This window comes from Chlamydotis macqueenii, chromosome 2, assembly GCF_036417535.1.
Source record: "Chlamydotis macqueenii isolate bChlMac1 chromosome 2, bChlMac1.mat, whole genome shotgun sequence".
Taxonomy (NCBI): domain Eukaryota; kingdom Metazoa; phylum Chordata; class Aves; order Otidiformes; family Otididae; genus Chlamydotis; species Chlamydotis macqueenii.
In genome coordinates this window covers 15,250,055-15,394,233 of record NC_141557.1, presented here as the reverse complement: position 1 = coordinate 15,394,233, position 144,179 = coordinate 15,250,055, and the positions used below count along the sequence as shown (strand labels likewise).

The 144,179-nt window shown below is 41.9% G+C and overlaps 1 protein-coding gene across 6 annotated transcripts; it reads right to left on the bottom strand.

The window, feature by feature from the left end:
* Window positions 1-65,354: 65,354 nt before the first annotated feature.
* On the bottom strand, window positions 65,355-140,286 carry ARHGAP12 (Rho GTPase activating protein 12). Of its 6 annotated transcripts, none has more exons than XM_086742044.1 (18): window positions 140,148-140,286; window positions 133,899-134,653; window positions 105,422-105,685; window positions 99,873-100,013; window positions 98,209-98,289; window positions 92,097-92,222; window positions 88,521-88,595; window positions 86,221-86,282; window positions 84,475-84,556; window positions 77,275-77,379; window positions 76,837-76,935; window positions 74,190-74,298; window positions 73,058-73,177; window positions 70,075-70,173; window positions 67,856-67,933; window positions 66,917-67,051; window positions 66,531-66,633; window positions 65,355-66,097 (listed from the first exon to the last, which is right to left on the bottom strand). In XM_086742044.1, the coding sequence occupies exons 2-18, from the start codon at window positions 134,565-134,567 to the stop codon at window positions 65,923-65,925; spliced, it is 2,523 nt and encodes an 840-aa protein (XP_086598170.1). In that variant the 5' UTR covers window positions 134,568-134,653; window positions 140,148-140,286; the 3' UTR covers window positions 65,355-65,922. The 6 variants fall into 6 exon arrangements, with proteins under 6 accessions (XP_086598170.1, XP_086598172.1, XP_086598171.1 ...); XM_086742046.1 differs by having other exon boundaries at window positions 73,058-73,174; XM_086742045.1 differs by having other exon boundaries at window positions 77,275-77,376.
* Window positions 140,287-144,179: the final 3,893 nt, after the last annotated feature.

Genomic DNA, 144,179 nt, shown 5'->3' with positions numbered 1-144,179 from the left:
GGCCCTTTCTCATCCTCTGCCCTCTCCCAGGCTGGTACAGCCCCATGAGGACCAATCCAGTTAATAAGCAACCAGTCATTTTTCCTGGGTTATTTTTCAGCTGGATCTGTTCGCTGAGTAACACAAAAGCTTTTGCCGGAGCAACAGAAAGGAAGATTGGGGCTTGGGGTTGCTCCTTTTACCCCAGTGTAAAGTGGGCACTGAGCACGTGCTGAGCTACAGCCTGAGCTGCCCAGGCATCCCTGCATTCTGAGGACAGCAGAGCCTGGCTGGTGCTTCTGAGGGCTCCAGTTTTGTGTACAGCTGCTGAAAGTAAGAATTAGCTCAGATGGAGCAGTTTGGGCCTGGTAGTGGATCTAGCTGAAACGCTTTTTGAAGCTGTCTTATGCTTACTGATAAGATTCATCATCTTCTTTATGCCTTTGATTCCGCCCTTCTGAAATGTTCTCTGCTTGAATTTAAAGCTGGCTTGCCAAAAAGTGATGGCCTGTACAGTGTATTTGGCCAAGACACATGCCCCAATATCAATGGTGGGAAACAACTTAGGAAAGAGTCTTTTATTGCATTCTGGAGCAGTAACAGCTCCTAGTTAAACCCAAACCATAGCTCTGCTATTAGTACTGCCCCGACATTTGTTACCCTGAAACGCAGTGTAACCAGTGTTGTGTAAACAAACTTCTTTGTTGCCTGTGCATGTGGCTGCGTAGACTTCAAGCTATTGCTAAAAACTTCATTTATTATTTGGTTTTGAGCTATGAACAACCTCCAGTGCGGGTTGACTTAAAATGGTGCTTCCCTGCTCTCCCACCCCTGTGCCTGTGCTCTGCATGCTGCTGCTTTCGGTAAAAACAACAGGCAGAGGCTGGACTACAGGTACTCTACCCTTCTGGGTTTGCTTTATCCATTACAGGGTGTCTGTACGTTCTGGTAGGTGCCAGAATGAGGCCAAGAGCAATGATGTTTAAGATCGTACTGATGGCCAAAATGTGAAGTAAATTACAAAGGTGAGCAAGGCCCCAGCAAGAGCGGGCTGCTGACAGCACGGCGCCTTGCTGCACAGGGCTGCTTTCGTCTGGGCTGCTGAGTTATTGCCAGAGCTAGAAAATGTCCTTTGCCCTATTGCGTCAACATCTCTTTTTCACTTTCACTGTTAGAAGAGTAGAGGCCGCAATTAGCTCTATTAGTCATTTAGCATATTCAAAATTAGAATGGGTTGGTTTTTCCCTTGCTTACAAATGAGCTGCTGGCAGCAGGATGTCATCACACTGAGACTGCAGGCCAGACGTAAGAAAGGACTTGAGGGCCTGACCCTGGAATAAAGTCCAGGCTTCTCTGCTGGGAAGCTACACAGTGCAATGGGAAAAGTGGATGCACCAAAACACGATGCAAATCAGCTGCCACTGCCTTGGCTCAGGGACATTTTCGGGCCCTTCTGTCCATGCATGCTCCAAAACAGGTTTCTCCCTGAGAATTTGCGTTTTCCTGGACCTGTGCTGGGCAGAGCTCACTGCGCTCCTTCAAACCCCAGTCCTGCCCACATCCAGAGGAGGAATCCAATATCCTATTTAATCCACCTGTCATTACCTCAGTGACTGAAAACCGCAACCCAGCAGACACAGGCTATTTCAGAGCAGGGCTGGGGTGCTCCCTTTCCTTTTACTGAGGATGTTTTCCTCTTCAGACAGTCCCAGGACCTGGGAACATGTCTCTGATTCCATGGAAGAGCAATCCCTTGGAGGAGAAGATGCATGCCCCTGTGCTGATCACAGTGTCCCAAGGACTGATCTGTGCACCTTCAGCCACCGTGATGATGTCTTCACCATGCAGGAAGTGACAAGCACCAGCCTGAGCACAACACAGCATCCTTGGTGACCGCTCTCACTACAAGCTGCTGCATAAGGGACAGGTACATCCTGCACCCAAGCTTTAGAAGAAGACAGTGTCTGTTCCTGTGTTTCACAAGGGGCGGAAATCATCAATATGCATGAGAAGGGCTCTGGACACAGCTAGCAGGTCAGGCTCCTTGGGAGGTTTTGAGATCTTCCAAAAACTAGGTGTCCTTCACATTGTTGCTTGGGCAGGAAGAAGGCACTGACTCAGTGGCACTGGGTTGGCCCTGGACACCTGGGCAACAGGGATGTCTGGGTGCCTGCCAGAGGGGCCAAGGCACTTACATGAGATCTAACTTTTGCTTTCTACATCATGTCAGCAAATACATAAACCGGCTGTTTATACCAGCTGTGACAATGGAAAAGAAATGCATCAGTGTCCGTTGCCTCGCTGGTTTTCACCCGGTCTCCATACAAAATCTCTCCAGCAAAGAAGATGGCCCTGCAGTGTTTCCAGACCTGGCCCCACAGAAGTGTTTTTATAGCTATCCAGCTTATGGTCAGCAAAGCTTCCAAAAAACTCACAAAGATCAGCCTCATTCCCCCTGCCCCTGGGTGAGCAGTGCACTACCCTACTGAATAAAAAACGCAATATATTTTTTGTAGCAGTCCGAGGGGGGCTTCCTGCCTTACGCTGTCCTTTTCTGTCAAAGCCTTTCTGTCAGGTGGCAGAGCTGCCGCAGAGGACAGCCGGGTGCCCGCAGCCTACCCCAATGCGGGAATAAGGGGTGGGAAGCAGAAATCCCAGACCACAAATGTCAGATTCAAGGATGAAAACAATTGAAACATCTCTACAGCAGGGGGAAAAAAAAAAAATCCCTGTGTCTGCTCCAGTTTCCCCATCTTTAGAGGAAATAAAAATATACATTATTATCCGCTGACATGCCATGGGATTTAACTTCAGCAATGCTTCGCAAGTGAAGCATAGGAGCTCTCGGAGAGCATCCGGATGGGGTTGGAGCATTGCCTGCAGTATGGAAGTCGCCTGGCGTTCAGTTGCCAGATGCCCTGTGCCATATGGGCTGTCCTGTACTTACTGCTCAAATCTCAGCCCTCATCTGAAGGGAAGACAGGCCATGGCTTTCCTGCACTTTTGCTGCAACATGTTAAATGCCACAATGCAACTCTGCCATGGTTGCAGCACACCCATGTCACTGGGCTTGAAGACACGGCACAAAAGCAGAAGTACGTCTCTGGGCCTGCTCAAAGTTTACAGTCTGACAACCCTGCTTGACTGTCCTCCAGAAGAATCTCCTTCAAGCTGCTTATAATATTTTGAAAAAACAAAAAAAAACAAAAAAAAACCTTGCTTCTCAGTTAGTTTTTCAATTGAGGTTTTTTTTTTAAAAAAAAAAAGAAATAAGGGAGAGAAGATAAGACAAGCATCTTGCCCTTTGAGGAGATGGGTGGGGAAGATATTGGTGGAACATCCTTGGTACTGTGAGAAGATACAAATCAATGCTTTTCTTTCAAAGGCAAAGGCTTTGAAAATTAAAAATGTGAAAGAAGTAGGCACAGGTCAACCAGGCAGGGAGATGAGAGAGATGGGCCTCTGCAGGCCTGGGGCTGCAGCTCCAAGGGCTTTGGGATGAGGTGTCCAGTTGCTTTGATTTCCTTTGCGGCAACTGCCACACTGGTCCCCCATGGACCTGTGTGTGCTGGAAACCAAGGCTGTCCACATGCAGGATAGGAAAAGTACATTCTGCCTTTTATTCACCAAAATATACAGTTTTGATTTATGTTTATTAACACAATTAGCTCAATATTTATTTGTAAAAGTAAAAAGCTTACTTAAATTTCAAATGTCATGAGTCAAAACATTATGAAGAACGACTTCAATATGTACTTCACATGCTTATTACTGCAGTCGGGCGAGAAGGGTTCACATGCAAGCAGACTGCAGCCCTGAAAGGCTTTTGTTCTTCATAACCAACCTTCTTCGAGACACAATGAGCTAAGGAGAAACATTACAGCTGGATAAAACTGGAGGCAGTCATACTTCAGCATTATTTAAGCCTGTTGTGCAATATCTCAAGTAAAACCACTGGTCATAAAGCAGCAGATTTACCTTCATTTCACAGAAGAAAATCTTCCCTGGAATCAATCTAGTTTTTTTTTTTTTCTGGTGTTTCCCAGTGAGCCACTGCTAGACATCTCGTTCTTGAGACAGGAAATGGCGTCTGAATGTGATGGAGGATGCTCGCAACCGTCTTGGCAAAGGGACATCAGACGTTGTCCAGCTGTTTCCTCAACTGACTCACAAAGGAGGATTCTCCCTCCTTACAGTCTTCTACTTTTTTTGTGCTGGTACTTGTGATTCCATACCATGAAGAATTTTGCTACTGGTAGTAACAAGCTCACTAGAAGAGCTGCCACTAAAACCTCTGCGCATTGGCCGTCAGGTCAGAGGATTACCTCAATGGCCCGCAGTAATGCTGTCGGGACCAGACGTTATCCCTCAGCTCTGTTGCTGAGTGTTGTTCCACTCATCCAGCGGTGTTTCCCTTACCTTGTTTTCAAGAGGGAGCCCAAATACAGCAATTATGAGGATATTTGAGTATTAGAACTATGGAGACCCAAATGAGAATGAACTGTCCAGAATGTTGCATGAGAAACGGAGACAAAGCATAGCTGAAAACCTGGAAGTTGCCCGCATTGCCTTAGAGATCGCTGCCAGCAGCCTACATCTGTGCACCATATGAGCAAGTGAGAAAGTGTCTTTGAGAATGGTGTAATGTTGGTCCCGTGTCAGTAATGGATCTAGTCCAACGTACTGAAGCATCTGCTCTATATTCCAGTATTTTATTTCTGACACTTGTAAGGATATTCAAGTAGGTGAGCATCTATCCCTAAAAGACTGCATTTGAAAGATAAGCGAAGACATGGTCACCACCAGCCAAAATACTCACTATGCTAGGAGGTACTTTGGACTCCCCTTCAGGTAACATGTCAGCGTTCAAACCAAATGCTCACCACATGTAGGTCTATAAAGCTCCTAAATTAGCTGTGCAGAGAGCAGCTCTACAACAGTTATTGCGGGATGGTTGAGTGCCAGTGCAGGTGAATTAAATTATTATTGGCTCCAAGTGAGACTCCCATATCCTATTAATTCATTACCTGTGACTGAATTGCCAGCAGAGTGGTGCAAAGCTCTTTCTCATCTCAGGGTGTATCACCAAAAAAGAAGCGGTTTGCCAGTGGAGCCCTCGCAGGGGCCCATAAGTCATCCTAGATGTGGGATAAATTCACACAAGAAGTGGGGTTTGGAAAGCAACAGTTTAATCCACGTCCTATACACTCACTGCAAATGAGAGCAGAAAATAAGGACTTTTATTGTACGTGACATGGAAGGGAATGAATCTTAGCCACAGTTATTCCTTCCTTCTTTTTTTCTTCTACAGCCCCTCACTGACCCAACAAGAGGAGTTTTCTTCTCTTACTTTTACAACATAATGTGCTATGCCTTCAGAGGGGTGAGATGCTCTTTTGTGCTGTGGTGTCCCCCTAGCAGCACCAGTGGAAGGCAATTACGATGCTGGTGATGCTCTCTCCTTCCCTGAAGAGTTAATGAATTCCATCCTCCTATTGTTGTGGAGCTGGGCTTTCCCTGGGACCTGCGGTGGGGCAGGATCCTCCCCGCTCTGCAAAGGGTTTGCTTCCTGGTAACAGAGCAATCCATTAGCCCTTGTAGCTGTTGAACTGAAAGCTCTGTGCTCTAAAGCCCAGCAGGAAGAGATAATTAGCACTAAATTGTGTATTCTGGGCAAAATCCATCCACTTCTGCCAAGACTACACAAGGCTTCAAATACAGTGGAAATATGTGTGGGGTGGATGCTTTTTGCATAAATGTGGAAGGAAGTGTGCATGATTGCACCCTCGGTCAGCGTGGCCCAGAGACACGATCTGGGGTCGATGCGGGTCTGTGCCAGCTCCACAACATGGGTAAGCAGGGAGTTGGGAGCAATGGCCCCAGCGAGGGAAGGGGAGGCAGTGCCTGCGGGGATAGGTGGCTGCAGTAACATTCTGGGGAAACAGTCCATATTCCAGCCATTCCCCTTGTCCCGCCGCCTTCTTTGGCTTTCATATGTGCACCCCACTGCCAGCCTCGCTGGGCACTGCATTGCACTTGGCCTTTGGACTTGTGCTTGAGGATGCCCTAGGCTTCAGTTTGGGAGCCTCTGTTGTGGGACAGGCAGAAAACCCTTCTCCTGCCCAGTGGAGTCACTGCAGCATGGTGTAATTCCTTATCCGTGCAGCGGGTGCTCCTGTTATGAGCAATTCAATAAACTCATGGCTGTTCTGCAGCTTCTTCCTCTGCTTCTGCAGCAGATACAATTCAGCTGCTTGAGTGCAGGCTAGTTGCCATTTTTTCCCTACAAAGTGCCACCTGAGTCCAGCTGCTGGTCCAGAAACATGTAGGTCTCCTGTAGGTCCTGTGTCGTACCTGCCAGCCCTGGCAGGTACACCACTGCAGATGCCATGTTGGAAACGACTGAAGCCCTGTGTGTCCAGGTTGTGTCTCCTACAGCAAGAAGCCACTAAGCAGACTGATGCACGATGATGACACCATCGTGTCCCAGAGCTTGTCTCAGCTTAATGGTAGTGTTTCAGGACTAACCCACACAATCTGCCAGCCAACTGGATGTGTTCAAAAGCAGTTGGTCATGATGAATGCCGGCCGCAAAACCGGATCCTGAGGGTAATCTTGAGGGACTTTGATCTGAGGAAGGTCTGGTTCCTCTGAGGACATATTAAAGATCTGAAAATGTTCTAACAGGTGGTCTAAATTTGCACTGCAAAAGCAGTCCTGCTGTACCAAGCCCACCAAATGAAAGCAGAGATCAGAAGACACCACACTTCACATCAGCAGTTTATAATGGGCAGAAAGAAGTCAGGTTTCTACCCAACAGTTAAGTGTTGATAGATTTCCCTCATCTTCCCATTTCCACACAGAAGACACCCCTCCAACACTCCAGCTGAGACTGCACCAGTGCCAAGTAGAGCACAATAGTTCCTTCTGTATCTTAAACACTCTTGCAGGTGTGTCCTGGGTTAACATTTGCCTTTTGTTTTGTTGCGGGCAGACAATACCAAGGACTCCTGCAGTTTCTGGATCTCTAAAGGCTGTGGGTCCCTCTCTGCACGCTGCCACCTGGCAGGTCATTGTTCATGAGGGCTGCAGGTTGGGCTTGTTTGCTGGGGACTTTTGCACTTGACATTTCCCTCTTAAGTGCTTGTTACTGTAATCTATTTGATTTCTGTCCATTCCTTTGGAGTTTTCAGGATCAATTTGAATTCAAACCTTGTCTTCCTATTGGAAACGGTATAGATGACTCGTGGACGAGATGATAATTTATCTTAGTTTGGGTGCTAAAAGAGTAGCTGATCTGCGTTGGCTGTATGGACTTGTGCTTGAGAGGCAGGGAGAATTAGTTTACCCAAAAGACCATAAGGCTTCAGATAATTTACTGTTGGTTTCCCTTCATTATTAGATGTCATAATGATTTGGATGTTTAGCAGACGATTTGCAGATTAAAAAAAAATGTACAGGTGGTTTGCTGCCTCCTCAGCTGCTCCTCCTGATCCCTGGCTACAACCAGTCACTCCAGAACTGGTTTTTATTCCACCCCTGCTAAGGACTAGATGTGATGTGGCCTCAAAGCTCGGTTCAGTACTGGGCTTGCCCTTCAGGTGACTGGGGCAGTGTGGTAGGCAGTGAGCAGCAGCCGAGGCACAGTGGGACCTAGTCTTGTCCCCAGGACTGAGCACTCTGCTTCTCATTACACGCACAGAAAATGATCAAGGGTAAGATCACCCTCGGGTATGCGATCTCATACAGGTTAGCACATCCTCCTTGTGCAAAGCATGGTGCGTTAACATGTGCATAAACATTCGGTTCATGCCATAGACTCGAGGTTGAGATCACCGTGCCAGGCCTGGGCAGGGCATCACCCTGCCGTTTTGATACTCCATCGTGGCAGTAAGTAAGCTGCAAAGAACTTTCTGTCATCTAGCTGTCAAATGTATCACGATTAGATCAGAGCTGTGCTGTGAGATTTCATGTTTTCTTAGTTGATGCATGATGTTAAATGCCAGCTTTGGCTTTTATAATAGCTTTTGGCTGCTGCCTGTGCCTAGTCTGCACCAGATTTGTGACAATCCTTGTTGGGACATTACTTAATCCTCCCAATGACAATGAAATGTTCATTTTTTAAAAAAAAAAAAACAACACACAGTCTGTTTTCCAACTAGTTTTGCACCTTTCTTGATATTAAATCTAGACTTGTTTCCTGGTGGCTTCCATGCAAGAGTGTTTTCAGGACTGTATTGAGGAAAAGGCATTCAAGTAAGGGGATGTAGAAACAGAGATCTCCAGTGACTGGTTGCTGCTTCAGTCCCAACAGGGCTGTTTGTATAACATTCCTGCAAAGTTAGACTTTGAGTTTATTATGAAACCAGGTTTTTATTCTATTAAAAGCAAGAAGAAAATGAAGTTATAGGAGAGCCTTCTTGGGAAAAGCAGTAAGAAAGAAGCAAGGAAGCTTGATGACAGATGTGTCTGGGGAGTGATGTTAGTTCGAAGAACCTGAGTGGTATGGAATAGATGGTCTTTCAGCAATGAAGAGCCAACATAGCTCTTTGGAGTTCTTTCTGTGGCAACATTGTCATTGACTTCAAAGGTACTGACTGGGCTTGCAAAGGGTTATCAGGTCCTTCTGTGGAGTATCAACTAGGAGAGTACTGTTAAGTTCATAAGGACTAGAAACTTCACATCCCTTTGAAAGTATAACCCCAAGGGCATCTCTCATTATTACTGAATATATCTTTCCAGTTATTGGTTGCTTACGGTGCTGAATGGCTGTAGGTGCCTGAAAAATAGAAATGTGCTGAAGCTTCATGAGGTGGGTTGTTTTTTTTTTTATTCTTGTATCTCTATGCAACTTTCCCCAGCACTCAGCTGCCAGCTCTCCAGGCCAGCACAGAAACCCATGATGATGTTTACAGCCTAACTGCGCAGTATAAATTTAAGGTTATTGTATTGCAAGCTTGGTCTTGGGTCTCCTGCTCACAGCCCTCTGGAGCCAGAAGGCAAATGCTGTGCGCTGAGCCCCAGGCTACAGGTTTGCTGCTGCTGTACACCCAAACCATGAGCTCCCAGGGCTGCCTGGTGCTGCACATGATGACTGATGTCCCATGGCTCTCTCAGTGGGATGTCAGACCACGCTGTCCATCCTGCATGTTAAGAGCTTCTTGCAGGGCTGCAGCATTGTACCCATAACCCTTTAAGGGCCGAGGAAGTTATGTACTAGATGACCATAGTTTAGTTTGTGTTTTTCCTAGAGCATCATCTTTTTCTCCTTTTTATTGCTCTGAGGCTGAGGCTATTTGAGCAGTAGAGGTGTCCCTCTTTCCTTCCTGCACCTGAGCTCTCAGGCACAGCTCTGGCTGCTGGGGTCTGGCTGAGAAGCCCCCTTGTCTGTCGCTCCCACCCTTCTCCCTCTCATCAGCTCCTTCCAGCCCTGCTGGGGTTTGGAGCTCTTGGAAGGAGCAATGCTTTGTTTAACCCTCATCACCTTTTCTGCCTGGAAATTAAAAAAGAAGGAAAAAGTTAATGTTTTGAGTAAACACGTGAAACTGTTTTGAACCCCCAGAGCTAAGCTGTGGCTCACAATTAATTATATTTCTCTACAAAGAAATGCAAGAGGTCAAAGGACATGGTGAAGTCATACGTTACGAGGAAGCTGACAGGAGAACAGTAAGTTTGGGCTTAAGTGAAAAATTTTTTGCTTTGCTGGCTCTTGGTATGGAGCCAATAACAACAGAGCAGGAGCTGGCTTGAAATGACCACAGAGAGCAGGTGTGCTGCAGACATTGTTGGAACTACTGAAAATAATACTCTGAGTTTAGTGCACTTCTGTTCAGTGTCTTTAAATAATAATAATAATAATATTAAGACAGTCTTATGGCAAAGGTTTGCCCTTTGTGGGATGCACAAGTGCTGAAATGCTGTTTTACTAGCAATCGCTTTGCATCCCTGGGAAGTGTCATATGGGACCCCCTCCACGCCACGTGGAAATAAAGTGGTCTCTTTTCTTTCAATGTAGGTTTTGTTTTGTACAACATGCAGTTTGTTGGGGAGTCAGGAGCCCAAAGCTGCCTAATTTAAGATATTTTTCCTCCCTCCAGAGAGCCACACAGGCATCTGCTACCTACAAGCCCTTCCGACAGCGGCTCTTTTTGTTCCCCACTTTACGTGCTCTTTCGCTGCAGCGAGTCCAGAGCAGCAATGTATTCCCAGCACCAGCCGTCACGAGCACTACTTCCAGGGGAATAGGTACTGCTGTTACAAACCCCAATCCGTGCTGCCTGCTTCCTGCTCAGGAAAATAATTTCATTCTGCTCAAAACACTTTTGCTCTCCACCCAGTCAGTGCAGACCTTTTCATTGAGTAAAAGCCCTGTGTCCAGATCCTGAGGGGCGATGAGCACCTGAATTCCTCTTGAAGCCAACAGGAGTTGCCTGGCTTCAGACCTCTCAGGATTTGGCTGTGTGGGCTTAACAGTCCACCCACTGACATGCTTTTATTTCCCCCTAGTGTCTATTATTTTAGACCCTGTACTTGCTGCAGCATGTGTTTCTCCTCTGGAGTCACGGCACATAAAATCGCTTTGATTCCTAATACAGCTTCAGCTGACTCCTCACCACCGCACTGGTGAAAGATGAATTAGAAATGGTTTTTCTGTGCTGCAGGCACGGCAGAGCTTGCCCCCAGCTCACACTGTGCAGGGAAATGGAGGAAGATGAAAGACAGATAGCACCCGAAACCGCAGGGACAAGGGAAAGCTTTCCACTCAGATAAGGCTTTAGTGGCTTTTTTCACCAGTCAGACCAAAAGCAGTGAGTCCACGTACTGGTAACAATAAGACTTGTACCTGTAGTTATGCTAGGGACAGTAAAACTACGCAAGAGGCAATCTTTCTCCTTAAGAATATAACTTCATTGTAAGGTAGAAGCAGTAAAAATTTGTCTTATTTCATTAAAGTGAAGCTTAGACATTCCTCTGAAACTGCCAACACCAAATATTGCTGGAGAACAGCTCCTGAACTGCGTTCCTCTTCACGAATGGTGTGGAAACCATTATTTCTGAAGAAGAAAAGGGCTCACACAAGCAAACTTGGTGCGAATAACCCAGGTTATATAGCAGCGAGTGGCAGAAGAGAAAAGATGAACTGATATCTTGATGTTAGGATGGTTAGTGTTTTGAGGTTTTGATGAATTTTCTTGACATAATGGCAATTTCCTTCCTAAGACTCGATTATTAAACGAGCATGGTGCTAATTGTGTGACTGCATTGTATTAGTCATCACAAGCTCTTCTGTAACTTTTGGAAGTGCTCTTCAGAATGCGATTATAAATATGCAGACGAAAACACCCAAAGTAATTCAGTTTCATTTCACCTCTGTTTTCTTTCGACTGGAAGGAGAAATATGACGGTAGAGCTTAATGAAGACACATAATTTTTGCTAAAAAATGAACTGGAATGATCTGCTGACATGGGGTAAGGGAGAGGGCATGGCAGAAGAGATGTGGTCAGTGTCAGAAATAAAAAGGTAAGACTGGATATTACATGGGGTAAATAATAAGCCCAGAAAGACACACTGAAGGAATAATTACATCAAACCCGGCCAAGTCCAAGTACGTGTCACCGCCAAGGGCAGGGCAGGACGCAGGTGGGGTGCTTCGGTTTCCCAGGCAATAGATTAATCTGTTACAACATCACTGAAATCTGCCAAGACCAGAGCATTGCTGAAACTTAAAAAGCACAGGCGTCCCTGACTCTTCTAATCTAAATATGCCTTTCAGCACAAGATGCAAGAGGGAGGACAAAAAATATATGGGAGGAGTACTTTGAGAGGCAGGGGCAGGAGCTGAGAGAAAAGCACGAGCTGGAGAGACCTGGAAAGTTTTCTAAAATGGTAACAAAAGTTCCTAAGAAAATAAAGTCAGTCCAGATCAAGAGGAGGACTGAACCTCCACCTCTCAGAGTGGACTGAAAAATCAAAACGGGGCACGTTAACACACAAAGTCTGTGATGAAGTGAGGGAAGGTGGGGAAAAAGAAAAGGAAATCCTGGCAAAGAGAAGGTCAGGTAGGGATCGAGGGTAAGCTCCTTCCCCTTGTTTTCCTGGCAGTATCCTGCCATCCTGATGGGTGGCTGCTCTGAGTCAAAGAGCAACAGTGGGAGGCAAACATGTGCGAGTCAGGTACGGGGTGATGCTGGGCAGGTGCAGAGGACAGTCACGACACAGCACGACTATGGCTGGAGATGCAATTGATGCTGTTACCGTCAAACCACACAGTGGTCCAAGGAGGCTGGTGGTGGGGATGGTGGGGAAGAATATGAGAAACCGGAGGCAAAGGGCACAGCTGAAGAGAGCAAGAGGGAGAAGCAGTCAGGAGAGAAAGCCATTTCTGCTAGGTGAGCAGCCAGGGCAATTGTCCACAGGTGAAGGCAATATTGGGGTCCTCCTAGGTCAAGCTAAGAAGCTTCTTCCCATCTGCTTATAGAGGAGGGATGCCCAAACCCCCACTTTCTCTTGGGTCTAATATTGCCCTCAAGAAGCAGGGCGATTCCCTGAAGGAAACGCAGATACAAGGAGGCAGTGGTGAGGCTGGTCTTTGGTGCAGGAGGTTACACAACAACCTGAGATGGAAGACCCAGCAGAAGTTGGGCAGAGCTGATGGGGAGGGTGTGAAGCAGCACAGACACAGCCAGTGCCGTTTCCCTGGGGCACAGAAATTTGAGGAGTGGATGGAGGAAGAAGGAAGAGGTGCTATGGGGAAGACACCACTGGCAGGGCACAGGGAGCAAAAGAGATGCACAGGAGACAGAAGGAAATTATAGGAATCATGAAGGAAAGATTTAAAAAAAAGGGAACTAGGCCTGTGCTAGAAGTAGGCTGAGGCCAGCAGGGAAAGGGGACTGGGAAGAGAGATGGGTCTGGGGAGGCCTTTGAGCAAGTGCTTCAGGCTGAGGGTCTGGGCCAAAGAAGTTGTGAAGTGCAGGAGAGGCCACCTGCAACAAACATTGTGGCACAGGGCTGCCACTATTTGTCGCCTCGTTAAAGCTTTTATGATGGACCTTTGGGAATGGAGCAGCAGCTGCTTCTTCCAGAGCCATCGAGTGAACATCAAACAAGAGCAGCTTTAATCCCACTCTTTTTTGTCATCAGCCATAATATCTGCAATGGCAGAACAGCCTTAAATAGGTGTTTTGGTAATATTTGCCATGACAGACGAGACTTAAATAGGTGTATTGGGTAGAGCAACCTTTTTTTCTTAGCACATCGTACAGTGCAGGTTGGTGAGCAACAGTTTCATTTCCGCTTTCTGCCTCTTGTAGGTTTATGCATTTCAGACACCAGCCTCTGGCAGGCTGTGCAGGAAGAGCATCGCTCTCAGATGTGTGTGGGCAACTCTCTTACGGGAATGAAATTATGCTCCTTTCCTATGGTACTGCCTCATAACTTAAAAGTAAAATTCACTCTAAATGATTATACTCATCATAAGTAATAGCCTAACAGGAGACATAGCCCTGAATTTTCAATTAAATCTCTCTTTCAACAAAAAATAACCTACAATTTCCAGGGGCAGATTAACATTTTACTGAAGTTGTACAGTTCTGTGTATTTCGAAGGTTGCTGGATAAATGCCCCAGGAGTATCCACCCTCCACCTGCCATCCATGACAGGCACTTGACTGAGGGGCGGGAGGAAGAGCTAGGGAAGACAGGCTGTCGGGAGAGTTGCTGAGAAACGCACAGCAAAAGCAGAGGGAGAGGAGCCAGAGGGGACAGAGCAGCTCCCTCGCATGGGACTGAGCACTCCTGACCGCCAGAGAAACAGGAAATACTTCAGCTTCTGCCACGGGACTAGTAAAAATGTTTGTTCCTTGGGGTATTTCCAGCCCAGCTCCCTTGCTGGTTCCTCTTCCATAGATGATGCCCTGCTTCGTGCACGTGCTGCCGCTGTGCAGTCCTGGGCACTGGCTGTGGTGAGCTGCGGTGGCCCTGCACCCCCGCTGCCAAGATGAGGAGTGGCAGAACCTGGACCTTGAAGTGGAGCCAGAAATAGGGAAGCTGGTTATCTGAATCACAGCGTCCCGGTTTAGCCTCTCCTGATCACGTGCCATCTGCTCCCTGACAGCCTTGCACTAATGTTGCAGACATCAGCCAAGCCCTGCTCTGAGGCTTTGCCTTCCAGTCGCGAGTCATGAGGTGGAAAAAAAGCAAATAGAAGCTAAAATTGCAATGCCTTCAGGCAAGGGAGGAGGGGAAAAAAAAAGTCAACAACCTGACGGGGATGGCCAGAATGCTCAGCATCATCTTACATAAAAGCTCTCAGCTGTCCCAATTTAAAAGTGCAGGTGAGGGTTTAGTCACTCTTTAAGACTGGCATTTCTGAGGCTGCTGCTGCTTGTCACGTTGCTAAAATGAGGTACAATGATAATGGAAAGGAGACACTGGTAATGACTGGGGTCCAGATAACCATAACACGAACGATAAAAGATTGTTAAGAGGAGCTGCACAGGCCCTGACAAGAACTATAATGACTATATGAAACTGTAAAGGACGTTTGCATTGCAAAATATTTTCTTGAAGGCAAATATATTCTGCCAAGTGAACAGTACCATTTCCAGAGAGCTTCTCCTTGCCTTCTAGGGTGACAGCATTGTGGTGCCCATCCTTTAAGCCCAGGGCTGGGTGCTGGAAATGTCAAGGCACTAATCCTCTATTCTGGTAGTGAAGCTGAGGCCAGAAACCAAGGGTCTGCCACCTTCCAGCTCTCCGGGGCTGTGTCTGTGCCGCAGGCTGAACCCACAGTGCTCCCCAGCATCCCCATCCCTCAGGACCCACTCTGCACGCACCCTGGCCGTGGGCCACACCTCTGGGATTCTCCCAGCGAAGCTCCATTGCACAGGCGGGGGTGGCCACCACGTCCTTGTGGGACCATTGGTGACCCAGATGGAACACGTCAGTCAGTTCACTCAGTGGGTCCAGCCGGTGATGGGCAGACACCAAAGGCACAACTCGCTTACGGTGGAGCAGGGCTTACTGCACCACTTGGTCACATGGATCGGGCAGCTCTTTGGCACTGGCTCTTTCTGGTAAAGAAGCAGGAAGCAGAGCCTGCAGTGCACTGCCCTCCTGGGGTTCAAAAACACAAAAACCCAAAAGAGAAGTGAAACCGCCCTTTGTAGAACATGAAAATGCTGAGGGGGTGTTTTGTGCTCCAGCAGCCAGAGAGGTTCAAAGGGCAGCAGAAATCCCCCGGTGCTCCAGCTAACAGCAGCAGTAGGTGTGGGAAAAGGAGCAACACTGCAAGACATCAGAAGGAAGCAGCTGGCAGGCAGCTGAGGCAGTGATGAGGAGCCGCTTAGTCCCTGCTGGCACCAAGGAAGGGGACAAGGGATGGGGACAGTGTCCCAAGACACAGAGAAGGGCAGTGCACTTGCACTGTGTGGACAAACAGCGACCCACTGCCAGTCTCAGACACCCAGAGAGGGATGGAGCAGGAGATGTAAGAGCTGCACAGTAACTAGCCCAAGGGAAACCAGAGACCAGGATCAGGCCACTCTCAGGAATTCCTGCAACAATTTTTCCCCACTTCTACTGTAATCCTGCAATCCCCCTGTTCTGCTTGTAATCTCCCCACAAAAAGGGATTCTAAGCAATGCTGCGGGAGACGTCCACAAGGAAAAGTTTTCAACATAGATCCTTTGATCAATGCTTCCTGAAAATCATGTGTTATAGCATAGGGTAACATTTAGAAGTGAAGAGGCACCTAAAACATAACAAGGGCTTTTGGTGCAATGACCAAATTATAATGGCTGCAAGGGCGTGGGCCTGAGATCCTAAGACAAAACAACATGCAATAAATCTTTTTTTTTTAAAAAAAAAAGGGAAGAAAAGTAAGGAAAGGGGCCTCTGGAATGAATACTTTTTGCATTAAGAGATTATAAGTAATAACAACCAGCTGGAGAATGAAAGATCTCAAATTTATGTAGAGATTGTCGAGCTACTCAGACAGAGCATGCCAAGAAGATAAACCTCTCTCTTCCAGGTCAACTTACTGCCAGGTAAATTATGTCTAAGCCATATTTGTAAGAAGCAATAGTGACCTCGCATGGCTTACTAAATTATTCCAGGAGATCGTGATCCCAGATCTTCTTATTACTTTGACAGAATAATCTAAATTCAAATCAGGCAATCAGGGCTGAATGCCAGGGCACTCCCATTCTCCTAAAAATGAAACTTCATTACATGATGGGAAAGTTGGTGACATGGGGCGGGAGACTGGAAATACTGTTCAGACCTTGAAAGTACCCTGACAGACCATGGGTGGGGTCTAATCCAAGGATCTAATACTGATTTTGCATCTAATATTTTTTATATTGGTATTCTCCTTCCAGCTGACTTGGATCAAGGAGGCAGTGATACCCACGCTTTGAGGGTTCTTTACCAACAAAATTTTTGGGTGGCAATTTTGGGCAGGAGTGCCTATTTGGGAGAAAAAGATTATTTTTACAGCTCTTTTCATGTAACATCCAGGCTATTTAATTTCCAAGACATCAATCACTGTCCAGTTTAGGCACCAAATATAGGGACTCTTCGGAAAACTCTATTTCCACCTTCCATGGCCCTATTGCAACCCTCTTACAGGGTTTAGACTGGGATTCTTCCAAATGGGGAGCAGTGCTCTCCCACACACTGACCCACTGCAAAGTCAGTAGCATTTTTCTAGGGAAAATACAAGTTGAAATTTCCTACTAATGCCATACAGCACTGCTACAGCCCTGGAAGCTGAGGCTTGCTGGGCATCCAATGCTGAGATGTGAGCAATGCAGCTTTCTCTACCTGTGTTTCCAGATCGAGAGAGAAGTACTTTAACAGCTAGGGAGTAGATGGCTCTCCAGCGTAATCAGAGCTCATAGAGGAAGTTTTTCTGACCAGCTGCAGTGACGGTGATGATGTGGACAGTACTTAAACCTCCAGCCAGGAAGCCCTCAAGCACAGCTCCATACCAGGGTGATTACAGCCATCTTCTGGTTAGCACTAAACCCTGCTCCAGCTTCAGTTTTGTCCTGGAGCTCCAGACCCAGAGGTAGTGTTTGTACAGGGACACTGCCAAGTCAGCCCATGTCTCCTGTCCGACACGAACTCTGGGCAGTCTGCAGCGAAGAGCAGGATAAAACCCCAGACAGGGTTTGTAGATGCGTAGATGCTCTGGTCAGTTCACAGCCCTTCGGCAGAGTCCATACAAACCGGAGCCACAAATTCACCCCAAACAGGGCAACTGCCCAAAAAATCACCCACTGAAAAGCTGCACAGCTTATGAGAGAGCTCTGTGTGACTGCCTGTGGAGGAAGAGGAGAGGGCCTGAGGTCACCCTTTATTCAGAAAAGAAGATGCTGAAGAAACTCAGTGCTGCGTGTGCAGCTTTCCACCACCTCTGAAAGGATTCCTGAAAGCTGACACCGCCAGTAATTTTTTGTTTTTTTCCAAGGTGCTCATACTTCAGATGGCGGCATCTTGACATTCACATCCATTATGTGAAAGGATTGCGGAAATAACTCGGCTCTCACTCTCTCTGTGATATTAATCCCCAGCCTCTGGCTGTAGGACAGAGCCTGCCTCAGACAGCCGGCACCCCGAGCAGCCTGCCAGCTCCCCAACCCCTGCTGCGCTCGGCCGCAAGGAAGGGAAAGGAGCCTTTCCAAAATCAGTCTTTTCCTGCTGCAAAATCTGAATCCAAGTTGGCACATTAGAGCTTTCCTCCTTGCTGAGCAGCCACAGGTGCTTGGGGTGAAATATAAGGCCTTTAACATAAGCATTGTGATAATATAATATCACATTATGGGAACGAGGCGGGCTTCATTAAGCAACAGCTGAAAATTGTACAAATGAGAAAGGAGCCAGCAAATGAAGATCCACAGCTCTAGTTCACATGGCAAAACATCATTAGCTTTGAGGTGGGAGACTCTGTTACCTTTTACACCCTGTTGATTTTTAGTGCTGGTGTTTTTAATACACACGCTGCAAGCGGGTTCGGGAAATGCAAACTGTGGTAATTGCTCCAAAGCTCGGCTCATCATTCCTTGGAACAGATGTCAGCGGGGAAGGAACCTGCCGAAGGAGAAGGGGAGGAGTGATGGAAAGGGCTGGAGAGAGGAGCAGAAAATCAGAGTAATTTTGCATTAGTGAAATGGGATACCCATCTGGACACAGAGAGAGGGCTGGCAGCACGCAGTTACTGCACAGGGTTCTGCCACGACATCTGGTACTTGCTTTTTTCCAGTGGGCACTTGTACGATCAACAGTATTTAGAAGAAAATACATCAGATGGAGGATACATCAAAGGCTGAAAAACAAATACTTCCTTTGCTTAAGTGTTCCCACAGCTTAAACCTTGCCTAGCTGTAAAAAGCATAGGTGATGCATTTTCTTTCTTTCTGTCGTTCTTTGGGGACAGGAGAAAAAAGGAAAAGAGGAAGACCTGAACTGGAAAAACAAAACCAAAAAACAAAGCCGTCGTGGAGCCGCATGTGCAAATGCTGCCGAGGAGACCAAAGACACGCTGACAAAACAAGCCAGGAATGCTGAGGCCCGAGTTCTGAAACACATACGGTTTATGTTGTTCTTACCACAAACCAAAAATATGTTCCCATTTGAAATGGTTGAATCCACAGCTGTTTTAAAATCCCTTGGTACTTCTGAGACAAATGATCCAAGTCAGACTGTGCTAACAGGGTCAGTTTTAGAGCCAAGCAAGAGCTGTGACTGATGCAGAATCACTGCAGTTCCATCCCTTTCCACATCAATCATCGCTCAATGAAAATCCTGTGGGGCTGCCGGGCTCTCTTACAATATTGTTTACATTAGAAGATGATGTAAAGCTCCTCCAGCAAAACTGCGCTGCTGGATTATGATCCTTACTAACAGCAAAAGAGCTTAAGTTGCAGCTGCAGGACAGCACGGAGAGATGCAGGCATATATCCCCAAATTTACATCTACAAAGCCAGTCATTAATGTTTCATAAAATACACCCATTGATTCATCTCTGCAGGCAAATTCTCTCCCTTTAAGCCGATGATTATAAAGCACCTTGAGGCGAGTCTACATCCTAGATGCTCTATAAAGTAACCGCCTTGATATTGTCATAAAAGCCAAAATGGCTTTAATCCATTTCCTCACAATAGCAGTTTTAATTCACTCTGAGAGGGCTGGCTGTCAGGAAAATAATATTTTTCTCAGATTCACACCTGAGGTCAAAACCTTGCCCTTTATGCCAGAGCTAATAAATCATGATTCTTTTTTCCTGCTCCTTTTGAACAGCGAGGACAGTGTCTTGCAGAAAGTCCAGGAAAAAAAAAAAAAACAAAAAAACCCTGGATCTTTGTGGGAGCAGGCAAGGCATTGTGGGGGAGGGATGTGGAAAAGGCCTCAGCAGCATCCCATAATCGCGTACCAGGGAGGGCAGGCTCACAGCTGTGCCGGGCCTTGAAAAGGACTTGGCACCTGTTTAATCTTGACCAAAAGGTCTCAAGTTATAGCTGTTATGTTCTAATACACCCCATTAAATATTTGCATATTAAACATACAGAAAAGAAAACCTTTTTGAAGTGATAGCAAGTGAACAGCATTGCAGCCTCTTCTGCTCTCCATGGGTCCCTCTAATTGGTCCCTCTTGTCCCTGGCACTTGGTTGCTCTGGAGCCAGGGTGGGGTTTAAGGCACAAATTCCCCAGGCATTCCAGCAGTGCGGAGCAGCCGCCGCTCACAGACAAAGCCCTGGCAGTCACCATCAGAGGTCCCCGGGAGCCAGCAGGCTGTTCCTCAGCCCAGGAGAGGAGACCGGGCTGCGTCTCACATTGCATTAACAGGAGCGATCGCAGCAGGTCAAGAGCTCTCTTCAGCCTGGCTTTCCCATCATCAGCATCCTTTCTGCAAACCAAGGACAAGCCTGAATTCCAGAACCATTTCCTTCTACCTGCAGCCTCTGCCTGCATCCGCTGAGCCCCTGTGAAAGGTCCTCCTTCCTATTGCAGGTTCTGCTGTAACTAAACCCAGACAAAAACATTTTCTGTGCCACTCATGAGATGCCAAGGTGCCCACAGAGCCTACTGCCATTAGCCACCTGACAGCTCCTGCTTCTCTGCAGATTGTGCTCATTTGGGACCACTCCTGTCCACCTCCCACCTTAAGAGCCAGCAAAGTGCTGGTGACAGCAGATGGAATCAGGTCTTGCTGCTCTTCCCAGCTCAGCATTTGAGCGTTTGGACAACCCATGCCGTGCCTGCTCTCCCGCTGAGGAGCAGCCGCGGGGCTGGGAAGTGATGGCAGCAATGGGAGCGTTTGTACGGAGGCACCCAAGGCTGCTCCCTCCCCTGGCGAGCGCTGCCGGGGATGAATGCTCTGCTTCATGGCACCGCAGTGCCCCGGGCCTGGGGACAACAGGAAATGTGGTCACACCAGCCATTTTGCCATGCACGTTTGGCAGATTCAGCTTAAAGTCAGGCCTTGCATGTGGTTTTAGAGGTAGCCGATGTCTGGTTTGATATTCTGTTGACACAGTCTGGTTTTAGATGTGGTTTCCAGCACAGGCCTCACAAGTGCTCCTGCCTTTACAGAGTGCTTTTCATTTGGGGAAGAGCAGCAGCAGGGGCTCCCTCAGCTCACGAGCTGGGTCTGGACCAGCCTCAGGAGAGCATTTAAGCAGAGGCATCTCTGCATAGGGGCTTTCCAGCTCTCCAACCCGCACGTGAATGGCAACCTTGGCCCTGCAGGGCTCAGGGTTATAAGCTCCTGGTGTCCCGGCCATGCCTGGCATCCTTGCCAGAAGGCCCCAGGATGGCTTGGATACACAACAGCAGCAGCTCCGAGCCCCATCACCCTTTCTCTTTCAGAGACAAACATGCAGCAGCGAGGTCTCAGCTCTGCACCCTCCAAGCTCCCTCCCGCAGCAGCACGACTGCCAGGGGCCTCGCTCGGCTCATCCGCAGCCTGGGGGGAGAGGCGGGAGCAGGAGAAGGCCTCTTTCGGTAGCTTGTTTCTTTGAGATCAGTGCTGTTATGTGTTTCATTGCAAGGAGGCAGCATCAGAGAAAAGACACTTCGCACTGGGAAAGGACGATGGCGAATGCCCGATGCTGCTCAGTCTCTAGGGGTGTTCCTTCCACTGCCGCACACTGGAAATGCTCCGCTCCCCACACAAAGGAGCTTTATTCTTATGGCAGAGACCTTTATTGTGCCGAAGGAACTTGTTCAATACAACAGCCCTCTTTGTGCGGCTGCTTCGCCCATGAGCCTTATGCAGTCCCAAGGCAAGGCTTGAATACTGTGGAGGGCATTACACCATCCCTCTGCACAGAGATACATTCAGCTCAAACAGTGTTATTTTTGTCTTATTTTTTGGTGACTGCTGCGGGGGGAGGGTGCACAGATGAAGACAATGGCAGGGAAAGTGTGTGTGAGCCCTGCAGACATTTTATGTCTTTTCACTTACAAACATGGGGAGAGGAAAAAAAAAAATCACTGAGTTCCTGATGTGCCTAATTGCCCAGCAGCGGCAGAAAGTGAGTTGGCAGTGTCTGCGTCAACCTGCACCGGCTGGTTCTTCACCTCACCATATGTCTGCTCAGACGCTCGCGACTCCCCCGAACAAGCCACATGGCAGCTTGGACACTCCATAAGGGCTGTGCATGCTGTTCTAGAGGAGTAATCAAAAATAATTCCAAATGTTCAGTGTTTCTATCATCGTCAGAGACTAGAACTGGGCTTTTATGGTGCTTTTCTATTCCTTACTTCATTATAAGTGTTACAGATGTTGGGAATGTAATCCTGCTCTCTTACCAGTCACAACTTTAAACAAATGGTTTACTTGCAATGACCAACCAGGCTGCCATTTCCTATTGCTCTTTACTGACTGGATTATTTTTCAGCCTCAAAACATCTGAAGTCACGTGTTAGCTTCTAAGAAATGCCCTCTCTGTCAGGTGTTATTGCTAAATGACCCTGAGCTGGAATGGTCACAGGCTTTCAGAGACCTGGAAGGTTCAGCTAGTGCTGCTGTTGGGCTGTGGGGTGAGTGTCTGGAGCAGCACGGCCTGCAGACCCTTGCCTTCCAGCTGAGTCTGCCTTCATTTCACCATCATAAACACTGCTGGCTGTTACAACAGTTGCCCCCTCCAGCAAATCAACGTATTTCAGAATGCCGTTCGACAATACTCTGAGTTCCTGCCTCAGAGCACAGAAATACCTCTTTACCAGGTCATATGCATTTCCACAACCAACATAGTGCTCTCAGCTTCTTGGTTCTTGCTGCTGGGGGAAGAAGAATGCCTGCAAAATCTTTTGTCATTAGCATATCATTATCATCAGCATATCACCATTAGATGCTTCAGTGTGATGAAGGGTGTTTTGGTCTGACACAGTCCTAACAGTGGCAAGGGTTAATAAATGTCTCGGCATACAGACTTGGACATTTATGTTACTCATTGGAGGCTCAACATTTCTTCTTCCTATCCAGTTTTATACCTCACAGCAGCCAGATATGTGAGCTCCTCTTTTTAATTACCTTCAGCAAGTGAATGCTCCCTAGAGGCAGGGGCAGAGCTCTACCAGCTCTAAAAGCACTGGGAAGAGCTTGAAACCGGCAGTGAAGCTGCTCAACCCAGCGCATGCCCGAGGGAGATGGAGCATGCAGAGCATTGCTGGACTCCCAGACCATGCTCCTCTCCTCCAGCAGCTGCATGCGGAAACACAGATGGAAATGTTTTCCACACAGGCACTTTACAAACCCCCACCCAGCATCCAGGCAGCTCAAATCCTCAAAGAAATGGCTACCAGCTGAGGAAAAGTGAGCACCAGCCTGTTCGCAAAGCTCTGGGTCCACCGCTACTGCTGTGCCTGGCGTCTCAGGCTCCCTTCCATCTCTAATCCTCTCGCAGGTATCTGTGTTAGCACAAGAGTAGCCTCATCTGGGCTGCATTTTTTTTTTTATAATCTTTTCAGACTGCCAAAACCCAAGCTGTCAAATACAAGTCAACAGACCGAAAACACAGATGTCCACTCTTGACTGAGTTTTTCATACAGACTGGACGTGCTCAGAACAGATTTTAAGGTCAAAGCACTGGTCCCTTTTACCGTGCCCACCCTCCTCAGCCGTCAGTTATTTATTGCCAGTGACCTTCACTGCACTTATCTTCTGTGAGCATCACTTTGCATGCACACTGGTTTCACACAGCACGGGCACACAATATATGTGGTTACAATTCATTAGGGTCAAAAGCAAAGCCTTTGTGACACATATCCCTTGCGTAATATAGTGCAGTGGGGATCAAATGTTTCTCAGATGAAGTGTTTTGAGACTGGCCTGAGGCAGGGGGATTCAAAATCTAAAGAAACTATGTCTGAAGATTGTTTTTTCTCACCTGGAAACAGAGGTGCTCTGCTTGCTCACAGACCTGAAGAGACTTAACTTGCACATATGCACACAAAGGTACGGCATACTTGAATTATTTATGTGTTGCCCATGAAGAACCCAGCATTGGAGGCCTCTAAGGTTCTCTAAGAGCCTTTATTTGCCACCCAAGCCTGGATGCTGAGCACCTTCTTCATCCCCACACCCCAGATCTGCTCCAGAGGGCAGTACCTCTGGGCTGGGAGCATCACACAGTTTTCATACCAGCGAATCCTCAGCTTTTCTGCTGACACTGCCAATAATAAAACCACATACTCGATGAGCAGATCAGATCTGTTGTTGCGCCACTGTTTATTTTCTCCTGGTGAATGTAGTAGTCCACCTTCCATCTTCCCTACTGGCTTACTAGTTTCAGTCACTTGCAACAATTTCTCTTCTGGACTATAAAGCCTTTGAGGGCAGGGAGTGTCAGAACTGAAATAGGCTTGTTCATGGGCCACCACAATGGATCCTGGACAGGGTGGCACAGAGAAGCCTTATTACAGGATAAACTACAATAATAAAAGCATAACCTAGTTGTTGGAATCAAATAATTTCTGCAAAGGCCACCCGAGGTGCTGACTTCAGGGCACTGCCCAGCTCTCTTGGACTTGGGCTATCAAGCTGTAACTCAAAGGTAGTTTTTGTGTGTCAAGCTGCCAGAGTAAAATCTGATTGATTTCTGAGACATTCACTCACCAGAATTATGCCTTAGAAGCCACAGCTCATTTTCAACAGGGAAACGCAGAAGTTGCATAAATATTAAAGACTCTCCTAATAAAATTATCAATAAAGTGCAACAAAAATTAAGTGAATACAATAATTCCCTGAAATACTGTATAAAGTTATTTTATTCTCTGTACCTCTAGTCCCAGCTACTTAAGATGAGGTAGTAAGTCTGAGTTAAGTATCTGGGATGCATTTCCAGACAGGTGCATTATTATTATTTCATTTTTTTTCGCTTTTGTCTGATGCTTAAAGAACAGGCCACTGCCAGAGGCAGGGTACCAGGTTTGACAGACCAGTGGTCTGATCAAGTCTGGCATATCCTTTGTTCCTCTGTTCCAATTTAATGCCTGCTGGGAGTGAATTCCAGTCATGTAGGGATGTTTTTGCCAATGAATATTTACCAACATCCTTACTACCCTGGGAATACAGTTAAAAAACTAACTCCCAGGGAACTGAACACATACTAGAATAAACACTTAGAAATAAGTCATGAGCATTTTTCTTTAACGCTGAACTAAACAAGATACTGGCTTGGTTCACACATACATTTAGGATTAAACCAACCCAAAGGCACATACTCCATATGTCATTGTTAGAAGACCTAGATTTTTAGGCCATTTATAAACATGTGTATCATGTTATAAAAATATATATTATTTTAACAACCCACTCCATCCTTACAGTCCAGTAGTCAATAGGCAGGTGCTAATCTGATTTCATTAACTGCAAAGAAGCTGACTCAGTAAATACATAGGTTTGTGTAGCTAACTCCCAAAATCCTTGAATAGTACCAGAAACTCCTCCATCACATTGAATCCACATACGTGTCAGTACATGTCATCTTTATCAGCTGCTTTCCCAGTAATGGTTGGAGCACTGCTTGGCGCTTATCTGTGGGAACTGGCTGATGATGCAGCGTTTGTCCTACCTCCCTTCTAGCTGCTAACCTCCATTAAAGTAAGTAAGAAATCAATGATACTCTTCCCTGGTGTCACATAGAAGAGTAAGTAATTGCAGCAGCTATGGGGATGGCATGTCAGTAGCTGAAGGACTTCTGCGACTGTATGTGGAGGTGGAGGACATTGCCACTGGGTGATCTCTGCTCCAACCAGTTAATGAGTGTCAGTCCCTGCACTGGATTTTTTTCAGCTCTTGAAACAACATCAGGGGGAGGTAAAGGTGAACTGTTCCTGGCCTCAAACATATCACGTGAGAAATGTGAGGACAGAGGGCATCTAAGGTCTTCAGCTTCCTCTTCCCTAAATGAGGTTCACAAGAAAGAAACCCACCTGCATAGGAGCGTTGTAGCACAGCACTGCTAACACTGTGGCTGGAGGGCCAGATTTGGTCTCCTGGAGTACCAGAGGCCATGCATTATTCATAGTAAGGGCTAATTTTAGTTCTGCTTTGTTGTCTGGGCCAGTTCCACCTCTAAGTCCAGAAGTACCGAATCACCCTTGCCTACATGGTGCTCAACAAAGCAATGCTGGCAGCCTCAACATTCAGTGTATCCATCTGCTGAAAATCACAAGATTTTACAATAGCCCACAAAAAGGATGAGAGACCTTTTGAATTTTAAGTCTTTTACGTTGCATTTAGTAATCTTTTCTGGCATTTCCATTTAAGAAGAAGGGTTAGAAAGTTGGTAGGGAATTTTTGTGTGTATTTTTGTTTAGTTTATGCCGAAAACACCCTCTGAACCCTTGTTGCAGAGTCTATGACTTCAAGGAAAAAGAATCAAAGCCTCACCATGAAAGCTCTGGTGCTGGCAGTGCAAATGCTCTTTTCCGCTCTGTGATGTTAACCCACTGTCCTGCACACAAATCCACAGCCTCTAGAGGGGAGAGAGCTTCACCTTCCCGCTTTCATGTGCAAAATGATGACAGGGTCAGGATTTTCTCAGACAGAAGCTGTTTTGGGCAGAGAGGGATCTAGTGTTGCCAGTTTCACCTTGACTCATAGCACTTTGGAGCGCTAATAAAACCCAAGCTCTTGGAAGAGCGTGCTGGTTCCCATCCATGCCTTCGCTGGCACTGTTCTCCCTTCCCATGCAAGGAGACGTCAGTACAGGTATGGAAAGAGGAGCAGCTCCATGAACGTTCTACTTCTTCCTCCTACCTTATTTCAGTCTCACACACACAACTAACTAACATCTGCATCTCATTGGTGAGATCAAGTGAGCAGCACAAGGGAGTTGCTAGTGGGTAGCCTGATGTGGGCATATTTGCACCTTCTCTAGTCCTAGCTTATTTGGGGTGACATGGATCTGACTGCAGTGGAAGGAATGAGACGGAACTCCAATATTTATACAGGTCATCATATAACCACAAGAAAAGTAGGACAGACAATTTTGAATTAACCTGTAATGTTAAGTACTTAATCAACAACTTAAATATTCTTCAAATTCCCAGCTTGATTGACAGCACCTGAATAGCTTTCTGCAAATTAAGTGGGCTTAAATTTAAGCACATTAGGATTCTCTAGCTAGTATTGACAGTCATAACCAGGGTTTCAGCTATGCATATTTATGTTACAACACAGATAGAGTGTTCAATCTAGATTTGGGGGATTTAGGCGTTTTTAGAGTTCCAAAAATATATGTAATGGACAAAAGCATCAGAAATATGACATCTGCCCTAGTGCATGATTTGCAAGAAACTGTGGGTCTGTTCCTTTGAGAGTGTTATCTTTGCCAGAAAATACTAAGTCCTAAAAAAGTGTCAACTATAATTTGCAAACACCAAGCCACATTCCTCACTCGGGGCTTTCCAGGGCAGCCTGTCTACTCTGTATCTGTCTAGGACGCTTCTCTCTTTTTAGTGTCAGAGTCTCACAGTCTTAAACTGACATATCTTCACAGTCCTTGCAGCGCAGCCGAGTGCTGTCGCCAGTTTTTTAAAGATGGGGAACATGAGCTTGCCCACAGTCTCTGAAGTAAAGTAGGGCACAGAAAGACCATTTTCAAAATCCTGGTTTCCCTTTCATCCTTCCTACTGGGTGGCTCTGCTGTTTAGGCAGCGGCTTTTAATGCGTCTGCTGGTGAAAAGTGCACATGAAAGCAGTGGTTTGCCCTTCAGCCACAGCAGTCTGCCTGCACGCCACTGGTTAAAACCCTGTCAGAACAGGCAGCATCTCTATTTTTACACAATACTCAGCAAATACAGGCATTTACTTGGGTGCCGAGTGTTACTTCTGTTTTATCATTTCCAGAGTGATCAAGTCAGAAGTCCTGTTTACAGGGACACAGTTTTGGCACAGCTTCCACACCACTAAGAACAAGGCTCATAACTACCAGCAGAGAAAAACTGTACAAGGGGTTTATAGAGCTTGTGACGGCTGGTTTTAATGCTTCTCACTCAGTTGCAGCTTGCCAGGAGATATAGTCCTGAGTTAAACACGTTAAACGCTGCCTCCACTGTCAAAGACTTTCAAAGACTTTTTTTTAACGTAGGTTAAACAGAATCTGAATTATAAACATTTGCTTAGTCTTTCTCTCTTCCCTCCACCCCAAAATTGCATCAGATATTTGATATTTGATACTTCTCAAAACCTAAACCTTGCTATATAGGACATGTAGGCTGAGAGATCCTGAACAGAGCTGTATGAATAGTAGATTTTTTTTTTTATCCGGCAGCCAAAACTGTTACAAAAGAGTGAACCCCTAAATACTTTCTTCTGGCCAGAGATAAAGGCTTTATTTTCTGAATTACATGGCCTTACATTCTGATAAGCATAAGTCAATGTTAAAACAAATATTAAGTGTTTTGATTTTTTAAACATAAAAATTAACTATCGAGAAATTTCAAAGTTTTCTTCCTATTCTGGGGAGACGGTTTCTGTTGGGCTTTGGCCCAGACTCTTCTCTGTTCAAACCTACCAACAGCTTTGATTGCCCTGCAAATTTCTGGACCCTCCAGCTCAGTAACGGCACGGCAGGCGTGGCAGTCTGGGCTGGGCATAACTTGCTCAGATACAGACTCTGTTTATTGAGCTGCTTGTACGACAGTAGCTGTTTTCTGCTACAGCAGTTCCTCGGAAGTCTAGCAGGGCAAGTTGCCTTTTAGGCCAAAGTTAGGTGCTAAAAATGCAGCACCTTTTATCACATTATACGCAAGCAATCATGCAGCAATCCTTAACCCGTAAGGCCACATCATCGGTCTCTGTATGCAGTGTGTCACAAAGAAAATGAAAGATTTTAGTAAAGACCTATTTGATACCTTGAATAAATATTGGTGTGTGTTTTTGGAGGTTGCCAGTACACACTCTCTCAGCATCTCTGAAAACACAAGATGTGTCCTTTTATCTCTTCTTTTTTAATATTTAAAATTAAAAGGAGTTGGTACCTTGTGCATGATACAAAAATAGCCAACTTAGGAACTCTCTGCAGGGAAAAAATGGCAGCAGGCTTCAGGGGTGGCCCTCTTGGATGGCAGCAAGGGCAGAGGCAGAGTGCATCCTTCATCCCAGCCTCCCTCGCTCAGGATGAGCCGCTCTGCCAGAACTGCCTCGGAGGGGAGAGCTTTCCTGGAGAAAAAGAGCTTTTACTTATGTAGCTGTTAGCTGCCATTAGCAGGGAACCAGGTGTAGACTCTGTGAATATTTTAAGTCTAATTTAATTTAGCACTCAGATTAGGTGTATGCTATTTATAAGTAAGCAATGCCAAGTGATTCCTTGGGTCTTGCAGCAGGTGGGAGCCAATTTAGCGTGCAGCCAGTGAGAGCTGCAGGGCGAAGCTGGGAGCTCTGCATGGCCAGCACTGCCAAAATTTGGCATATAGAGAGGAGATTTAAGTTATCTAACTAACCGAACATTTCTTAATAGGCAACATGGATGTGTCTCCTCGGCTTTGTAATCGCATCCCTGGAAAACAGCATAACCTTTTGTGCGGTATAACACTCACATAACGTAAGAAGTGGTTTGTTGTTACTTGAGGTCTCTCCCTGGTACAGAAGAGGGTTTGGTATCTTCCACCGGACACAAAGAGCCGTTTCCAACCACCCAGACAGGAGGCTGCAGCCAGGAACCACACGGCACCGTACTGCGTTGTGGCAGCGATGGGCAGAGGTCGGACTCAGTGCGCTCCTTGCGCAGTTTGCTTCACCGTCTAGACGCTGTGACTTTTATTAGATCAAATTCAAATTGGAGACATGGCTCTGGCAAAGTTTCCAGAGCAGTAAAACATTGTCAGAGATAGGAACAGAGCATTACGTCTGTCATATTTGGACCAGCTGCAACCTTGTCAGTGGAGCACAGAGCTGGTCCCAGCAAAAGCTCTTTAAAATCAGGATGAAAAGTGGGATAGGGAATTGCTGAAATCAGGGGAAACTGTCGGTTCAATTAGAGATTCTCAGTTACTTCTCATGCCCTTGGTTGTTAAAAATTTAGAAGTGCAGGCTGATGGCAAAAGGACTGATAACAACTATAATGACGTTTTGTCTCCTGCTTACTGTCCTAATATTACATTATTGCAACAATAAATCCTCCAGATAGAGCAGGACACATGCCCCAGACATTCAGTCACTGTGGTCCTACACTTCTGACTATCTGAAACATGACAGGCACCTAGAAAGCCCATCTGCAAGCTGCAGGACATTTTGCACCAGCGGACCTGGCACTGCCAGCTGCTGAGTGTCCATCCCCACAGCTGACTCGCAGGAGGTCTGTGCATGACCGCTGCCATAGCGTCTTGTGCAGAAAAAAACCTCGAGCATGGCTTGTTCGGAGGGTTTGGATGCAGTTTGCCTCACTAATTATTTCCTATAGCTATACCCTGCGGTTTGTAGACAATACCGAAATGAGTGGGATAATGGCTATGCTGGAGGGCAGAGCTGCCACTGTTCAGGGGTAACTTACCAAGATGGAGAAATGAACTGAGAAAAACCTCATGAAACTCAACCAGGCCAAATACAAAATCCTGTACCTCAGGTGGAACAACCCCATGCAACAGGACAGATGGGAGCCAAGCAGACAGGCAGCAGCTTGGCAGAAAAGGAGCTGGAAGCCCTGGTGGACCATATGTTGGACATGAGACAGCAGTGTGTCCCCATGGCTGGGGTGACCAGCTCCACACTGAGCTGTATGAGCATGAGCAGAGGCAGTAGGCTGAGGGATATGAGAGAGCATCTGGAGCACTGTGTCCACTTTTGGGCTCTACAGGACATAAAAATACTGGAATGAGTCCAGAGGAGGCCACAGAGATAGTGAGGGTGTTGGAGCAGATGATGCATGAAGAGAGGCTAAGAGCTAGGTTTGTTCAGCATGGAGAAGGGAAGGCTTCAAGAAAGAGTTCCCCAAAAGGGCAGATGAAGCCAGACTCTTCAGTGGTGCACAGTGATCAGCAACAGACACCAACTGGAACATGGGAAATTCCAATTAGATAGTGGGAAAACCTTTTTCACCAGTGAGGCAGGGGAAGGTCCTGACACTGCAACAGGTTTCCTAAGAAGATTATGAAATTTCCATCCTTGTAGATATTCAAAACCCAGCTGGTCAAAGCCCTGAGCAACTTGCTTTAGTTGATCCTCTTCTGAGTGGTAGGTTGGCAAGATGACCTCCAGAGGTCCCTTCCCACCTGAATTAGTCTATGGCTGTAAGACACTCTGCAGGCTAAACTGGCCAGCTGGTCTCCTCAAGCCTGTACTCCAAAGCATAGTTCCAGTTTAGGTTCTTTGATTTGTCCATTAAAGAAGCCTTTCACTGTTTACTGAGACCTTAGAGAGCTTAGCCAGGTAAATAAGTGTGCAGTATTGGATCATGGGAATATTCTCCTTAATTATCTACTGTAAGCCTTACGACACAAATACAGCTGTGAATGTTTAATTCTGCTGTGATGCTATTTCTACTTTTTCTGGAAATCACAACCTGAATCTTTCTGTTTCTTACAAAATGATTATATACTTCTTTTTTAAGCTTTCCAAAAGCCTTGGCTAAATACAGTTAGTATTGCAAAGCATTTAATCACATGCTCAGCTTCATTAATATGAACATAATTTGTGAGACTAAAGCATTTGTATCATGTGCCATCTTCAGACAAAAGTCAAGAAGTGTGGCATACTGTATTTTTCACTGGGATTTTCTGTCTGCTGGTTTTTTTCACTGTCCAAGTTGTTTGCTGCATGCAGAACTACATGATGAAATGTGAGAATTGTGCTGATTTCCAAACTGCAGAAAAAGACAGCAAATATGAATAGTTGTTTTGGATTTCCCAGTGGTTTTTTTTAATCTCTCTCAGTATCTTTTACTAGGTATTTTGAGTTACTTGTAATGAACCTACTAAGGCATCAGTGCATGAGCTCTCTGCAGGCCAGTCCAGGTCGCTAATTAGCTGAAGCCTAGACCAGAAGCTTTCTTATCCTGTATTCATTTATATCTCAGCCCCTAAACCTGGGTTATAATGTCACTTCCTACTATGATCAGGAGCTTTCTTTAACCCCAGGGTCACTGGCCAGTGAGCTTGTTAAGACAGCTTGACTTCTTCCCTTTAAGCGCCATTTAAATGAGAGGTTTTTTCCTTCCTGCTGAAGAGAATAGTCAAAGTTTGGAGCTTCCAAGTACCTGAAGCTACTATGAGCTTATAAAACCTCTGGTAAGTTCCTGTGACTGCTTGTATCCAGTTTTATGGCACTGAGTTGTAAAACAAATAAATTTCAAGGCTTCATCCTAGCACTGCTCTGCATGAGCGTGGTTCAATCTGTGGTGACAGTGTCCTGAGAGCCATGCTTCTCAGTAGATACATGGAGGCTCAGGCCACAGAATTGTACAAATCACTCTTCTGCATATGTTCAGCTTCATCTGAAATGGATAGAGGCTACCAGGTTCTGCCCAAAATAGGAATCCAGTCTCCTTCTGGAATAGGTATTCTTCTTCTGGAATATAGGTGTATGCAGGAATTCATAGCTGTAGTCAGATGGCGAAACAGAAAGAGATGAAGTATCTACAGAAGCATGCTGTAGATATGTTTATATCCTAGCTCTGATTGCCTTGAAACACAGCAAATAACCTCCCTTGTCCATTCACTTTCGAAGAGTAATAATTGCTGTTAATTATTATTGAGGCACCTTATGTGCTAAGGATGTTTTTAGCAGAGCTTTCATTATTCCAGAGATAAGAGTTTGCCCTGAAATCTGAAAATTAAAAACCATAAAGGCCTGTTAGGTCTTTCTACCTTTTCCTATTGATAAAAGATACAGGATGGAGTAAAATAACAGCATTACGTTTCATCGCTTTATTCTTGACAGGATTGGTTGTAGCACAGAAACTTTCTACTTTAGGTTATTCAACGTGCAAATGCTGGACATACAAGAAGCGGAAGGATTTGTCAACTCTTCAGAGACACTTTCTTCATAGAGGTGAACTCTTTACTAGAGTATTTGACACACGCAGGGAGGAAGGTGTTAATCTATTCACATCCAAGGCACAGTCTGCAGGCTGCTGGTAATTGCTGCCCCATAAATGTGCCTGTCATGCCTCCTTAGTCTTTAAATATCCAAACTCAAAATAGATGTCTGTGCAACATGTTGAGCCCAGCACTATTGTTTTGTGAGGCAGTATTATTCATTTAGCTTCAGCCAGCTGCTTTCTATATTCAGCTTGGAGGAACAGACTGGAATTTGTAACCAGACAGGCAGGCTGGGAAGCTATAACTTATTCCCTGGGCTGATAAACCAGTGCATCGAAAGTACAATAAACAAACGCCCACTGGAAACCCATTCCAGTGCTGTGTCCCCTCCTTTCCCTCTGCCACAAATAGCAGCGATTGCAAGGGGACCTGCCTTCATAAACAAATACCCCAGACCTTAATTCTAGTATCAGCTGCATGACATAGTGTTACTGGTATGTTAAACACAGCACATAACAGCAGGACACACTGTTAGGTCACACATGGCAGTATAAAATACTAGGTAAGGTCTATGCCTTCTGCTGGGTGGGGACCTGGAGCAGGTCACTTATTTGTAACTACATTGCCCTCTGCTGACAGATGCACAAGGTTGAGACCCTAATTCTGCTGAACTCAACTCCAGGACAGGCTGTCCTGTCACTTGTGGTAAGGCAGAAGCACGAGGTGGTGTCATGGAAGGAGATAGCAGCTTTCATCTCTTTTGGTAGAGGCACCACTTATTTTAGTCCCAAAGGCATGTGCTTGGCCATGAATTGATGCTCTCTACTGTGAGAGTCTCTTTCTTTTCCTTTTTTAACACAAATAAACAATTGTCTGAGATGTTTTCTCTACATTCTTCAACCTTTTGTGGACATTGGAAGCAACCATGTGCATAATCCAGCTGCAGGCGCACAATCATCGCGAGTGGGAGTGCCTCCAGCCCTTCTGCAGAACCCTGCAGCTGTGTGGAGCTTCAGCGCAGGCACATCCTCTTTGCAGTTGTTACTGCTGCTTGAGAAATGTCAGTCTTCACAGGGCTGGGATAAATCAGAAGATCTGCCTCCGTATCTCCCTACAAGAAATATCGAAGCAGCAGATGACTTCTCCTAGGCCAGTAGTTCTGTTGACGGTTGTGACTCTGTGTTTGCCTGTGGGAGCTGCCAAGGCTGACAGAGCAGCGCACTAAGCGAGCATGGTCTTTACTTCATCTGTGCATCACAAGCTCTCATTTGGCTTGTTTCCTGCCTTCAGCAGAAGCGGTGCTGTCTATTCCTCATAACAGGCTCTCACTTCCCATATGTCTTTGAACCACCTCCAGCAACATGTGGGTTGCAGAGGAGATGGCATTCATCTGTGGAGCTGTAGTTTAAAAGGCTGAGTTGGCACATCAGATTAAAAAGTCTGAGCCCCTGTTCTGGGACAACAGTGTATTTTACTAAGGTAGTTCCCGTTTTCTGGCCTCTGTTTAGTTGAGGTGGCTGGAAAGCTTTAAAGAAGGAAAATGCCATTCTACAGGTCTGAAGCTGGGATAGCACAGGGAGTTTTACTGTATCTTCTCAATTAGCAATTCATACAATCAAGGCTCATTTATTATATATGTTCATGAATGTAAGGAGAAATCTCAGGTGCTACGTATTTTCCCAAGGGAAATTTCTGTTAGTGCCTTTGCCATAACAATCCAACTAACACAAGCTTTTTGTCAGTGCTACGTGATATTTTCTGTCTCAAAAAATACTGTTTCATACCAAGAGTAACCAATAGAAGAAACATGTTATTTGCATGAGAAAACATGTATACATACACATGTGTGAAAAGAGTGTGTACAATACATACGCGTGTATGTCCCCTCTTCAACAGGACGCATATGATTAAAGTCAGCACAGTTGCTTGAGGCCCGAATTATTTTCAACCAGCTGCTGGTGGATTTGAAATGTTTTCAAATATCCTACGAAAACAGAACAAGTGGGAACATCTGGGAAGCTGATGGGCTGTGGTGTGTGTGGGACGGGGTGAGTTCAGAGGAAGGAAACCAGCCATTGATCAGGTGTCATCTCCGTCGCTGGAAATGCTGGCAAGGAGGGAAGCTGGACACGGGAAGGAACTGAGCAGCAAACAAGCCATGCGTGAAGCCCTGGAATAAAAAGTGTAAAAACAATGAAGCTTAGGTAATGGGAGAACTCCTGCCATGTAGGAAGAGGAACAGGCTGCAACTCATTCCAGCCCAATCACTCCAGGGCAAGCATGTAAATCATCTGAGCGTGCACACGAGATGCTATTTATAGCTGTTAGTTGAAGCACTTGTTATTTATTGTTGTGTTTATGCAGAAGGAAACCCCCCAGTATAGGAAAGATGCTACTCCAAGTCTCCAGTGTTTCCTGCTATTTTTATGTACATGCTTTCCCTGGCTTTATTTCGGTTCATGTTCTTTATTTTAAAAAGCATATGGATTAATGACAGCAGTGCTGATAAGTGTTTGTTGATGCCGGTGTGGTCCCCTCCCAGGGACCAGAGACTCCTGCCAAGGGGCTCTCCAAAGGCAGTGCAGGGGGATCCAAGGGCTGACGAGCATTTGGGTCTCCTGCCAAGTCTTCCATTACCTCCTCCCTCAAGGGCGCAGGAAGGGCTGAAAGGTGTAAGGGTCCAGGCTCATCCTCACAAGAGAAATAAGTGCGCGCAAGGCAGTGGGCTCTGGGGCTCTGGGCTGCTGGAGGCTCTGGGGAGCAGGCAGCACAGCATTGGCTTCTTCACTGGGGAGTTCATACAGCTCAGTTGGTCCCCACCAAATGCCCCAGGCCAACGAAATGCGTTGCTCCAGCAGCCCTGCAGCCTGTGTTGAGCATAGGAGCCTGGCAGCCCTGCATCCCCTTGTGCCACCAGTGCTGCCTTGCTGGGAGCACTGGTACAGGGGAAAGTGAAGAGCCCTGGGCAGGGACCAGCCCCTTGGCCCAGATAAATGGCTTCCAGGCCTTACCACTTCTTGTCCCCAGTGGCCTAGGGATGCTAAAAGGGCACCCTTAAATCGCCAGCCCTAAAACACTGGCAGGTTTGCTTAGTGTGCTTTGCTTTGCTTCCAGCTCTCCTTTACTGGAGATCTGTTTAACCCTTTCCTGAAATGCAGGCTTCAATTCCACCCTTCCAGAAAACATTACCTGAATCTTAGTTATTGGCTGAAGGTCCCTGCTAACATAAACAAGAGAATACTGTGTGATTCCTTAATAGATAAACATTTAATACGCACTGTAAGTACTATTTGGAATACCAATGCTTTACTTGTAAACAAAACCTGTTCAAGCAGTAAATCCATTGGCTTTTTTCGTACAGAATTTCCCTTTTGTTACCATTACACGTACTTACTATGCAAGGCTACACCATAACACCCACACTTCTGTACTTCAGTACACACATATATAGAGTCCCCTCGCAGTGTCTTTCAGATACAGTGTCTTTGTAGAACTACCATGATCTATAGTGTAGCACGTGAATTCCTTAGATATGGAAAAGAAAAGCATCATCTTATTTGTTTTTAAAAACACTTTAAAACCTTTTCAGCAAGCAGTCTGGAGATCTTCAGAGCTAGCAATATTCTGCTGTTATGACTTGACCAGCTTCCTCAGCTGCAGTGAAAATTCTCTGAAGCTCAGCTTTTGCACCTACACTAATACCAGATTGTTTGGCCAGTTAGTGCACACAGGTAAGTTTCACTTCTACATTTATAACCTCTCTTCAGGCTGAGGGCTGACTGGCTCATCTGTGCAGTAGTGTCGTAGTTTAGCCCCAATCAGGACCAGGCTACGCAGTCTCTCTCTCACTCCCCTCACCCTCCAAGAGAATAGAGAGAGATAATATAAGGAAAAAGGCTTGAGGTTTGAGATAAGGACAGGGAGAAATCCTTCAAGTTACTATTACGGGCAAAACAGACTCGACTTGGGGAAAACTATTAATTTATTTCTAAAATCAAAGCAGGAGAATGAGACAGAGAACAAGATAACCTCCCCCTACCCCTCCCTCTTCCCGGGCTTAACATTATCTCTACTACCTTCCCCGCCCCGAGCGGCACAGGGGGGAAGAGGGAATGGGGGTTATGGTCAGTTCATCACGTGTTGTTTTATGCTGCTGCTTTGTCACTGGGGGAAGAACTCACATTCTTCCCCTGCTCCATCATGGGGTCCCTCCCATGGGCCACAGTCCGTCATGAACCTGCTCCGGCGTGGGTCATCTCTTCCATGGGGTGCAGCCCCTCCAGAACAGCTGTCCCAGCAGGCCCTCCACGGGCCACAGCCTCCTTCAGGCATCCGCCTGCCCCAGCGTGGGGTCCTGCATGGGCTGGAGGTGAATCTCTGCTCCTCCGTGGACCTCCATGGGCTGCAGGGGGACAACCCGCTCCACCATGGTCATCACCATGGGCTGTAGGGGAATCTTGACCAGGAGCTGCATTACTCCTCCCCTCCTTCTTCACTGACCTTGGCGTCTGCAGCCATTCCTCTCACAAGAAAAATTCTTCACAACAGGCAGGAAGACGCCTTTCAGGATCTCTTCACATCTCATTTCATCTCCACTTCTTGCAGCGGGGCTGGGCTGAGTCGGGCCCAGTTGGCCTCCTGGCGGGAGGCCAGAGGGTGAGGCCTGCAAGGCCCACAAGGCTTGCGCCTCTCCCTCTCTGCCCCCGCTCAACATCCACATCTTCTCTATTTTTTTTTTTTCTGTTTCCACCTTCTTAAATATTTTATCGCAGAGGCGTTATCACGGAACATTCTGCTACCAATTGGCTTGGCCTTGGCCAGCAGCAGGCCTGCCCTAGGCCCAGCCAAGTCCAATGAACAAAGGGGAGCAACTTCTAGCAGCTTCTTCCAGAAGCTACCACCATAGCCCCCCCTCACTAAATAAAACCAGAACAAGTGGTCAATAAAGAGTGGACACATTCACCATTTGAGCAGGGTGAACTTCACACTGCTGCAGTTACAAATGGGGGATTTTCTTTATTTGGCCCCTTCTAGCTGAATTGTCATGGAAGCCACATAGTCAAATAAAAATGCATCTTCTCTTTCATGTGATTTCTCTCCCTTTCTTTGCTTTTCCCATCAACACCTGAAGTGTGAAGAAGCTAGGTTGTTTCTCCATGGAGGAGTACCCAATTTTAGAATCATAGAATGACATAGATTGGAAGGGACCTCGGGAGGAGATCTCATCCAAAACCCACTCACAGCAGATAACTTTCAACTTACTAGCTAACTGGAATTTCTCATGTTCCAGTCTGCATTCATTGCCTATTGCCATGCACCACCAAAAAGGCTTCACCTTCCCTATTCCCTCCCACTAGGTAGTTGTAGGACCCCAAACAGCCGTCCCTCACCAGACTGGGCAAGCCCAGCCATCTCAGCCTCTCCTGGTGCATCTTAGTTGGGCATGATCCAGTATATCAATGTCTGTCTTGTACTTGAGAGTACTAAAGGGACATGGTAGCACCAGTATGGCCTCACAAGTGCTGAATAAAGTGGAATCACCACTTTCCTCAGTCTGTTGCTTCCTCAAAACATGAGAACATACCTCAAGTAGTGGAAGCAAAAGAAGCCATCATTGTGTTTCTGGGAATGAGAACATCATAAACAGGAATTTTTAAAACAAAGTTGCCTATTCCTTTCCTATCTCCAGCTGAGGCTTTAAGCGAAGCACCTAGGAGCTTCTCCTTAGTAGCAGAAACCTGCCTGGGAGCCACTGTTTTGTTTCCAATTTCCCCTCCAGACAGTTTAGGAGAGGATGGAGTAAGCAGAGCAAGCCAAATTAAGAGTCTTGTTTAATGTCTTGAGAATAAGGAAAAGCAGCCATTTAGCCTAGGTGCTGTATTCTGTGTACATGTTTTTAAATCATTTGCATTAAAAACTTTAAGATAATGAAGAGCACTTTATGCAAAGAAGAAATTCAGACTGCTTTGCTTTCCCCCTAAAGTGAAAGCATTTCTCTCTCTGCTGAGTGCACCTCCCAGCATCTCACAAACATATGGTCTTTCATGTATAAATGATGCTCATCTGCTTTATTGTCTTTAGCAGAAAGGAACTAAATATATAACAGATGCTCAAGTACCTTGTATTGTGCAAACAGATCTGTCATCACACCCCTTGCACCTGTTGTATGCTTGTTTACCTATAGCTTGTTTTGACAATGTGTTACCTGGGTTTTTTTACAGTTTGGAAAACACCCAGTTTCAGAGCTGAGCTAGTGTCTTACTTCCTTACAGGTAGCATTTTCAGTTCTACACTATTTAATCATTGCTTAAAAATCAGATAAATGCAGTCCACTACCCCCTCTTTTTAAAAAAAAAAAAATCTGCTAAAATCATGGTGGTGCCTAATCTTCAGAGAGCAGAAGACTCCATCCTTTTTGGTTTTACCTGGAATGGATTCAAATATGAAGTCTAGACCTGAATTTGAATTCCTCGCATTTCAGAAGCTCTCAGATCAGACTTCAGATTTAGACCATCACAAAACACAAACCAAAACACACATTCCAGGTCCTGACTCGGGTTTGTTTTCCTTTCTCCTCTCCTCATCACTTTCAGCAAGTAGGGCTTGGATAATACAGAGAAGTAAGTAGTTGGCCCTTGTGTCCTTCTCCTGTGGATCGCTTTCCAAGGTCTTTACTCTTGCTGGGTTGGCGGTCTAGGAACTGGACCCATCCTCTCCCCTCAGCTGTTTCATGACTTTCTCATGTTCACAGCTGTTGGCAGTGCTGTACATAATGTATGGCAGGTGTGCTGCAGGGCTTACCTGCCCCAAGGCTTCTCCTGTGGACATGAAGCGGTGGGGGTATTTGTTTTCTCTCTAGATGTATAACACTATGACAGAAATGATGGGTTCATGGCTAATCTGCTTGGTTTGAGGGTGTCCTTGTTGTATCGTTGAACTTGACCACAAGGATGTGAGTATCCACACAGCAAAGCTATGGCCAAGTGATGAACTCCTGGGAGATGCTGCGTGCTGCTGAGGACTTCTGGAACATGTCCTGTGGGCTGCTGAGCTGCTCCACAGCTCACACTTAGGGCAAGATCTCTGCCTGTCTGGATGCCCAATATAAACTGAGAGAAGGCAATAAGGATCTGTTGATATTCAAGCGGTTTCTGCCTCCTTCTTCTCTACAGGATGTTTGAAAGTCTCTCTCCCAGCACAGCTAAGTCAGAAGGACCAGCTTTTCCCCAGGTGAGGCAGTTCATTGTGGTGGTTAAATTGATGGAGAAGAGGAGCTCAGTTCACATGTGGTGTAACCTCTGCAGAACTGCCATACCTGACTTGCTGAGGGAGTTTCTCTCTCTCTGATCTGCTTGTCCTGTTCATGTGCTGCAAAAGGAGTGACTCCTGCTAGAGGGGCTATAAAAGCCACATTGCCTCCACCTCGTGCTCTCACTGTGAGAGCACAGGGCGCTGGGAGGTGCACGCTCAAAGCTATTGGGGCAGAGGAGAGCTGCACCTTTGCCTCCTGTCCCATCAGAGAATGAGATATTACAGGATTTATAAAGGGTGCAGACATCTGTGCCTAGAGGGATATAGACTCTGTAGCTCCAAGGCTGCGAATCTCAGCTGGAGAAAAGTCACTGCTCTTACCAGTAGTTCCAATTCTTATTCCAGATACGCAGGGAGGTGCACAAGCCAGACCCATCCAGAGCATTTCCAAATTGCTGTGCAGGGTAACTCCTCACCTCAGCTTGGTTTTCATTACGCTTTATTCATAGTGCTTGGCTCCCTGCAGTCATACAGTGTGCAAAGAGCTTAGGCATGTATCTCAGGGTGATGGGTACTAGCTGACAGTTAGGGCCTTAAAAACTTTTCTTGTGAATATAACCCTGGGAGATGTGTACAGAGTGCATTGGTAGGAGTTCATTGCTCTTACTTACACACTCCCGATCCATAGCTGGCTAGCACTCTGCACTAATGCGTGCTGGGGTCTCTTTTAAGCTCTGTTGCAATTTTTTGAGAGCTGTTCCAAGGCATCAGCCTAACTCCGGGGTGCTCCATCCAGGCACGGTGCAGAGGGAAGCTGTATTAGCTGCCTTGCCTCCTCTCGTACACTGTGATTGGGGCAGTTAGTCCTCAGCGCAAGAGGAGGCTGCCTGACTCCTTCCCTGTTCTGCTCCCAGGAGAGACAGTCTCTCTGCTCTATGCGCCCATCGGAGCGATCAGGTCTCAGAAACAGTGCAGGCAAAGGCAGCTCTGCCCCAGCACGGTCACTGAGACAACACTCGGATGTAGTGTCTTGGTTGGGGAGGGGGAAAGAAAGAGGGTGCAGGTTGTCTCCCTGCAGCCCCCTCCTTTGGGGCTCAGGTGTGCCTGGGTGTCTGTGGGGGCCCATTAGGCCATGGGCAAAGAGCCTGAGTTTTAATCTGATGTGAGACAAATGGATTGCAGCTTAGATACTGGAAGTTTCTCTGTTTAAGCTAAAAGGACTGTGTGCCATTTTCATTGATTTACTCTTTTTTACTACTTCAAGGATACCTAGAAGTAACTCAATGGCTGTCCAAGTCCTCATGTCTTGAAATAGCTCGAGGATGAGATAAAGCAGAAAGTCTTGTATTGGTAATAGAATATTTTTAAAAGCCAGAAAAATCTTTGGGGGAAAAATAAGGATACCTTTGTGTGTCTGTTTACTTTATGAAGAAATTATCTAAGAACAACTCACCTTTGCAAAGCTATTGTACTGTACTACTGCCATGAGTAGTTAAGCTTCAGCCAATTTGTTTCAGTTCTGTAACTTCCAGACATGAAGAAATGCTCGCCTGTCTTGGCGCCTGGGCCTCACTCTATGTTTCAGCTGCTTCAGGGTGCATCTCTTGTGGGTATTTTGTGTACAGCTTCATTAAAGGCAAGAGGCTCTGAATCCTTCTTGATCTGGAAGAACATGTGACACCTTACTGTAGTTTTGCAAGCAAGCAGAAATGTAATATTTCTTCACTGTAAGAGCAGAATAGTAGAAAATTGGGAATGTTTGTAAAGCACATTATATTCTGGCTGAATATTATTTCAATGGGTATTTCTAAGCTCAAGTAACAATGACCTAAGTTAATTTGACCCTCATTCTCACCTAAAATCTTCTGCATTTTTCCAAATGTAGATTTCTCTGGCTTTACTTTAGCAAGAAATTAAGGCTGACATTGGTCAACCCAAGTTTGAATACCAGCAAAAATACCCCTAAATGCAACTCTTTTGTAATCCTGAGGAGCTGCAGCTCGCAGGTGCTTTACTGTGTTGGCCTGATGTGATTTACTGCCCTGAGGACAATTTCATGATCAAGGAGTAATTAAGTCTGCTCTTACAGCATCAGCGTGGGTTTGGTCGCAGAGCGCGGCCGCTGAACTGCACAGCACAGCACAGCACCCTCTCGTGGGAATGCGCACTGCTTCTCCTCTCCCTTCAGTTGCAGTAGCGCAATCATCATTTTCTTCACAAACCTGAAGGCTGATTTTTCAACCATAGCATGTCTAATTTCCAAAATCCATTATGGTGCACCTGCAGATGTCAGTATAGCCTAAAAAATATATCCTTAAAAAGAGGGCTTCTAATTAGTGAAGGTTAAGCCATTCACACAAAGCTTGTGACTTCGCTCAAGACTTGAGGGGGTTTGTAAGGGAAAAGGCTCCTGCAGTAAGTGTCCATATGTTTCTGTCCACAAAATCAAGGCAATTGAAAGGAGACAAATGGGGCAGAGGCTGGAGAAAGTGGCTTGTACAGCACAGGTGTGAATGGGTTGGGGCTTCTGAGTTTGTGCAGCAGTGGCTGTGGCTCTGGAAAGTGCAATCTTGACTTCCCTTAGAGGCGAGGCAGTTGTTCATCAGTTCACCCAGAATTTTTGTTTGGCCATCTTTCTAATAGGAAAACATGCTGAAATAGTGTTTCGTGTTATTTGCTTTTAGAACCCATGCCCAGCTGGGTCAGCCTGTGCTGTCTCAGCCCAGCACAACCTTTGCAGATGAAATATGGGCATTTTGAATCACCTTTGTGTGTTCATAGGAGGTTAAAAGTGTGCCTTTGGGTGAGAAACTGGCTCCTTTTTATTTAGGATAGGGCAATTATGGAGGTCAGGTTTCCTGCTTCACTCTGAATTTTTAGAAGAATGATGAAAATGGAATGGTTCTTCTTATTTTGTAATGTATAAACTTAATCCACTGTGCTCCAGGCCACTGCCTGCCTTATGAGCTGATGGCTGTGCATCAGAAGCACTCCCCTTACAGCCAGCACACAGCCAGATTATGGATGGACATGGAACGGTAACTGCTAACCAAAGCAGTTCAGGGGAGGACATGGGAAACAGGACTGCGAGGGAGCAGGCGGAGGGGAGGAGAAGGTGACTGCAATGGCTGCGTGAAAAGGTGGTCAGGATGGCTGCGGTCATGCATCTTGCAGCAAGGAAGTGGCTGTGACACTGCGCTAGCTGTGAAGCATGAGGCATGGGGCTGGATGTGCTGCCAAAATAGCAATCTTGCTTCTGCTGGGGAGGACGGAGTGCTTTGCAGGAGGGTTGCAGAGGCATTGGCTGGGTTTTCCCTGCAGACTCGGTGGTGGGTGCCCAGGCGGGACTGAGTTATCTCTGTAGTGTAAAGCTACGTGTATTTACATCATAACTTTGCAGCCTATCCGAGGTAACCTTCCCTGGAACGGAGCAGCAAATGAATGCCAAATAATTTTCTTAAAAGGGACTTCACGCTAACCCAAAAGGCTTAGGAGCCTAGCTTATAGCAAACGCTGTGGGGATGTAACACAGCAACAAACAGTCCATGTGAAGAGCCAGGACAATTCAAGCATGGTGTCCCCAGAGATTAGTCAGAGGAAAAAGAAAAAGACCATATCTGGCTGAGCCAGTGCCTGGTCAGGTACAAGAAAGTGCCTACGTGTGTACATGTGTCACTCTTTCCCTTCCAAAAACACCATGGGCTTTCTTTTGGTTGTTTCATTTAAAAGTTGGGGGGTTGTAAAAATGAGTGTCAGCCAGCACCCCTGATCCTGCCAGCAGCCTGCAGGCTAGCACGTGGTCTTCATGCCTGAGTAAATCAGTGCAGAGGTAAGGGTTTGCCTCATACATAAGATCTGTCCTGTGCCAATCGTCTGTTGTTGGCTAAATAGGGCCCCAGGAAAATATGTGACTAACAAATGCCTGCATGTCCTATTTATAGGTTTTCATGTCACAGGCCCTGGGCTGAGTTCGCCTGAGGCTTTTGCCAGGACAGACACTGCAAGTACTTGGCTGGGGTCTAAAATTATTCCAGGAGATCTCAATGCAGGTGAAGACAGACCAAATAGGACCACACAAACCTAGAAGAAGGTGAGCCCAGACGAACGGGACTGGATGTGACTTCTCATCCAGGGGTATGCAGTGGTGCTCATCCATGAGAGTGATGCCCCAGCAGTGGCTAAGGCAAACTCTACACCGACAGTGGTGCATACTGGGAGAATCGATGCTCTCAGGTGTTGAGGCTGAGCTGGCAGCATGCACTGCACCGCCATCTGCTCCAGCCTTGTGGAGTTCGATGGCTGTTTGTTGATTAGCTTATCCCCTTAATCTGTGTGTTTTAATCCAATCAAGCAGTACATGCAGGAGCAAAAGACAGTGGAGGAATGAAACAAAAGCTATTTATTCTACCCCAAACAGTCACACTGAGCGGTTTAAAGCTGACAGCGCAACAGTAAACAACCAATGTCTTTGGCTCTGAGAGTTCGCTCTAAGCTGAACAGAGCTAACAAATGTCCCCCAGGACTGGGTTTGTTTTCTGTTTTGGCCATCACCTGCTCACAGGACAGAGAGGAAAAACTTTATGGTTCCTCTTGCTAACTTCTCTCCCCTTACGTGGGAGCATACCAACCCCTGCTGTTCTCAGGCTGAGTTGAAGAATAAATAAATTACTGTAGAAACAACAGTCTTGCTGATCTCCTTTAGATCTCCTGGTTCTGCATGTGAATAATATTGAGGTGTAATCAGACCCAGGTCATACCCCGAGCCTCAGGTCTAGATGGAAAAGCAACCCATTTGCTCTCTCCTAGGATCCATTGCATCACCACTGAACTGCTCTTGGCAAGAGTTTCTGAGGTTGTGAGAAACTTGGGACCCACAGCATCCTTGAGCCTGAGGTCGGGGCAGCAAAGGAGAGGATGTCAGGGGAGGCTGAAATGCCAGTTCCATAATGCTCTGAAAAGCATCATTTTCCCTTTCTGAGCCCCAGTGGAGCAGCCAGGGCTGCACTTGCAACTGAAATGGCAGCTTTTCTGGAGCCATCGCAAATTTATCCCTTAGGATAATCCCTGTCTGAGTTGCCCAGTTGCCTAAGGCTGATGGCCAACAGGAAATGCTGAGAGGAAGAACATGATGAATCTGTCTATATTGTAAGCACTCATCATTCATTCCTACTTGTTATTCCCTTTGTTTGGAGTCCTCATTGATCCTCAGTAAACTTCAGTCAAAGGACAGGGTCTGAAATCATTTTGTCCTCTGCTAAGCAACACAATTTGATTAACACTGGCAGTGCTTAAAAGTGAGGTTTTGCTGGAAGTGCAGGAAATTAGAGAGGCAGAAGTGTGCTAAGCTGTTGCATGGCCTTGCGAGCCTGGAAAGGCTGGTATGATGCTGAGCTGCCTCACCCTGGCTGCTTTCTGGTGGCTTCAGTACTAACTGAATCTCTAGCAGCTCTAGATCCTACCGTTCTTGCAAGCAAGAGTTCAGCCAGCAAAGCTGCAGGCAGGCAGTGAGTGAGAGTCCCAGAGGAGCACTTCCCAGCATGGGAAAAATGTGAAAAAGAGAAATTTCTAACTGGAGTGTTTTCCTCCTATTAGGTTTTCAAATAACAGATGTTTCCCTCTGACATTTCACAAAACCTCCTCTGTGAGTTTTTTGTTGCTTTCAAGACCGTTTCCAGTTAAGAGAAACTTATAAAATTGCCTACTGTTTAACATCAAGGTGAGAGGCAACTCATGAAGCCTGTCCTAGTGCTAAATGACCACTCTCTAAACATCTCAGTTCCAGCTCCAGCCGTGCTGTGAACCAGGACATGGCAGTATCTTTGATCTCAGATAGCGATGGGGTGGGAGTAAGGATGTGTGCAAATATAGGCTTGCAGGAGGGTGAATTTGCTGTACTGAGTGGTCTGGCCGTGCCGGTATGTGTCTGTAGCAGCAGTCAGTCAGAAGCTTTAGAAGAATTTTGTAGTAGGTAATTATGGAATAACCTTACTAAGCCTTGTCGCTCAAAACATGTTTCAATCTTGAAATATACAGGCTTAAATACCATGAATGAAGTGGCCTCTTATTTCTTTAATGATATAAATATACAGCATGTTAACTTCAAGGCTTTTGGCACAGCAAGTCTGCAACTTTGCGGGTTATACCACAGGGAACAGAAAAACACTGTGTTTTCAAAATACAGTACTGGCGTAAGAGCAAAATGACTATGTAACTGCTATAGTCTGCTTTGACCCTTCCCAGCACCATTTGGCTTTTGCCTCTTCCCTTCTTTGTAACCAACTCTTGTCCACCTAGATCTCCTTCTATTGCTGCATCTTAGGTACTAATTCCTAAGGCAAAACATGCCAAAGCCTTTCTTTGAAACCCCATGTCTCAAGTGAATTCTGTTGCACCAACATAGTCTCAAAGAGCACTAGGACACGGGAGAAGATTAAACTCTTAGCTAAGCAGGAGGGTGAATAGTCCAGCCTTTTTCTTTAGGTATGTTTGTTTCTTATCAAAATGATTGAATTCACACCCCTACTATCCATCTCCCCCCTCTCACCCAGTGTGATCTTCCTTCCTGAGGGTGTTTTTGTGCATGTGTAGGTGATTTGTGGTGTTAGGTCATAGCCAATGCAAAATTTGATGGGTTTTGTATTGCCCTTATGCTGACACTTAGCCAGCTTCCTTTTATAGATCAGCTAACAGGCACTCAATGGAGTGGGACACTCCATGGAGGTCTCCCTAGCAAGCCATTCTTCAGACCCTTCCAAAAGGCCCAGAAGAAGCGATGAGAGAGTAGCAAAAACCTTATGCCTTTCTGCATAACACTTCTTATGTTAGTTTTGTTTTCAAACTTACTCTGTGCCTCAATACATCAGAAGACTGCAAAACACAGGCTTAAAATCTGATTCTGCTTTGTTGAGGTTCCCAGTGAGCTCCAGTCTGCAAGCATCAGTCGTGCTTTGCTTGACTGCGAGCTGGAGGACTTGGTCTGCTGCATGCCCTCTCCCAAGGCGCTTAGACAGTTCTCTGACAACCTGCCATGTCTAGACAGAGTAAGGTGAGCTAAGGATAGCTTAAGATAAACTTCCATTTTCCTCTTCCCTTATTTGGACTTACAGCACAGTCTTAACTTTGATAATTACTTTCTTTGGCTTGACAGATTACTGTGAGCGGCACCATGCCGGGATGACATTATAATATTAATCTCTGAGTGAAAGAAGACCAGTTTAGAGCTTTATGTATTTTCTGCGATGTTCCCAACATCTGTTAACAATTTGGGCATGAATGTTCATTTTGTTTTGGCAGTGGGTGCAGCCGCAATTCCAGTAGTCAATAAACCTGTGATGGGAAGGGAGGAGGCTGGAGACTCACCATCTGCCAGTCACTGAGGAAGCCCTGGAAGATTGGGTTTCATTCCTCTCTGCCGCTGCTTCTTTCCAGACCTGGCCAGAGGAACACAGGATGACTACAGCGCCATGGATTGCTGGTTGGAGTAGCATGAGTTGAAGAAATGGGGTTTGAATGATAATTCCCCCCATCCTGGGTGTCCATTGTTGCTCCCTTGACCTCTGGTCCATCCCAGACCAGCAGTGTGGCTGTGCTCACCTGTGAAGGTGCCCCAACCCCAGAAGAAGAGCCTCATGATTATATAGAGGCGGGACCAGAAGCAAGCAGAGATGCTGTGCTGTGTGGCCTGTGATAGAGGATGAGTGCTGTCCCTGTGACTGTGGCCATCACACGATCAGCCAGTGGAGAGCATCCACAGTGCGGGGGCCTCTGGTACCTTCTGAGGCAGACGAGATGCTGAACACTGCACTGATGCTTTGGTGATGAAGCAGGAGGAAAGGGGAAGGAAGTACCAGCAGTACTGATACTACCCCGAGGTGCTTATTTGGTTAGAAAGGGGACTTTCAGACACTGATGTGTTTCTGTAGGCTCTGAATTGAGTATAGAGCAAGCCTCATAGATCACATTTCTGAGGAGCAGCATGTGGAGAGACGGAATGCCATATTTGTGTCTTCAGGTCAGATTATGCAAGGATACAGGTTCAGTTCAGGCCAGCCTGGGTGTCATGAAGTTCAACAAGGAGAAGCGCAAAATCCTGCACCTAGGGAGGAAGCTGCTGGAAAGCAGCTTAGCAGAAAAGGACCTGGGGGTTGAACTTGTGCCAGCAACGTGCCCTTGCAGTAAAGAAAGCCAGTGGTGTCCAGGGCTGCATTACACAAAGCATTGCCAGCAGGTCGAGAAAGGTGATCCTTCCTCTCTACTCATCACTGGTGAGGCCACACCTGGAGTACTGTCCAGTTCTGGGCTCCGTGGTACCAGACAGATACGGACATGCTGGAGAAAGTCCAATGAAGGGCCACAAAGATGATTAAGGGACTGGAGCGTCTCTCCCATGAGGAAAGGCTGAGAGAGCTGGGACTATTCAGCCTGGAGAAGAGAAGGCTCAGGGAATGTATATAAATGCCTGCAGGGAGGGTGCAAAGAGGATGGATCCAGGCTTTTTTCAGTGGTGCCCAGTGACAGGACCAGAGGCAATGGGCACAGACTGAAACATGAGAGGTTCTGTCTGAACGTCAGGAAACACTTTTTCACTGTGAGAGCAACTGAGCGCTGGCATAGGTTGCCCAGGGAGGTGGTGGAGTCTCCATCCTTGGAGATATTCAAAAGCTATCTGGACACAGTTCTGGGCAGCCATCTGTAGGTGGCCCTGCTTGAGCAGGGGGTGGACAAGGTGACCTCCAGAGGTCCCTTCCAATCTCAGCCCTTGAGTGATTCTGTGTGATTCTGAGTCCGCTTCCAGCAGGGCAAAGCTCCAGGGACCCTAAAGCCACGGATGCCAGTGCCTCCAAGGGATGGTGGCACTGACTGCCCATTTGGACCATAGGGCTCCTGTAACATTTCCATGGCTCTTCACTAGCCTGCTGCTGGAGTAACAGCCATGGCAGGAAAGCTTCATGATGGCCATCAGTGTGGCTGGTGTTTCCAGAGCAGCTTGAGTTAAATGTGCCAGCCAGGGGTTAGACGCAGGGCGGACGCTCAGGAATGTTCCTCTGGGTCTGTGTGTTTCGGTGCAGTGTGTGATTTTTTTGTTCCTTTCTAATTTTTGTAACATGAAGAACACAAACATGGAAAATCTTGTTTCAATGCCCAGTTTGTTGTAAAAGATCAGGAATGTCCTGGCTATGTAGCTGCAGTTGTTTGGAAGGCTGCAAACAGCCTAGAGGACTCTGTTAGAAGTTTCTCCTCTTGCTTCTTAAAGCTTTTCCTTCTGCTTACTGTTGGAATTTAATAGAAACAAATTAGGAAAGGAGGCTTGCTAGCAAGAAGCACAACAGGATATTTTTTCCTTTGTAGGCTTTCTATACATAACCTCGTGTTAATTGTATAACATTTCTTCATGTTGCTTACGGGCATTTCTTTACCCGGCCCTTCGGGCTCCCGGCTGCTGCCTCGCGCCTGGAGGCTGCGGCTCCACCTCAGCCAGCCGCTCCCCGGCTGCCTTTCACCGGCTCCGCTCAGCGTGCACGTGCCTGATATTTCAGAGGACGGCTTTGGCGGAGTTTTGTGCGTTTTGACCCTTTTTTGTGGGCCAATTTCTGCAGCAGCTCTGGTCTGTGTAAGCTGTAAAAGCAACGCAGTGCCCTTCCTTCACCTTCCTTGGTTAGCCGCGGCCGACGTCACGGTAAATGCAATCCTCCCATGATCAATGCATGAGCTGGGGCGTGGAGGGGTTGGGGTTTTTTACTGAGCTGTCTTATCTGCAGAAACATTTCCTGAGTTACTCTCTCATCCTGCGTTGGAGATTCATTCGTTTCCTGCTGTGGGTATTTTTGTTTTGTTTTCTTTTTTTTTTTTTTTTTTGCCTTGCTATTTTTATCCCTTGCTTCACTTTTACAAAGGTTTTTGCTGAGCCTGGTTTCTAGACTGCTCGCGGGGAGAAGCTCTCTTCTGCAGATGCTGTCTCTCACCCTTCTTGGCATTCCCCACCCCCAGCCTGAGCCTGCTCGGCTTATCTCCTTTTCACTCCATATCCCGGTAATTTAATATTATAGACAATCTATGACAGAATCCAGCCAAGATGAGGTTATGCCAATTACACAAGCTTTTTCTATAAAGACATCATCTTGCTCTTTCAAGCAACTCTGTTATTTGAACAGGTACGTAAATCTCAGCAATGCAGTGTGGAGTTATAAATAATTAAACAATTATTTTGACAAACAATAAAGATACGTCTCTGACATTTTTTGTGTCATGAGCATGTTTCTCACAGAAGCTTTAATTTTTGCACACTTTAACTATAAACGCAGTAAATACTAACTTCTCCAGTGGCCCAGTTACAGCGGGAATCTTTGTCTGTCCACACAGCTTCGAGTAGGGTTGTTGAGCGCTAAAGGGAAAGGAGCTCTAAAATTAAATTTGCTAAAACAACTTTAATTTGGTCCCTTACTGACATATCCAGTCTTGCAAACTGCAGGATAATGTCTCTTTTGTACCATCACCCATTCACCCCAGGCACTAACAAATACAACTGACGAATGAAGATACCCTTGAGCCCACACAGTTTCATCCCCAGTGCTCCAAAAGGTCCTGGCCCAGCATCGCTTGGCACCCCTGCTCTTGGCCCCCTTCCCGAGCCTGGCACCCCAGCCTTTGCCCCCCCACTGCCTGTGCCTCACACAGGACTCAATGAGCTTCTGGCTGCCCCTCAGCTGGAGCACACGCAGGACAGGGATATTTTATCTGGCAAACTCCAGCCGGCATTTATTGCCTGTGTGCACTCTGAGAGTTTTCAAAGGCTCAAAAATTGGCCAAATTTGGTCAGACTCTGTGGAGACGGCAAAGCCCCATAACTAGCAAGAGGGTGATCTCTCAGTAGATTTCTAAATTTCTCCCTCGAGCAATAGATGTGCTAATGCTCCTTAATGAAGGGTCTGTCATCTCAGCTCCTTCTGAGCTTCTCTGGGCAGGCTTTGTCATGGCTCCTCTCAAAGATTACAAACCAAAGCAGAAATCCCACATAGCAAAGCTTGCCAAACTTTTCCACTTTTGATGTTTTCATAATCCACTGGAAAATGGTCTTGTATTAAAGAATTTTGGACAGTCTGAACAGTTTACAGTTATAAATACTGAGATGCTTCAAGAAAGTGGTGGGGGAGGTGAGGGATTCTTGCTGAAGGATGGAAAACACAAAATGAAGAGTGAGGAAAAAGAAATGGAAGGAGGTGGAGAAAAAACAAGAATGATTAAGAAGAAGTAAAGGTCAAAGCAAGTTGTAGCCTTTTACATGTACAAAAAATCCCCCCATCTATGCCAGTGGTTGAGCACCTCGCCCAGCTGCGCTGCATGCCCTGGTCCCACAGCACACCCAGCCGGTGCCAGGTGCTGCGATGTTAAAGCAGCAATTGCCTCCTCTGCTGCAGAGCTCATTTTAAGCCCTGTGTGGGAGCAGAAGCTGCTTTCAACCACCTTCTAACCAGACAGCTGCTCCTTGGCCCAAGCTGGGTGCTTCCTTCTGTGAAGGTGAGCTGGGAGGCGGGGAAGATGCTCTGTGTGCGAGACTTGAACATGCTTCACACGTATGGTCTGTGTGTCTGGCACACGCCTCCTTTCTTCCTTGCTCTTTCAGCTTATGTTAAACGGCACCTAGGTCTTATTTCCTCTTCTTCCCCGTCCTGCAAGCTGCTATGATTTTAGTGTCTCATTAAATACCCCTGTTAAGAGTGGGCAGAAGGTGGCGGTGTGTTGTGTCACTGACGGGAGTGGAGGGAGCTACATGAACAAAGTATTTTCTGCATGAAGCTGTCTGAGCAGCACTAGTCAAGCCAGTGCTCTCCCCTGTCCCAGACAGAAACCTCATCTGCTGGGCTCTACACAGTGGCAGGGTGTCACCAGAGACCTCTGTTGGGGATAAAGAAGAGGACCAGGAGCTCATGGCAGCTTCGGGGAGAGGCAGCACGAGCTTCCAGTGATCCTTTTCAAACTTGATGCAGCATCTAAACAGGGAGAATGAATGAAATGCCTCCCTATAAGAACCACTTTGTATTTCCAATCTGTGCTGACTCACGGAGCTGATGCAGTGCCTTATTTCAAGCAGGTCTGCTCTGTTAGGCTGCCTTTCAAATAGATCTTCCCTGCAAAGATAAAAGATGCTAAGAAGTAGGTCTTACGGCTGCCTTTCAGACTCTGCTCTCTCCTATGTTAATCCAATAACATGTAAGATGATAGACAGGAGTTCTCAGGAGACATCATTCAAAGTGTTCACTTTAAAACAAACAAAAACCAGTCCAGTCTTCAAAATGAAACTGTGATAACTCACAGCACCGCTGGCCCCAGGACCTCTGGCGAGCCTAACTTCAGTGGAGATTTAAGACTAAAGAGTGTTTAAATACAAAGAGACAAGAGGTGCAAAACATGGATGCAGATCGTGTGGCCACCCAGACCCAGGACCCAGGCTTGGGAGGGATGGAAAAATCAGAACTGGGTCACTGCACTGACTTGCATGAGCCTGTAGCTGCTTTCCTTCCTTCCTGACTTTTGAGGCCTTTTAAGTATATAAGATTTTTAAAATATTGCTTTGGAGTCGTCACACTATTTTATTAGCTAACCAGTTGGAATGGGTGGTGGTTGTTTATGACCTTAATGAATCTGTACTTCAGAATGGGAGGATTGCTCTTGAAGCTTAATTAAAATTTGCGAAGTGCTTTCTGCCCCCGAGCCCCCCGAGCTGCTGGTGAGACGTAGGAGGGACAGCACGGCCTTGCTGCTGACAGGGGATGGCAGAGATGAGGTGAGGAGGGAAACATCCATCTGGGAGCAGCAGCGGATGCTCAGATCATCCCCATGGTGCTGGAAATGTGCTAATGTCAGAGCTGGGGCTGCGTACGAGGTGGGCAGTTCCCAGGTAGCCAGTCCAACACACACCTTTTGGCATGAGCCAAGGTAACTTGGTAAAAAATGTGGTGGTGTTTATATGCTGCTTTTATGCACTTGCACATCACATTGTGCCAAAAGGAAAAAGGGGTGAATTTTTAAAACCTTCTCCATTTTTCATATTTGCTCTGGGAATGGACAAATATTTCACATTAACTACGTTCTTCTGCCAATTTTTGTCATGAGAGCACCGTCTCCGAATTGTAGAGCCTGTGAATTATAGTGGTAAACGCTGTATTGCTTTGACCTTTTGAAATGTCTCTGGCATGATTGGCTGCTCGTCCTCCCCTTCCCCCAGAGGTCAGGCAGGTTGTAAATATAGGCGAAATGGAATAGCCAGATAATCAAATTGAACCTATTTCACTGCAGCTCGGTGCAATCACGGCACGGTGAAATTCCATCAGCGTTGGAGGCTGCATTTCGAATGCCACGGAAATCACTTTGTAACTGTCCACGCGAGTCGAGCAGCAGCCTTTGCCGTCTGCAGCGCTGTGGGCTCTGCATTTTTAAGCCTCCTTCGGCAAAGAAAAAGAGAAATCTCAAAGACGCATGAAACAGAGGAAGGAATGTGCTGCCATTTAAAAAAAGCACAGCACCTGAAAAAATATTACCTTGACATATAGGATGGTTGATAAATTTTATTTACCATGGGGTTTTTTTCCTTTAAAGACACTAAAATGATTCCTGTGCTCTGGACTAGGTAGCGGAATTGCTTGCTGCATCACCATCTCCAAAGAATAAGTATTTCAGTCATTATTTTAGCAACAGCATTGAAGTACAGCAGTAGTGCAAAAAGCACCGTAACTGTAGCTATGCGTGAGGATTACGTTTAGGACCAATGTCCTCTGACCAAGCGAAATGAAAATCTGGATGTTGAAATCTGTATAGATGGTTTTTCAGTAGCGGGAGCCAAGCACAGCGCTGTGCTTCTGTTGCTTGCAAGCCCAGCAACACTAGCAGTGGGGTAGCAGGGCATAATTAATGTTTACTTATAATCAGCATCTTTCTGTGCCAGCAATCATGGCAGACTGAAACTAAGCAGGGGAACCAGAAACCCTGCTGCTTTCAGCTGTCTGGAACAATAATTACACAGTGCCACGGCACCTCTGGGAGTCTGGCACCATTTATCCTCCCTGACTCGCAGCGTTGGGTACCTGCCACAGAGCAATCCCCAAAGCAACCAATCCTCAACATCATTTTCATACAAAAGGTAGAGAGAATGATAATGGCTATGCTATTGCTCTGCCTTCAGAAAGCCAGGCTGATGGCTTAATTGAAGTTAAAATAAGCTCCAATCAGAGAGGTAAAAACCTAACAGGGCTACTTAATCTTATATAAATACAAGAGAGATACAAGTGCATGAGGAGAGAATAATAACTGACTCTCGTAGGGTTTCTATGGAGAATAATCATTAGCCAGGCAGTGAACAGATTGGACTGGGAGCAGGCTATTTAGCATTCATGCTCTGGTGGTAAAGGCTTTGAGCTGGAGGCTAATTTGAATTTTAGGGACGGTTTTAAAAAGAAAAAAAGCCTCCTGTCTGGAGCAGAGCAGCATCATGCTCATTTTTGCCCTAGACTGTGCCGAGGAATATCAACTGACTTTTACTCGGTGACCTAAGTGCAGTTTGTCTAATATGAGGGAGAAGTAATTGCAGGACAGAAAGGCATTTGATCAGCCCAGGAGCAGGGATATGCCTGGCCCAGGGCTGTGTCCCCCAGCCCTGTTTGTACCCCCCCAGCCCCCCTGTAGTGTTTGTAAGGGGGAGAAGGCAGCCCGGCCCGCCTGCATCACTTCAGCACCACTGGGAATGCTACCAGGAAAAGAAATGAAAAGAGAATTTATTTTGTGCCTTACAGTTTCATTCTCGGAGCTAATTCTCTTTAAGAGCTTGAAAGTAAAATACTTCTTCTTTGGCAAATCACTGTGAAGGTTTGGTAAAACTCAGATGTTTTTGTTTTTCAGGCTTGTAGGTTGTTGCTCATCTGTTTTGGTAAGTTAAATGAGATGTTAGGTTTCAGAAGTATTTGAAAACACCTCCTGCACGCAACAGCATTTGAAATCCAAACTAAAATTTCAACCCTTTTGGCTTTGTTTACTAGCTGCTTGGAAGAGCGCTTTCAGTTACAATTGCTTTCTTTTAAACAGACTACGTGAAAAAAAATGCAATGACTAGCTGGAGGTGTGCAGATCCTGCCAAAGTACAGTTTCTAGGCTCTGTTTGTCTTAGTGTGTATCCCAGAGATGAAGTGATGTCTTTCCTCCATCAGCAGCTGAGCCGACGCAATCACGCCCCAGCTGCAGTGGGGATCTGCCCTTTACATCCATAGCTGGAGACAGGTAAAGTTAGAGGCACGTATGATACTGCTGATTGCATGAGAGTTCGTTTATTTTAGTATCACTTGAAATCTCTTCTCTCCTGCTACTTTTTACCTGTAGCTTGGGATTTGGTAAAGCATATCTTGTTATTGTACAATTTCAAAATCATATAACATTCACCATAAGCTTCTGCAACAATTTGCTTGATAGCTTTGCTTACACCTCCCCATTTCCCCAGTCTTAGCTGGAAGTCCTTCAGCTTACATCCACCAAGAGATAAAAATAAACTGTAGGCTGCAGCTCGGTGTAGCTGGATGCTCCATTACTGTTGTGAAGTGCAAGCGTCCTCAGGAAAGCAATGAAAAATTACCCCTCTCCAGGCGATGAAAAATGTCAGGAGCCTCCCAGTCTCTGAGGCCTTAACGGAGAATAATTATGCTGGGAACAGATTGCTGCGTGGCGGAGACCTCACAGCACTCTCAAAGGGAGGACTACAAGACCCCTTTAAAAGGGAGATCAGAGCACTCGCACAGCGCTTTTCGGGAGAAAGTAGGTGAGAATAAAAAGACCATATGCCCAGACCGGCTGGCTTCATTGAGGTGAGCAATCCTGTGCCTTCCAGGACTACTTGCAGCCAGGAAAAAAAAGGATAAACATGGCCCAACAGATAATTGGATGGGTATTTTTAACAGACCAAGCTGTGACCTCAGTTCTGCTGGTGGCCAAGCCCTGCAAGACAGTCGAGCGAACAGAAAAGGAGCGTGAGGCAAGGAGAGGACTTGGCAAAAATTTCCCTGGAAAATCCGCCTGTTCCTGGGCTGGTGAGCCTCTCCAAGGCATTCTTCAGTCAGAGGAGCCAGCCCACCCTTGGCCCGGGCGGTTGCCTCCTGCTTGTGCCCTCAGCCTCATGGCGAGGTGAGCCCCGGCCGCACCGGGAGCCTTGCTGCAGGGCGTGGTGGCTGGCCTGGCGAGGAGCCGGGGCCCTCCTGCCCACGCAGAGCTGCATTCTCCGTGCAACTCAAGGAGCGGGATAAGAAGTGGGGAATTTTGCAGCCTGGTAGTATTTGTGAGTGTGCTCTGCAGAGGAGAGATAATCAGGACGATGACCAGGACTAAGGACGACTGAGGCGATCAGGTCAAGGCAATTCTGAAGCGATTTGTGCTTAATGGGTAACACGGGCCAGAATTTGTTAGATATTTCACCTCCCTAGGAAAGAGCCTGACAGACCCGAGTTCATTATCCCGGGGGAAGGAGACAGCGCTGTCCTGTGGGGCTGAACAGGAGCAGGGTTAAGGTTGCAAAAAGAGGACTAGAGTCCTCCTAATTACTTCTTCCCTCTCTTTTCAGTGCTTTAGCTATAAAAAGTGACTTTCTGCTATAGTGCGAGATGCTGTTGGGCAGCTTGGTGGGGAACAGGGCTCTGGGGGAGGGCAAAACTCTGCCAGGGTTTGTTTGCAGGGCAGGTGGGGGGGCCCAGATGGTGGTGTCAAAGGAGCAGTAACTCAGCCACTGTGACTCCACCATCTGCTCTGCCCTGGGTTGTAATTTCCAGCTCTTCCAACTTCACCCAGAGTTTTGTGGGTCAATTGAGGAACACTTCATTGAATAAAAAGGGAATCAGAGGCTCTGCTTCGCAGACCTTGAGCTGTCTGTCAGGAAGGGGACACGGGCATGTCTTCCATGCAGCAATGCACTGTGGAGAAATCATGACCAGCCCCTAAACTACCACCACATGGCTTGATGGTATTTTCTTTTCAGGGTTTAAATCACAGCTTTTCAGTAGCATGCAGCACTTTCATGGGTGCCTGGAAATGAAAGGAAATTCAGGCTTTCTCATGTTCCTCCTGGTGATGCAGGTGTAGTGCTGATCACCACCTCAGGTGAAATCACCAGGCTGAGAGAGCTGGGGCTGTTCAGCCTGGAGAAGAGGAGGCTCAGGGGAGACCTTGTAGCAGCCTTCCAGTACCTAAAGGGGGCCTACAGGAAAGACTGGGAGAAACTCTTCAGTAGGGCCTGTTGCAATAGGACAAGGGATAGTGGTTTTAAAATAGAGGAAAGTAGATTCAAATTAGATATTAGGAAAAAAAAAATTTACATGAGGGTGGTGGAACGCTGAAACAGGTTGCCCAGAGAGGTGGTGGATGCCCCATCCCTGGAAGCATTCGAGGCCAGGTTGGACAGGATCTGAGCAACCTGATGTAGTTGAAGATTCCCTGCTCTTTGCAGGGGGGTTGGACTAGATGGCCTTTGAAGGTCCCTTTGAACTCAAACCATTCTATGATTTTATGGTTCTCTATTCTAAATAGTAATACAGAAGTACACACTTCCAATTTGTCAGACACATCTGCTAGACTAGGCCAAATCTGCTAGCACCTTATTTTTTCTTTAATCTTGGTTCTTGATGTTCAGCACCTTGATTTTTTTGTACATGGTTATAAGATGCTGAGAACCTCTCTCAGTTAAATAATTCGCTGTCACAACAAGCTTTGTCTTGAAAATTATGATCAAGCTAAATGTGTTTGGTGTTTCTGTGTCCATAAACCTCTTCCAGCTGCCACGGTGTTGCTAACAGCACTGCCCTTTTAGTGTTGGCTTTCATGCCATGAGTAGAAATGTAATTCCAGCTTTTCCCTCTCTCCCTGGTGCACAGCCGGTGGGGCAGCTCTTTCCCAGAGGACCTGATTCACAGAAGTTACGGGTTAGGGCAGGACAACCCGGCAGCTCTCATGGGTACCACAGAGTCACTGTGGGAGCTGCAGAGGGATGCGGTATGGGTAGCAAGCAGGGGAGGGGAACCCCAGGTCTGCCCCAGTTTGTGGCACTGGCCCTATGCGGGATGTTTGCGAGGCTTTGCTCTGTGCTGTAGGGAGTCAGCAGCAGGTTGTGCTGGGGCTGCTGCTTTCCGTGGCTGCTTGAGAGCGAATCTTCCTCTCCTCTCCAAAGTCTGTATTTTGGGGGTCAGTGCAGTCCCTTTGCAGTGCCCTAGTGACAGCCGGGGAGACAGCTGGCTGGTGCTGCTTCAGGATACATTGCCCTTGCCCACAGCCCAGCCCTTGGAGAAGCGCGTTCTCCCAACGCTCTGGTCCCTGGTGCTGCAGCAAAGCTTTGTTCGCACCGACAGCAAGAGCTGCAATTACCTGGGTGTTGATATCGCCCAAACCTGTCATTCCAGAAAGGAATAAGAGTAAATACCTCAGCTGCACAGTCTTAGCGCAGCTGCCCATGATGGTTTTCACTTTCCTCCTTGTTAATTAATTAGTGCCCATTCCCCTTGCCAATGCTTCTGAGCAGATGTGTAACTTCTGGAGCGCTTTGACGTATCAGCTCTTAATCTGCACTTCTGCTCAGTCCAAGGCTGAAGATGTCAAGCAGACTGATTTGCACACCTTTCTCCCTCAAAACCCACCAGGGCAGGCATGGACCTCCGGCCTGCAGCAAGTGCTCAGGCATGGTAGCTACAGCACTTGCTGCCCTTAAGCCACTCTGCTGCACTTAAAACAGGGCATGGGTGCCTAAGTGCTGACTAATTGCTTTGGGAATAAAAAAAATGTGCCTTGATTGCTGCATAGCTCCAGGGGTTGTAAGGTCTCTAGTCCCAGAAGTGGCTGGAAATCAGGGATTCAGGGATGGATTCAGCCAGACCAGAGCTTCTGTGTCAGCTGACAGTGGGAGTTCCCAGGACAGACCGGTGGGGTTGGACAAGCCCACAAAGCAAAGGCTGGGGATGGCCTGGAGGGTGGGTATTGAAAGGTGAAGGGGAAGTGAAGAATATTCTGCAATGTATTTTTATTTAATGGGTGAGCGCTGAAGGTGTCTCCTCAAGTGGGATGGGAACTCACACTTCCCTGTCCCGTGTTTGAACCAGCCAGCTGTGTGACATCCAAGGAAAGATTAAGAGGCTTGAGTCTGCTTAGTCTGGAGAAAGGGGACGTGAGACTCAGTAACCTTTTATAGTTTCATGGACTGCTACTGCGTGCGTAGAGATGCAGGGGAAAATAGCTTGCCAAACACATTGCAGAATGGGATAAAAGCAATGGATAAGGACAGAGTAAGGAAAAAGATGAAAGTAAACAGCAGCAAGGGCTACTTAGATGTGCAAAAAGAAAACAATTTCTGGGAGAGATGAGAATTACATCCTAGATAAGACTGTTTGGGAGACTCTACCCTCTCCATCAGCAAAGGCCTTTAAGAGCAGCCTGAACTGCTGCTGGGCTTGGGAGAAACACAGCTCTGTGTCTCCCAGCCCTGGCTCTGGGTCTGCAGGTGCCTTCCGTGCCCCTGCCTATGGCCGGGGAGCGCTGCGTGCTGGCTCTGTCTGGGCAGGGACCGGCAGGAGTGCGGGGTGCTCGTTTTGCCTGTTTTTCGCTTTGCTGGGCTGGGGGAGAGGCTGTGGTGCTGGGTGCCACATCCCATGGCAGGATCATGCTGGTGGGGGCTGCCGGAGCCTGTTCGTGCCTGGGAACGGGACTTTGTGGAACTCATGGTCACTAGTGGGCACAGTGGCACCACCTGGTACCACCACCACCGTCCCAGTCCCCAGGAACACTCCAGCACAGCAGGGCTGTGTGTGCTGCCAGGGCTGACGAGACAGGGTTACTCAAGCAAGCAGCATGACTTTAGGACAGAAATGGGAATGAAGCTTTGTCCAGGAGAAGCACTTTCATTTGATAGAGGGCATGAATGGCCAAGTAGGAACAAGGAAGCCAACGGCTAAATGGAAGGCTGCGTGCCAATTTCATTCATAGGTTCTTTAAAACCAGAGCGGACCGTTATAGTTGTGCTGTCTGGCCTGCAGCATGCCACAAGCCTTAGCTCATGACCTAGCAAGTTAAAAAGGCAGCAGGAAGGAAGGAAAGGTGTTAGTCCTCACCTCTGGCTCACACAGCACCGGCATCACTTCTGCTGTCCCAGACTGATGCTGGGAAAATGGAGTTTGCCTTGCCAGGAACAGCAGCACTCAATGTTTCGTTGTGCTGCATCCTGCCCTCAGGTGCTCAGGCTTTCTTCTTATCTCAGGGATGCAAAGAAAGCCCAGAACACATTAGGACAACCACCTGGGGAGATAGTTATGATTTTTGAGAGCTAATGATGCCACCCACTGTTCAATGTTTATAATAAACCGTCTTCTCCTCCTCTTAACTGAATTGTGTGTATACAGGCGAAGAAGCTGTACCCGTGGACACCCTGAGCACTTGGCTTGCTGCACGGAGCTGCTGTACTCCACAAACAGGGAAGGTGGACAGAAAGTTATTTTCCTGCATCTGAATGGGGCAGGCTGGGAAGCTCAGGCAAAAGAAGGGGACAAGTATGATCCTGGCCTACAGCCACAGTGTTTTAATGCAAACTGAAAATCGTGCAGTCCTCGCGACAGCTGGCTCACAGCTCAGCCTACACAAGCGATATGGATGGTGATTCAGTGGTTGCATGGACTTACAGGGAATTGCTTGCCCTCAGTCTTGTGCCAAATATAATACCTACTTACTTACATTTCTGCAATACAGGAGAACGGGTGCTCCGCGAAACAGGGGAGCAGCACGCACCAAGCCTTAGCTATCACCTGGAAAGGACCATTTTTTAATTTTTCTAGTCTGTGCTTTACTTTTTGTCTTTTTGGGGGGTTTTTTTTTTCATTTGCATTACCATTTAGCATGAGCCCCGATGACTGCTTTTTAATGCAGTGCCTATGGCTGAGCGGCCCATGCCTCAGCCTCCGTAGGCGAAGCAGCGCTCCGGGAAGAGCACAGCACATTCCAGCCCCCGGCTCCAGGCTGTTGTACAAATAAGGAAGCAAATGGTCCAAGCTGGAGTGACTTTCAGTGCAGCAGCAATAGCAGGTGGGTGGATGCAGGAAAAGGAGAGATTAATAGGAAAAGAAGTCTTATCTTTAAAACTTCAAAGAGAAAACTTAGAGCAGGACTCGTATATTGGCGAGAACAGCACTTCAGCTACAAAACAGCCATTTCATAGCGGGAAGTACGGTGGCATACTACATTGTACATAACACTTTAAGGGAGCGACAGAGGCTCTACCCCTTAGACAACCACGTCTCCATTCTCCTTCACAGAAGAAAGCTGTGAAGTTGAGCAGGTCACACGTGCGTGTTGGCAGGGACCTTGCCAAGGCCAGTGCCCGCGGAAGATGCGCTTGCTCTGTCCTGGCAGAGAGCATCCCTGCAGCAGGCAGGCAAGCAGAAGCGCCTGCGGGAAAAGCGCTGCTCAGCCCAGGCTGATAGTAAAGTTTTTTCTTGGAAAAAAAAAGGTGGTTTTCAGTTCTGTTTCTAAGTTAGGTACCTACTTTCACTGGAATGAGCAGCCAATGCAGGACACTCACACGCAGAAAGCCAACAAGCCATCGCCAGCTCAGCATCACCCTCCTGGGAAAGGAGGCAGAGAGCCCTGGCACATCGGTGGCCAGGTGACACATGGCCAGAGGTTTGATCCCAGCCATCTGGCTGCAGCACATGATGAACTAGACAAGCTGACCAGTACTTAACATTAATCTTCCGATGCCTGATGTAAAAAATTACAGCTTTTAATTACAGTATTTATTTTATTGAAGCACAGTTGTTTCTTTCACACTATGAATTAAACTATTCTGAGCAGATTTGTACCATATATGCAAATCTACACTGGTTGCAAAGACAGATTAGCTTGGGGTGGTTTGGTTTTTTCTCCCGCATACTCCCACTTTTCAGCTTCAAATATTTCTTTCTTCTGGTGTGCTGAGCTTGTAACAGACAGGGCTACCTGTGCCCTTCAGGATTTGGTGGCACAAGGTTTGGATTGCAGATGGGGCACTCCGTGCGACCAGGCTAATGCTGCCAAAATGAGAACAAGTTTATTTCTGTATCGCACAGATGCTGGTTGCGCATGCACGATTACGTTGAAGGAACATAGCTCTCAATGCCCATTAGCACTCAGGTGTTTGTGCCAAGTGAGCCTGGACACAAGCTCATCACTGAGAAGCCGACATAGAAGCTGCTCTGGAAAAGTCTGGATAAAGGTGGGCACTGCCATTTTGCAATGTCACTTGAACTCCACCTGCTTACAGAGCAACTTACCCTTGGGAAACATAGCCAGGCCTTTGTCTGTATTGTATGAAGTGGAAAAAGAAAGAAAGGAAAGAAAAACCACCCCACATCCCTAGCAGCCTGGCTTTCTCCCAGGTCTCTGGCCTGCATTCCTGCAGGTTTTCTAAGCGACTGTTTCTTTGCTGTCTTGCTTGTCCCTCACACCTGCTTTGTCTGGTTGCCTTCAGTGTTTTGCATTTGCTTATTCCCACACTAAGGATCAGTTCTCCCCTGCCCTAGCCAACTGCATTTTAGTGCAAAAAGCTGCAAGATGAGGTTCTATGAGAAATAAACCTGCTGCTATCCCTGCTTGTTCCACTTCGCAGTTCTGAGTTTGCTAAACGCAACACAGATTTCTTAAATAGCAGCCGAGTACCTTAGCAAACTCACATCCACTTGGGGAAGTGGTAGGAAACTCTAATATTAGAGCTGCCATTTAATTCTCAAGGCAATAAAAAGGACCAAGAGGCCAAGTCGCCTCTGAATGTCTTTCATGTTGGTTAGTTACACAGTGTGATCTTGTTTTACAAGTGCTCTGTTTACAAGAATGCTGGGGGGGGGATGTTCATTTAAGTTCCACAATCACATTGGGCTACTTTTGTAAAGGTCTGATCCAGTCCGACCAGCTGCTTGCCCACAAAACTTTGCAATTGTGGAGGCTAATTAAGATTCTTCAGAGGAGCTCTGCTCTCCCCAGCGGCTGCAGAAAGCCTCATCAGACATGCTGTACCTCCCCCTTCGCCCAGCAAAATGCCCCACTGTGCTTGCTTTACGTTATGGCTTATGAATTAACCAATTCATTCTGAAAATATCATTACTTCGGGGCTAAATAAGCTGTTCCCTTTAAGGGGAAAAAGTCAGGACTCCACATAGGAATAAACTGATACTGTATTACCTACAAACTCCCTTCTCTCTCACGCTGCGAGCCAAGGAGTCACTTGTCAGGATACAGCGGGTTCAGTACAAAGGGAATTTATCGTGGCTTTCAGTGAAGACAGGGAGGAAAGCCTGGGCCTGAGCAATAAGCGTGACCTATCCACTTTTGCACACAGGAAGCTTTATTTAAATGCAACTCTGATTTTAAAATAATAGTTTACATGAAATGAGTATGTGTATTTGCCTTGTCTTTTTTGTGTCTACTTCTCTTTCCAGCTTTACAGTGAAAAAACCCGTAACTGGTATAGATCAAGCATGTCTGAGAGCTGCTTGGTACCAATGCAGTGTGCTTGAACTGCAGACCTAAACACAGCTCTAGTGCCAGAACAAAATCTAATCTGGCACCGATACACAGCATTTGACCATCAGTATCTTTGAGTGGTTAAGGCTGCAAAAGTTTATATTCAGTATTTAAACTGGTTTTAAACCAGAACCAAAGCTGATTTAAAGTCTAAACTGAGGAATATATAAATTTAATTATGTTTCATCTAATACAAAGAGCTTTCCCCTGCTACCATCAGCTTGAACAGCTGCCTTGTCTTTCGAGTGTTTATCTACATCTCCTTCAAATAAAAAGTATACTCTTCCCCTCCCCAAACTAAAAATGAGAACATTAAAACATGACAACTTCACAGCACACCATACTATATATTTTAATAACAAAATGCTTTATTTTTGGGGAATACAAGGGAAGATGTGACATCCTCATTATCAAACTCTTAAAAAGGCGTTCTTTCTTTGAAAAAAGTAACACTCGTACAGAAAAGGTGACCCGTGGCTAAGCCCCCTCATTTAGCAGTAGGAATTCTTTTTTCTTTTACAGCTGAAGTTGGGATTTGAATAATCTACAGCAACAGATTTCAACTTTGTTGATAATTTCTAGTAGCTTGGGGCACACCTACCACTCGGTACTGCTCTGCTTTGACAGCCTACCAGGAGGCTGATAACGTAACGCCGAGATTAAGCTATCACAATTCTCACCCAGGTCGCTTTGCAACAAACCACAAGACTTCACCATTACCACAAGAAGACAGCGCGAAAGCCACAAGGTAACTCATCTTGTCTTTTATCTCCAAAGACTTTTCATGCAAGCCCTATGCTCATGAAATTCTCACACCATTCATCCGATTACACCTCAGTACTTCACACACATCCCCTCTGCTGCAGGGTATGGCGTTGTGAAAGGTATACAACAGATCAAACGCGACGTACAATTATTTCCTCAGTGTATCTGCTTTCTGTATAGTAGGTTCCAAGTAAGTTGGGATCTGTTTTAAAGACTGCAAATTTATATCCGTAAGTTACTTCTGCCCTCTCTGAACCTTATGTTAGAATTTAAGTTGTTAAAGAAAGGGACTGGGAAGGTCCTAAAACTGACAGGTTATAAAGTAAGCATTCAACTTTTAATCCAGCCTGACAACTCTTTGCCACAAGTAATATCCATGCCAAGCGGTAAGATACATCGGTCTTACTGTTTAATAGGGGTTCATATTGTCTGAAGTTGGAATGGCAAACTCTAAAAGAACTAACAGTTTTCTTTATTCAGGTTAGACATAACAAATATGTCAGATACAGCAGTTAGTCTAGAAAAATACATTTAAAAAAGTCTTCAGCAGACCATGCTCCCTGTAACAAAATCTTTCAAAACCAATTTTACAAATTATTCTACATTAATGTAAAAAGAAAATCTTAAATTTAGCATCATGGATTCCATCAAACATCTATCTATCAAAACATGAGTTTCACTATTTGTAGATGTTAGAATTCATAATACATTTTTCTAATGTATCCTGTACATATTAAATAACCTAAAAGGCTCCTCTTGTAGTGCATTAACAATTTAGCAAGCACACTCAGTATTTTTCCAGTACCATTTGCATTACAGTTACTTGCCTGCAAATGTAATTAACATCTAAAAGTGCACACAGTTAGGCCCCCCCTCCCTCCCCATAACCTGTTTCCCTGCTGAAACCGAGACATCCACTGGAAACATTATGTTACTGTAGCTAACCTACCCACGATTAGAAATGTGTGACTGAAGTGTTCTTAAACTATACAGGAACTGAATTATATACATGAATCAAAATGACAGTCTGTATTTACATCAAGAAACTTCCACTACCACAACATTATACCAAGAACTCAATAGAGTGTTACAGTTGGGATTTACTTAGGATTTTAGCTTTAAATCAGTATAACACAAAACTTAGCTCAGGAAATACCCTGAAAAAATGAACATGTTTATTAAATACAACTTCTATTATGCTACAAGACAAATATCCATTGCTGGATATTCTTACAAGTTCAGTGTTTGAAACAGTGTGCTGTTCGATAAAGCAATTAAGAAGTTCCAGAAAAGTTGCTCAGGAAAAAATGGAAGGGGGGGTTGGGGGGGAGGACAGCAGATATCAAGTGAGGAATTAATTTGAATAACTAAACCAAACTGTTAGCACAAGTTTAAGACAGTCACTGCATGCAGAAACCCCTTGGAAAAGTGTCATACAGATCTGTGTAGGCTGTAATACACCAGCTTAAGATGTAACTTCACTGAATTTTTCCATACCAGTTGGTAAGACTTTTCCCTATCAAGTGGAAGAATTTTAAGATTAAATTCCAGATTATCCAGTTTGAGATTAATAGCTTTACTCTGCAAGAAATCCAGTGTATGAACCTATATTACATTTTTCCAATGCTACTTTTAAAAAGGCAAACTATAAACTTTTCCATTCACTTTTTACATTGAACTTTTCAAAGAAATCCAAAGTGTTGTCTTCAATTCGCATTAAAGTGGTCAAACATTTCTCCTATTTCTCCCCTCCCCAAAAGTGCAAAGAACAAGTTGCCGTTTGGTCCACAAACATCATACATCACGTACAGCGAGAGACTTTCCTTCTGATGGAGAACTGCTGTCAATCATCACTTCCAGTTTCTACTCCAAGAAAAACGTCAGCGTCCAAAGATGGAATTCAATTCCAGCAGAATTAATTCTACAATCTGATTCTGGTATACTGTGTGGACCGCTATGTTACCAGTCTCTTTCTCTGGTTTTAATAAGGTTGGACCAAAAACTATTGCTACACTCTGATAGGTCATTCGGTTCTTTTCTCCATTTTCTACAACTCTGAAAGAGAAAAAAAAATGCACCAGAAGAGACTTATCAGTGTTAGAGTAATAGGATGACAGGAAAAAAAAAACAGAGTCCAAAGCAAATGACTATTCACAGTATGTATGTAATGTATAGTCTTGGAATTAGGACATACAGCTGCTGTGATTCCCCTCTCTATGGAATATTTTTGTTTTTAAATGCTATTCTGGATCCTCTCGCAATTCCTCAAACATAGGACTCGGCAGTAAACGTCACAACTACGACACACACTGTCTAAAGCCCGTTTGGTGCCCTGCAAGCTTGTATACAGACTGACATATTGTTTCCATCAAGTCCAATACAGGCAAGAAAAATGCAGTGGGAACAGTCACCTAGTACTTTTAATCGGATGACTAAGCCTTAGGGGAGGATCAGCAATACAAAGACTTTCCTTCCATCTGCTACTTACCTCTTCAGGTGTCTAAAGAGTACCTGCATAGTATCCTGATTTGGTTTTGGCAACTGTTTTATTAAATCTTTAACAGCATGGACACGCTGCCTTGGTTCTTGTTCTGCAAAAGGATGAGGTGTAGAAACAAAATTTCAGTATTTTTGTTTAAAACTTTAGCATAAAGCTTAACAGACTGAGAATAAAAGCAAACATTTCACAGTGCTAATACGAGATAAAATATTGCCACCTGCTGGCCAGACTGTGCATTACTGCCAGGCAATTTCAGGTAAGCTCTACAGAGGTTGAGAACCAAAACATTCTTTTTACTGTCCAAAATAATTATGCGAATGGTACATACTGAGCAGAACTTATACAAAAAGCACATGCATGTTTTCCAGACTTACTAATTGCATTGACGAAGTCATTAAAGTGATTATAAGTGAACAGTGGCTCCGGCAGTTCTCTGAAAAACATCTTCAGAGCTCCTGTGATGACATGTATATCTTCCCATTTACTGTCATTCAAGTCTAGTTTCTCATCTAAGAGAAGAAAAATCAACAATGTTAATAATTTAACTATAGAAGCTCTTTTTAAAAAATAAACTTAACTACTCTTCTGTGCTTTTAAAGCAGTGATGATTCTTACTCCACTTCAGCCTATTCTCTGCTGGGAAACGGAGCTGCAGCAATGTAAAGGGGGATACAAAAACTCAACTGCTACAGACAGGGATGGTCAAACTCTGCAGCATCTCTACACCAAGGGCATTTTCCAGAGGGGAAGAGGAGCTACTGACATATCACAAAATTTACTGTTAGACCCTGTCAACCAGGAAATGAGGTCAGCTTGTAGATGGGCTACTGTCCTCTTCCTAGTTGCAAGCTGCGTATTGATTCCCACTGAACAAACCACTAAGATACAGCCACACGAAAGGGACCTAAGCACCCTCATACTACAAGGCAGTAGCAAATCTTGCTAAAAACCATTTGCTTACAGTTTTAATGCTAGGGGAAGCATAATATGCTTAATATTTTTCCACAAGGTATGAAGTTATTTTTTTTGAAACAATTCCCCTCCTCAAATTATATTATCACCTTTTTTCAGAATTATGTTCTAGCAGTGCCTCTATGCTCCACATAAGACCAAACCTCCAGGATGCTGTTTTTCCAATGATGTGTAATACATACTACATTCTGCAATTCTGAAGTAATTTTACCTTGAAGATGATAACCATTTCTCATGAAAGACTGCAGTTACACATGAAGAAAGTTTTTTTTCCTGAGCTTTCTGTGAATTTCAACAATCTGAAAATGCATGCAATTGTAATATAGTTGAAGAACACTTACCATGATTGACCGCAAATCTTAGCTTCTGTATCACTGCAAGATTGCCACTAACTCGGTATAAGCCATCAACATCTAATCCTAAAACAAAGGGATAAATCCATCTTAATATCTTACACATGTATGAATTCTGCAATCATTAGGCTGCTTCTTTAAAAGGTCTACTCAGCAAAATTTAAAACAAAAGAAACCCACCTTGTGACGGAAAAAAAAAAGTTTGTTCAACCACAAAAAAAATAAAAAAAAAAGTAGTTAAACTAGCTTTTTTGGTGGGCAGGGCATATCAGAGGAGGTTTAGTTTGCCGACACAAGTTTGGTAGCATCAAGTTCAAAATAATCTCTAAAAACTTCCTACACAGTAGAACAGTAGTAATGAGGCAACAGCTCCAAATTTTGCCAGTGAGATTAGGTGTCTCGTTTAAGATGCTCCCAGGGGGCGGGCAGGGGGTATATGCGAGTCCGACATGCAAGAACCAAGTATTTTGTGGATGATCAGTTTTTTAATGTATGATTAAGAAAAATCAAATCAAGTCATGCACAGAAAGCACCTCAGAATTGTCAAGTGACCAGATTTGCATGGAGAAGGAACGACATGCATGCACACTCATCACTACCCAACAGTCTATAAAACCAAAATGGGTAGCCCTTGCCTCTACAGTATTGCACACTCAACCAGAAAAGAAAACTGTGTCTCCGTGGTTGCTACTGCAGTTACTCAGAAGTGATTAGGAGAAGGAGTTTAACGAAAATGCCACTTGAATGCAGCATGTGAGTCAGTGCCACTGAGAGGGTGAGTGTTGCCAGAATACCTGCAAGTCCCTGTAGCTCCTCAAAGAGTTGTCTGATGCAACACAGCACAGTTACCAGCACCATCTGACATATCCCTTTTCCCCATAATCCACTAGTCATTCCTTTACAGAAAGGACTGATTTGAAGCATATTGGCAGTAGGAAGAAGAATTGGAGAAGTGAGGAAAAAAAGCTGTTCATTTCTGTCAGCTTCCCCTCAGGTATTTAAAAAAGGAAAACTTCACCACTATCTTCACTGCAGTCCTGTCTTCAAAAAGAAAAAAAAAAAAAAGAAAAAAAAAAAAGAAAAGAACAAAGCAAAATAACCCCTTTCTCACAAACTGCAGGTCACAAACACAATGAAGCCTGCTGTTACAAGCAAGGTGGCAGTTTGTTGAACTGGAGTAAGGCAATGGAAATAGTCATTTTTCCCCTCCCAGGTCATAAGAAAGCAGCATTGAGAAAGAGGACTCCAGGCTGCAACACAACCCAAAATGAAGCTCCCATGGAAGATGCCTTAAAATTCACACGTAGTGTTCCCCTGTGACACTTACCCCGATTCTTAAGAGAATGTTCTCAGATTAACAGACTGGAATATATTTGAATGATGATTATGGAGATTCCATAATCCCCTCTCAGTCATCTTTTCCAAGAGACAAAGTAATGACAACAGCAAGAAACAAGCCAGAACACCAGCACAGAGTACAGTAAAGTCAGGAGTCACAAGCAACATATTTTCAACAAAAACGTGAAGAAGTCTTTTACATCAGACAACCCAACATGTCACATGTAGCTTTTAAACATGTAATTTTCTCAGTTATTAGGTAGGAGAGACTTATCTTTAATGAAAGCAAACTGAGATTGACTCGATAGATGGACACTGATAATCTCCAGAATTGCATAAATCTTCAGATAGCAAGCAGTGTAACTGGCTGAAGGGCATCAGAATGCTAGACTTGTCTTCTGGCAGTCAACACATACACAAAGCACAAACACAACTTTTTCCTAGAAGTTTGATTCAAGGAAGTTTTACTATAAATTGTTGTTAGCATGCTTAAATCTTCCAAAAAATGAATGGTTGCATATTGTCTGTCTCTTTTCATCTGAAAAAAAAAAACCTTCAAGGGCTAAGCTCTTCTGTTACTTCTTGTAATCCCTCTTTCCTTAGAGACTTGCTGCCAGGAGGCTGTCCTGTCTTCTCCTCAGCTTGAGCTATACTGAAGCAGATCCTTTTCTCAGATATAAGATTTCCTCCCCTCTCCCTATTCTGCATCCCACTTACCTCCCCACTCTTGAGAACTCATTCCTAGCTACAGATACAAGTTTCAGATTATTTTCCCCAAATAGATCTACAGCATTTTAAAGATTAAAACATTCAAAATTAGATAGTGCAGTAAGCAAGAGAGATTTGCAAACAAAAAACTTCAACCATACCATGTTCCTCAACATGCTCAATGCACAGCTTCACGAACTTTGGCACCGTGCTGTTTTCTCTTTGACACAAGCTGGTGAGATTGGAACCAAACACTTGATCTGGAACCAAGTAAAGAGACTGATTTACAGTGGAACAGGACTCAAGTGACAGAACTAGTTCAGGTTAAAACAAACCTCTACAAAGGGCAAAGACTACTGGATACAATTGTTGCAGTATTAGAGTGAAAATAGGGAAGTTCTGAAAAGAGCTCTCAGCAGCTCCCAGCAAGAAAAAGCTCCCAGTAAGAAAGAGTGTCAGCAGTTACATAAATGTGAGTCTCTGAGGAAGGAACTTTTGCTACCGAAATAATTTTAATCCATCAGGAGATAGCTGTAAGAGTCATATAAAAATTACTGTAATGAGAAATTTAATGGATTAAAATGTCCTGTTGCACTTCATTCCTGTTCTGAGTTCAAAATACATTTACTGTAATCTTTGTTAAAAATCTGAACAGAGATAATAAACTTTAACCAAAGTGAAAGCTTTTGGCATTGCTTGGGCAAAAACTCTGAAAATTTCATCTTTCATTGCACCTACTGTTTGATCCAGCACTGCATATTAGTTTACTTTAATGTAGAGTCTTCAACTTCTAAAATTTTTAAGTTCTGACATGGATTTGTAAATGACAGACCTTTACGTCACAGAGCTCTGAATGGATGCAAGTAGACTATGCATAGGCAATTTGGCTGCAAGGCTGGAATCTAAAAACAGATATTTATGGGCAAAGGTCATTTTGAATCTTGTTTTCAAACTACGCAATCCAGGGGGAGTGTTTTCTGGAGCAAAAATTGGAACCAGCTTGGGCAGAGAACAGATTCTTGCAATGTCTCCGTGTATTTCAGCAACATGTTAACTCCTCTTGTTCAGATTATGTTATCACCAAAATATTTCTTGGCCCCATTTCTATGGTTTTTATCAAAGATGCACAAATAATAGATGGCCTCCCCTGTCCAGACACACGAGACTGAAACAGGGTCTTGAGACAGCGAAGCAAAGTTCACGATCTTAAAGGGAAGAAAGTTTTAGTTTTGTTTTTTTAATCTGTTAAAGAAGGTATGTAAGTGACCGTCTTCACAGTATCTAGTAAATCTTACTTCAGAGCTTATGCAAGAGAGAAACTGCTCTTGCATTTGCATCATGCATACCGTCTAGTCCATTTTTCATGTTTAGTAATTTAAGTAGATTCATTAACAACACTTGCATCTGACTACTGCTTTGGGAAATCCAAACAGCACACCAAACCAATTATACAGGATGAAAACTGGTACATAATGGTATTATTAGCTGTATGCATGTAAGGCTGGTGACTCAGAACACCTCAGTCCTGCTGCTGCTACTCACACAGCCAGCTGTATAAGCAGAATCAGTAGCAAGGGACTGAAAAAGCCCACACAGTAGAAAGCCAGGCTAGCATGCAGCTGTAGCAGATAAAGCAATGCAGATTAGGTAGCACAAGAAAATACTAGCATGTAACAAACTGATTTGCTACAATTGTCTCTGACTTTAATAATTTTCACATATACAGGAATCATTTTTTCCCATCATCTTACATGCAAAATCAAAATTACAAAATTTACTCTAACAAAACTTCAGCACAATTACTTCTCTGCTTTGCGCATGCTGTTCCAAGTGGGTTTTTTCTACAACTTTTCATTATTTTTTCTGCTCATACTGGGTTTTGCCAAGTTTTTCGCTTACTAAGCTTGTTCTGTAGCAGCCACAAAAGTACACTGGGCTTTTATATAAAAGACTTCTGCATTTTTCATTCATAGTAAATGTAAAACTGTACAGCGCAGATCCAGCTTTTAAAAGTTACACTATGCTTTTAAATAAAAACAAACTCTTCATTCCTTAATGTCTTTATTAAAAATCCAATCATCAGCACGCATGTGTACAAATTAAACTTGGCTTAGCGTTCACCGTTGCTAATGTCAAAAGTTATGTCACAGAGCCATGACATGAACACTAAGCTGCAAAGCAGAGCAAAATGTCGAAGTCTGGGAATAATGCTTCCTTATCCCCAACAAAAATTCCATAATTTACAGTTAATTTATTTGCAGATACACAAATATATCAAACACCACATGCAACAGAAGCACACCTGTTAAAGTATGTAGTTAGGCAAATCACAGTAGGATTTGGTCTGATATTTGCCTACCCATATACTACTTTGACCCTAGTACAGCACCACCTACAAGTCCTGCTAAAGCATACAAATAAATAAATAAAAGAAGTTTTACAGTGAGTACCAAGTCAATAATTTACACAAACACATTAACTTAAACTTGTGCAAATACTGTTTTCTCAAAGTTTCTGTAAGTGTGGCAAACGGAAATAAATTATTTCTTAAGTTTGATTCAAGAATATCTGTAAGACCATTGTTTGTGAAACCATTTTTAAAATGTATGCATTCAAAAAAGGTTAGGGAAAAAACATGTTTAAGTTGAGACTCCTTCAGCTTCATCCTGGTTTGCCTAAATATTTCATTTCTTACGAGACGGCACATGATTATCTGGTTCCACTCAAACAACCTTGTGAAACAGATGAGCGCGTGCATCCAGCTTTGTACCCAAAGGACTTTTCTTTCCCTTGTACGCACAAATGTCAGCTCTTTGAAGTTTCCAGCTCGGAACAGCAGACCAAATGGACCCTCTAGCTAAGAAGCACTCCAAGTCCAAACAGGCTCCTGGGCCCTCAATTTTCCCTGCAGTTTTGCCCATAATGAGCTGAAGGAGAGGACATCCTCTGTGCAGTTTAGTGGCTCGTAGCAGCGTTCAGAAGAATAACCATCAATCACCACTTCCACTGTACATCCAAGACTTTTGTTAGACCAGCTTATACACGTGTTTTACTCTAAAACTAGACTATTTTAACCCCATTTTACACATGAACTACTAAATTCAGCTTTTCAAATTATTTCCTGTGTTAAAAAGGTTTGTTTACCCTTAATGTAGCCTTTTTCTCGGACAGCTTGTAATGTAGGGCGCCGCGTAAGAAACTTCTTGAGCTTTGTTTTGGTCTTTTTCTGCTCTGTGGAATCTATATTGCTAGGTGCTTTCACTGCTGAAAAGAGAAATGCATTTAGCATGAATATACACCGAACCAACTCTGCATTTATCTGCCAAAGAATCAACATTTAAAAAAAACCTAAGCTCAAAACACACACACACAAAAAAAACCTATGCAAATTCACAATGCATCCACATTTTTTTTCCTTAACTTTTTGGAACTCCTTGTAAATAGTAACCATTTTTCAAACCACGAAGAGACAACCCTGTCACAAAAAAAAAAAAAAACAAACTTTTAAAACCAAGTGTTGCCTGTGGAACTAACTAAATGGTAGCTTACACATGGAGTTGATGCAGAATTTAAAAAAAAAAAATGTCTGTTTCAAAAACAATTCTGCCTTTCATTCAGTTAACTATTTTGAAATAAATACATACTTTTTTTGCAAGACATATAAGGTCTGAAATAAAAGACAGAAAATAGTTTGCCTGATTAATATATTCCTGTGCATAGGAAGAAATTTCTATGACTAAAAAAAGTTTTAGCTCTAAAATTCTGAAGATGTAATCAAAAATGCTTCGTTTCTCTATATGAGTCAATATAACGTCATTAGCAACTTAGCAAAATTGCAGTTTAATAGTGTAAATATTTACAGATGCTGTACCATAGACAATTCTAATCAGTTTTGAACAAGTAAAGGGACAAAAGAATTCTTATTCAAAACCATTTATAAAAGTCACAAAACAAATGTCTAATTACTTCTGTGCATTTGACAACACCTTGAAAATAATCTATTTCACCGCTGCCTATTTTTCATGTGTCATACAGCAGGAGCTAAAGACATATTGTGGTACTTTTTTTTTTTTTAAAAGTATGATTAATAGAACTTGGGAGAAAATCTACTAACTAACACCAAGATGTAGAATGAACTATACAAAAGCTTGTTTCCCAACTTGAGCAGTTTCATTTCTACTTGTCCTGCTTCTTCTCTATTTGCGCATAATACTGAAGATGCACAAAATAAAAATTGGCATTGCTAAAATTAATTAATGTAAAATTTTCAACTCACAACGAAGTTTCTTAGAGTCTTTATTCTCTCTCTCTTTTTCTTTGTCTTGTTTTTCCACACCAGGGGAATCTGGTACTTCATCTTCTAATGCTTCATCAGACTCTACTACCTATTATTTAAGACAATACACAGTGATCAGTTCGCCAGTTCATAGAATATAGCATTAATAAACACATTTCCTGTAGACAGTTCTACAATATACTTTTTTTTCACCCTATGATGATATTCAGTTAGTTCTTTCCTGAACTCTAGATGCTAAAAAATACCTTCAGAGATGATACCATTCTCACTGGCAGAGTGAATAACTTAGAGAAAAACTATATGATTATAAGACCCAACAAAGAAAGTTTTGCTGGACACTGAACAAAGTACAGCCAGCCTTTCATGATAACACTTCATTACATCAACCAATAAACAATAGAAATGGTTTGGGTTTTGTTTTTGTTTTTGTTTTTTTTCCCCAAATCCAGTAGACAAACATCAGCTATTTCATGGTCTACAGAAGCACCTCATAGAGTCTAAAAAATATTTCTAGAGCTTTTACCCAATTTCTGATCTCTGTAACTGAAATTTTCTTAATCGAAAATGCAACTAGAAGTTGGAAAATTTTACAACTATCAAAACATATTCACAATGAAAAAGTAAATATATCAGTGCCTAAAATTCTTGCCCTGAGTTAGTGTGCTCTCAGCATATTCTCATTAAACACAGTCAAGTGAAAACATCCATCATGTTGTAGTGCGGAGGCAGATACCGAAGCCTGTTAAACTTCCCACCTACAGCCTCATACCTATCCTGCACACATGACTGCAGACGTATCAGAAAACAGGAAAAGAAACTTCCTCCGGTCTCAGTGCAACATCCTTCCTTCCAAAACTGCCTACTTCTTACTCTGCTTCTACTAAAGTAAATGTGACTTCTATGCAGTTAGAAAAATCTGACTGTACAGTGTCTTTTGTTACAAGGAAGGACATTTTAAAAACAAGGCAAGGTTGTGTACTCCAGAGCACTGAATGAGCAGAAGCACGACTTCATCAACTAAGTCGCACTTTAAAGCTAACATCTACCCTTCAGCAAAGTTAAACACCCTCATCCCTTGTTGCTTTGGACAACCTTTTTACACAAAGATCAATATATTCAGCTGTCCAGTTAATGTCCCCTCTGCCACTGAGACCATTTGGACAGTGCTCTCTTCAAGAGGCCTCAAAGCTTTTTAGGGTTGATAAATTTTAAAACCAGTAACTGCTTTGGAAAAAAAATCACCTGGAATCTGGTTTGTATTATGGAACAGGTCTAATCTAATAACTTGGAAGTTTCTGTATGTAAAAAAGAGCAGCCACATCCTCTGTAGATAGCTATTCCTCTTGTACAGTACATTGCCACACCAGCAGCCTAAAGGAGCAAAGAGATGAGAACCTAATCTGTACCTTCTTTTGAGGAAGATCTCATCACACTACAACTAACACCTGTGCTCTGGGAAAGAGGTTTAGATCTGATGGATTTTTGTACCCAAAGCTTCGGTCCTCCTAATTATCAGGTAGTCTAATAATGTGCTTTCTGAACTTTTCCCTTCTAGTCTTGGGTCTCTTGGCTTCCAGCTCCCAGTGCTAACACATCACAATTTCCTCCAGAGTGCTGATAAACTCTCCATATTCCACCACTCACTTCCTCAATCTAACATGTAATAGCTTGCTTTCATCTCTGTATATCTCAGCCTTTCCATCTTCATTTATATTTAAGCAGGGAAGAAGTGTTGTGTTACATGGGGCAGACAGGAGAAGGGTATCGCTGAGCAACTATTTTGCTTGGTTATTAAGGATCACAAGATTTTCAGATCAGGAGACAGCAGAAGATTTAGAGCCTAAACCACGAGCACGCAGAAAGAAACTAAGCTATTCATATTAGCCTGCTATGTTTGGGTGGAAAACACTTGTATATGGAAAACACTATCAGGGCTAAGAGAAGTGAAGGCCACTAACCGACATCAAAAGCAACATAAATACAGTTTACAGGCAGAAGCCAGGCCTGTAACTATAAAAATTAAAAATGCACATGAAGTCAACTTAACAGGAGAGGAGTATTTTCTCCAAGACGTCCTTCAGCTTTTGAATTCAAAAACTGTATATCTTGTTTGGCAGCATCAACAGCAAACGTTTCATCACATTTCTGTTGATTAAATAGGTGACTTTATGCTGTCGGATGAGGAGAGATAATACAGTATTTTGCATGGGCTTTTAATCTGCACTTTAGTACAGTCTTATTAAGTGAACAGCAGTATCAAATGCTGATTAATGTGTATCATGAAGAACTCCCTTGGCTGTCCTCCCTTCCTTTACTCCCTCTCTATCAGAACTTTTCAGCTCACTCAGACAGAACAAGTATTTGGCCACAGAATGAAGCTAATTTCTGAGCTAGATGTCAGCCCGCATCTCCTGGTTCTTAAGCCAGTGGACCACCCTTCTTCCTTTGCCACTATTAATTATATTTCACTTGTCATCACCAGGAACTGCCAGATCTTCAAACTCCTCCCCACATTCAAGAAAATCAGGAAATTGAGATGTATGTGGAACACTAGAAGTCGTCATATCAATTATTTCACTAAAGAACATTACCTTGGGAAGAAAGCCTTCACAATTCAAAGACATACCTGATTGTTGATGGTATAGTTAAGAACTTTATACCATTCATTAATAAAGCTGTCATTATCAGATTGAACTAAGAGCTCAGTTCCTTGGCGGGTTTTTAGCTTTAAAAAAATAAAAACAATTATCATCAGAATGGATAAATACACTAGATTTCAAAAGTGAAATTACCTAAATCAAATTAAACTTCTCAGTGGCATAACTTCTAGGTACCAAGAACACTTACCAACAAAATCAGTAAATAACAGTATGCTGAAAATTTAAAAGCATATCCCATAGAGACATACTACAAATGAACATTTCTTGCAGGTACCAAGATACATCCATATTTGAGCAGGAAGAAATATAGAAAACTCAAAAGTTTTTGATTTTAAGTTTAGAGAAAATTTCTTAAGTCATTAATTAAAGTACATATAATGGTGCATTTAAATAAAATAATTCACCTCAATAACATTCTTTTTGCTGGATTTGTCCTTTGAGGCCCAGTCAATCAATGCCCCTTTGAGATCCACTGTAAATTCTGGCTTAGACTGATTGACACCAAACTTCTGGAAAAAAAGCAACAACGATGACAAACATAAAAACAAACAAAGAAACTCCTAAAAGGTACACAGTCTTGCTATCCTCAAAATATAACATATATTATTATCAGTCTCTACAACTTAACTCAAATATAGTACCCTGCCACAAATCAACAGGCATGACACTAGGAAAACAAAAATCAAACAGAAGCCACACACAAAATATCCTTTAAACATGCCTATCAAAAGCTACTCAGCTTAAAGTCCTTAAAATTCTGTAAGCTTAAATGCCAGCCAGATTCCAACCGAGTTTTTTTCCTATCACAAATGGCAGAAGTCCATATAGCATTTTATTGCAGCTTGATTTTAGTCAAGATTGTCCCAAGCTTTAAACAAAACTGGCTAATAAGTAACTGAACAAAACAAAACAAACCCCAAACCCACACTGCCCGTTAATCAACAGCTGTATATAAAACCAAAAAAATCAAACCAGAAATAGTAGCTTTGCTAAATAGGAATCACATCCCTCCTGCACTAAAAGAGTACTTTCAGTTTTTACATTTTTGTAATAAATGCATTTTGTGCATGTATGCATATACATACATTTGCAACACTGGACCATATCCTAGCAAGCAAAGAGAACTCTGTTTCACCATCTAGCTACTAAATAAACAGCAAATAAAGTGATAAGAAAGCATTTAACTCACAAGTAACCCTTCGAACAATTTGGAGGAAAATATCAGGGAGCTATTTTTACCTACTACTTCTACATTTATATTAGCTATCCCAAGTTTTTGAAATAAAGTACTTTTACTAGGGTTTCAAACTACACCACATAGCTTTGAAATATCATTCCTCAAAGAAACCGATTCTGGCCCACAGAAACAAAAAGCTCCAATTGTGAGTAAAATAAGTAAAACACAAAACAGGGAAAGCTGTAAGTCACTTGGTTGTAGCACAGAAAATTAATGCTGTAGGTTCTAGGGGAAGCTTGTAGCATCCAATCTGTCTGAAAGGGTTTTTTTCTATTCCTTTTTAAAGCCTTTGATGTGCGAATGTTGTTGGTGCGACAGCTCTGGGGGACACAAGCCCCAGGACAAGCTTCTTGCTGCGAACAGGAGGTTTCCAGCCTGTAGAACAGCCACATCCAAGGGGAGAAAAAAACGGTTCAGAATACAGAACTAAGCTGCTGCTTCTGATTAAATTTCCAGCATGGACGTTAATTAATGCTAATTGTGTTTTAGAAAGGCTGTTTACCACTGGAAAATCTCCCCGCCTTGAGTCCTAAGGGCAATTAAGTGTTGAATGGAAAGTAGAATCTTAACTTCTTTATTTACCAAAAAAATATCAGAATAGGGGAATATTTCTAATTTATCCAATGTAAACTAGCATTTGAAAAACAACCTTCTGCTTTCTAATTTAATTCTCAGATACGTCATCCAAGAATGTTTCTTACTAATTACAGCAGAGCTTTCGAGAGAGGCCCAGCTCAGCAGTGGAGTTCACAGGAACACTCTCTGGGCCATTATGGCTCTTGCAGTTGTGGGCGGCTATGCAGCAGTCGCCTGTTTACGAGATTCACATAAGTGCTTCACATACGACCAAAGTGCCCCAGCCACACTCTTGCTGACACCTTAGAACAATCCTGCTGTGTGTTAGGGGGGAAAAAAAAATAAAATAAAGAAAAAAAAATAATTTATAGAATTTGGCACTGGAGAGAGTAAGAGACTAGTGCCAAAGTCCTCAGCAGGATCGAGGGGATTTGCTAAAAACACTGCCCAGATTATGCAGAGAAGCACCTGCTAGAGGTTAAAGCAACAAACAATCACAAAAAAAAAAAAAAACCCATAACACTCACTGCTGTTTTGACCAAGAGGAAAGCCTGCCAACACATTAGCTTGCTGAACTCCCCACCTGACAGATCACAGTACTACCTCAACCACCTCTGCGCTCTACCCATCTTTTTGGCCTGACTCTCTTCAGTATTTCAGGGAAGCAAAGAACAAAACAAAAACCAAAAAGCTAAATTTCTCAAAGGGGAACGAAGAAGTCATCTTCTGCTCCTTCACACAAGCAGTACCCAGACTGCTGCAGGAAATGAAAGTCTGAGGAAACCCACGCAAATAATCCAGCCTCTCTGCAAAGCTCCTCTGATACAGCAATATATTGCATACTCATCACAAACTTAATTTCTTTATTCAAGGAAATTTTAAGTTTAGCACACAGGCTCTCCTATGAGCTTTCCTGTCAAGGTTCTTTTCAGCTCCCAAGTGTATGAAAACAAGATGCCAGCAGCCATTTCCCTCCTTGAAAGCTTCCAGGAGCAAGCCCTGTACAGGCCTGCTCAGCTACTCTGCATACAAAGGTTAAAGGCAACCTAACCCTCTGGAAGCAAGTAGGTTTTGTTGGGAGCAGTGGGAGGGAAAAAAAAAAAAAAAAAAAAAGAAGAAAAAAAATCTTTCCCTTTAGCATTTGTCACCACCTAGACATAAAGTCTGCTTTCTCAAAACAGAGTGCACCACCAAGTCAGCACTAGTCAGGATAAATTCAGCTCTTACTGAGCAGACACCTTATTCTTACTGGATTTCATTTCTCAGCTGTCTGGGAGGCTTGGAAATGACAGTGCAAGACCGAAGAGGTCTATACAGGTTGCTGCCAGCTGTCCAAGATACAAAGCTGTCCTATAGTCACTTATGACAGCTTTTTCTAGGAAAAAAAGAACAGTCATATGCTTATGCCAGTTATATAGCAGAGATAACGTCTACTTTTTGGAAAGCATGAGGGTTTTTTTAATTGCTTCAGACATAGTAAATGCTGTGTAGCTTAAGGACTGCCTTGGAGATGTGTGCTGACATCAATCAAGAGAAGGCCTTTCCAACCTTCTCAGGAGTTTTCTCCAAGTCCTGGAAGCCTCCACAGGACAAGCTACACACTTTGTATTGTGATCTATTCCAGCATTATTTGGAAACAGAACTGGATGCCATTTATGGGAAGACTTTGGATGTACAAATGACACCTGCCATTCTGGTAGTTCTTTTTCTAATTAGAGAGTTGGGTAGAATGTTTTAAGTCCAAGTCCTCCTCACTCGCAGACAGACTGCAGAAATAGAACTGCAGGGACAGATTCTCCTTTGTGGCTGGTAAATGAGCTCCACAACTCACAGCTTTGACAAAAAAAAAAAATATAAATATATTCTTTACTGTCATAACAGAATGATGGAATTTTTTTTGAAACTGGACTCAGAAGTATTTGCATTCCAAATATTTTTCACGATAATCGTCTGAGCTCCTGTATACTCAGCTGTACAATATCGATGAACTGTAGTAAAATACATATAGCACCCTTGTCTATTAATAAAGTGGTATAAGACAGTAAACACAGCTTGCCCAGATGAACTTTGAAGAGGTTGCTTCCTTGATGTTTAATTGAAAGGTTTACCACCAACCATACTTGACACTGAAGACATGTATCTATTACGGAAGATGGACAGATGAATCCTTTTAAGCAGTTACCACTTGCTGTGTTTTATGAAGTCTCATCACTAAAATTTGGCAATAGCTGTTACAACTTATCCACATAAAAGCTGAGAGACATCATCTTTCAACAGTTGAAAATTTACATTTCTGTTTAAAAATATATTTTAAAAATTCCACAGATTTCCTTACAGAAAGTTTGAGTCTGATAAGAATGCTGAGAAAGAAATATTAAAAACTAATTATACAACCTGTTTGTTTCTTCTAATACTAGCATCATTACCTAAACTTCTCCTCATCCATCTTGAACAAGCTACCAGACTAGCTACCAATATTTTGTCAGTTTCTGATAAGCAGCACTTCTGTGCTTGGCATCTACACTTCAAAACATGACTAACTGCAGATGCTTGAATTATACATAAACAGTCCTACAAATTTACATCAGCTTTCTGTACGTGGCATAAAGCCAGAACATTCTTTCTTCTTCTTTTCCTTTCAGCTTTTTATGCATAATATTTACATTTTTTGTATTCCAATTATAGCTAAGATTAACCAACAGCGTGTACATCATTGTATCAAAGGCATCACAGGCACCTTATAAATATCCTAAATTAGTTGTGTTAGAAAGAATTAGACATAAAATATCTATCAAAAAACTGAGCATATGCTGTTTATTAGTCAAGTGGTTCAAATACCACTACTGCTTTTTTCCATTAGAAAAATTAAAAGATTATTACAATGTATTTCTGTTAATTTGCACCTTGGATGGCTTAGAAAACAGTAAACAGGATACACAAGGTGTTATAAGAAGTGATAAAACTTAAACCTTGGAAAAATTCAAATTTACTTTCAAGATTAGTGGCAAATAGCCTTACAGTGACAAGACGCATGCAACAAGAACACATACAGTGACAGCTGAAACTTGGTCAGAGTTTACATAGGTGACAGCAGGTCGACGACTGAGAGCATTTTTCCAAGAAGAAAGCAGCGAGAGCAAGAGCTCAGGAATTGAGCCCCCTTGGCAAAATGACTTGATAAGAAAAAGGAAGAAAAGTGATGAAGTCACAAAACAATGCACAAAAAAAAAAAAAATTATATCAACCACTAGACGAATGCTAAACAAGTACTCTTCTCATAAGGTGCAGAAGATACGTAATTCTTACACGTCAAACTGTTAGATTTGACTCCACCTTATTAAAATACATATACAGACCAAGGTTTGAGAGGTGAGACAGAATTTTTAACAACCAAAAAAAAAAGTTTCCTACACAGAGAGCAAAAAGTGTGTGCTGAGTATTTAACTGTATATTTACAAAGCCAACTGCGAGTATGCAGATATACAAAGTCCTTGAAAGACCTTCTGCCTTAACACTTCCAGATTCACTTTATTCTGTTCATACTGTTGACATTCATTTTGCTGACCCTACTCCAGTACTTTACAGTACACATACCCGACAGTCTCATACAGAAATATTGTAACTATGACACTTTTGCTCCACTTAAATTATCACAAGAATTTATGCTTTTTTTTTTTTTTCCCCAAACAGATGACTGTATTTGGAAGGTGTAACAGAACTTACACTAGTATCCCTACGCAAGAAGCAGAGTTGCGTGACTATCTTTTATGGATAATTCATTTGGGCACACATTCATTCATAGCAGTATCATGCATTCATGAACAGTATCTTGGTTTAGCATTGTGGGCCTTAATGATATCAACTATAGTTACATATAGTTAAAATAATGGGGTTTTAGATCTACAGTTACATTTGGAATAAGAGTATTAGAAACTGTAACTGAGTTTTTGGAACTCGATTCATTACTCGGGCAAAATGTTTTCCTTTCAAAAAATGCATATCTATACCTATAAAAATAAAGAAAATAAAATATTTTCTGGATCCTTTGCTATAAAAGTAAATTGCAAAAGGTATCAGTTTCCATCATTAATATTAGTGTGCTGCAAAAGTAACAGAATTCTTTGTGCACCCAGACTAAATATCAAAGCTGATCTCAGAACAACTAGGAATTTTCCATTTCATGAAGTAGGTGATGAAATTGAACTTGACCAAACAATAGACAATGACTGAAGGGCACAAAGGAAGGTAAGGGAATGAGTTTTAAAATCTTCCAAATCCCAGTGCTTCCAGCTTCAAAGCTCATCTTTCAAGGTTCTTCAATATTTTTCAATATACTTTGTTATAAAAGTTATATTAAAAAAAATATTCACAAGTTCTGTTCAATTTCTTATTTGCAGTATTTTTCTCACTGATGGGTGATGGTAATTATATTTACGTAGTGTCCCAATGTTTGCAGGTGGGAAAGTAACTTTCATATATATATATATATATATATTTTTTTTTTTTTTTCTATGCCTTTTTCTCTTTTTCTGTGCTTTGTCTCTGATACGCAACACCTTCTCTTCCCCTTCCCACATATGGTGTGGGCAGACCTCCTTGGGTCACCAAGTTCACTTCCTACCAGACTCCATAATTTACCTTATCACATCTTTTTAATCTTTATTCTTTTTCCTTCCTTTCTCTTTTCCTTCTGCTTGACAATCTAGCCTAACTTGATTTTTCCCATTCTCATCTACCCCCAACGTTGTTCTTTATCCATCTTTATGCATTTTTTTCTAACCACCCTTCTACAGCAACAGAAGGGCAAAAAAAGAGACATCTACAGCTCTGAAATAAACTCAATGCTTTAGAAAAGAATTGTCAATACCAATTCACTACCCAAAAAGAAGTGCAGCAGGAGAAACTGAGACAAGTAGAAAGATCAGCAAAGCACAGCAACATAGCGCTATCTGCAAGATGCAATTTTGCTGGCATTCGCATGATAATACACTGGAATAACGAATACTGAATCTGATCTCTGTTTAGTTATTATAGGAGATTCACAGTTTAACGTCAGACCTGCAAAAGTAGGTAAGTAAGCCAGAGACAAATAATCATTTCTATACCTATTAACATAGAAATGCAGTTGGATAAATATAACCAATTAAATTATAGTGCTATTAAAATAGAGATGATATAAAAATGGTATAATCATCATCTTCACTGTGATGTTTCTCTTTAGGTCCTCATCAGACATCAATGCACTCATCATGCACTATGCAGATATACAACAAAATATGGAATCCAACAAGGCAAAGACTAAACGACAAGAAAACAATATTACATCATTCAAATAGTCCAATGCAACAAGCCAAGCATCAGACTATTTTCTTTATTACATGTATCACATTCAAAATTACCTGGAGTTCATGAAAAAAATATCCAAGAACAGTAAACCAAACAAACTGTTTAGACAAACACATTAGTAAGGAACATAAAAATATCTAGCCTGGAGCAAAAACTTCAAGCTTACAGGGCACCTCTTCATTAGTTTCTTACTCAGCAAATATAAAAATGTTTCTGAAATATAAGAAAGTACAACTGATTTTCTTCTCATTCTACATCACATTTACTATATTATTTACATTTACTATATTATTACTATATTATTTTCCTGATAACCTATACCCATTTCTTTTTTCTAAATTATGCATGCATATCAGTATTTAAGCCACACAAATAAAAGGGCTTAATTTATTATGCTTTATGTGATTAACGCTTAAATGGGGGTGGGGGTTGTTACTGAGCTTACCCAGCCAGTTCCACTTCCTTGAGTTTTAGTGAATAGCAGTGATGAACCTTGTAATACTGCCCATGATGACATCCAATTCTTTCTGTAAATATTTGTAAACAACCATAAGATAAATTGACTTTGCAGGCAGATATTTAAACTGTCAATCACTGTTGCCCAGCTGACCCGCATGTTAATATACCTAACCGTATATAGGGTCGTTAGTGCCACCAGTTAAGTATTAATTGATACCGTATTTGTAGAAGGAAACATGTTAACACTGCTAGCCTGACCATCAACATTTAAATCAAACAAAGCTAATCACTAGCAGAAGCAGTTCACCAGGACAAACATCACACAATTATAATTTCAAAGGGGCTAATCTGGAACGCTGAGCCTACTGTGCGCTTAGTAGACAATGGCAACGTACTGCATAATTCTGAAACTGATTGATCACATCTAAATAGGATGCAAGTGTCCCACGTTTATGTAATAAGTTAATTTACATTGGCAACAATGTATTTGCCACACATCTAAAAAATGCAGAAAAATAACAAATTAATTGTTCCAGCTGTCTGACTATTTGCTTTTATGCCTGAGTATCTGTTCTCCTAAGGTTAAAAAAAAAAAAAAAAAAAAAAAAGTCTTGACAAGCCCTAGACAATCTATTCCCATTGCCTAAACATGAATTATTATTATTCAACAGCTCTCAAAGTGACAGGATGGCCATGTTGCACCTTTCTGTTCAGCAGCACAGTAATCCAGACCAACGATTCCAACAGATGTAACATAAATGGTGAGAGTATACTGTACCAGTAGCAGGTTACATGAGCCACTGTCCACTCTTTCCTACCAAGCTCTTAGGAGCAGCTCTGGGGAACCAAGTTGGGGATCAGATCTGCTGCCCAGTTGCACTGGACTAGGTCGGGGTGGCTTTGGAATATCAGCTGAGTGCTGACTATTTAATCCTCAGGAGAAGCAAGCTTCACATATCAAAAGTCTGGGAAACACTGAACTAGATATAACACAGTATTAGACCTGAAAGATTAAATTTTAAAAAGTAAAAAAAAAAAAAAAAAAAAAAAAAAAAAAAAAAAAAAAGTAAACCTAAACTAAATCTAAGGATGTGCCATACTTATGCAGTATTTAACAGTGACTCTTTGCAAAACACCAGAAATTTAAGTTAGACAGCATTACTTGATTAGACATTATGATCTACAATGTAAACGCCTGCCCGTGAGGCAGAGAAAGGGAGTTAAAAATGAGGTCATTCACTACCTACACAGGGAAATCCACGTTGGGCAGTATATTCTGCTTCAAACCCTTCACAAGCAGAGTGAAGAAAGAATTATGGAGCACAACACGTACACTCCTTGGAAATTAAAGGAGATGAAGTGAAAGTCTGGAAGCACCTCTTACATTGATTCTCCCCAAGGAACAAGACAGACTATAACCTATACAAATTTTATCTTAAATAAATAAATTAATACCATTTTTAAAAGCTGACTCTCATCAATACACCTTCGTGAAATCACTGCCCTATGTGGAGCCCTGGCATACCTGAGCCTCTGGCTCTCTGAAGTTCATTATCTTGGGAGGAAAATATACTTTGAGATAAGGAAACACTGTGTCTTACAGAAAAATCTCTACAGCAAATTCAGACAAAAAAGTAAGAAATTGCAAAGCCCGGTGTGCTGTCCTAATATAGAAGTCTGATACCTTACACAAACTCTTACGCGCAAGTACTTCTAGAAGTCCAAGACTTACCGAACTTTCTTCCCATTTTCTGTAATTTTTGTCACATTCAATAACCCATACTTCTCTTGGCCCTGTAAGACAGAGTAAGACATAACAAATATAAAATAAAATCTGCTTGTATTGCCATCATGGCAGGGAATTCAATCCCCCAAACAATCAATGTCTGGCAATGAGCCATCTTTGCCCATATTATAACTTCAGGAAACCGTCATAAGTATACTTCAATAGGCAGAGATCAGCAAAACCAAAATTCCTCTGGGAAAGTACTCATTACCATCCAGAGGGTAAAAAGTTTTCCTTCTTCAAGGCCTAGGTCCTTTGGACAAGCCAAACTAAATCATTTGTGGTACTAGATAGTGGAAGTTTTAAACATAATAGCACATTTGTGTTTGTGTCCTTTACTAAAAAAGGAGATGGCTGACAAACAAACAGCGTAAATTCTCTGACAAAATTATTCCAATATATTTTTATGTAATTGCATATTTTAAATAAAACATGGTTGAAACACAAAAATATTAACATGTTCATTTCAAAAACAGATGAGTGAAACATTTGTTTGATGTCCCATTTTTTCCCATCCTCAAGCAAAATATTAGCATTTTAAACTACTTAGTTACGCCTTGTTCATGAAAATCATTTATATTGGTATGCCTCTCTACAAATTTGGAGATCAGTCAGTGAACACTGGAAAAAACACTGCTGAACAAGAAGGGTATTCCCAACTTTCAAATACTTGGAATGAATATTTCTAGTTTCTATGCAAAAATAAGAAGATATAAAGGAATGTTTGAAAAAAAAATTATAGACTAAAAAAAGAAAACAATCTATTAATACTATTTGTGACTCTAAGATGAGGTAACAAATTCTATCATTTTCTCCTGTCACCCTAGCCTTATCCTAGCAGTGAATGGCGCTAAAGGAATGTTAATGTTTTTTTATAAATTCCTTTTCAGTAACAGCTTGTAACAGTTCCTAATTTAAGAACTAAGCTATTAGTTGAAACAATTGACAAGGGAAAGGATACAAATTAATTTTATCTTAACAAAAACATCCTCAAGTCTAGATCCAATGAAAACAGAAGATATCTTCTCTCCAGCATTCTCTAAATCTCAAATTTAAGTGGACCATAGGCACAGAATATAATATCAAAGATTTTTTTTTTTTTTTTTTTGGCTGGAATACTGTGACAACACTCTTACCAAAGATATAGATCTGTTTTTCACGAACCTTAAAAATTTTATCTACGTGTTTCAAGCACAGCACAAAATACAAAAAAGACATGTTTTCAAGGATACTAATGTTTAGCTGGTGGTTCAGATGTTATTTCAGTCCAATGGTAACTGCTACTCTTACTCAATCTAGTATCTCCACTGGGCTGGAATGCTTTCCCAAGCCAGTGATACATACATTATTTTCCAAAACTGATAATCTGATAATGAGTTACTTCCTCCCCAACCTCCTCCCCACAAAAAAAAAAAAAAAAAAAAAAAAGAAGCCCATTCTTTAGATCACTTTTTTATGATCCATGCAACCCATGCCCACTTTCTCAAATAAATTATGGTTTTAATAAACTACTCATGGTGGAAATGCTCCAAAGAAGAATTATTCAGAAAATGTATCATAATGCCCTACTTAGCAGCAACACTAGGGGGTACTAACAGGAAAATTAATGTAATCAGGGAAAAATAAGTGGAAACGTAAGGATCAAAATACAAAAAAAAAAAATCACCAACTTTCTTTGTAATATTTAAATCTCAGGGGACAGCTAAAGAAAACAGGTATTTTTTACTATTCTCTAAAGCAGCAGTGAATTAATCTACAAAATACAATTTTTAATTATTAAAGGTCTGAGCCACATTTAAAGGAATTAAGATACACGCAGCAATAATTGCTTGTGTGTTTTCCTCCCAGTAGTTATTCGACTAAATCAAAAAGATACTGTTTATTTATGCTAGGTCTTCTATGTCTTTTCAAGGAGATTGAAACATAATTAAAAAATAAAGATATCGAATACTACAAACTATTACTGACTACTGAAGGTGAGATTCAGTGGAAAGGGAGAGTTTGTTTCTGCTTTTACTTTCCAAGTTGCTAGGTGAGAAGACATGACTATCTAAACCCAAAACATCTGCATTTTTACTGAAAGCATAGTTGGATACAATGCATTCCTTTTAAAACGTAAAGCCTTCAAATAGTTCTCTCTCATTATTTTTTTCCAATAACAAGCAGGCTTACTCTCAATTCTCTTATCATTAATAGCCCAGTTTCTCCAACATCTACTTATCTATTTAAATACTTTGCATACTGACTGTGGCTTGATGCTTTGGTGAAGAAGGAGAAGACTCATTTTCAGGAAAACCGGCCTTAGAAGCAGTTGATGATTCCTATAAAATTCAAATAGGCAACATAAGTTATTATCTTACTTACAATTCTTTTTTTTTTTTAACCCTAAATACACTTTCTTTCTCTCTCTTTGTACACACACACTATACAAAAGAAACCCACACAACTTTTTTTAAGCATTCAGGATATTTTCAGATAGTTATATTATAAACCTGCTTACTAAATAGTGTTCTTACAAGATTTATAGACAACACTCAAACTGAGTTAATTAGCACATATTCATTTGAAAAAAAATGTTAATACATACTGTATCAGCTTAAAGCAAAGTTTTCATCCTTATTAAGGGGCACATTTTTGGTATGACATCACTATCAAATTATGAAGCACATTTATAGTACTAACTTATAACAGGGGACTATATAATAAATACCAAGATTTTAAAGAACAGATTGTGTCTGTGTGGTTAGTACAATAAATTCTTATACATGTAGAAAAGCATACACCAGCTCTATTACTTTTTGTGAGTCACAATCATTAACTTCCTTACAATTAAGCAATGAAAATTTATAGAGATTCAAGTTTTTGTTTTAAACTAGACATTAACTATGGATCAAAAGAAGAAAGTACCAAACCTCTTAAAACTAGAAAAATTGCCAGTTTGGAACAAAAAAAAAAAGACATATGTGTTTCCTCTGAAGTAACAATTGCTTTGCACAAATACACTGCTTGAAAATCTGGTGAAGAATTTCAAACAGAAGAAAAACATCACTTGCTCTCTGTTAACACATTTCTCCTCCTCCCTCTTTTTAATTCCCTTGATAGCTCTCCCAAATTCCGTTTGCTATTCCAGCATTACATAACACTCTGCACATCTGTACTTCAAAATTCACTTGTAAATCTATCTACCTACAGAAGCAGTCCGCTAGTTCTTTTGGCAACAGAGAACATTAGCAATCCTAAGAACAGCCTAAACGTTCCATATTTTCAGATGTCAGTAGGGGAAAAAACAAACAAACAAACAAAATGTTCCAATTAAGAAAAATCAATCTTGCCCCTCCCAGGAAGGTATTTTTTCCTCTGCTTACCAATTTTTTAGCTGATGGCTATACACAGGTATGTGCCACAGCCAATAAACAGTTAACAAGTACACCTGATATCACCAAATTCTCATCAGCCACGGCAACTTCCACTCTGACACACTCAAAACACTCTTTTGACTGGCCCGTTTTTATAGAATTGAGTTGTGCTGTTTTTTCCAGGGAAACAAATAAGGACAATAAGAAGAAAAGAGCTTGCCTAGGAGTCACCTAAAAAGCTAATGTGGGGTTTATGTGCTTCTCCAGCCAAATACCAGCTGTATTTCTATTTCATCCTGAATTTGAGATAGCATTCATACACTAAGCAACTTTGGAACAATAAATCCAGTATTTGTGGTCATGAACTATTCCCTTTCCACACACTAATTTAACACAGAACATATAACAGTGTACCTGCCAGTGGTAATAGAACAGGTGCATTTTAATTTTCCCAAAGCATTAACATTGTGCTTTATGTGAACTATATATTCCTTACCATTAAAAAAAAATGCACACTGCCTGTATGTTTTGAAGCTGTGAAGCGAACTTTAAGCTACCGACTTAGACTTTACAAATGTGGCTCATATATACAGTTTCTTTTGGTTATTACACTAGGTTTTTGTACACTTCCATGTTTGCTTCACCAGGTTTAAGGTCTAAGTATTTGAACACTGGGTCTTGAAGAACAGCTCCACTTATTCAATGCTTTACATGAGCATTTTCATTCAGTGCCATACTACATAAAACGTCCTTCCAAAACAGAATTAAATTTTATGCCAAACAAAAAAAAAAGTCTTCCTTTAAAAGTGAGGCCAAAACTTTAAGCTATCTCCAAATGAACTGTTCATACCTGTGAACTGTAAACTGCACATGAGGCTAGAAGTGTCTACTCAGCTTTGATTTATCAGGCCTCCATCTAGGCTGTCTCTCATGCAGTGCCACAACACATTCAGTACAGAAGGATGCATAAGGAGGAGTAGGGAGGCAAAAGGAGTAGTAAAGGGACCTCAGAATCACTTGAGCTAAACTAATGCGTACAGGTGCAAAGTTTCCAGCCAAGCACGGTCCACTGCCTCCTCAGCACCACATATTATATATTCTAAAGTGACAGCTCAAAAGCTTAAGATCAAATCCAATAAATCCTGTTCCGAGGAACTAAGTCAACTCATGACAACCCACTCTCCTATACTCCATTTCAATAAAGTCAATCAACAACAGGTGGAGCAAGTAACATTCTGGGCAGCAGATACATTTTCATTACAACTAATGTGTTTTGTCCATTTAAGTTTGTCTGACATCTAGGATTACACAGGACCACTTACAGGCTTTTCTCCATACTCCCAAATCTACATTAATTTCATTTTTTCCTGTATCTTTAGAAAAAGGGAGCTTACAATGCCATTTAATGGTATCTCATTCTCAGTAGTCTGCATTAAGATTTCAGCATTACAAAAGTATTTCAGTTTCCATTAATCTTGGGATGGACTGCTGTGAAGTTACAGAAACCAGCAAGTCATCACGCTACAACACCTGTTTTAGATCCTCCCTGCTCAGCTCATATCCACTCTCCTCACCTACAGGCAGAACGTCCCAGCACAAGCAGGAATGGCTAGGACAAAAATCAAATAGGAGATGAGCAGAGGGAGAGCAAAGAAGAGGCTCTGTCTCCTTGGCCTAAACAGTATTTGTAACTTAAAGCCCAAAACAGACTGCCAAGAACATACCCTAACAGGCAAAAAACAGCTTTGGTTGTTACTGACTCACAGCTCTTTTCAGCCTAACACCCAGCTCTGCTCAGAGCAGGATCAAACTCAAGCATTTCAGGACTTTCAGTATTGTCCTCTATCCTTCAATAACAATATCACGACTCTGCTGTTACCACGCACAGCTTTTCCTTTTTCCGTCAGATATTACAGTGGAGACACTAAAGGCATACATCCACTATATAATTCTACTACTTCTATCTTTACGACATAGTTTTTACTTTAGCAAATGCAACTTTTATTTCAATTCCATGAATATTTCAGTTACTCATCTGCAATCTTTCAAGTGTATTTTTACTCAGTGTTTCCTATGATTAAAACATTCAGGCATGAAATATCACTACACCTTACATGAGAACCTCACCCACATCCATAATTCTCGAATTCAAATCCTAATTACACTCCATAGCCTAAACTGAATTGGGAGTCTCCCAGTTATAAGTAAAATGGCCATTCAAACTCTGAACTAATACTAGTTAAAATAATTCAAGGATAACGAGAAAAGAGCTACCACTCACACAGTAACAGTGGTAAAGTTACCAAACAGCCCTTGGCTTCACCGAATGTTATACATAATGATACAACGAAATATATTAAGAAAAATGAGATTTCAGAAATTCATGCATACTCATTTCTGTTATACTGAATATGTCACACATCACAAACAGTTGGTATTCTAGCATGCTGTTTAACTTGCTCCTACCTTATCGTTGGTGTCCAACACAATTGTGCTGTGTCTCCATTTTGTTAAAACTATTGGTTCTTGTAGCCTCCTGTCCAGACTCCTACTCTTTATTATATCTCTCTGCTGCTGTGGTGAAGCATTATACTAAAGAAGAGAAAAATCAAACAGTAAGTAGAATCTAATTCACGCAAACAAGACCTGGACATACCATTCATGTGTCTTAATAGTGCAAACTTGGGTTACATTAAGAATCTGAAAGAGTGAGAAAATAGCCTTGGTTTTATTTTGTATTCAGTTTTCAGAACTGTCCTGTCTGCCTGTGGTCCTCTCCAAGGCAGTAACTAAGACTGGCCTGTCAGGACAATGCTTTCCCTTGACAAATAGATGTTTAATTTCTTGTGCAACAGCTTACTGATGGTTTTGCAACCAACCAGCATATCGAGTACCACCAAAGAAACAGAATAAATACAAGATTTAAACATTTACTCCCCATACTGAGCCGACAATACTATATCACCTGTCCAACTGTTGTGCAAGAAAAGGAAAACCCTGTTATCCTGCAGTAAGGCATTTAGATTGAGAGTTATGACTGCCTGGATACAGTTCTTTCTGACCCAAAGGTTTGGGATGCCTAGGAGAGGAGAATGAGGACTTGCTTTTTCAGAATAATCACATCAAATTACTTACAAAAGGATTTGCTGGTGTGGAACGTACATAAGCACACAAAAAATAAGTATTTAGCAGGAAAACATTTTTAAGACTTAACGGAGCTGTAATAGCCAAGGAGAGTATGGATTTATCATAACACAAGTTTTCTAATAACTCAAGAGCATCCAAAGACGTACAGATTGAGGAAAGTGCAAAGGCCAGAAGGACCCAGCATTTAATTAGATCTCAGCATTGCAGCATACTTAGTGGTAGTATTGCCATTTTAAATTATCACCACCAACACCGAGGCTGTATTACAAAGAATTATAAAAACACTTCAAACAAAGCTTAATACTGAAAATACAAACAAGAAAAGACAACATCAATGTATGGTTTGGGTTTTTTTTTTTTTCCCAAAGTCATTAAAAATCTCATTCTTTGTATTCACTATCAGAAGACTAAAATCTGCACATAGAAAGAAACATAAGGCAGCATTTGTGGAGTCGTGTAAAGGACTAGAATCCACTAGGGTAAGATGTAACAAAGGAGAGGGTCCTTTTTACTTAAGCAATAATCTTTGCAAGCACAGTGAATTCTACAGTTTTGCTACTAATTCCTACTGTAACCTCAGAGCCTCAGGTCTTCAAAGACAGAATAACCTATATCAATGAAGCACGACAAGGTTTAAGCTAAGTAACATAAATACTAAATTTAACCTAAATTGCATAACACAGTTACATTTGCTGTATTGTCCAAATAGAGAATCAGCATTATTACTGCCATGGCAGACACTATGCTTGTGTTAGCTTTGTATGAATAGAGTTCATGCTCCGTTAAGTCAACAGATGCTTAAAAGGTAAATTATAACTTCAGTGTTTCATTAAATTATTTCAATATGCATAACAGTAGTAAAATAGTCCAAAGTAAATGGATCTTGCAGTACTGAGAATAAAATTTGGTAGTTCATGCACAAACAGAAGTGAACTGGTTGTCACTGTGTAGATTCACTTCTGAGACTGCACTCACTTTGTACTGGGTTCAGCACATTTACACTCACATGACAACTGTTATGTTACAATGGCGAGATTTAAACAACTCTCAGTTTGTTCCCTTGTTAAATCAAAGCTGAACCAACGTTCATGCTGCAAGGAATCTAATACCAGCTTACTTTCTTGTTATAGAAGTATCCACTCAGCAGACACTTCTATACTCAACCCATGTCAGCAACCTAAGCAATATGAAGCAAAATTGCCTTTATTACAACTAGAATATAAACAATTTTCAATGAAGCTATGTCTAAATTGTAGAAGGTTGCAACAAGTCACATTCCTTGCAGCAATTCTAAAGCATTTAAACGGGTAATTCAAATAAATTTCTTGCTATTAAACAAAACCATTTATTTCAGAAATATAAATACTCACTTCACACTGGTGAATACTATTTATTGAAATCCTCCATCCACTATCCATTTGAGTAATTCGAAGAATTTAAGTTTAAACAAAGTCTTATTTTAAAGTAATTTCCCTTGAATTTAAATCTATATTAAGAGTTGAAATACAGGCATAAGCCTAATTACAGGTGATCTATAAGATGCCTTTGATATCATCAAAGGCCACCAGGAGCCAACCCAGCTAACAGAAAACCCCCTTCTGAAGCAGAAAGGATGTTTAAAGTAATATGAAATTCCAGTTTTATGAAACATTTATCAAGAAAGCAAAGCAAAGAGTATGTGGAGCTCATTAACAAAGCACTGCTAACAACTCAGAACACTGGGCCATGTTATCTTAGCAGCTTAAATAATTTGCATTGGTGATACAAACAGTGTTAGTAAGCCAACAAGTCTTTAAAGGGAGCACTTGACGTTTTTGCCCCATTTTCTCACAACGGAGGTGTCAAGTCAACATTTTTCACTCTAGCTCTTATTGGGGGTGGGCAGTATTCATTACAAGTAGAACACGCTACTAAGAGGAAAAAAAAAAGAAGTTTGTGTATTTCTGTGCTCGAGACAAGTCTCTACTTTTAAAATCAACCTGAAGATGATGTTACTGCTTCCTTAATTCTGAAGCTTTTGATAATGTAGCACAGAACTCTGAATGCACACACTACTGCGCCTTGAAAACTCTCCACAAACTCAAATCTGTTCCACTACATCTAATCCAACTCCCCGGCAAGGAGCAGGGACATCCCCAACCAGATCAGGTTGCTCAGTGCCCCATCCAACTTGGCCTTGAATGTTTCCAGGGATGGGGCATCCACCACCTCTCTGGGCAACCTGTTCCAGCACCCTCACTACCCTCATTGTAAATTTTGCTTTTTCTTATGTCTAGTCTGAATCTACCTCCCTCTATTTTAAAACCGTTAGCCCTCGTCCTTTCACAACAGACCCTGCTGAAGAAGCCTTCATCACTTCTTTGACCCCCTTTTCATTGACAACATCTCCTGTCACAAAGGGAGGACATGAGCAAGTTGTTCATGCTCTGGCTGCATGCACCAAGTAATACACTTCTTAAAACAGCTCTTCAGCTCTTGGCATCAGGTAAGGACACCAGTGGTGTAAATGCAGGTCACACGGGGTTATTTTCATTGCTGAATTCACTCAATGCCTTCACCAGCTACTTAAAAGCCTCCTTTGCCTTGGTATAAAAATTTCTAACCCTCTCAGCTGGCCAAGTGATTTATATTTAATTTTAACCTGATATGTGGCATGGCTCAAGGCTCTGTCCTAGCCTAATTGTGACTGAAATAAATGTAACACCTCAGAGTTATTTGTAGCAGTTGTCCCCATTCTTATGGAGATGACACAGATCTGTCAGCTTTAAGAAACAGAAAAAAAGATTCTTCTTCATTTGCCTTAACAGCTTCCTCAGCCAGACAAAAGGAACTGGGTGGGTGAAGGGAGAAAAGAGTGAACTTGGTAAACACCAGAAGTTAAGCATTTTGCTCTACGTTCTTGCAGTCAGAGATTAAAACTACAGCACTTAAAAATATTCTGAAATCCTAGTACCTTCATATACCCTACCGTATTATTTGCAGTTGTTCCAATAGTGTCTGAAATCAAACACTTTTTCTAAATCTTAATTTAAAAAGTAAATAAAAAAAATTAATGCTGTCTCACAACAAAACCGCTCTCCAGCATTACTGCTGTCATTGGCTTTGACTAAACTTCTTGGTGCTGTGATCGACTGAACACCTGTTACAAGTTTTGTTCTTCTTATCAACTAAATCAACAACCTATTTATGTAGGTTTCTTAAAAGAAATTTTGACTTTTTTAAGCATTTCATCCCTCCTCCCTCCCTTTCTTTAGAGAAAGAAGACGATTCATTCTCTGCCATAGGACATCTGGGTGGCAGTAGTGGGAGGCATCAGCTGCACTAAGGAACAGAACTTGTGGAGAGCAAGGAGACTGCTGGGACAAGCAGCTGGATCTCAAATGCAGAAGTGACTGAGACACACCTCTGGATAACCCACTTTGTTCACTTTGCTGCCTTGAACATCCACTGCTTCACCTCCTAACCCTCAGGATCACTAAGACTACTGATCTTTCAAGAAGAGCTTCAAGTCAGCACGAACTGCTACAGGCCCTGCTGCTTGCCTAAGCAAAAGCTGGGGGCACTTCCTCCCCACCTCTTCATAACTGGGACAGGGGTGGGAACCCGCAAACACCAGGACAAATGAGGAAGACCCAACCAGACAAAAATACATACATTAAAAAGAAAGAAAAAAGATCTGACTGCCTTCTCAGACATATCTCAGGTTTTTCATATCACCTGCACTTTTATCCTAAAAACCTCTAAGTCCTCACATCAGCTGTGACTGTCTCAACTTTCTTCAAGCAATCCCAAGTTTTATGACACGACTGTGAAGATTTTTCACCATTGCTAAAGGATACCGCTTAGGGCATTGACTTCCAGCAGATACAAGTACACGATGTTACCTCAAATCAAGCAGCACTGCTCACAAGACCAGATATTAATCTTAAGACTACCAGATCCTATTTACATGTTCTCATATTTATTTTGTCAACATTTGATTGCATGATCTCTTCCCAATATCACCAGTATCATGTTTTATTGTAATTTTTCAGATAGCGTGCTCTGACAGCATTCAGGTCTCCAGCAGGAAAATCATTCACCTGAGCATCAGAATTGAGGCCTCTGAGCTCATAACTTGACACCGAAAGCACACAGAGTGAATTAACAGACAACCAATCTAATAACACAGACAAAGATGAAGCTCCCCTACCTAGCACCTTCCCTACCTAGCACAGCGAGGGGGGCTAATGCCAGAGGAACTGCAGAGAAGAGAAAGTGTGATTATGATATCACAGTCTAAATATTAACATCAAAATTATTAGTTCACTCCTGATGCTTGTAGTATACACATTTTCTTTTAAAGTCTACTCCTGCATCAGATTGCTCGGTCAGGGGATGTCCAAGCACCACGCTCTTACACTGGATATTAGCCCAGGAATGCATTTTGAAAATTTGAGAGACTGCTAATTGCTATCTCTAATTTTTATTTGACTGTCCTCTCTTCCTCCCCTTTGAACTACTTATTCAGTATTTATTATGTAGTTTCCCTCACTTTTTTTGTCATTTTGATAATTATCTTTTCTTAAACTTTAGAAATTACAGAGTTCTCATTCCTGAGATCAATTTAACTTTTTCCCCCTTAACACAGATTTCTAAGGCTTTTTGCAACACCATTTATACATTATTCATTCACTACATAGGAAATACATATTTTATCAATGATCTACGCAGAAAAGGACTTTTATTTGCTAGTTTATTTCCTGGTTTTTTTTCCTCTTAAGTAATCGGCAAGAATGGACAACTGAATGCAGCAGAATGCATAGGCATAGGAGAAAATACAAAGTTCTTTGCAAGATGCAGTACAAATTATGGATCAAAACTATTATCCATTTTAAAGAATAATTCAGTGTGATGTTCTCTTCCACTACAAAAGCTGGGTCACACTCATCGTGAGTCTTAATAGACTTTCCAGCAGTTGTCAAAGCTACTCCATCTGAGACGTCATTTTTAGCCAGAGGCACTCAGCTATTCCTAGATGTTATTTAAATATACATGACTGAAGGGCTTTCTATCAGACTGTCCAAAGTAATTTGTTTTGTAACTCTCCTCCCCAAACTATTATCCTCACAATTTTTAACACCCATACAAGAAGACTGGAAGTGGTATGCCTGAGTATGTTCATATTTACAGTTAATGCTGTAACAGTGAATATTTTTAATGTTACAGTGTTAGCTGAGCTAACGTACCATTTTCATAAACCTCCAGATGATTTTTAGTTCTAATGACATCCAGATTATTAAGAACCACCTAAGAAAAAAGCAAGAAATAACCAAGTGCAATATATAAGTCCTCTTGTTGTGAATAACTGTCATTAAAGGTTGCCTAGAATATTTACTGAGGAGGAAGGGAAAGCCCGAAGTTGTCAAAGTTTCTTTTTCAGGTCACTCACCTTAGGTAACTCCCATTCTGATCGGGAACCGTCAGCACTGTAGTAGTATGGTCTACCTTGTTCATCTGCATGTTTTATCCACTGTAGAAAGAAATGTGATGGTAGGAAACGTAATCAGAGTGACAGTCATAATTTAGTAAATCTCTGATACTTGGGATTTAAAGTTAATTTTTAATAAAGTGCTATCCACTTCAGCAGTGTCTAGTACACAATCTCCATTAACTAACCAAGGTTAGCTAGCAATGAGAGCAATACAGTTTTCAGCCTCCTGAATTGGCTTCACTAATATTTTTTCCTTCTATAACTCCTCAGACAGTAGTCCTGCAATATCACAAAACAGATCGTGACAAACCTGTTTGAAGATGGCATATCTCACTCTTAGCATTACAGCATCGGTTTAAGGAGCCACACCTTTTGCATCAGATCTGTGTAAGGATCTTATACATAAAATTACAGAATTAAAAGAAGCTCAATCAGCAACTGCTGATAATTTAAGATAATTGCACTTGTTGAACAACTCAGTTAAAACATCAACAGGAACATGAGATGCAGTTCCTAAATAAAGCATGAAGATGACAATATGATTTCTGCAACCTCTATAAGCAACTCCCACAATCAAAGAGGTAAAACTATGACAACTGTGACTAGTTATGCAGAAAGGAAAGAATTGTAATGAGCAAAGGTCTACAAGAAGATTGCACAAAAATATGCACAGAAACACTCACAGCAAAGCTCTTGGGTCAAGCGAGTTTCACAAGATTGCCTTCCAATAAACTGATTGTGATAGGAAACACTGCTTTTTAAAAATCCCGGTGTAACTAAAAAAAAAGTTTGCAGACTTGCCAAAACATAGGTACGTGCTCCACAGATGTTTAGCAGAAATAGATTAAGTAGGCTGAAATTCCAAAACCGACATAAAACTCAATTATTTAAAAACTTCTTTCAAAAAAAACTTGCGTACAAGAAGAGGTAGTCCTATAATATGGTAAGCAAACGACTGTTTCAATGAACACTTTTTGAAGCTTAAAAAAAAGCAACTTCAATGAACAATTAGAAAAATGGACTGCTTTACAAATAAAAACAAATACTGTCATTTATCCTACATGGGAGAAATTTTTTTACAGCATGTCCAGAACCACAGTAAGTCGTCAGTAGCAATTAGATAATTAGAACAGAACATCTGCTGATATGGCTGTAGTTTAATGAAGAAGTCTGTCTACATCTGAAAGCAGTACTGAAAATCTCTAGTAAAGGATGAAATTGATAAAGCAACACATTATTTTCAGTTCAAAGTCACCCTATCTGTAAGGCCTATGCATACAAGAACACCTCTTAAAAGACAGAAAGAAAACCATTATTTGAGTATGAAGTTAATTCCTGAAGTGTAACCAAGAAAATGGGGGAGGGCAGAAATGAAAAAAGTTATACATATGTTCATTTAATACAATCTGATACACAATTGGAAACAAGAAAACTTTTCTGAATAGTAAAGAGCATATGTAAGGAAAAAAAAAATTAGTTCAGTTGCTAAAGTTTCATGCATATTAAAAAAACAAAAGGAGAAACTGCTGAGGTATGCTTTTCACTTCTAGAAACAAAATTTGTATTTCTAACAGTGAATTAGTGGAAAAGATTTGAACGTGATGAGAAGAAGGAAAAAGTACCTTTTCATTAGTATAGTCATTGGTATATAAGGTTTGACCATGTTCATCCAACTCTTCTGACCAACCCTTTGGAGGAGAACCATACTGACTATCTGACTGGCTGTAACAAGAACTGTGGTCGTTTTCTTCTGATGAAAGATGCTACAAGTAGTCAGAAACATACAAGGCAGTTTTGAGAATGAAAGTGCTTTAAAATCTGCAAGATCAAAGATTATTTGACTAGAAAGAGAATAGTAATAAATTCAGGGAGTTCACATTGTTATATGAGAGAATAAGAAATGCATTTTTACAGTACAGAAATATTTGACAATTGCTAAGTAAAGTATCTTCAGAATAACTGGTTTATACTGATACAATTTTTAATGCTACTACACCAGATTTCAGCTACTGAAATTTAAACTCCAACTTTTTTGCCGATGTAAATTTTATTCTCACAAATTTACACTACTGAATGAAGAGAGTTAGCTTCAGTAATCTGCACTGCCAAAAAAAAAAAAAAAAAAACATTTGGGAGACCTGCTACCTTGGTTTTCTGGCAACGTCTCAACTTTCATACCTAAATCCTTTTCTTCCCTTCCCAAATAGCATCTGGAAACACAATAATCATTAAGTACAACTTGAAACTCCAGTTGCACCTCTGTAGGTCCCAGCACTTTACAGTACTTGTGCAATGTATCCTGGAATATTACGAATTTCCACTCCCCTCCTTCCAACTCTGATGCATGTGACAACGGGCAATGCAAAAGCATGGCACAGCTAGCTGAGGGGTAAGATTATTTTCTGAAGGCAGAAGTGAACAATAATGTAAGGAACAAGTTTGATGCACAAAGTAGAAAAAAGATTTTGCACACACATGTTAAACAATTTCTGTACACCTTGTTCATCTCCTTGCCAATGTGCTGTCATTATTCAAAGCACCTATTCCATGCATCAAAAAAAAAAAAAAAAATCTCCCTGCATTCATTTCTGACTATCTCTACGCTACAGTCTCCTGAGGAAGTAAGTGCAGGTTTCCCTTCAGACTACCTTGAATCCTCAGCTAGCAGGACACGTAACACTTAAGAGGGAAGACATACTGCTATTCAGAAATGATAGAGTTAAATATTGACTAGGGTTCAGTAACACATGTATAAGGGTTTTGAGGAAAAGTAACAAGCAGGAGAAATGCAGAATTTCAGTTTTAAACTAGGAAAAAACCTCTTCTGAAAAGCTTAGCTCTTACCAAAATATATGCAGGCATCGGAAACTTGGCGGTTTTTAAGAGTCAGTGTTTTTAGAGACTACATGTCCAAATGATTATTACATAGGTTTTTGGTGTTATCTTTTCGAGTACCTTACCACGTATGTGACGCAGTCTCCCTACACTGACATGAGCCAGCTTACCAAGCACAGTAAAACCCAAGGGAAATTTTCTAGTCATTAATAAAAGCAACATGAAAAAAATCTAAGTGTCCTTTACAGCCTACAGAATGTGAGCATCTAAGCTGTGGATTAAACAATGTCACCTCTCTCACACATAGGGTAACACAAAATTCTGAAGTGCCAGTTTCTAACCACTCGGGGCGGGGGAGTCTTCAGTTCCTTCTTTACACTTGAAGAGCTAACACTGAGGCGTTGGTAAAAGTGCTACTGGCCCAATTTGAACTACTGTTTTATAAGATAACTATGTTGTATACACATATTGAAGTTTACATTAAGTTTTAATAGTTAAATATTAAGTGCATTGACATTTGTTCAAAGTAGTGACTTTGGACATTTTTATTATTACTATCAACAGGAATTATGACCTAATAACATAATGCATTTGTATTTGCCTCTCCAAGCAACTCCTGATACTGAGGAAGACCTGTATACATGTAAAGCTAAATGAAGACTTAAAAATGAGATGTCTCCTAGAAAAAACACTGCTCAGTAAGAAAGACTGTTAATGTGTCTATCTGTAAGGCACCTATATAATAACAGTCTTGATACTTCACGGCTTAACTAATCTCACCTACAATACAATGTAGGAATTTAGCCGTTGCAGACCTAAACTTAAACAAAACTTCTGAGTTGTTAAAACATTTACCAAGCCAAGGCATTCCTCATCCCTTAGCTAGTAGAAACATTTAAAACCACCTTGAGCAGACAGCTGCCCAACCTTATGCTTCGTAAGAACTTTGCTGTGACACTAAAGGGAATTACAGAAATGGTCTACCACATCATCGCTTCTACTGTCTTTCTTGGCTTTTATCCATTTACATGAAAAATTCTTTGGGTCAGAGATCAGTTCATCACCATGCATTTAATAAAAAAGAAAGAAACATTTATGTTCTCTCCTCTATCACTTTATCAGTCCAGTTTTGAACGTCACTACTACTTCCAAAAAATCAAAATACTACCAAAAAATACTGAGTAATTAAGTAAGCTTGCATCCCTTTATTATCCTTCGCTTGTTTTGAAACATAAAAACAGGGAACAAAATTTAATTTAGGCTGCATGTTTTAAAAGTAGTTTCAATTCAAATTAAATCCTGTTGCTTTTCTACAGCTTGCTGGTTTATCTGTTGGTCTCTACTTCATGTGATGGTCTCCTAGCCATGTACTGGAGGTTTGCCTTTCTGTGATATGATGACACATCTCATTCCTTTTACAGTCCACTTTAATTATACCATTTTACTATCTGACAAATTTCTCACAGTTACTGTTAAGCATTCGTTCCTCAAATACATTTTGCTACCTAATATGATACAAGCTCCTCTGAGGACAAACCAGTAGAGATAGAACCAGCATTTAACGTTCCTGCATATGTTTTTTTATTACCAAATCTGAAGGGAAAGAGCATAAGTCAGACCAGCCTGTAAAATCCAACTTAATTTCATTACAATAAATTAAATCTGTTTTTACTAATCAAGACATATTTGCTCTAAGTCTTCACAATCAAACAAAATTTGGGATGTCCTATATTTTACTGCAGCTTAGGCTCAGATCTCAACCTTTACTCACAAGTATTTTGGTTTAAGTATGCAGAGGTCATAAAAATATGAAACGTAAATATGAACAGTGGAGTGTGAATTACACTCCGAAATGCAGAAAAGAAAGGAGGGGGCGGAGTGGGGGAAGAAGCTTCAAAATCAACACAATTGCTGCAAAGTGGATTGATGTGGCCTTGCAACATCTATCTCCCTAGACTTAAACTTCGATAAACCAGCCAGAGAGGATACCAATTACCTAAGGAACTTGTGCTACTGGAAACAAACTTGTGTCTAGTTAAAAATTAATCAAAACATACATCATCAACTGGTCTTACAGAGACTAAGAACTTGATAGATATAACTGTCTGAAGGCTAATCTGTGATACCTCAAGCATCACAAATAAACAGAAGAACTGAGTTGAAATAAGTTATGGGCAGTTAAAAAAAAAAAATTAAAAACTAGGCTTTCTGAACATGCAACCATGTGGTGACATCGTGATAAAGAGGTATGAGTAAGAGCCAGGGGGACCATTTGCAGACGAGGAGGGAGAAAGAATTATTGGAAGTCCTTCCATGGAAGGGAGGAGAACAATGACAACAGAAAATCTGTTACACTTAGTACAAGGAGAGTTACTAGTCAAAAAAGCAACCACCTATCCAGACAAAAAATGGAGTTTTATTCAGCCAAAGGATAGCCAGTGAGAAATTAACAGGCCACTGTCAGATATCAAAGTGACAGCCACAAGCATTTCACCAGTTTACCTGTTGCTGCTACTACAAGCCTATGGCAAGAAAAATTGCCTGCTTAAATGCTTGTGGATGTCACAGCTGCTAGAAAGGCCATTGCCAAAGTCAACGAAAGGGTCCCTTTTTTCTTTCTCTCCTGTTTCTGGCACTAACGTCCTAGAGGTAGATTTCTACACCAGGGCTTCTAGCCATGTAAAATTTTCGCACAGTCCACAATTAAATTTTAAAACTAAACAATGTAATAGCTCAGGAGGAAATCCACCTAAATCATATATATTTCAAAAGGTATATAAAAATAAAATATGTTTGCTTTTTCTTTCATTTAGGAAACAGATTAACCTAAGTACTATTTGAAAACAAGAGCACCATTTTAAGCATATTTAAACAGTAATATCCATCTCCCGACTATTCTTCTGCTTTATCTGAACCACTGCAGTTCAGACAAACACACACCACTGCTTGGCTCTCCCTAGCAACCAGCTGCACAGAATATACCTGCACCTCAAATACTGACCCAAATCATCTTTTAACATAACTAACTGCATGGCAAGCTTCAACTCTCTTCAGCAAAGCTTTGCCAAAAGGTTGTGCAAAAGCAAAACGTTTGCATAATGAAAAAAATCTGTATCTTCAGAATATGTTTACGGCCTGAATGCAATCTAGTCAAAAGCTCCTATAGCCAGTTGTGAAAAGCTGAGGTGGATTTCCTCCCCCATCGGCATTTGCTACCCTTGGACCTAGACACTTGGCTAGGTAGAGCTTCTAGCCCAGTAATTTTAATGCTCTCATCTTCAGGGTATCATTCACAGAATGAGGAAAAGGATTCTCTCAAGGTCAACACAATTTGGTAACAAAATATTGCTCCTTTAACTGCCCATTCTCCCAGTTTGTTCTACAGCTATCCAAGGCTCTACACAGAAATCCCTGACAAGTGTGGAAAGTCAAACCTCCAAATAGTTAAATAAAATGCTGCAACAATTTATCCAGCTAAACTTGCTTTTTATATTCACTATGATTATCCCATCTCTTTAAGAATTCATGTATTAAACAAAATTTTAGTTTGAACAATCACACATGAACATTTTTAAAAAACTAAACATTTTAAAGTATCATAGGATATACAGAATCATTAATAGTATGTATAAATTCAAGTAAAAAATAAAAAGCAATATATTTTAATTTGACAGAAGCTTCAGTTATGTCAGTATTTTTGATGCAAGTGGAGAGTGCTGTGGAGCCCCATTAAGTCTGGTTTTGACTCCAGAACTCTGGAGTTCTCTACATCACATCATTAACCAAGCAGTAGGAAACATCTGTATATCCTTGCCTTTGGTTTACTGTGTATTTAATTTATATTTATAAAAATAACTAATTCTCCTTGCCTTTTTCAACATATCCCCATAAATTCTGCTTCTAGAAGCACTGTCACACTCTCCCTCCTCTTCTTGCCCCTTCTCCCCCCAAAATGTGCAAAATACACTGAGAAAGAGGACATACTCCATGTCAGAGAAGTTATGAAGGTCATCTTATTCTATTGTCATTTACAGTCCTATTAGTTTCAAAATATCTTAGTTTTCCTTTACTTTTAAAAGAAAAGCCACAATACTTGCTGGGGGACTGGAAGGCATTTTTACAACTTACTACTTCTGTACGCAGATCATGTACGCATTCTTGAACACATAAGCAACTGAAGAGCTAAATTGTTTACTACTTCATACCAAGACAAATTACTAAAATGAGAAATGAAGACACTCCTTGACAACTCAAAACTCGGTGATAACAAATTCCATAGCAAAACAGCATTCACGTGCATTACAATCTCATCGCTTGTGATCTCAGAAGGAACTACCTCATGATCTGCATGGCTCTGGGAATCCCCTTTATTAATGCTTGCATCTCGGGCCCACCGCGGAGGTTTCCAGGTTCGTTCCTGTGATCCTCTGTTGTAGTAATAACAGCGTCCTGTCGTATCTTTATGGGTTTCCCATTCCCCATTTATTTGGACTGGAGCACTTGTAGGTAGTGGTGGAAGTGCAGACTGAGATATTTTCAGTTCTTGTAAATTAGCATAAACTGGTGAATCAGGCCTCCCTTGGCTTGGTGGAGTAGTTGGCTATTGAGAGAAGAAATGTATTGTTAAAGAGCAAATGAATTTTAGAATGCTCCCTTACAAATCAGAATATATTACAGTAGTAAAACAAACCAACAAACTCCCTTTTTTTGTTGTTAAGTATAAAAGCACAAAGGACAGCCACAAGATGCTGGGGTGTGAAAAACATTTGTTAATGATAAGGTAAATATCACAAGCTATATTTATTTAATACTGAAACAATTTTTCAGTATTTCTCCACACAACAGCTAATAATTGTGTCTTACGGTGAATTTGAAATACACTGGAATCATCATCAAAATAATTACATGCTTGCCTTGTTGAAAAGCGTCAGCTCTACAGTTCGAAGTATTGCTCAGGAACTGTAAGAAATGTGATCTTGTTCAAGACAAAAAGTTTCTGAGGTGCCACTTGTTAGGCAAAGATGATTCCCCAACCTGTCCCACTCACTGCTAGTACAGGTGATGGTGAATGTAAAGCAGCACTTATCTCATCAGCAGGATCTAAACAAACAGTTCCGCTGGAAAGACGACCATAATGTTGTGACTAAGATACTCTGGAAAACACCTGGATGGTTTACCTGTACGCCTTTCCAAACAGATGTTTACTTAAAAATATTTTAGGTAGTATCACCGAGTGTTCTGATTACCACTCTCTTCTTCTAGAAATTAAGTGGATATTCGTATCCACTTAATTTTATTCATATACACATACACAAGTAGAACACCAAATATCCACAACAGAACAAACCACTAATGACAATTTCTCATTAATAAACAGTTTGCTAACATGAAGGCCAGCAGAAAGGATGGTTAAAAGTCCATGGCACTCACCAAAACCATGAGTACTTTCAAATAAGCCACTGAAGCGTTTAGGAGAGAAATACACTTTCAGATGTTCAATTTTTAAAGTATAATACAAGTATATAAAACACACCACGCAGACTATAAGAGCATATGTTTTCATGAGAGCTGTGATTACGAAATTGTGAAAGCAGCTTGTTATTAAACCAGATTGAATCGTTTCCTAGTAATGCCCTGCCATCTCTGTATTTTACGGTGCATTACTTAGGCACTGTAAAGGATGGAACTATAACTTATATCATCCCTTCCCCCTGCTTGCTTTTGATACAGAAGCTTTGCTGCAGGCAAGTCTTTGTGCCTCTTGCTGCATCTTTCACAGGAAAAAATAACATATTGCATTACATAAAAGATTCTTTATAATGTACTTTTAAACATTAAAATCACAAGCTGCTAATCTAAACCACATCTAATAATAAATTATCAGAGTTTGCTCAGGCAAGACAGCATATTGTACCACACAATCAGATATAAAGTGATTGCATCACAGCTAGAACCAAATATGGGCAATATCCACAACCAAAAGGGGAAACAGCTAGAGAGGAACTTAATGAGATTCAAACAGGCATGGACTTGTTTTGTGTGCCTTTAGAAGAGAAAGCACAGCTTCCTACATATAGCAAGTACACTATGTTTAAGGCAAACCACAAGCCGGGGCAGGGGGAAAGAAAAAAACTTGCAGCACTGGTAAAAATCAGAGAGCCAAAACAGATTAGTATCCTCCTCAGCCTAATTCAAAGGGGAGGAAAAAAAAAAAAGCTACAAAACTTGATACAGTATTTTTCTACTATCCAAGTCTTCCCCCCCCCTTTTATTTTTTAAGAGGGTAGAATGGCTGCCGTTAGTAAAGTTGGTCTTGAGAGCACTGACAGCATAAAGAATGCTACTATGAACGAAGCATCACCCCACTGTCTTCAGGGATGAAGCTCGATTCCCCGGGATGCTGGGAGGGTAACCCTGATCAAGTACCAGATGCTGCTGAAAGCCTCTCCGAGGCCACCTCTTTTAAGAGCGCAGTTTCTGCATTTGTTTCCCAGTCGGTCTGCAGAGCAGCATTTCCCACATAAATAGCCCTGCACTAAACCACCGGGCTCATCATTCGAAGCAAAAACACACACCTGCACCGGGGAACGCACAAACCTTCAGGTTCTTCCTCTATTTCAAGGAAGTGGCAGAAGCAGCACCCTCAGGCGCCCTGGCTGCTGTGATGGGAGGCTGGTGCCTTGCACAACACTCGCATCCTCCTGAAATTGCTCTTCCACACAAGACAGTAAGTCAGCTTTCCTCTCTGGCCCACAGTTGACAGTTGCTTTTTTGTTTTAAGACTATGAAGTGCCATTATGACAAGAACAGTTCTGTGTATTAATAAATATGACACAGAATGCTTGATATAGTTTTTTTTCAGAACATTTTCTCAAGCAACACATAGGGATACGGCTTAGAGGTTTCACACTGAGGTTTGAATGGTTTCAGCATTATAATCAAAACAACCCCATACGAAACTGCAAGACATGTATTGTGTTAAGTCAATACTGGAAGCTCACAGTCCATGTACTGCCATGTAACTCAGACAGCATACTAGTTAACTTTAAAACAGTAACATGACATGAAAGCCTAACAAGGAGTTTTCTTCTGCATGCTTTGTACTTCCAAACTCAAAATACCAATTTCTGTTTTCCAAGGGAAAGCCAGAACTTTTGTCCTGAAGAAATAAGACGGTAAACTGTCCTGTCAACCAAGCCTCTAGCTACTGTCATTCCCTGTTGCTCTCTTCTGACAGATTTTTCAGCGAGAATTGCAAGATTTTTCAAAGGGACCTGTAAGTTACTGATTTCAGCAAAGCATTAAAAAAATTACGAAGATATCCATCTAACTACAACACACAGCTTAGCTCATAAGTACATCTTTGAGGGATACAACTTTCTTATCAAGAACTATTTTAAATAACCACGTAGCACTCAACAACACTTCCTCATACCTCGAGCCACGCAACGAGGTATGCTGTTTTTTCTACAATAATGCTCAGTTCAATGGCACCCAACCGTATCACGGCTAATTTTGTGAAGAATTTCTCATTTATTGATGAGAAAAGCAGCTTTTGGAAAACTCAGAATTTCCTGACGTGAACTTCAGCGCGCCTTGTACAGCAGTGCCGGCGGGAAGGCCGCTGCTCCCCGCAGCGGGAAGGGGAGGCCGCAGCGGCAAACCCCACAAGATGGCCCCGGAGAGCTCCCGGGCCCCGCTCCACCTTCCAGGTTCGTTTCAGATGACTGGTTTGAGTTCAAGGCTGTATTCTGCAAAAGCTGTTAATAGTTTCAAGCCAAAAACCATATTAATTTAACTATATTCCTCTCATTTACTAAACCCATGACTCATTACCAATGTATAAATCCGAACAGATAAAGCATTACCTAGATCATAATAGCTTCTGACCCCTTCCATGGCTATTTTCCCAAAACCAGACATACATAGTTAAGGGAAACCTAAAATGTATGCTAAACACTAAACAGCTCTGTATGTACATGAGGACTTTCAGCTAGAACTTCACTCCATGAGCTTCATTTTTGCACTGAGCTCCAAATGCTCATACGCATGGAATTAAATCTACCAAAAGAGACTCCTTGTTTCCTCACTATCAGAATCACATGAACACGTCCTTCAACGTGCCCATGCACGCACACACAAAATACTCAAAACATTTCAACATTCATTTGCTATTTGATATGGATTTCAGACTTTTTCATGTTGCATTCTCCTGCTAAGAACAGTGAAGGACTCTTGCTAAGTGATAAAGAAAAATTAGAAAAAAATCAGAAATCCTTCTTATGATGCTACAACTTGAATGAATATTGTACAGCCCATTAAGCACTATGACAACTTTGTGAATATAAGGACCTCTCTCAGAGCTCAGTAATGCTCTGTATTTTAATACTTTACCAATCTGACGTATTTCAGCTCAGTCTCACAGAAAGGTCTGCTAGCAGTAAATCCTTACAAAGTGATAAGAAAGTTTCATGCAGGCATGTTTTGTGTTGATCCTGGAAACTGTCATTCTTCAGAGATCGCTTTTTTAGAACATAGTTTTTATACTGACACAGTAGAGAGCAGATACGTGCCTTTAAATAAAACAACCTGTTAATCATTCATGAATGAACAGTCAACATTTTCAACAAAGGCCACTATCAGGCCTCTGAACACTAGAGCTCAGTGGAATGAAAAGCAAACTTACTGTACTTCACAAGGTACTTTTCATGACCAAAAAGCCTATCACCTACTCAGAGGCTACTTTAAATTTTAATGCTACCTTATTCCAATGGCTTTTTTTCAGATGACAATATTTGTTTAAGTGTTCAAAATTAAAGCAAACTTTTTTTTGAAAAAAAAAAAAAAAAAAAAAAGTTCGATGCACTCCAACAGTGTAAGACTGCAGTTCTGGGAGAAACAAGAACTTCTTCCCTACCCACCACCTAAAAAGGCTTTTCGCTTATTTTCATGCAATTAAAACATACTGCATTGAGGATGCCAGCAATTAAAAGTCAGAAAACAAAATTTCCTTGAAACCTTTTTCCTCTTACAGCACTTAAACCCAAGACAAAAACTTCTAGAACAAAACAACTGCTTAAAGAACAACTACAATGCTAGCCTGCAAAACATGACCTACCACATGTGATTTTCCCTCCCTCACAAATAAATTGCTTTAGTTGTTGTGCCTCTATTTGCAGCTTTTCTTAGTGTTATGAACTTGAACTTACGAGCTTCCATTTCAGCAGTAAGCATTCGGATTGCTGAAACTAGCTGCTAATAATGAAAACAAATTATTTTTTTTTTAAATCTCATCTTAATACTCTTTATGAAGTTACAAGCAACAGATTGTCCATACTCATGTGAAAAAACCAGCATTGCACTGAGGGAAAACAAGGGAATACCAGCTTTTTGCAGCAGCAAGCTGAAGAAAGGAGAACAGGCACATCCCACGGCATCCTGAGACAGAGATAGAAGCATCCCAGTTCCCTCAACAACCGAGCTTCTTGCCAAGGAATTGCCACTGTCCTTTTAGGAAGGCCGGGGACTTCAATACCAGCTTTATTCAACAGGAATGATATAAAAGAAATCTCAAAAACTCTACAGTTTCATTTTCACAAAGTGACAGCTTCAACTGGAATAATTAGCTCATCTCCTCCTTCCTCTTTCTGCTTTTGGCTTATCTTATTACTGACAAGTTCTGGATCCTACTTTCTTTCTAATATATTCAGGCATGTTTAAAACTTACTGTAATCCCCAAAAATCCATGGGGAAAAATTTTCAGCAAGTCATCTATGTCAGAGGAGAAGATAGCAAACCAATTTAACAAGCCAAGTTGAAACGGGAACCCAAACAACTTTTTATGCACTAACCTTCTCCAATCTAATATTTAACTGGACAATTCACTCTGTAAGTCTAAGAACACATAAAAAGAAATCAGTAAATATTATAAGCCTGTTAATAGTTGACTATGAGTTTCAGACAAGCTATAGCAGTGCAAATATTATTTAACTGCACAGGAGTTCTCATGTTCAGTTGATTTGCCATTATAAAGTTATAAGAAAAAATAAATCACATTGCAAAGCAATGCAGAATGAAAATCATCCCTTATCATTCAAATGTATTTGCCTAGTAAAGGCCAATCAACAGTTAAATGTTTAAAATTACCTATTTAAAAATTAAGCAGATACACTCAAAGTAATTTTTTAAAATGACTAGCCAATAACTTTCCATCAGATTGAAAACAGTAAAATTAAGCATCTGATTTACTTTCACTAATTCTATCTTTTGGTCAATTTTGCATTTTACTTACACTGAATTACAGGTTGAGCTATTACTTTCTTCTGTTTCTGGAGATATTTACATACAATTGATTTTAATATAAATATATCTATAATATTTTGTTATATTAAACTAGATCATGAAACACACAATCTTTGTATACAGGACATGGTATTCTGCCAGCAAATACTTGTGTTATTTAGCATTTAAATTCCCTTCTGCTTTAGCTATTCCATAATACACACACACACAAAAATTCCCAAAGGTGCCAAAAATATAGATCTTCATCTGGTGATATTGTGGTGTCTTACCAACTAAAAAAAAAAAAAAAAAATTAAAAAAGGTAGCAAAAAGCCTCTAAAGCTAAACACATTCCCTTTTCTTGGTAGCTCAAAACTCTAAATTATTTTCATACTCATCAAGACAATGATTCATTAAATCGTACTGCAAATATCCTTCAGCATGGAGAGCCAAGAGGTGGCGGCTTCGGTCCCATTCACAAGCAATTCGGAACAGAGCAGTAAAGCGGCTGCAGCAGGGGAGCTCTCTGGTACACCACAGCCCGCTGCAGAGCGGAGCGGTTGGCTGTGTCCCCGAGTGCCAGAGACAACACTCCCAGATCATCCATCATCAGTGACTGATCAGAGAAAATTGATGGAAAACCTTTTTTCCTGTACACTCTACTGATTTCCCATTCACACTTCTATAGTGCTCATTACCATCTCAGTGAGCAAAACTATTACAGATGAACTTCAGAAGTTCAGAGGAATAAAAGAAAGTATATAATTGATCGAAGGATTGCAACAGTGATGTCAAATATTTTAAAAAAAGGAAATAAGATTTTACAATGGGATCCTTTGTAAAGCACGCACAAAGATGACAGTGTTTACCGTACTTGTACTTTGCCACTTGCACAATCTAGCTTCTCCCTTCCATAAGAAAGCTTTTGTCCCAGGATACAGACAAAGCTGCTTTTCCTATAGTAGAAAATTTAAATACCATATGAAACACTTTACTTCATACGTGCTTACACAGCAAGCTTACCACAATTACAAATGAGTGGCCAAATTCAACATGTTGAAAAGTCAGCTAGTAAAAAACCTTCATTCCTTTCTTTACTCTGTCCACCTCACCATGTAAGACACTGATATTTTCAACAGATAATAGACATAATATAGTAATGTAACCTATTTCAGAAGTTTAGTCAGCATCTTTAACACCCCAGACATGCCATGCAGTAATAGATGTATACATTTATTTTTCCTCTACCTTCATGGAAGTGGTATCAAGTTGGTTCTACAATAAGGATGTTTCAATAATGGTAGTAGAAACACCAAGTTTATTCTGCATTTTAGTTCAACTGCTGTCAATTTGTGACCTCTAGAAAACCCACAGTACATGTCTGAATGGAGATTTGTGATAAGTAAAGATGTTGGCAATCATTTGTGATGTCTCTCAAGGATTATTTTCTATAAAAGCTATGATAGTACGCTAAGAAAACACCAGAAAAATCTAACTTGCTTTCTGCAGTGGAAAACTGTACTGTAATATGCCAAGAGCTACTGCTTTTCAGAAGGGCAGTATCACAAGAGCACAAGTTGTTCACTTGTTTTACAAGTGTTACAGCAGAATAACCAATGCAGCAGAATAATCTCTTAAAGTTCCAGGAGTACTGGAGAGCCCTCACTTAAGAAGTCATTTACTCTTTTAACTCATTTAATGTATAACTGTACATCTAATTTGCCTCAGAGAGGCAATATCTTCACGGAATACTTCTATGTTGTTACCATTACAGTACCATGGCACATCTAAAAAGTCAGCTCCTATGAAATATAATTGGAGGGTTGGCATGGTGTTATTTGAACTCACAATAGCTTAAAGGTCAAGAAAAAGCTTCCATTACTTTAAGTCACTTCAAACTGAATAGCAATTTTTTCCACACTTTACATTTTCAAAAGTACAGATCCCATAGCATTTAAGTGCACTTTTGAGGGTGCAGTGCTTACACAAAGCACTGTAAAGCCAGGCACCCATGGAAAGCGCAGATGGGAAAGTAAACCTCACCTCTGATAAGATTCCCAAGTTACTCCAAAGTTACTGAAGTTGTATTACTGGGCAAGCTCAAAAGCCTAAAAGATAGCTTGAACAGCACTTGATCAAACAGAATGAAATCTAACTACTACCATACAAGTTACGAAAAACCCGTAAGTCAGTAGAACAAAAATTGTAATAGTCCATATTTGAAAGTAACGGAAAAAGCCAGAGTCATTAAGAATTTTAAAACTATGTATGTGTATATTAACGGCTCACTTTCTAAATATTAAGTTGTTGGGTTTTTTTAAACAGGGGGGAAAAAAAAAAACCAATTTGCAAGAGAGTTCTAAAACACAGCAGTCATCAAATCTGTGTTCTGTCAAAAAGAGTATTCAATTCCAAACACTTGACAAGAAAATGCAGAACTCCCACACAACTTACAGCTGTTGTCCTTTTACTCTGCTGTAAAAGCAGATTTCACTTGTGTGAAACTCTGCTTCACTAAATGTTGCTTGTGGCAGCAAATTCTGCAAACATTTGTTAGCCTAGGATTTCTTTGTTAGGTGTCAGAATAATTTCATAATATCTTCTCCATCTTATGAACTTCAACATTTAAAAGTCTGGTAACATATCCAGCTGCAGAACATCACCAGTATTCAAACATTACAAGCAACGCTGATGTAGCAGTACTGGCATATTGGAAATATGTTATGGGAATAAATTAAGGCAGCAGACCCCTGTGAATAACACAGCTAACTGGCCTAGGAAGCAACCACGGTACAGTACGGCAGTCTGATACTGGAATGATTTCTGTTGGCTTGCCTTACTAATATGTTAACAAGAATATATTATGCTGTGCAACCGGTTGGCTCTGTCCTTTCCTGAACAGCCAGGCAGCTGTACTTCACGCAGTTAACAGGCAGCTGCTGCCCTCCACATCTGCTTCTCAGAGCTTTCCCCGCGTTTATTACTTGCAACTGCTATTCCCAAGGTACTCCGCTTCTCGTGTGCCTCAAATCTCCAGTGGGCAGTTTCCTTGATGAAAATGTTCCACTTGGGAATAAACAGGCAATCCCTTCAGAAAACAGCTAGTGTAGCTATTTACATTAACTTCCATAAACATTATATTAAAAACCTGACAAACAAGTTTCACTACTACCCAATTTATAAACAGAGAGCAACATCTGAAAAGTACGTTCTAGTGATCCTGACTGGCTATTCAATTTCAAAACATGTGACTAAGAGCCGCATTTTACATACTGTCATGTTATTTCTATACCTCTACAAACAACAAAAAAAAAAACCACAAAACAAAACGATCACATTGTAAACCCAAAGTCTAGAAAAATTGTGACAAATACAAATCTCAGGATGTAATTGTTCTTAAGTCTGCGCACACAAAGTCTTCATGTTTCCATATTTCTGATTTCAGGAAAATTTTTCAACAGCTTTTTAACACAGAGTATCTACTACAAAAAATAATAATAATTTTTTTTCTCTTTTTCCTTTTGGAAACACTGGTTTTCTCATCTTAGCAGAAAAGGAAACCAAGAAAAAAAAGTAAATTGCCACTTTAAATGAGTTAGTTACCCTAACTCCCCATGCACACAAGCAAAGAATTTCCTTTGTGCAGGAAGGCAGAAGCCACACTGACGCTTCTGCTTATACCAAAAGTTCAGCAAATGCTTTTGCTAATTCAGTTCATGCAACCAAATTAATAAAGCACACAGCTCAAAGGACTCTGCCAACAACCCAATGTTTAGAAAACAAGAAAAAAGACAAGTGTATTTATTTCAGAAAATAAAAGACTACTGATATGGTTTTAAGATATAGTGGCTACTGGCCAGCCACTACCAAGAGGAGTAACCCCATCTCCCTTCCCCTGCACCCCCATGATGCTGATGTGACCCTGCAGCAAGCTGATGGAAGAAAATAGAATGGCAGTAAATGAACCCAATCAATACTTTAAAAACAAACAAACAAAAACAAACAAAAAAAAAAAAGGCCTCCTATGTCTAGACCCTTTAGGCGTTTGCAGGTCACTGCAAGATCAGAGATGCCTTTGAAGTGTCTGACCGACTTAGGAAACAGGAGAGCAGGACCTTCTCTTTCAGACCCCGCTAGCTCTTGGGGAGGTTTAGCTGCCTCATTAAACTCCAGAGGTTGCTGGGAGAAAGAACAATCTTCAAAAAAATCTAAAACAGAATCAGCTACAGAAATATTAAGTAAGAAGTTGTCTATTTCTGCTAGGGACAGGAAAAACAAACCTGGCTAAATTTAAAAAACTAGAAAAACCTACTTATGTGTCAAGAGAAACAAGGTACAAAGAATGAAACCTTGCAACAGCTTGATCAAGAAAATAGGGAACATCCCTTGAAGGTTTAAGTGCAGGTTAGTCAACAACTTTCAACAGCAGTTTTGGTATTCTTGCTTCTGTCCCTATGCAGTGAGTAAGAACCACACTGGGGTGCTTCTCTGTTTTCATTACTCTCATAAGCTTTTGTATAGCTTCATATATTTGTAATGCCCATCCTGCAAGGCAGCACATCTGAAGTTAGAAATAAATGGAGCAAGTTATTAAAAATTTATAGTAAGAAGCTGTTTCATTGTACAAGTATGCACAATTGAAATGTTGGGCTTAAATCCTTGGTTTTTTCATAAGAAAAATAAAAATCAACAACCTAATAAGAACGAGCAATATACTACCATCGCGATCAGAGGATTAAAGAACATCCCTGAAGTAGAAGAGGCCTCATGCCATCAAAGGAAGAAAGAAGTACCCCAAGTAGCTCAGACAGAAAATTCCAAGGATTGTCAAGGACAGCTCATCCTATCACCTCAGAGTACATAACACACTAGCAGTATGAATGGTAAGAGTGAAGAGACAAATACAGTTTTGCTCACTAGCTTCAGGCCTCCACTTGGAGTGAAAAAAACCTGATCTCTGAAGAAAGTGTTTCTGTTACTATTCTGAGAAAAACTATTCCAACATAAAATATAATACATGCAGTACTTTATAGATGCAATATAAAATAAAACATTTTCCTCACAGCCACCCAAGCCCTTCCAGCCACAGGAAAAAGGGTATCATACTGATGGCTGATGCACCTGCAAGATAAAAGTTGATTATAACTGCAGAATAAGCACACCCAAGAACTCAGCTGTTGCACAGAGCAGGGTGTGAGTTGGCTGTTTACCAGTGAGGCATTCACTGATTCTGGCAATGCTGAACGTCTTCCACCAGTCTGTGTCGACAAGCACACAAAAAGTGCCCATCACTCTGCATCTAATATATTATGTTACAGAATTAGAGAGGAAAAGGACAGTTGTCATCAAATGAGATGGAACGGAAAGTGTAGTGAGGCAAAAGACTAGTGTATATAGTCTCAGCTACGCTGGACTGCTGTGTCTGTCCATTTTTATTCTGTTTTTCTTTAAGTAAAATAGGAACGGTACATTGTTCAGAGTGCTTATAGTCACTTCTTGCAAAATTTAAAAAACACATATTATTAATATTAATTTTTAGTAGGAAAAACTGGGTCAGGTACGGTGGGAATACCTTAATTTAAGCAAGAAAAGAAGCTATATTTTCCTCTCCTCTGCAAATCTCCAGAGTATATCAATACTTAATAAGTTACAATCCAGAAGAGTTATGAAACATTCAGAAACATACTAGTAAGGAAATGGGAGAGATACATATACTTTTTTTAAAAAAAAAAAAAATTCCTTAAAAAAGCTGAGGATTATTGTCTTCAACCTGTAGCAAAATTGACATGGATAAAGCCAGAAGTTTCCACTGAATCTAGTCAAACTTCTGATTCATATATTTCTACAGATCCGAGAGATGAGTTTCGGAGAATCAAGTTTCTCAGATTTCAGAAAAACAAGGACATGCCCCCATTCACTCAACCACATCAAACCCATGGTGGCTCCTGTCCTGTTCACTGAGGTGGTTAACCCAAAAAATTAGGAAGAAATCATCTCTATACTAAAAAGCTTTCCAGCACAGAATTTAAGTCGCCTGAAACGTGTCAGACAACTGGAAATGCTTGTGCTTCAATTATTCTTCCTTGACCATGCATTACCACTGCACAGCCCTCAGAAATGGAACGGGTAAGTCAATTCCCAGGTACAATTTGGAAAAAAAAAAAAAAAAAAAAAACAAAAAAAAAAAAAAAAAAACCACAAAAAAACCAAAACAACCACCACCAACCAAAATGTTACAAATTAGATGGCAGACCCCCCACATTTAATGAAGAGCAGTTTTAGTGAGACCTGTGGCCATTTCCCGCCAGTTCGCTTTCACAGCTGCTGCACTGACAGGAAATTTGTCTTCCCTGAGAAGTTGCAAATCAGCAAATGATGAAACAAGTTGTATTTTGTAATACAAAATAGAGGTCTCACAAACCAAGTGAACTGGGCTTTGGCTTGGCTTTTTTAAGCTTCCGAGTAACTGCAGTGCAATCTAAACTCCAATGTTTATCTGTTCAGAAGCAGTTAGTTGTAATTTTTGCAGTTCAAATATAATTTCAATATAGCCATTAGGATTGAAAAAAAAATTAGTTGATTGTATGCTGCAGTAATTGAGAAAGAACCACAAAACAACATCAGTGCATACATCCTATAGTACGTCTATCATATCTTAAATAAAATTATTGGTGAAGGGACTAAAACAGTGTCAGAAGGACTAAAAACTCACTTTACAAAAAAAAAAAAAAGTGTATGCCAGAATATTAGAAGAATAATAACAAATGGGTTCCTCAACAGCAAACTAAGCCTGTCCCCAGAAGCTCTACACAGCCATCCACCCTCAAAAGCCAAAACTAAATCTGAGTATCTCCTCTCCTCCAACAATCTTCCTTAAACATAAGAGCTAAAGGTTTCACAAAGAAAAATTACTGTATGATGTTCGCTGGTATGTGTTACAAAAGAGGTGTCAGAACAGGTTCTAGTGGCCCCTTATGTCCTACAGAAACTACTGAGCAATTTAAGTTAAAAAAAAAAAATAAAAATGAATCAAAGCTCAACATTCAACTGAAAAATATGACAAAGAAAAAAAAACATAAACAAAACACTGAAAGTATCTCCACTGCCAGACCAGTATGACTACTGTTGAACAGGCAGCCATTTGGATTCGTGGTCAAGCACCATGAGAATCAAGGTTACAGGCTCACTCCACAGAAAAGCTACCCGATTTTAAATAAGAAATTAGCATATGCTTCAAGAACTAGCATATCATCAAGCTTTTAGTAATCATATTTTAAAATATATTTTATTTTCTGACTCTTCAGATCTTCTTAATAGGAAGCAGCTCCACTTCCAACTGTACACTGCTGAGAACTGAAACGAAGGTTAACAGCACAGCAGGCCAGCCAAGTTCCCTGTAACATAGCTCAGGATTTTTTTTTTTTTTTAAGCACCCATTTTAGGGGGGTATATTGAGGCGAAAATATTTACAAATTGGACTCGTAATTAACATGGTAAACAGAAATATTTCCTCTGTTTCACTTTAGCTTTTTCTACAGTCAACATAAATCAGACTATCAAGTCACTACAATTATCCCTGACTGTGATATGTTCTAGTTCTTTGATAACTCAAAAAGGAAAAAAAAACAGCTTGCTACCTGAGATTTGACACCCTAAGTTGAAATTTCTCACTTAAAGGCTTGGAACTATCTGTTCAACACAAAATGCTGTTTGCTGTAGAAGCCAACTGCGTAAGTAACAGGACAAAAAGGAAAAACAAACAAACAAACAAAAAAAAAAAAACCAAAAAACAAAACACCCTCCTGATTCCAGCCTTCTGTGCTGATTTCTTTTCTTCAGAGAAGTATCAACAACTGATCGTAACTACATGTTTAACAGAATCCCCCTGATTGCTTGAAGGTCTTTCTCAAACAAAGTTTTCTTTCTTTTTGAAAGACCTCTTATGAAGAGCTGAAACAAAGAGGTACAGCCTGCCAGAAGTAAGGAGGGGATCAAGTATTTTGGTATTTCAAATACGGGCTCCATCTCCAAAGGCTGTCACAGTTAAATCAATCCAGACAGGTCTGCTAAAGACGCACTGATTATAAAGATGGCATCTGGTCTTCCCACACATGGTACCACATTCAAACTAGAGCCCTTCTGACTATGAGCAGCACTGCTGGATTAAGACTGTAAAAACCTCTCTCCAAGTCGGGCTCCAGGAGTGAGATAAGACTCTCAGATGTAAGAGAGAAATGAGTGAATGCAGCTGTAAGTGAAACAGACTCTGCAATAAAAATAGGAAGCTGTGTTCTTCACCACGTCCCTGCCCACCACGCAGACCACTCATGCAGTTTGTCCAGTACCAAGGTGGGAAGCAGTGAAATACAGCATGCCTTCCCATTTTTTCCATGACTGTAAGACAAATTCACAAATCAGAAGTAAAATAAACTGACATAACTGAATTGGCTTTCTCCCATGGAACATCATTTGTCACTGCTGACAACTGAAAATTAAAATCATTCCAATCCCTAGATATCAGCAATCCATTTCAATTTATCAGTGAAATGAAGAAAATAAAAATACTGCCTCTGAAGGAAAAGGCAGAGAGGAAAAAGAAATAGTCAAATCCAGGTAGCTGGCACTAGCACTCTGAAACTTACTGCTGATGGTCTGAGTGAAAGGGGCCACACTAACCCCCCACATGCATACCCCCAGATTACAAAGCACATCTTAAAATATTAGGGGTGGAGGTAATTTAAAAAAAAAAAAAAAAAAAACAAAAAACCCACAAAAAAAAACCACACACCAAACAACCACCCAAAACAACCACACCTCAACCCACAAGAGACCTTCACAAAAGTTGGAGTTTCTTTTGACTGAAGACAGACTTACACAGTCTTCCGACAAATAAAAAACTTTAACAAAATTAAGAGAGTATGTTAAAATGGACAGATGCTTTTTGTTGCCCTTTGTTTGGCTATTTTTATATAATACATTAAAAATTAAAGTTATGTCGAAAGCTGTCACATAAGAAAACTTCCATTAGGAAAAGATGCAATAAGTTACCAGCACGTAGTACACAGGAATGCATTTATGGTAGGTACTCTCGTTACACAATGTGAGGGAGTTTAGAAAATGCTGTCAAACTTCATTAAGAGAAATGTTACGCTACTTAAAATTACCAAAACATCCCAGGCTTTTTTTACTATCCTATGCAATAAAGCAAGCCTATTAGCAGTACATTATAGCTGAGATGGCAAGAATTTGCTAATAGTTTCATGCTGATTAAGCAGCAGGCAGTAAGCGGTGCCCTGCACTTGCTCCAGCGCACGCAGCCCTCCCCCACGCTGCTGAACCACATAATTCCGTGCTCAGCATTCGGCGGATCAGCTGGAGCCACCAGCCTTTAGAGAACATTCTCATTGAAACGACAAGTGTAATAAAGTATTGCAGCGCTATCTGCCAAGCTATTGAAAAAAAATTTTTAAAAAATGCTTTTAAGGACATGCATGCATTAAAAATCTCTACACTAAAGTATAGAAGCAAAGCTCAGCACATGAAGCTGCTCTTGAAGGCTGACGGAAAACAGCTGTTGAGCTGCAGGAGACAGGTTGAATGGAAGCTGAACTTTCTGGGAGTCTCCAAGAAAAATATATACTAGGGTAAAGGGCATGTTATTCTTCTACTATGTCATCAGCAAATGACACACCTATAGGTATTTGTTGTATTTGTTTGACAATTTAGCTAAAGCAGAGTATCACAAGCAAGTGACATTTTTAAAAGTATTATTTCTGGAAAAACAATAACTTGCCATGAATAAAACAGACAGACAAACAAGTTTTTCAATGTACTTAAAATGACTGTATACAAGTTTTCATAAGAATACACTGCCATGGATTTCTATGCCGTTTTCTAGAAATTGAACTGCTCTAAAAAGGTGAATTGCGGGCAACCACAGGCACTGCAGGAGCTCCCCGTTCCAGGTCCCAGAAGGGTCTGTAAAGTAACAGCGCTGAAAGCTGATCAGCCAGCTGCCCAGAGAGCTTTCTGTAACACCGCTGTCAATAAACAGAGCTTATTTTGCTTGATGACTTAAGACTCTACAGTTCAGTCACATCAAGTACAACCACTGTATTAAAAATATAAAGCTTATTGGGAAACTTTAAATATCTCAATAGGCTTTCGGCTAATGCTACTCCAAATGCTTTCGTCTCCAGAAGAGAGGCAATTGAGTATGTAGGGTGAATAGCTACGTCTTCTAAACAACACTTATGGGAAGCATTAATAGCTGTGCCTTTTAAAATGCCATTGAAATGGGGGATTAGGGGATGGGCAAACAATCTGGCATGGCAACAGCACAGCAATCACAACAAAACCCACAGCGAAGCCTCAAGGTACGATGAGCCTCGCAGCCATTTGTCTGGGAGAAACACAGGACAAGAGCTACAGGAAGACGTCAAACTGCTGAACTCTGCTAAGAACACATGTGTTTACATTTTAGCATGTAAAATCACCTGTATCGACCAGAAACTGAAGTTTTACGCCACCTTTCGTCAAGGCAGTACAAAGCTTTTGTCCATACCAGCATACCGTAACCAAATGGATCTAGTAGCAGTAAGAAGTTACAAGTACCAATTTTTTAAGAAAATCCCTCTTGTCATAGAGCATGCTATTATTGACATGCTTAGTGTAAGAAATTAACATGAAAAGATTGCCCAACTTGCAAAGGATTTGGAACAAAAAGCTGTAATGTTTTTGACAGCTTGTTTCCATAGGCTTCTTTCTCCCACATAGACCTTCCCACAAGCATCATCGAAGCTTACAGATGATACAAAAGCCATTTTCACACACTATTCATCATTTTTCACATACATAAACATAATTTCAACAGGTAATCTTTTAAATGGTTAAATTAAAATTAGCTCTTAAGTGTTCATTTATTCATTTAGCTCATTAGTAAAACAGATTACCTAAAACATGATTATTTTCAACATCAAAACTCATTTTCACCCCGCAGGTTTCAATCAACAGTGAACAGAGTGGACTTTCCCATCTCTGAAAAACCACTAGTCCCTGTATTGGACCGTCCTCTACTAAATCTGCATTCAGATCCAGTATTCTCTCACGTGTTTCTGTGTAACGCTGAATATCATTAGCGGGTTCCACGACAGACAGCAAGATCTTGTAGAAGGTGCAAGACAAAGTCACTGTACAACAACTTAGAGCAGAAACTGCAATTGAATTTTCAAAGGAGTCTTTGGTATTTTAGGATACTACATTTCTTTGCCATCCTTACTATCTCCCAGTACCTTGGGATGGGACATTCACCAGCCTGCCTGAAGCAACCAAACCTTAAGGCAAAGTAAAAGAGGGAAAAAAATGCTTGCCGTTAAAATGAATATATTTCTTGTTTTTCCAACACTTTAGATGTGGTTTGTGCTTAGAATCCCTCTGACCAGGAAAAATACTTCGTATTTTGGCATTTACAGAAAAGAAATTCACAGCTCCACTAGAAAAGCATTTTAAAATTAAATTCTCATTACAAGTTGGGCTCTTAACAGGATCAGAAGCTGGCTGTTTATGTATTGTATGTATATATACCTACTCAGCTGTTTAGTTTGCATGTTAAAGTTTCCCAATAAACCATTAAAATCCCACATATATTAGCATCCATCATTTATCATGGAGGGGAGACAAATATGAAGAATTAAGAGAAAGTGTCACAAGTCTTTCTAAATTCAGAAGATGCTGCCTCCGCAATATATGCACTCCAGCACACAATCAAAATTGAAGTTTTGTTAGGGCTGCATGAACCCCAAACAAACACATTTTAATGGCTTAAGACAAAGAACATCTACTATTGCATCATGTATATTTTTTTTTTTCTGGTAAGGAGGGATAAAGTAGAAAGTCTCATGTCAGACAAGACATACACAGAACAGTTTAAGCGAGACTTCAGTTTAAAATTCTGCCTTAAAAGACATAACAGGATGAATAAAATAAGTGTTAGTAGTTGGCACATTATGTAAGAATTATTCCTACTTTGCTCAAATTTTGAAATATTTCCTTTAGTAGCTGTTTAAGACTACACAAAAAAAGCTTGTAATTATGCCATGGTGCTGCTAAGACATTTTTGAATTCTAAGCTTCTAAATGCGCTAGAATAGCCTACATTCACTCTAATTTAAACATCATGATTGCATTTTGCAAAAGTACACCAAATAGTAGGATGAATGTTTTTTAAAATACATCCAACTCACTGTGCAGAACTTCAAGTAGTGAGATTTTTTAAGATCATTTTTGAAGTGTTCTCTTTTTTTAATGCTAAAGGCAAGTACACAATTGTACTGTTAGACTGTCTCAAAATCCCAGGAATTCTCAGCAATGGGCAATCCACACTGCTTACAGCAGAACTAAGCAAAGCACGAAAATTCTCACCGAGGTTGCATTCTTTTTTCCCCTCTACAACAACTAAAAATACACATATTTGTCCTTTGACTGTATTTCTTAGTCTGTTTCTCTCTACTTGCAGACAGTTTGTTGGCACTCAGTTTCAGGGCAGAAAGCATGAAACACTCAGCCATGCATTTCTGCACTCTTTCTTCCCCTTTATTTTCCTTACACTAGCAAGAATTTCTTTCAAGAGCAGCTATTTCCGCAACTTAGTATCCAGAGTAAGTAAGTATACTTTTGTCACTTGATTTTGTGTTTCAACATTAAAACAGATGGTAAAATAAAGTAAGTTTGCAACTACCACTTTACTTGAATAAAATTAGATACTGGATCAGCACTTCCCCCCCCCCCCCCCTCCATTGACAGTGAAGAAGATATAAAAAGATTTAGTATTTGTGTATTTTTATTTATGATTCTGAGGTTGCACTCAAGCGCAGATCCAGCCACACCAAGGACAACACAGAAGCCTGGTCCTCTGTGCTCAGATCACAGTTTAACATAACACGGTGAAGCAAAGCAGCAGTTTCTGGACAGGCGGTAAAGAAGGCACTGCGAAAAGATGAACTGCAGGATAAGCGAATGGAACTGCTGAGACCACCTATGGATGCCGTGTTTAAACACAGCCCTTGGAGCTACAATCCAAAACTCTCCTCAGAAATCAAGTGCAAAGACAGACATTATCAATGTAACATCATCTTACCCCATAATGTTCTCTTTATTGTTTTAGTAAACAGCATGCCAAAGACATCCAGCAGCTAGAAAGCACTCTTGTCTTACAGCCCTCACAAATGCCGTGTGGAGTATCATCATGCTTTCAGTTTGGAGAAAATCTGTTGAGGCTTCAGAGCTTTACAAAAGAGTTTAGAGCTAGATTTTAGTAAAGCAGTTCAGATTTGAGTTCTTCTGGTTTTCCATAAAATTTTTTTAAAAATTGAAAAAAAATCAAGTACAAGCATGTATCCAAGTTTTGCTCAACTGATGGTTACAATAGCAACTTACGAACTAGGAAAAAACAAAAAGTGATGCAATACAGTTTTTTACACATACAGATAACTGAAAAGTAAACAAATTTAAAGGGAAATTCACACCTTGGTACATCACAACCCACATCCTGCTATAAGAACAAGCACTCTCAGGTTTGGGAAGAGAAGGAACTGAGACAAGTCTCTCCTTGTGAGAAGAGCATGGAAGAATAACAAGAAAAAATATCTCTAAAGTTTTACTTCCCTCACTCTAAATGTCCTCTCTGCTCAGGCAGTCACATTAAGAACATAACCCTCCAGACTGGCAAAGGCAAGAAGAGGGAAAGCAAGTGAAGTTGAAGACTGTAGTTCGTTACTGCAAAGGCTGCGGTGAACAACTGATTAGGATTTGCCACAGGCACAAGAACGGCTGAGCTCAGCGAGTGAACGAGTGATGAATGAAGGGCTGGAAGGACAACACTGCGTGACAGCTGTGCCACTGGCACCACCACAGCTTCTCTTCTCTGAAAGCTCAAGCTCCAGTTCCCTGCCTAAAACAGGGCAGCCACAAAGCCCAGCTGTGAAAAGCAGGCCTGGGAGGAAGCGACGAAGTCCTCTGGCACGTCTTGCAGGCCTGAGCACTAAGGAGTAACACAGGTTATAGTATGAAAAGTACAGGGCCTTAGGGCAGCATGAAGATGCTATTAAAAGTTAAAGCACAGCAACTAGGAGGGAGGATAAAAAAAGTTACAGCCAGGACAAAGGCACTTATTTGGAGGATCTGAAAGGGAAAGAAAAAAAAAGAAAAAAAAAAGGACAATACTGATAAGTAGATAAGTACATCTCAAAGTTTTTGTGAAGGAGTTTGAAGTTGGTAGTTGCACTATATGAGATGCAAATCAATATCAAAGTGTTGTCAAGAAACAGTGGCCCTCGATTTTTTTTTATATTCTCTCTACATAATTATATATAAAGATATACGTACATACAGACATACACACATATATAGTCCCCTGTGTCTAAAGCACAACGCAATTATGCACGACAGCCATCTATTAGCTCTTTGAATTGGATGCAGATAGCCAGGAATTAATACGGGTAACGCCAAGTGACGTTGATAGATCATCAGTTAAGGGGAGCACCTACATTCAATGTCAGCAGGAAAAACAGTCAAATCAAAGAAATTCATATCTAGTGTTACAACACTTCACCACAGGATAAAGCTTCTTCTAAATACTTAAGAACAAACAATGTTTATGTGCAACACGGTGTAAAGTTTCTGTTGCAGCATGAATCATTTCTAAACAATATCCTGGCAATCTATCAAGCTGTCCAGAAAATAAATCTGTATATAACACTATTAGATATCGTGAACAACCAGTTGAGAGTCCAGAAAGTTTGTTAACAGTATTTTTGTTTTTATCAGACAAAATACTTTATTAGGATATTTCTTTACATTAGCAGATTTGTTGCAGAAGTCCCATCACATCACTGAAAAGGCAAGTGTGCCCTCCAATCCATCAGATTCGCAGACTTCACACTAGACTATTTATGACTATTCAGGCTGCAATAAAAGGGAATGTATGGGATATCGACATACTTGATCATACTTGCTTAAGCCAGCACCACTCCATCTCAGTGCTGTACTGGCAACAAATATTATTTGCAGAGCCAGGTGGTGACTAGAGCAGCAAAGTGATTCAACTGCACAACAATCCATGAAAGAGAAAGGTGACAACTGCATACACTAGACACCACTGGAAAACATACATAAAACTCTGCTCTTCAGCACTGCATTTAACAGAACACAGGGAAGCTACTTAATTAAACTGGATGATATGAAGATCAGTCAGAACCCTGAGGCAAACTATTTTAAAAGGGCAGCAATTAAAACTATGTTAATTAAATTCAAAACATAATACGTAATTTCAGATTTAAGATAGGAGCCAGTAAGTTCTAATCATGAATTTGATTACAAACAGAAGTTGAAGCCAGATAATGTAACATCAAAACCCAACATGAGCAATAAGCTCAATTCATTCAGACAGCTCCTCAACTTTTAGCTGTAATTTACAAAACTTTTCAGACAGAGGACTAGAACTAATTGGAATATACACCCATGCCAGTCTTCAGAGCATCATTGCACACAAGCTTTAAGTTTCTATCAAAAGAGTTTACAAAATAAAAGACAGGACAGGCAGATAAATGCTACTGAGAGAGAAAAAAAAAAATACTACCAAAGTTAAGGTGGCTTTACTTCTCAACAATCTCTTGGCCATTTCAGCATCAATAATTACAATACCGACTTAAAAACCAGGACTCCTCTGTACGCAGTACTCACTGTGCACCCACTAGCATGTAAGGCTTTCGCAAAGCCTTCACACGGGAATTATTCTACGTCTCTACTCACACTTTTCACGTCTTCTATGCTATTTTCAGCACTATTACCTCCTTTTCAAGATGAGAGAGGCTGGTAACTGCACACTATGTAAAACACAGAAATACCATGGAATGAAGAATTCTGCATTTTTGTTTTGCTCCGTTTCCTACCACTGACATTCTCTACGCTTGTTTGATTGCTTCTCTGCATTAACCTAGCACTTTCATAAAACAATATACTAAAAAGCTATTATCTATAAGAACTAACTCTGAAGCCATATTAAGACAGACTCAACTGAAAACTAATAAATGTAATCTAACGCTACGTTGCCCAATTGCTCACCATCACAAAAGCCTTGAAAATCTTCAATTCTTACTGTCCTGAAAGATTGTTTTGTCCAAAAATATTGTCCTTTAGCATCAGAACACACCCCACGTAAGGGCAAAACCCGTTTCTCTCTATCGTTTTTAAACCAAACATACCCAGCAAGGCACGTCAGAGAAATATCAGCTGTTTGGGTACTAGAGAGGCATAGATTTTACTTTCCTTTTTTTAAGCACGAATGTCTACTATTCCAGAGAGAACTACCTAAAAAAAAAAAAAAAAAGAAAAAAAGTGTTTTGCATTTTATTCTACTGAGTCATATGTTCCCTACCACTTTGTCACACTGCTGTGAAACAAATGATACTTTCTTTAGAATTCTACAAAATAACAGCACATTTACTCCATAGGCAAGCACTGCAACATTAGCAAACTGTCTAGCTCGTAACTAGGTAAAGACATAGCAAATGCAACTGTTTATATTCAGAGTTATGTGCAAGAACAAGATATGATCAAATATTCTCAAACGGGTTTTTGTTTATTACAAAGCAACTTGAGTTTGTTCTATGTCTGGAGGTTCCCAACTTAAAACCAACAGAAGCACCGCCAACAAAGAACAAGCAAGTCCCTGGTATCTCCAGCTGCTTCCAGTTTAGGCAGCAGTCAGACAAAACAGCCGTGCCTTTTCCTAGGGGTGCTTTTCTGTTTAAGCATTTGCTCCACCACCCATAGAGATTCTGCTGTCACTCCTACCGAGGCTGGTATTTTGTACTACTTCAAAAGGAAAGGCAGGGGGGACAGCAGGCACCAAAACTCATGTTGCACACTAAAAATTACACTTTTCTACATGAAAAACAGAAAACCTACTGAAAAACAGTCCGTATCACGACTTCCATTCCTTAAGCGCTGCAGCTTGAGCTTCATTTGAGCCAGTAAGCAGTTCTAGTAGGATCAAAGTCACAGGTTTACAAATACAAGTTCATGCCTTTATCATTTTCAACGTGAAATTACGATAAATAGAGGTGGAAAGCCAGAAGACTGTGTTGGCACTTGCAGAATTTTAACAGTGCTCTAGATCTTTGTTTCAATTTTGAAAGCACAACACAAAACTGCACATATCAAGATCTGTAGCTTACTCAGCCAAGCATTCAGACACAAGAGCATTAGAACAAGCCAGCCAACTAAAATCAGCTTGTCTCCCAGGTTATGGTTTTGGCTCAATTGACTCATACGGATAACACTAGGGGTTTTTTTTAAAAAAAAAAAAAAGAAAGTCAACGTGGTTTGCAGCAGGGCAGTTCAGAGGAGCATACAGGCTGCAGGCAGTGTTAGTGGGACACAGCACCTTCTCATTCTACAGCACCCAAATCCAGAATTACTCACTCGGACCAAGGACATCTGCTAGCTGACTGACACAGTTGTTACATATTAAAAATGCTGAGACAGAGCTGATTAGAAACAGCACCACTGTAAAGTGAAACTATCCAGACCTATTGTCACGGGGGGGAGGGAGGGAGGGAAAAGTATTCCTTAAAGGTTCTGGACATAAAACACTCAGACTTACTGATAAAACTTAGGAAACATTTCAAGCTGGTTGCAAAGTTCTAGCAGCAGTTACTGGAATGTTAAAAAAAAAAAAAAAAAATTTAATGTTTTACAAAATTCCTTTCATTACACAGCTTTTAGCTCCTTGTCATTGAAAGTTATTCTTCACCTCACTATAATGGGCATATTTCAGCATTATACATCAACAAATGCTGATTTTAAGGAATTAAGAGACTAAAAAGATGGTACTTACAATGTAATTAAAAATATTACATTATACATGCCACCATGAACCTGCAAACATGCTCTGTTTCATTACGGAAAAATTCTTGTATATAGCGTGCTTCCTTCATACTGTCAAGTTATTTATTCCTTGAGCAAATGAATGAAATAAAAAATAGTGTGAAATTTCTTACAATAGAAGCAAATTAATTCTGGGTCCCACAAAACCAGTAATAGCCATTTATTTTAGAGGTTTAATGTCTGACCAGCAAGGCAGTCTAACATTAACATTTTGCCACCAGTCTTTCAACTAAGTGACAAAGTCAAGAATGCCAAGATGTCCAGAAGATACACACTCACATCTTCTACAGAAACACCAAAAAATTTTGTTTTTTCAATTAAAAAAAAGTTACAGCAATCACACAGAAATTGCAGAGGTAAGACAAAAAGACCTCCTTGCAAGATCTTTACTACTCAGAATTAATCAAAGTAAAACAGCCATCCTAGTGATAATCCCCTTTAGTGCTTCACAGTTTATGCAATAGTCAATTACTAAAGAGGATGAAAGACAGAACAATCTTTGCAAATAGGTCACTGTCTATATTTATAATGATCAAACCCAGCCTCCTACTAAAAGTAACTTTTAATAAACGTAAAAAGCAACATTAAGACAGCGCATGTATTCTACTTTTAAATACATTCTATGTCTCTTATGACAGAAGAGAAGGTAACACTCATTAGAAACAAAGTTATTTCACATAGGTTATGCATTAGCATTGCTGAAAATAGATTTTAATGTCTGTCTGTAACGATTTTATTTCAAAGTATTATCTTCATAAAGATAACACATAACCATTCTTGCCATGATCTGTGAACTTACTCAACCCTTTCCCTATCTGCATGCCTTCTCTCTCAAAACTTGTTAGTAGGTTTCACCTGCAAACGCTACCCAAAGCTCCTTTTAAAGGCCACTTCTAATGTCTTCCACTTTGGCTTCAACTTTTCTTTCCTGCCTAGGCATGCTTAAACATGTAACTCTTTTCCTTCAGAATAATTTTTCAGGAGTCTATCACATAACACCGAGACCTCCCATCTGCCTCTTCCAAGTGTCGTCTGTCTTCTGCTAAGGATTCTCATTTTTCAAACTTTTCCTTTTTCCCCCATCCCTGGCCTCTCTGAGGAGTATTTTCTGCCATTCCTGCAGAATCAAGACATCACATCTGACACCATTTTCCTAAAATTCAGTTGAATTTAATTGATTCTCAGGGCACCAAGCACCACCACTGTCTCAGTGATTCTTATGCCCAGCTGTGCACTCATGAACGGTTTCGTTTACGTCCAATTCTACCTGCAGTTACCATCTCCACCAAGGATTAAAATCTGGTTAAATTGGAGCTTGTTTCCTCTCAAGCCCTACTTCCTCTAATTACCTCCAGCCATCCCACAGTTCAAGTCCATAAACTAACACCCAATTCTTACAACACCTCATGCACCAGAGTTGCACCCAATAGTTGGAATTTCTTTGCATAAAACATCAAGAACATTCATTACCCAGTCCTGATCTTTCTCTTGACCAGATCATTTGCTTATGTCTTCATCAGCAAATTCTCCTGCTCACACCGTCACCTCTCTATCCTCCACTTCAGCTGCTAAAAATCCTTCCTTACTATAGTACTTTGGAGACTCTGGATCTTCCAGTATTTCCACAGCCAGCAAGCTTATAAACTGGAGAGTGTACAGCTGCAGAACCTGCACTTCATTACGGGAAAGGAGGAGGATAATCTTCAGAAAGTAATGTAATAATCTCTTAGAAGAATCTCATAATAGAAGCATTCCTCTGCATCTCACACATTTGTATTCAGGATACTTAAAACAGACTGAAGGTTGGGCTAGGGCTGAACACTGTCACCTCAATCCCCCCCAAAAATCACCTACACAAAGGTATTATAATGGTCATTCTCGCTTCTAATCTTACAAATTTAGGAGAAAACACCTGTAGCTTAGAGTTTATTACAATGCAGACTGCATAAAACTGAACTCCACAGCAGGCAGGGGAGGGAGAACTGCAGCCTGTCTTGTGAAGTGAAATCCTGTTTGTGCGTGAAAGCCGGGAACTTGATGTTCTCACTGCAGACTAAGAGCAATAAAAACAGCTTTCTGAGCCATTAATTTCTGCACAGCTGATTTCTACTAAACAATGCTCATTATTGAAAGAACTCTAAAAAAATGCGGGGCTGTTCCAGCGAGAAGGCTGGCATTCTGAATATCTAGACTGAGCTAACGGTGACATCAGTGCTGCTACTGCTTTAATCCCTACAGCTACTAAATGTCAAATATTTTCATTGTATTAAAGAGCTTGTGATTGCGCACAATCAGATTAAGTTACTTCATAGTTTTGAAATAATACAACTGGAAGGCACAGTGAGTATCTGCGCTCTGGTCAGCCAAGACCACGATAATCACAAGTTCTTCAGTAACATCAGTCAGAAACTGCCGTGCTTTTTCCACAACCAAAATGTAGCATTTTTAGGATTTGTAACTTTTAAGCACTGTGAAAACTCCCATCTTCAGACTTTCCATAACTCAGTGAAGTCTACAAATACCTGCATAGGTGCCCCACTCAAAACCAAACTTACAAATAGGTTGTAGCATTGCATCAAGTAGGTTTTGGGGGGGTTGGAGGGGAGGAAAAAGGTGAAAATACTAAGTTTCACTGCAACAACAGCCACAATGTCTGGTGGAAACTGAGCAGCAGGCCATACATTTCTTACTGTTGACAAAAGACACCCATGTAACTTCAACTTAATGTATGTTAGAGAAGAAGACACATCACACTGTAGTCAACCAAGTAGAAGGAACTGTCTTAACACACAATATAATCTTTATTGTGGTAGACTATTTAAATAGGATATACTTTCTAAACACTCCTCAGTATTTTCATAATTTGTTTGGCAATCAATTACTACGTCAGTAGATGGGCTACTACACATGCCTCTAAAATAAATATCTAACTATTATTTTATCCTTCCAAGTCCGAAGTGGTTCATATCAACCACAGTGAGCTAGGACACTACTGTAAAGAAACTGCAAGAAAACTGATCAATCTTCACATGGTGTAAGCAATAAATTACTAAAAAAAAAAAAAAAGAAATTAAATTCAGTAATTCTATTTGTTCCTTATTATTTGCAGAGGGGGGAAAACTTAAAATAAAATTGTCATAAAATATACAAGTATTAGAGGCATGAAATCCCATAACTAGCAAAACTCTGAATTTCGAGAATGAGGCCAAGAGTAGAAATAAGATTTGAAAAACTACAGATTCAGAGTATTTCAATAAATACATATACCCAAGCTTATACAGTTCAAGACTACATAAACCACCCAGTCAATCTTGTATCTTTAAGATCTTCCTATGCTCACTTGTTAACTAAGCAGCTTTGTCTTAATTGTGTCTTACCAGCAATGTACTGATTCACAGCTCTCCATGATAAGATTTTTATTTCCAAAGTTAGCACCAACTTCTAGTTGAACACCACACTTGAGTGAGTTCCTTTGAATACATGCTGGCAAATGGGGTTTCCTACAACAATCAGTTTGTACCCAAGCAACAACAGTTTCACATTAGAGAGTAAGAAAGTTCAAGAGCAGGGAGCTTTTAACACCTTAGAATTTTAAAATAATTTAACATCTCCCTACAGAAAGATGGAGGGTGAGGTGGGGGAATTATCTTTATACACACATACGTAAATACGTGTAGGGACACATATATCAGTGGTTCAAGAACAAACTTGGCATTACAAGTAGACTAATTAAGTTGGCTACCCATACAGAAGTGACCTGATTATCTAAGTCAGAGTGCTAATCTTTCGTCGGGGGTGGAGGCCTGTTAAAAAGAAAGAAAAAAAAACAAAAAAACAAACAAAAACAAAAAACAAAAAACAAAAAACACACAACACTAAGAAGTGAGAGTAACCACTTTACTAAGGAAAAAAGGCCACCAATGCTCAGTTTTAGCCTGAAGTGGGAGTATATCATTCCTGAAATTCTTCCATAGTAATTTACAAACTCACATGTTTTGATTTTTAATCCAGAGTAAAGTTGTGAGAAGCAGAACTGGCAAGGCTGACTCACTACAACAAGAGTCCACCAATAAAATAATCAAGCCAGAAATTAAACTCCATATAAATCTTAAGTGCACCATTTTTAAACTATTAAACGTACTAATACATCAATTTACAGCTCCTACGCTATCTACACACACACTTAGGAAAAGCCTACAGTAACTAGCACTATCATTTCAACAAGCAAGAAGTAAGGAGTTACTGCAGTGGGCTCCCTTCCTCCAGAAGAAAACATAAACCAAATTCAGTGGCATCTCAAAACAATCTTAACAAAGAAAGAACAAAGTGTTTCTGTAATAGTCAATCACAGGAATCACATGGAATGAATCCCCGAAGTAAAGTATTTCTGCAAGGAAGAGAGCTATCCAGATCAACTGTTTAGACTGCAATAACCAGTTCATGCTGAGACAACACATTTTTACTTAAACAATCTGAATTTCTTCGGAATAAAACTCAACACAGTACCAAGCAATTATAGCAAAAAGGAAATGAAAGCAGAAAACAAACCCACACAAATCTACAGGGACCTTTTTTTCTTTAGCTTACCTGCACTTGTTCTGTGGAGCTACTACTGAGTTCATCTCCAGACTCTGAATCTTGGTGAATTCTTTCTGAGCCTTCTCCTGCTGAATCACAGGACTGTTCATGCAAAAAGCTGGTCTTCTCTATTTCCAGGAACTCTGGACATGGGAAATGACCCATAGAGATGGTTCTATACTGATTGGAAACCTTGGGAGATTGCAACTCATTGTTAAGTTTTCCATTGTTTTGGGTAAGGTCCAGACTCAAACCAAGAGTTTGGCCGGCGCTACTATTTGGTCCCAAATTTTGATTGGCATCTCGAACTAAGCAAGACACTTGAACTGGAGAAGATTTTCCAAAACTAGAAAGCTCTGGTGACTTATTCACATTTTCACTTGACCTCTGTAATCCATGAGTCAACTTCAAAGCATTATTTGGCAGCATGCTTGCTTGCTTAACAGGTGGCATCAGCGCTTTTCGTGGTATTTCCTTCACATACTGTGCTGGCACATAAAAAGGTTTGGAATTTTCATCTCTTTTGACTTGCCACCAATCATCATTAGTCTTCTTCACTAAAATGTATTTCTCCCCTTGCTTAATCACAATTTTCTTGTCCTTGGCCTCATACTCATAGTCGTACTCCACTTCAATGTACAACTGTCCCGGAAGTATCTTCCCACCTTTATCAGCCATTTCTACTTGAAAAGATTTCACGTTTTACGGCAAAAGGTAAGCCACATTCTGTTTCACAAGTGTTCTTTTCCTGTTAATAATCAGAGCTGTAAGAAAAGAAAAAAAAAAAACAAAACACACAAATATATATATGTAATAAAGTAATTGTCTAAGAGCACTTCGGAGGAAAATAACTTCCAAAATAACCCTGCCTATTCAATTTACATCAACCTCAGACTAATAAATTGATGGAAAAATGCAAGACGTTCAGATACCTTTCTCAGTGACAAAACAGAAAGTCAGTAGAACAACTCAGTCACTGATTTGACTCTCCTATTCACACACGCCTACTATCAAGTTGCACATTAGGCCTGTTGTTTATATTACTCAACAATGTTGATCACCAAGGGGCTGGTGGGGGGACCAGGCGAGTCAATCTCTTGCTTACACACAGGCTTAACTGCTTCATAGAACTGTGTTACACTGGTTTTAACCAAAATATTCAAAAGAAGAAGATTATTATTTGCTTATTTTGATTCCTCTTTCAGTTCAACAGTTCCTTCAGTGTGCTGAAAATTCCTTACAAATTCCCTCCAACTTTCCTCCAAAGCTACACTTCTGTCATCAGGTTCAGCACGGGCTGGCAATCCTTGACCCACATGCACTGCGTGCTCTACGGAGCCTGCTAACCTTCACCTCACTGGAGAGGATGACGACCAGGGAGCTACACAACCCACACTGGCTCAGGCTGCAGATCATGTTGCTTCTGCATCTAGCTATGGTCTATAAAACATTTGGTATAATCACTTTTAAATGTATTTCTTTAAGTTGCTAGTATAACTGCAACATAGAATTTCATCTATAGCCATGGCAGTATTAAATAAGAGTTTTTATCATCTCCAAGACACTTTGGTTTCAGTGGTTTTAATTCCACATATTTACTTTGCTCTTAAGAGAGCTTTCTGCGGTATTTACCTTACAGAAAACCTGATCTAACTGAAAGTTTAAGGCCCTGAACAGAAAACACAAACAAAAACCCAACAATAATGAAACAGGATTATGAACTAAAACCAAAAATGGTTAATAAATGAAAGGGTAATACACAAAAATCTTAGAAAGCATTTTATTAGCAATTCAGCATCCTGCAATCCAGACAACTACCACTGTATCCGCAGCCACGAACTACAAGTTCTCTCTATTTACTCATGTAGCATCAATGTCACATTTCCTAAGTAGATAAGCATCAGTCTTGCCAACTTAAACTGAACACAACATAGTAAATTAACATGAAAGATATGATTCCTCAATCTTTAAAATCAAAGCATGGAAGTAAAGGAGTAGCATTCAAATAGAACATAAGAGAATTCAAGTAAAATGCTGCTACATTTAATCTTACAAAGATTAACAAATACATCTCTTTTTTTTAAATAAGTTTCACAAATGAGAAAAATTATGTAGAAACTTGCAGCTCTGCAAGTTAAGACTTTGTGATAAGATTCGCAGTGTTTACTCTGCCACAGAGTGGAACTAATGCAATTCCATGCAGGCACACACATGCAGAGTGAACTCAGCTACCCTAAACAGGGCTAAGGACAGAAACAACAACAAAAAGAAGTATTTCTGGGGAGAGTTGAAGCAGAAACTCCTAACAGTTCTCCAATTTTTCTTTCACTATTTCTGCTATTAGGTCTAAGCCTTGGGGAAATAAAACAAAAAATACATTTCCCACATAACTCAGTAGAAAAAGAAGCTAAAAAGCTCAAGCACAATGCCAAGACAGAAGTGCTCATCTTTAAAACTGCGTCTTTCTCTTTCCCAGAGTCCACCTTTTACCTCCAGGAAGCACTTCCTACAGGTAACTTGGAAGCTACCATCGTTTACAAGACTCCCAATGGAATCACAAGGTCAAACTTACAGGTTTTTTGAGGACTTGTCAGAAGGAATGATGGCACCACATTCAGCAAAGCTGACATTAAGAACGCAAAGCACTAGAAAAGAATGCTAGGATTCTACCACCTTAGTCCCCCCCTCACTAACAAAACCAGAACACTCTCTCTACCATAAAATGGTACATTGACATTCACAACATTATGGTCTATTTACAGCCTCCATACAAAGCAACTTGCTTACCTGCTGTTCTACATAAATAGGTATTTTTAAGTGCAGCTCTGCAGTTGTTTAGCAACTGTAGCAGAAGGTAAACATGAACAAATTGCAGCCATTCCCACTCTCTTCCTAGTTTTGGAAGCAGTGCCATGCAAATGATTTTTTTTTTTTTCTCCTCACTACTAAATCTAACTCCTCCCAACACTTCTTCAAAGCTGCTACCAACCCCTTTCACAGCTTCAAGGTCATCTACCAGAAAAATGAAAGTGTTTCTGAGTTACAGCCTACCTCTAAGGTCTGCTACCCTTGGAAGCTGAAATGTAGGATGAGGACCCATTCACACTATTTTTCTTTCTCCCATACAGAAACCAAAAAGAGAACATAAGCCTACAGTTTCCCACAGGGCTACTGAGTGTTTAAAAGCTTGGATTTTTCATTAATCTTTTGCCAATTCCATATAAGTATTTATCGAGAATGCATGCTTAGCATTTTTTCAAGACAGACAGGTTCAGTAAATTGCATTTTATGCTTAAAAAATAACAGAATTTCGAGAAATACAAGTTAAATAAAATACAGTAGCTACAAAAACAGTTCTATCCACTTTTGAAGTCAGTTTTGCAGCCTCACCCTTTCCAAAAAAAAAAAAAAAAAAAAAAAAAAAAAAAGAGGCAGCACAATTTTTGTTCTTTCATCCAAGCTGCAAAATTATCAAGTCAATAGCAAACATGTGGTAGCATTGAACAGATGATCAAAAAGAGGCAGACTGTTCCATGTTTGGGCAGAATGCTAAAACAGTTTTATAAACAAATCACATCATCAGGATCAAGCAAGGTTGCAATTCTCCACTTCAACAGAGAGAAGCAAGAGATACCTACGGTATAGGTGGGAAATCTTTCTCAGCAAGTTTAACAAATATCACCATTTACCCTGCCAGTCTGCAAACAACTACCATGGCCTCAATTTCACAGATCCAAATGCGTTAAGTTTTATTTTGTTTTAATTTTAACGCCGCTGTTGTGGCACAGAAGGTAGACTTCGTGTACCCTGTGTGCAGCCCAGGGGATAGCCAATTGTCCTGTCCTTTCAAGGGTCCATGTATCCATCTCATAGACCTTGGGTTAAAGAGCCATGGAAGCGTTGGCCAAACCTATGTCTTAGAATAATTCAGACACGAATGCACAATATTGACATTTGGACTGACTTCATTGTGCTACTAGTCAACAACTGAAGCGATATGGCAGATTAGACCTTGTAACTTCATTCCAATTTTTTTTTCTTCACCAGTATCTGTAATGCTGGATAGTATCCACTTTGGTAAAGATGGTTGAAGAACCCTAATTAAAGGAGGTAAGCATGAAAAATTATTTACTTCCACAGAGGACATCTGTAAGCTTCAACAGATTAAGTAAAGCCTCAATACCTGATTAAGAGATTAATAACAATGAATGGCCCCTCTGACAACAAGAAAACGTATTCATGAACACCAAAAACCAGACTCAAGAGGCCGGATCCTGCCATCCCTCCATCCCCACGTGCAAATCTTTTCAGGCTCCGACTTCCAACGGGAACCGTTCCCACCTCTTGCTCAGCCAGGGCTGACTCAGGCTGGCAACCCTCGGTGTTTGCAGAGGTCAGCTCCGCCCCCCCCGCACCGCACCGCGCCCCGCACCCCACCCCACCGCAGCCACTGCCCGGGGGGGACCGCTCCCCAGGGCAGGGCCCAAACGTGGCATCGGGGTGGGGGGGTTTGCAGGCCAGCATTTGCCTCTGGCTAGATTTCGCGTACTTCCACACAAACCGGGAACTTTTCTCACCAGACCAGAGAACCGGCAGCGACAGCCTGAGCCCCCTTAGGTGGGCTGGTTTGGAGAGCTCCAACTTCACCCCTAATTCCAGCATTATCCTAGAACTCCAGACCAAAAAAAAACATCACAAGATACACAATAAGCATTTCATAACTCTCTTTTTAAATTATCAGGCACAGACTATTTCCTTCTCATCTTCCAGAACTTGAGATATGCTAAAGAGACTTTTTGCTATTTCTTTTATTTTCCTCTTGGAACAAACCTTACTCACCATGGCTACGGAATTGTTACTTACTTCATAATACAAACAAAAGATAACTTATTAAAAACGCCACCAAGGATCGCCTTAAAACTCTTCCTGTGACCTTGTTCACGGTGTCCTACAAAGCAGCAGCAGTTGACTTGTGTAATCTTTTTCCATTTTCAGCATCAAACTTCACCCACTACTGAAATGAACCCTTCCAGAGTCCTGATACAGAAATAAACTCAATTACTGAAGCTAAATTAGGATAAATTCTCAGCAGTTCAGGCCAGATGAGATACCCTGGCTCCAGCTCACTGGATTCTACGATTCTGCTGCTCCCTGGGCAGTGCCAGGCGCATGACCACTGCGTGGGAGGCCGGTCCCACAATAACCCTGTCAGAATTCAACCCAGCCCGTACCTTTCTTCCCAAGGGGCACCACTCTCCCCAGCAACACGAGCTCCTCAGCTGGTATTTTCATGCAGACAACCGGCCCTCACCCGTGCCTGTAAAAACCACCGGCTGCGAAGTGTGCATCTAGGGCATGCAAAAGTTGTACAAAAATAGACGCAAATGCAAACGGCAAATATACACAAAACACAGGCAACTTACAAGCTTTAGGAAAACAAGCCTAATCCTTTACTGCTTCCTCAGAGATTAGGAAGATGGGAGGAGTGCTCGCTTTCTAACCTAAGCGAACTAGCTTCCCAGAGTTCACACTTCCTTAAAAAATTAAGGGCATAACAAGCAACCATTTAATAGTTGCCTGTGACTCAGAGCACGGGATAAGCAACGCATTTTAAACAGCTGTCAGAACAAACTCCTCAAGCCGCGCTGCAGCACCCCGCACCTTGCCGGGCTCCCAGCCCGTCGCCACCCCACTCGCTCCTCGTCGCGGGCTTTTGTCGAGTTGCTGACTCCACCGACCGGCGACGAACCCGCACCGACTCGCCCGGCCAGACCAACCCCGGTTAACCGGAGGCCGCCGAACGCCCCTCCCGGATCGGGGTGGGGGGGTGCTCCGGGAAAGGCCGCCGAGCCGCCGCTGCCCGCCGCCTCCCTTTGTTTCCCGCCGGCCGCGGCCCCAGCAGGTGAGCGGCGGCGGCACACGGCGGGTCGGGCCGCCCCGCCGGCAGCGCCCAGGTGCGGAGCTCCCTTCCGCCGCTGCCGACTCGTCGCTCGCAGCGGCGCCTGGGGAACGAAGCCGCCGCCGCCACGGGGGGCAGCGCGGGGCGGCGCCGCCCAGACCCCCCGCCGGCCACGGGCGGCGCTCCCCGGCGGCGCCCCAGGAGGGCGGGCGGCGCCGTGAGCCGGCCCCGGCCCGGACGTGCCCTCCGCCCGCCGCAGGGCTACCCTGCCCTGCTCTGCCCTGCCCGATTGTCCCGGCGGCGCCGCGCTCCTGCTCCTCCTCCTTCCCCCCACCGGGCCGAGAGGCGCAGCCCCTCACCTGCCTCGGCGGCGCGGCCGAGCCTGGGCCCCGCTCCGGTTGCGGTGGTGACGGCGCTGGTTGCTCCCGCTCTGCTCCGGTCCCCGCCCCGCCAGCCGTGGCCCCCACGCCTGCCCGCCCCGCACCGAGTGTCAGCTCCGGGGCACGGCGTCACCGCTTCCTCCGTCACGTGACGGGGGCGGGGTCCGAGGGGCGGGGGCAGGCGGAGGTAGGGGGCGTGGCGGGGAGTGGGGGGCGCAGGGGCTGGCGCAGGGCAGAGCGGTTCCCGCCGCTCCGGGCCGGTCCGGTTGGGTCCGGTCGGGTTGTGGCGGTGGAGCGGGGGCGCTGGGGCCTCGCCCCGAGGAGCGCTGCGGTGGGCGTGTGGGGCGGGCCGGGGTCTCAATGGGCGACGCAGCCGGGCTTCAGCCAGAGCCAGCTGCGGGGTGCACGGAGCCCGGAGCCCCGCCTCCCCGGGGACCTGGCGCTTTGCCGGGGCCGCCGCGGGGTAGAGCGCGGGTGGGTGCGGGCGGGTTTGCCGCGGAGGCCGCCCGAGCCGAGAGTCCCCGGTTCCCGGGCGGGCGGGGCCCTGCCGTGGGCGGGAGGCCGGCTCCGCTGCCCGCTCACCGACAGGAAAGGTGGAGGGGCCGGTGCGGGCCCCCGGAGCGGATCCCGGCCACGAGTGGGAATGGGTGAGCGTTCAGGATAGTCCGTCCGTTCTGCCGTCCATCTTCACTACAGCCTGCTAAAGCCATCCCGTGCGACTGCAGAGTGATAAGATCATTTTCTAATTCACATGGTAACGCGAAATATCGAGGCCTTTCTGTCCCTAATAAAAAGAACAGATGGAAAACAAAAACTATGCCCCTTCCTCGCTGCAACCAGGGGTCTGTCTGAGTGTCTAATAGTTGATAACTGAAGAAACCACAATTTTTAAATAGTCTGACCAAAAAGAAATAATAAGAAATAGTCCTATAGAGTTATTCTGAGTTAAGTTGCTTGGCAGCTCTTCCTATATTAGTAAAAGTTGTCAGACATCCAGTTTGGGAACGTTTATGTGGCCTTCACAGCGTTTTCAAATTGTAAGTAATCTTATCTTTCTCTTAAAAAAAAAAAAAATGGTATCTAGTCCTCGTGGTTGCAAAGATAACCTTGAAAACATGAACTGACTGTAACTGATACAGGGATATCTGACTGAATCGGCAAACATCCTGAACAATGGCGCGGGGATGTGTAAACTGCGCTCTATGAATCTAATCAAGACTAATGTTGGCCCTAACTTTTTCTTTATTTTAACACACAGAAGAAGGAAGGAGACAGTAAAATCTTCAAAAGGTGGGAAGAACAGGTTTGCTGAGGGGAAAGAAAAGCCATGGGAAGAGACTTGAAGAATGCAAGCAAGAGAAAGAGAAACGGAAACTCTATTTGAAGGAAAGACAAAAATAGCATCATTTGACTTTGGGCTGTCTGTCCACAAAACATCATTATTCAAGTTCTGGAGATGTTGTAAGGCTGATACCACTGTCACACCGCCTCGTTCAACAATTATTCAGAGTCTGGAAAAACAGACTAGAGATTAGTATTTCTATTGTAAGGGAAACAACATCTTGTATATAGATCTCCCTTATTTGTCATAAAAAAGCAAAAGAAACATGTAAAAGGACAGTAGTTTTGTGTTCATACTTATTCTTTTGTAAATTATGTGAAAAATATACAGAGTAATTCAGGGTACAGTATTCAGCTGGATGTTTTTGTCTAATAGGATTCTATCTCTATGCTCAGTTTTGTGGTAGAAAATAATATACTTAGGGCACTTGGGTATTTCTGAGCAAACTGACTGCATTTTGCCTACTGACATGCCTGAGGTGTACATAAAAGCATCTCAAAAATCAGTCAAAGTAACCACATTGTAATTATCTTTCCTTACTGCCAAGGCTTTGCTAGAGTGCTGCAGGATATGGCATTAGTGATTCAGTCGGAGGCACTCTTCCCTCTGAGTCAGCGTTGAGCCAATGGTCCCACATAATATCAACATGCATAATACAGCCGAAGGTGCCAGAAGATATGTAATTTTGAGTCCCTGCTCAAGTGCAGTCATGAAAGATTCCACATTACAAATAAACTGTCCAGCCCAAGTTCCAATTTTAGTATCTGTTGCGTATTCTGCCTATGAAGGATTTCTCTGTCATTTCACTGGAGTAGAAGGAGCTAGAGTTCACAACCTTCACTCACCGTGACTTGTTTTTCCCGGAGATCTAGGATGACTGTCATACTGAGACCTCAGATGGGACTGTATGTATGTGTTGGGTGGAACGATCCAGTACATGCAGTGACCTCCTGAATCTTGGACTGAAAGAGTTGCCAACCATAATTGCTTTATGTAGTATACAAGAGCCATGGTAGAAACTACAGGACTCTTAATTAATGTATCCATTGCATTCTGAATGTTTTATATCATGACTCACACACAAAGACAAGTCTTTGTAAACTGATTCCTTATTAAAAGTCAGTGTTTGAACAGTGTCTGTCTGTCCTGTTACCCTGAACTTTCAAAACCTTTGTCCAAATTTAAATATGTTTGCCAAAAGGGAGTTGTCTCAAATGTAATTAAGCTCCCACAAGTTTTGTGAAAGCAGGCAGCCCTATAGAGGTGGAGGAGAAGCCACATAAGAAAGTGGCATTATAAATGCCACAATTGTGGATAAAAAGTTGACTCGATACTTACAATCTATCATAAACCACAAATCCATAGAAAACAAGTTCCATAGTTTTGAAAATACAGTCTTGGAAAAATCCTTTTTTGGTATTTGTATTAGACACAGGAAGGATGCTTTTTCTCGTTAGATTCATAGTTCTGAAATAGCAGGGTCATGTGTATAAAAATCTGAGCCTATTAAATTTGAAGGACAAATTCCTATTTTACTTTTTTGCTATTTCAAATCTCTACAAGTTCAGCTGCCCATTATTTTATGCCTCAGTTGCTGTAATTCTAGATGCGTGTCATGTTTTAATCGATTTAAAGTGCATATCTGAGATTGGACATTGCCGTCCTGTTACTCATAATACCAGGACTGACGTTAGGTAACCGACAGAAATGTGCTGCTCAAAACATGATCGGTATTAAATCCGGGTTGTTTATTCGTTGTTTGCCGCCCCTCCTTACCAAACAGACTAATCTCATTATGAACTACGTTGATTCTTTCGGAAGTGACTGAGAAGGCAAGTACAAAAAGCTTTCTCACATGTAGCAGGCAGGAACTGCAAATACCCGCATGGCTCATTTTGCTGTTTCCTTGGGTTTTCACTCCTTTTTCAGAGACTTTTTCTTTGTGTTTGGTCTTACAACCTCGGTAATGATATGCACCGGAGAAACCTTTCTGAATTTAGACAAAGAAACCCACTTCAGCAAACAGTTCTGATATAAGTAGAAAATAATTTTATTTTACTTCAAATACTACTTACAAGTGTATTTTATAAAATGGTTCAACTTGTCTGATACAAAGCACATTACCTGGGGCATCTCCTGTCTACTTTGCTCTTTCTCTCAGGTTTTTGACAGCTTCTAGCCTCCTCACCTCCATCTAAAAGTACTTTTACCACCTACACATATACACACAATCAATTCCTCCTTTCTGTTCTTTCTCACTACTACAAAAGCACTTTTTAACAAAGTGCAGATACTGTGGGCTTTTTGCATGAACTTGTCAATTCACTCCCCTTCTCCTGACTCAACTAACAGATGAGCCATTTTTATTTATATAACTGCACATTGTAAGGAAAATCAATTGCAAAGGGAACACAGAAAGTAAAGAATACAGAAAAAGGAATCCAGATTTCTCAGAAGTTCAGGGAATAACTTGTTTTACCATGACACTACAAAGGAATGTTCTCTGCCTTAAGGAGGAACTTTTGCCCACAGTTCAGAGAAGATAATTTGTTTTATTGTGAAAAGCTGGGGAGGAATTTGTGAGATTTTTCCATCTTGCCAGCAGATTATTTTTGTAAATCGCATTAGCCAGAATGGACTGTGGTCAAGGCATGCTTTTTTACTTTGCT

Coding starts and splice junctions, on each gene's coding strand:
- ARHGAP12 (XM_086742044.1), bottom strand. CDS start 134,567: ATGGCTGATAAAGGTGGGAAGATACTTCCGGGACAGTTGTACATTGAA. Junction 98,290..99,872: donor ATGACTATACTAATGAAAAG/GTACTTTTTCCT, acceptor TTCTTTCTACAG/TGGATAAAACATGCAGATGA. Junction 66,634..66,916: donor TGACTTCGTCAATGCAATTA/GTAAGTCTGGAA, acceptor ATCCTTTTGCAG/AACAAGAACCAAGGCAGCGT.